General features: G+C 42.5%; 1 protein-coding gene across 2 annotated transcripts; it reads left to right on the top strand.

Moving 5' to 3' along the window:
- The first annotated feature begins 76,099 nt into the window (after positions 1–76,099).
- On the top strand, positions 76,100–140,344 carry ITGA6 (integrin subunit alpha 6). 2 transcript variants are annotated; one of them, XM_075609069.1, is made up of 26 exons: positions 76,102–76,578; positions 105,435–105,559; positions 105,944–106,023; positions 109,934–110,189; positions 110,707–110,838; positions 114,032–114,245; positions 117,070–117,266; positions 117,765–117,856; positions 119,618–119,745; positions 119,834–119,929; positions 121,524–121,585; positions 124,324–124,484; positions 125,518–125,658; positions 126,099–126,214; positions 126,320–126,509; positions 126,613–126,696; positions 127,043–127,122; positions 127,239–127,316; positions 128,228–128,330; positions 130,243–130,416; positions 131,013–131,114; positions 133,108–133,218; positions 133,313–133,411; positions 133,724–133,849; positions 134,995–135,126; positions 137,439–137,577. In XM_075609069.1, exons 1-25 carry the CDS (start codon positions 76,397–76,399, stop codon positions 135,100–135,102), a joined length of 3,237 nt encoding a protein of 1,078 aa, XP_075465184.1. In that variant the 5' UTR covers positions 76,102–76,396; the 3' UTR covers positions 135,103–135,126; positions 137,439–137,577. The 2 variants fall into 2 exon arrangements, with proteins under 2 accessions (XP_075465183.1, XP_075465184.1); XM_075609068.1 differs by lacking the exon at positions 134,995–135,126 and having other exon boundaries at positions 76,100–76,578; positions 137,439–140,344.
- Positions 140,345–144,179: the final 3,835 nt, after the last annotated feature.

The raw sequence follows: 144,179 nt of genomic DNA, 5'->3' as shown, positions 1-144,179 counted from the left end.
CCGCTTTCTTGATGTTTGCGGAGGCGGTCGCCATCTTATGTTCCAGGGCCCCCGTCCGTTCACCGAGGCCCTGCACCTCCTTCTTAAGCTCCTAGATCTCTGCCCGAAAGAGCGTCTTAATCCCGTTATACAGGCGATCAAAATCACAGCGCCGTACTGGTTGCTGCTCCGGTGTCTCGTCCATATCTTCCTCGCGGTCAGAACCCGAGCTCGTGGCGGAGCCCGGCGCCATTTCTGGCTCGGCATCTCTTGCCGCAGATCGGCTGAGATATTTTCGTAAATCTCCTGTGTTTTCTTTTTAGTTGATTGCGGAGCCATCTCTGCTATTTCCTTGTTCAGTGTAGCAAAGCATCGGTTCAAAATTCAATTTTTTGTCGGTTGTAGTTGCTTTAAATCATTGGCGGGGGTGGGAGCTCACGGCTTAAGCAGCTAGTCTCCTCACCATCGCGCATGCGCCTCCGGATTGCTGCTTTAAAGTATGTTTAGTAGCTTTCCAAGTTTGTGCCTAAAAGTGAAAAGAATAATGATAAATAAGAAATAATATACAATACAAGAAAGTAGCAATAAAGGCTGAGCTGTAATATAGATTTGAAGGCAGATAAAAACATATTTATTTAAGTTAAGGAGAAAATTGGAGAAATTCAGACGCACCACCATCGGTCCAAATAGACAAAAGGGGGTGACTCAAAGTTTAAAAAAATGGTGCTGGTTTATTGGAACAGGCCAGGCAGAGGTAAAAACGACCTACATGTTTAGCGCTTGTTCACGGGCTGAATGAGCCAAACCTCTAAACTTCATTTTTGAATGCTCTTTATTTAAGTTTAGTTTTGCTATCAACACACAAATGATACAATATATTTGCATATATAAGTAAAATATGGATGTCTGTGTGTGTGTGTGTGTGTGTGTGTGTGTATATATATATATATTTATACACACACACACACACACACACACACACACACACACACACACACACACACACACACACACACACACACACACACACACACACACACACACACACACACACACACACACACACACACACATACACACACACATTTTTGACCACACTTATGTTCTCCTGGTCATTTACAGTCATCCTGTCAAGATACTTAATATCTCCACAGCTCTTTACAGCACTAATTAGTTGTGCTTCTCATTGACTTCAGTGAGAGTTTTCTTGCCCTGAACGACACTATCAAAGTTTAATGAATAGCCCCCAAAGGCTCTAACACATATTACATCACCATTATTAATGACTTAGAAAAGGTTAGCTTTTCTCTTTATGTAGTGGTTGATCTCACATTGCACTCTAAACAGTAACCATATTCCATGTCCCCATTACTACACTTTTTTACATGTGTGGGAAGCAGGGAGTCCCCGGAGCTGACACACGCTCCTGAGATACATATCTGGAAAGGTGCTGCCGGCACAGTCCCTTCCAGGGAAAACATAAAGGTGTTTAAATCTCCTGCATTACGCAGGCCAATAGGAAGCCGCAACGTCATTTATCATGGCTTCTTATTGGCTCGTGTGACATAGGGGATTTAAATATGCTTTAAAGTTCCAATGGCATCTTTCTCGGTAAGTATCTCGGAAACTAGGGGGTCCCCAGGGTTGAAATTAATGTGGTTCCATTTTGGGAACCCTCTGCTTCCTACCCATGTAAATCAAAGAGATGGCAGAATAGCTTATATGCGCTGGGCCTGGAGCTATTCTGTGATCCTCCGACGTCTGGAGACCCGCCAGTTGCCACAGTCCGACAGCCAACAATATGTGCCCCCAGACACAAAATGCCTGCCGGATTCGGGCTTGCTCGAGAGATGACATCACATGCTTCTCCTGGTGACCATGTTTGCAGCTTTTGTTTAGAAAACTACAAAAAAAAATATATATAAAGTCCTGCCACTTCTGAACCAAGGGGACGAGTTCCGGTGGATCCCAAAGATCAGGTAAGCTTTAGAAAAGAAATAAAACAATGTTGAGGAGGTACTGCTGCTTTAAAACTTCTACTCTCATCTTAAAATGAATTGCAGATCAACTTACTAATGTATTTCAATGGTCTTTTTTCTCCCTTGTAAGCAGGGTCACTTATGAAGAGGCCATAAATATTAATATCATGCACAAATGCACCAGGGGATCAATACACAGCTACATTGTTGAAAGGTTAACAAACTTTAATATTCCAGTCAATAACCATCTGTCCACTTTTTAAGACAATGCATTTTAAATAGAATAATTTGCTTAAAGGGGAGTAACAATGAAATATGCAATAATATATGAACATTTCTCCCAGATCATATTGTAACTTATGTCAGGGTCTCCTAGACATCCTGCTCCCAGCCACAGTTCCATTGTCTGTCCACTGGGTGTGCTGCTGTTTTCTGTCTGCTCTGGGGTTCCTCTGTCTATCTCCTCTTGGGGCTCCTGTCCTCTGTCCTTAAAGTTTCCTGTTTCCTTGCTTTCTTGCTTTCTTGCCTTTGCTTTGTGTTGTGTTCCCTGACTTATGCTTGAGCTTGTTCCTGTATCTGTTCCGTAATAAAGGACCTTGCCTACACTAGGCTTGTCCCCGTTTGTTCATGCCCTGTCCCTGCCTCTGTCAATTAGGATTTCCTGCTGCCGACCCTTGCTTGTGACCCCGATTCTTGCCGCCTGCTCTGGACCCCTGCTTGTGACCCCGACCATGATGATTGCAGCCTGCCCTGTTCCCCTGCTTATGAACTCGAATCCTCCTTGCCTGCCCCCTGCTGTTCCGGCCACTGAGGTCTTATTTTCTCCTGAAGTCTTGACAAATGAATTTTCTTAAACGAAATGTAACCATTACGGTAATACATTCTGTTATGGTACTGTAGTTGGTTTTCATGCTTTAACAGGGACTCAGTGCTATAAAGAAAGTTATAGGTGAAACATTGCTATACTTTATTCCTTCCAAAGAAGGAAAATCAAATATCTATAACAGGGATTTTCAACCTTTTTTTGGTTAAGGAACCCTATAATTATATTGTCTGCGGATCCCCACAGTGGCGTAAGTACGCCTTAAGGGGCCCCCAGGCGCTGCATTACGTGTTGGCTCATTGCCATGGGATGCCATATTACATGATGCCACAACATCATGAAGGGGGCAGCTCTGTTACAGAGGCCCAGCTCTCTCCCCAGCAATGAGTTTCATTGATGTGGGGAAGAGCACAGCGCATCTGTAACAGCTTTGAGGGGTTTAACAAGTGTCTGGAGGGAGGATTCCGACTCCCTTCAGACCTCATCCCCGGAGCTGGGGACCCCCTCTCTCTGGTCTCCCCCCTCTCTGGTCTCCCCTCTCTCTGGTCTCCCCTCTCTCTGGTCTCCCCTCTCTCTGGTCTCCCCCGGAGCTGGGGACCCCAGGATGTGCCCGGCATCCCGAGCGGTAGTTACGCCAAACCCCAACCTACTCTAATCACATCTGCGATCAGATGCATTGTAAGGAACCCCAACGACCTCTAATAGTGTGTCTGAGATCAGATGCATTGTAAGGAACCCCAACCCTCTCTAATAGTGTGTCTGAAATCAGATGCATTGTATGGAACCCCAACCCTCTCTAATAGCTTGTCTGAAATCATATGCATTGTATGGAACTCCAACCTACTCTAATAGTGTTTCTGAGATCAGATGCATTTTAAGGAACCCCGGGCCTCTCTAATAGCGTGTGTGAGATCAGATGTATTGTAAGGAACCAAAACCCTCTGTAACGGGTGCTCACCACAAAGAGAATGGGAACCGCGAGGCTTAGGTGGAGATGTTAAGGTACACCGACCTCCAGCCGTGAGACCGCGTCCGGAGTGCAGAGTGATAGTTGTGTAGCCGGGTCAGGGTTGGAGAAGTTAGAATAGTCATGATACTCGCCTTGGTCAAGGGTTGGAGAAGTCGGATGGTCATTGAGGGTAGCCGGTGTCTAGGGTAGAGAAGGTAGAGGTCCAGATGCAAGCCAAGGGCTAGGATAGGAGAAGTCGGGATTCAGGTACAAGTCGAGGTCAAAATACCACCACAAAGAGAATGGAAACCGCGAGGCTTAGGTGGAGATGTTAAGGTACACCGACCTCCAGCCGTGAGACCGCGTCCGGAGTGCAGAGTGATAGTTGTGTAGCCGGGTCAGGGTTGGAGAAGTTAGAATAGTCATGATACTCGCCTTGGTCAAGGGTTTGGAGAAGTTGGATGGTCGTTGAGGGTAGCCGGTGTCTAGGGTAGAGAAGGTAGAGGTCCAGATGCAAGCCAAGGGCTAGGATAGGAGAAGTCGGGATTCAGGTACAAGTCGAGGTCAAAATACTATGAGAGCAAGACAGGAGCAGAATGCACAAGGCAAAAGAACAAGACAGCAGCATGCTTGGGTAAACACTACGTTACGAAACGAAGATTATGCTCAGCCAATTTGCAACAGGGATTGGTGAGCATATAATGGCCTGATAGCCAATAAGCAGGGAGCATTTAGCTGCCACTGCTAACATCATCCGCTCACTCGATCTTCATCCGCCCAATTGGTCGTCAGGGGACGAAGTGTGGCGCAGGTGGAGAATGTTGAGGTTATCCTGGGTCAGCGGTGTGTGTTGGAATTAACCCCTCGCGTGATCCTGTTAGCATGACGCCTGCGCCTAGTTTCCTCCACGCATCACCCATCGTTACGGGACATGTCGCAGGGCGGAGCCTAAGCCCGAACCCTGTGGTATCCCCTTGCCTGATACTGCGGCGATTGCGCGTAGCTTTCTTGGCTTGAGGTGTGTCACCTGTGTCTCACGGGACCTGTCGCGGGGGCGGGACCTAAGACCGCGCCTCACACCCTCTCTAATAGCACGTCTGAGATCAGATGCATTGTAAGGAACCCCAACCCTCTCTAATAGCATGTCTGAGATCAGGTGCATTGTAAAATCTTCTATATTTGGTACAATTTTCAAACAACCAGAAAATTGCAGGGAACCCTTTAGAGATGCCTGCGGAACCCCTGTATTTATAGGAACCCCTGTTGAAAAACACTGATCTGTAATATTAATATCAAAACGAGTCAGTTGTACACATTGGTTTGTAAAATGTGCCATTTTTTAACTAACTTCCATTCCTATCGTTCCGTGAGAGGATAACTGAAAAATATCCATGACAAGTCTGTGGGTACTATTTCAACAAAAACACTAGATGTTAATAGCCACTGAAGGTACTGTACACAACGCCATTGTAACAACCTGGGAGTCACGCCGCCCTCGGCGTGCTCCCCACTTACCCACGGTTCCACCGGGCTCTCCCGCGCCTCGCAGCGATCCTTCCTCCAGGACGCCGATCGCCATCTTGCCTAGACGCACACGCGCACGCCAGCGCTCTCCTTCTAGTGTCGGTCCCGGGCGTGTGCCCGGTCATACGCCCGCAAGTATGGCCACACGGGGGCGCGCCCACATGGAGGAGCGCCAGCCTCTTAAAGGCATATCTCCCCTTCATAATGCTTCAATCAAATGTACCCGTTCATCTAGTCCTTCCTCCAGGAGTTCCTCTGGACCTTTTCCTGCCTCAGTCTGGCCCATTCACACCCCCCCACCTTGCTACTCGGCCATTGGACCCTCTTGCCTATATATACCCTGCAGCTTCATTGACTCGTCGGCTGAGCATAGAACCAGTTGTTCTCATCACTCTCTGCCTCCCTAGTCCTGTCTTGTCCTGTCTTGTTTTGAAGTCTTCCTCGTGTACCGAACCAGATTCCTCTACGACGACCCGCACCTCTGGCATCCCGAACCCGGCAAACGGTAACGATTACGTTCCTCTCTCTAACTCCGGACTTGGCGAACAGTACCCTCGTCCATCTGAACCTCTCCTGCCCCGACTCGGACTCCCAGACCACTCTACACTCAAGACGATCCCTCGTGGCTGTGGGTGGCGTTTTATCCTATCCCACCTCAGCACCGCGGTCCCGCCTCATTTGTGGTGAGCTCGTCCTGACATTATGCTCAGCCCTACAAACATGGACCCCGCTGAGGTGGAGCGTACTTTAAATACTCACACAAATCTCTTCACCAGGCTAGAGACTTATCTGGGACAAAATGATAGGCGGGTGGAGATATTTCAGCAGAGCCTTCATGCCCTTACCATCCAAGCCCGAGCTTCCAGTCGGGTACCTTCACCCACGGCTTCCACATCCTCCGCAACAGCCTTTCCAGCACCTCCATTTGCTTTGGAACCCTGTATTCCTGCTCCCAAACACTATGCCCCAAGGATGTAGGGGCTTCCTTAATCAATGCCTCATCCAATTCCGACTCTCGCCCTCTCGTTTTGTCTCTTCCATCTCTAGGGTCGGCTATATCGTGGCTCTTCTCACCAACGAGGCGCTGGCATGGGCTTTTCCCATCTGGGAACAACAAGGACCCATCACACAGGACATCGACCTGTTCGTCCATGAGTTCCGAAGAGTCTTCGACACCCCTGCATGGCAATTAACGGCAGCATCCTCTCTTCATCACATAACCCAGGCAGATCGTTCCGTCGCCCGGTACGCTGTGGAGTTCCGCACACTTGCTGCTGAGACAGGATGGAACAATGAAGCACTATCTTCAGCATTTTGGCAAGGCCTGTCCGAATCCCTAAAGGATGAGCTCGCGGCGCGGGAACGTCCCACTGACCTAGAGGATTTGATCGATCTGTGCGTTCGGGTGGATCAGCGTCTGCAGGAGCGGAGGGCTGAATGTTCTCGTTACCGTCAACGGGTTTCAAGGCCTCTTGCTCCATCGTTCGTGTCTTCAACACCCCCATCCGGGGACGCCCCGGAACCAATGCAGTTGGGAGGTAACAAGCTGTCTTCTGCCGAGAAACAACGTAGGCGCAATGCCGGTCTCTGCATGTATTGTGGCAATTCCGGTCACGTAGTACTCCAGTGTCCCCACAAGCCGGGAAACGCCAACTCCCAATGAGATCCCAGAGAGTCTCGTTGGGAATACTGTCCCTCTCTCCCATCATCAAGGACGTCCTTCCCACCAGGATACTGTTGCCAGTTACACTGTCTGGAGAGGGGTTTCATACTCAAGCACGGGCGTTCATAGACTCCGGTTCCGCAGGCAATTTCATCGATCAAACCTTTACTAGACGGAACAATATTCAACTTATCAGTAAGAGGACGCCAGTGGGTCTGGAGGCCATTCACGGTCGACCCCTACAGCCGGCATTCATCACGCTACAGACGGTGCCTCTCCTACTACAGGTCATCGACGTTCATGCGGAGATAATTACCCTCGATGTTATCCACACTCCCTCTGTTGAGCTGATTTTGGGTCTTCCTTGGCTCCAAGTCTATAATCCTCGCATCGACTGGACGGATCGGGATCCCATCCAGTGGGGTGCTCCATGTGCCAAGACATGTACCAGGATTTTCCAGAAGATTGGTGGGTTGTCTACCCTGCCAGAGAAGGTTGACTCCCTACCTTCTGTGTATTTGGAATTCCGCGATGTGTTCGACAAAGCACGTTCCAAGGTTCTACCTCCGCACCGTCCTTTCGACTGTCCGATTGATCTACTACCCGGGGCACATCTTCCCAGAGGACGATACTATCCTCTCTCTCTGTCCCAGAGATTAAAGCCATGAACACTTACATTGCAGAGAATTTAGAGAGGGGTTTCATCCGAAAGTCTTCCTCCCCAGTCGGAGCAGGCTTCTTTTTCGTAAAAAAGAGGGACGGTTCTCTTCGTCCATGCATCGATTACCGGGGTTTGAATAACATCACGCGCAAGAACCGCTACCCGCTGCCCTTGATACCAGAACTCTTCGACCGTCTTCAGGGAGCTACTATCTTTTCTAAACTGGATTTAAGAGGTGCCTACAATTTAGTAAGGATACATGAGGGGGACGAGTGGAAGACTGCTTTTAACACCCATGACGGCCACTATGAATACCTGGTCATGCCGTTCGGTCTGTGCAACGCACCCGCAGTCTTTCAGGATTTCGTCAATGAGATTTTTTGGGACATTCTTAACTAATTCCTTATTGTCTACCTAGATGACATCCTAATTTTTTCTAAATCCACTCAAGAACACATCAAACACGTTCAACAAGTGCTATTACGCCTCCGGGAGAACCATCTCTTTGCGAAATTGGAGAAATGCCAATTCCATCTCACGTCCGTGGCATTTCTGGGATACGTTATCTCTGACTCCGGCTTCAATATGGATCCAGAAAAACTTAAGGCTATTTTGGACTGGCCCCGTCCGACCACCCTCAAAGCCGTGCAATGCTTTCTAGGTTTTGCAAACTATTACCGGCGCTTTATTCGCAATTTTTCTTCTACGGTATCTCCCATAACTGCTCTCACCAAGAAGGGTGCAGATCCTTCATCATGGTCCGAAACCGCCATACGGGCATTCAATCTTCTAAAAAAGGCTTTTGTGTCTGCCCCTATCCTCACCCACCCAGATCCTAAACTTCCATTTACCCTGGAGGTAGATGCCTCTGACATCGGGGCTGGGGCTGTCCTGTCCCAAAGGACTTCTCCCTTAGCCAGACTGCACCCATGTGCCTTCTTTTCGAAGAAATTCTCGTCCGCAGAACGGAATTACGATGTCGGGAACCGGGAGCTTTTGGCTATCAAATTGGCATTAGAAGAGTGGAGACACTTCTTAGAAGGCACGGAGACACCCATAACCATACTCACAGACCATAAGAACATTCTCTACTTAGAAGGGGCACGTCGTTTGAACTCTCGACAAGCCCGCTGGGCACTATTCTTTTCACGGTTCAATTTCCTCATCTCCTTCATTCCTGGCTCCAAAAATCTGAAGGCGGACGCCCTGTCTCGACAGTTCCTTGCAGAGGACAAGTCTGAAGAGCAGCTAGAGACGATAATTCCCTCTAGATGTATTCTGTCCGCCAACTCATTTGATATCATGGACAAGATTCAATCCGAGCAATCACAGGCTCCGATGGGGTTCAAGGTTCCGGAGGGAAGACTCTACATGGCACCGCAACACCGCAAGAGGGTTCTCGAGTGGTGCCATTCCTCTAAATCGGCAGGACATCCTGGGATACGGAAAACCAACGACCTTGTTCAACATACCTTCTGGTGGCCAGAGAGGGCTAAGGATGTGGAGGAGTTCGTTAAAGCGTGTGGCACATGCGCTCGCAACAAAGTACCCCGGGTCAGACCAGCAGGTCTTCTCCTTCCTTTACCCATTCCAGACCGGCCCTGGAAACATATTTCTATGGACTTCATCGTAGAGCTCCCAAACTCCAAAGGGATGAATACGATTCTTGTGGTAATTGATCGTTTTTCCAAACAGACGCACCTTGTTCCCTTGAGGGGTCTTCCGAATTCCTCCAGGCTTGAGGATGTTTTCATCCAGGAGATTTTTCGTCTTCACGGAGTGCCTTCAACCATCGTCTCTGATTGAGGGTCCCAATTTGTGTCAAGATTTTGGCGAGCTTTTTCCCAAAAATTTGGTATTTCACTACAATTCTCCTCGGGATACCACCCACAGACCAATGGGCGGACGGAGAGGGCCAACCAAAACCTGGAACAATACCTTCGATGTTTTATAACCGATACACAGGATGACTGGGTGGATCTGCTTCCTTGGGCTGAGTTTGCTCTTAACTCCCTCCGCAATGACTCCACTCAAGAATCTCCCCTCTTCATAAATTGTGGCTTTCATCCTTCCCATTTTCCCTTCTCCCCTCTATCCTCAGGAGTACCAGCGGTTGAGAAGCGCATCTCCCGGCTGAAAGACTTATGGACGAGGATTCAGGAGAACTTAAAGGTGGCCATAGGGAGACAGAAACTCCAGGCAGATCGCCTTCGACGCCAGGTTCCGGAGTTCGCCCCAGGAGACAGGGTTTGGCTTTCTTCCAGGAATATCCGACTGAGGGTTCCTACCATGAAGCTAGCTCCCCAGTTCCTCGGTTCCTTTCCCGTGATCAGGAGGATTAATCCTGTGGCTTATCGCCTGCGCCTTCCACCCTCGATGAAGATACCTTCAGTCTTCCATGTATCTTTGCTTAAACCAGCATTTCAGAGTCCTCGCTTTTCTAAGACTACTTCTCCTCCACTTCCTCTTCTGATCCAAGGTCAACAGGAGTACGAGTTCCAGTCTATCCTGGATTCTAGGATTTCCAGAGGAGGAGTACAATACCTGGTCCACTGGAGGGGGTTCGGACCGGAGGAACATTCATGGATTCCCCACCGGGATCTCCACGCACCTCGACTCATCCAGGCTTTCCATCGTAAAAATCCCTCCAAGCCATGTCATGGATGCCCGGAGGAGCCCCTGAAGGGGGGGGGGTACTGTAACAACCTGGGAGTCATGCCGCCCTCGGCGTGCTCCCCACTTACCCGCGGTTCCACCGGGCTCTCCCGCGCCTCGCAGCGATCCTTCCTCCAGGACGCCAATCGCCATCTTGCCTAGACGCGCGCGCGCACGCCAGCGCTCTCCTTCTAGTGTCGGTCCCGGGCGTGTGCCCGGTCACGCGCCCGCAAGTATGGCCACACAGGGCGCACCCACATGGAGGAGCGCCAACCTCTTAAAGGCATATCTCCCCTTCATAATGCTTCAATCAAATGTACCCGTTCGTCTAGTCCCTCCTCCAGGAGTTCCTCTGGACCTATCCCTGCCTCAGTCTGGCCCATTCACACACCCCCACCTTGCTACTCGGCCATTGGACCCTCTTGCCTATATATACTGCACCGACACACTTTATTCGAGCAAATACCCAGTATGTACCTGGCAGATACCTGGAATGTGCCGCTCCTCACCTCTGACAAGCCCCGTTGCGTTTGCCTTCCCAGCCTGGGTTCATGCCTGGCTGACGGGCGGCTGATCTGTTAAATGATAATGATTAGGATTTAATAGGCTGCAATGCTTCGCGTGTCTACCAGATGGCATAAATTCATGAATTGTAATGCAGTATATATATATATACTGTGCAGTATTGCAGCCAGCGGAAATAAAATGCTTCAATCCCTGCCTGGAAAATACCTCAATGCACTCGGGCAGAAAACAGTCACAAACCTCAATACACCCGGGTATACCCGAATTCGTGGGACTAGCCGAGCTCGAATAAAGTGTGTCGCCAGTGTACCCTGCAGCTTCATTGACTCGTCGGCTGAGCATAGAACCAGTTGTTCTCATCACTCTCTGCCTCCCTAGTCCTGTCTTGTCCTGTCTTGTTTTGCAGTCTTCCTCGTGTACCGAACCGGCTTCCTCTACGACGACCCGCACCTCTGGCATCCCGAACTTGGCATACGGCCATATGACTCTCCGCACCTCTGGCACCCCGAACCCGGCAAACGGTAAACGATTACGTTCCTCTCTCTAACCCCGGACTTGGCGAACAGTACCCTCGACCATCCGAACCTCTCCTGCCCCGACTCGGACTCCCAGACCACTCTACACTCAAGACGCGCCCTCGTGGCTGTGGGTGGCGTTTTATCCTATCCCACCTCAGCACCGCGGTCCCGCCTCGTTTGTGGTGAACTCGTCCTGACAGCCATCTATCATACGACACCATAATAAATAAAAAGAAGGACCAACGACTTGTATTTTCCATAATTATCCTTCATTGCCAATTATAAGAGCATTTTTAGTGGGACATTTATTTACCAACTTTGTATCCATACTGCATAAGTGTGAAGATAGGAAGGATTTTGCATCGTCCAGGTAATCGGGAGGGATTCATCTTACCCTATACAGATTTATGTTATTAGACGGTCTAGTATAGAAGTCATTATATTTGTTTACTTTAGTACTCCGTCATGGGTTTGCATGTTGCGAGCAGGTCCCGTAGGCCAGAAACGTAAGTGGAGGTATCAAAACGCAAACTTCACTTGTGTTTTGATCAGGCTGGTTTCTCCGACTGTAAGGTCAACCCGATCTGCCCCAAAGAAGTGAGCAAGCGTCCATTATGTACCTGGTACATCATTAGAGGACACTAAAAGTTAAAATCCTTAGTCCACAGATGTGACTGCATGAATGTCTCTGAAGTGTTATAAAGCACTAATGGTATTATTTATATAATGTAAAGAATCAACTACATAAAATTATTTTATTCAAAATTGCGGTCCTAATTAGTAATGACTATCTATGTAAACCAACATCTATAGCTGGGTCGCAAAGTAGTACTAATTACTGCAGAAATCTATCTTCTAATCATAGCCCACTTCTATATTTAAAAGTACATCACCTGCCAAACAAAAACCACTATTTTGTAAAGAATTTAACAATCTAATTGTGATTCTTACGCAATATAACCATACTTAAAGCAAACATTTTACTACTTTTGTGTCTTTGGAAAATAAGCACAAAAATATTTTCTTTGGGGCCTCTGAAAAGCGTTTGTTTGTTACTGTAATCCCCACCCTTTTCGCCAACAAAAGGTAAGAGAGTGGGAGAGAGTGGTAGGGTTTGCCTGTGCAAAGGTGGGTTGAACACTCAGTGACATCACACAGGAAGTAGCAGCAGATGAAATCAAACCCCTCCCAAGTCCCAGTTCACCATATTCACAAAACTAACCTTAACAAAACATATTCAAATTCTTATAGGTGTGCCGGAGTTTGGTTTAAAATTCATCAACCCCCCAGATACAACTCCTTCAATATGTCACTGCCACAAGTACCCCGCCCCTTACAATGGTAATTAAGTCAGGAAGTCTAAACCTGTTACAAAATCACTGCCTGATCATTCACTTCATGCCATTCCTGTAACAATGGACACACGCGGTAATGGAAAGATAGAATGTTGAAGAACAGAATATAAATGTATTTGCTTGATTATCCCCACCAATAAATCATGGGTAGTAATTTAACAAGTAAACTGAAGATGGTTACAGAATATGTCATTATAATGATGTGGGTTGCATCAGTCTTTTTCAAGATACATGTAAATAATGTGTATGATTATTCTGTAACATGTTATCTTTATTTGTTTAATCCTGCTAATGAATGTTATTTATTTTCAGTCTAGGATGTCCAAAACAGTTGTACCCCCATATAATTTTAGATTATAAACACAATAACAACTTTTTGGCTTGTAGAATAAATCATTATATAAATAAAGTACAAAAGTTGTCATATATGAAAAATAACAAAACAGCCATGTGTAGTTATCAATGGAAGTTGGTGTTATTTTATAAAGTTCCTTTATGGGCAGTGAATACCTTCAGGAGATAAAAGGCACATTCCGTTGCCATCTGCTCATACCCGTTATCCCTGCACTACTAATGCTGATGAATCATAGAAGAATGGCAAAAGTGTTCAAAATGCATGACACATCCGCTGGCCAAGTGCCAATGTTTTCCTTTAACAACCTGATACTCCACCCTATAGCAGGATGCCCTGCCCAACGACTCAGGCAGGAAGTGAGAAATACATTTGTTTTTCAATGTGGACCATTCTTGGTTATTAGAGGAAATGTGTTTCAATTCCATTGTGTTTTATAACACAGACTCGCTCCTCAATGTCAAGTCCAAAGCGTCTTTGGAGACACTTTTGTTTGCCAATCACATGCGGCCATACTATGTGTTTTTTTAATATATATTATTGTATATTTAAGTAATTCTTCTACTAATATAAAGAAAGAAGATAAATTAATTGTTAAATCATCAATTACATAATAAAAGAATAATACATTATAAAAATAAGCAAAAACACACACACACACACACACACACACACACACACACACACACACACACACACACACACACACACACATATATAACAAGAGACAGGGGTGCCCAATACTACATCCCATTGACAAAACATATATGGTAAAAAGTATAAAGTAAAATACTTCAATAATAATAATAAATACTTGGTTATTTAGTTAATATAGGAAAATTTCAGTGCCAATTGAATAAGGATACATATAAAACTAAATTATATAATAACTAAATGACTCAAAATAATGAAAAAAATTAACAGGTAAAGGCAAACTGTAGATAACAATGTATAAACAGCGGGTGATGGTAAAAATGACCACAAATAGCTAGGTGTGTATAGCCACAGAGAAACAAACAACACATAACCAACAAACAACCACGTATGACAAGGAAAGGTAGACAAAGGTAAGGGAGGTGGGATAACAGAAACACAAGGATAAAAATATGCCAACAATGAAAAACCAAAATTGTAGATAAAAACGCTGGATGATCCAAACAGCTATCCACAGGAACAACCACCTTCCTCGATACTCTATGAAACAAAATAGGACAGCGCAGGCTCCATAGTGTAAATCGATATAAGGTTTTAATATAAACAAGATAAAATCAGGCCACTCACAAAGGTACTGTAGGTAGATCAAGTGCATTAGGAACTGTACAAGGAATTCATCTAGGTGATCTGCCGGTGGATAGCTGGAATCTCATGGTTGGAAGCGTGTGACATGTATCCGCTTCTGGATCCAGTTAACTCAAAAGGTGTGCGTCCACACAGTGGTCCCATGGCACAATAGCAATAGCTCTCCTGGTTCCACAGCTCCTCTCTCTATACTCAGTTACACAGCTTCCTTGATAGACAGTCCAATTGCAAAGGCCCTACAGGTTTCGTTGCAACAATACTGGTGTACGTACAATACTGGCGTACATCAGGGCACGAAGACGCCAGTATTGCAGCAACGAAAGGCATAGGGCCTTTGCAATTGGACTGTCTAACAAGGAATCTGTGTAACTGAGTACACGGAGAGGAGCTGTGGAACCAGGAGAGCTACTGCTGTTGTGCCGAGGGAGTACGTTTCCACCTCTTTTGCCCCAAGTGCATCAACATTTGATATGTAAATGTATAAATGGTCAATAGGAAGAGTTATAGAAGAGTTAAGAGATACATACATTGTATTGACGTTTCAAATTCTTCATCTTTGCCCCAAATATTTCTCCTGTTCTTGAATTCTGCTTAGTCTGAGATTGCATAAATCTAGTTAATGTCAAATGTAAAACATTTCTGCCACCAACAGCTCTTTTAATTGTATTGCTATAGGCACTGACATATTTACTTGAGGGCAAGTAGCCACCTGTACTATTATGGAAGGGGGGCATGACAAGGGTTTGAGGCCCCCAGAGTAGGAAGTAAGGGGTTATGTGTGCTGTTGGTCAGAGTAAGGGGGCTGGCTTTAGGTGGGTATATAAGGTGAGGGAGGAAGTCAATCACCCTCTTTTCTGATTGTGGTACAAGGATCCTACCCTCCTGTCCTTATTTTGCTTTGGACATGAGTGGTAATTGTTTGTTTTTTTATATGTTAATAGTCGTTTATAAAAATAAAAAAAAACAATAAAAAATAAAAACCAAAAAAAATAATCAAAGTGATCTATATAAAAGCGTTATTCATATATATGTATATAAAATTTTTAAAAAGTTATGGGTGCTTTTTGTTATTTGTCACAGCTGGCGGTGGGGTGGTGTTCAGATTGCACGTGGTAAGGTAGAATCAGCGATCCAGTGGAAATAAGGTGGAGAAGGTGCTGCTGGGCTGTGGCTACGGTGGCCCAGTCTGGTGATGCCCTTCTGGTTTGGCCGATGGTTTTATATATCTCCTGTTAGGCTGATAACGGCCGGTGGGTTTAGGCGTCTTCAGGTTGCAGGTGGCTTAAAATAATCATAGGTGTGTGCATCGGGAACTGCTACTTACAGTGATAACATTTTAATTGATGCAATTATTGTATAAATCGTGCAGGAAGGGTGCGGGTGTCCCGTCAATACCACACAAGGCTTGAATTCATTGGACTTTGTGTAAGAGCAATTGGGATTGCCTGCGTGTACAATATAATTACCGTGTTAGACTATGCTTGCCTCTTTTTCTTCTTTTTGTCAGTGCTCAAGGGCTCTCTTTTACTAAGGAGGTCCCACACTCATTTGGAGGAGGACGGAGGACGGAGGACGGTATCGTTATACCAGTGTATTTTTATTGCCTACTAGTATTCACTAATTGGGGGGCTCTTTGCGCTTCTTTGTTTGTTTGTAATTATTGTACAAAGCAGTGAAAAATCATGAGAAACACAATACAGACCGTCGCCTTAGAGTCCAAATAGTGGGATATATTACAGTCCAATGAATGGTTGGAGATATCCAATAGATGATAATCCAGTCCAGTAGACAGCAGTTTCCTCAGCAAGAACAATGATGAATCACAAAGGCATCTCCTTGTGATTTTGGGAAAGTTTCTTGATTAACAGAAAGGTCAATTTCCCCTCCGCCTTGTTGCCACCCCACCTCACACCCCTCACTGTGTTCTACTACGCACAAAATACCGAGACACCGTTGTGGATGAAAACGGCCATTTTATTCCCAATCTTATGCATAAATTATACGTAAATTAAGAGGACCATGCCAGCACCAAATATATTTAGAGTTCCAGACAAACTTGTACACCAGGGGTGCGCAACGTTTTTAACCTGTGCCCCCCTTGCCTGCTTACCTCCCGACTCGTGTCCCCCCTTCTCGGCTCCGACGCTGGTTACCATGGTGACCTGTCGCCGAAGATCAGCTAGGAACAGCTGCAGAGGCCTCGCGTGGTCCCCCCGGCATTTCATTGATATGCCTTGGGGGAGAGTGCGGGACCTCTGTAGCCGCCGAAAATGTTCCCGCCCCCCAGCCCGCCACTTTGCTCACCCCAGCTGGGTGAGCCAATCCAAATTCCACAACCTACATTCCATTAGAGGACACCTTCATGCCCTTTCACTCACCTTTACGTCGCAGAGCCAAAATGACAGCACCATACAGGGGGAAATGCCGGAAGGAGATGTCGGGAGGAGATGCCGCCAGCCGCCAGATGTCTCCAGAGAAGGTAAGAGCCGAGGCCCCGCACATGTCACTGCCCCGAGGCGCGCAAATATGCCAGCCGGCCCTGCTTCCACTACAGCTAGGGATTCTGGGAAATGACATGCAAATGAGCACACAGTGTCAACTTTTGCTTCAAATCCATTTTAAAATTGATCCCTATAAGCTTATGCCTGCTGCACTACACAGGTTTTCCGCACAGCCAGGTATAAAGAAGGGGAAAGTAAAAAAACACAAAGCACAATAAACATACAGCAAGGTAGTTCAATCATGCTGCAAGTTGCAAAGTGTTACATGTCGCACCCACAAATATGGGATAAAAACCAGCTCTACAGCGGTTTAAAAAAAACTCAGTTTCATTGATTCAACCACACATACTTCAAAGGCTTATAATTAAGCTCTATTAAAATATTGAGCACTGAACCCACTCAGGTCTACACATCAACATTATATCACAAATTAATATCTTTCAAAACATATCATGATTTCAAAAGAACTGCTTCTCTAAAATAACAATAGGATTAGAAACTACTTGAAGAGCGAGGCATGCAAGTGCCACACAAAAGAGAGAAAACAAGATTTAACAATAAATTAATGCGCCTTATGACAACAACTATTGTTGAAACTAATATGCCCAAAGCCTCTTGGTTTGGTTAGAGTGGGAGTTTCAAAGCACTGAGCTACTGTACACAATATGCTTCGGAGAAACATATATCTCCATTATTATTTGTTTCTCATGTGTAGGCGATTGTATGCAAGTCTGATGATAAGAGGATAATTGATTTCTCTTTCACACATAGATTAATGATGAACATTACTATTACGGCCACATAAACCTTAGCCACTTCTAAGGGGCTGATTTAATACAGTGAAAAGCAGCTGTTGGGGCTGTTTTGCCTCAAAATCTCAATTGATGTCAATGGCCGGAATGACCGCTTTGGACTGTATTCCATTCCACCAAAAAATCTATAATGAAATACTGGTAATGGTATGAGTAAGGGGAGTAAGGGATATGGGCCATAATATTCTCTCCATATTCTATCCCACTATTCTCTCCCTTCTCCCCGCCATTCTCGCTCTCTCCACCCCCTTCTCCCAGATATTCTCTCTCCCTCCTCCCTCTCTCTCTCCCTTCTCTCTGCCCCCTCCCCAGGGGCTGGCTGGTTGAATTTTTATTTGGGGGGCAAGTGCATCCTATCAGCCCTGATATTAGGGGGCCATTCGCCCCACACATACAGGTGTAGCTGTCATTATTGCACCCATTACCACACAGTAATGGATGCAATAATGTCGGCTATATTGGTATGTAGGCACCATAAACACACACACACCTGATACGTCCACCACATACAAATAAACAACCACACACACAAAGCTAGCACGAGCCCTAGGTGAGGGCTGGACATGACTGGTGGTGCCCATTCCTCCCAATGCCCCCCGCCCCCCTCCATGCCAGGTATTGACCAGAGTCATTTCTGCAGGGGTTTGTGTCATGGGGAGGAACATCTCCTGGGGTATATTGCAGAGTACATTGGGGGCTATACTTATTTATTTATAAAATATTTTACCAGGAAGTAATACATTGAGAGTTACCTCTAGTTTTCAAGTATGTCCTCCTCTCCCTTGCAGAAGTTTTTAATCCATAGATTTTTTTGTACTTACCATGTAAAGCAGACGCTCCACAAGGCCCAGGAAATCCAGGGCAGGCCTAGCTCCTGTTCCTGCGGTCACTGCTGCTACTGTTTGTGGTGTGCCTGTTCCTGCTGTTCCGATGGCTATCGGTGATCCTCAACCATCTGCTCTTGTGTTCCTGCCTGTGCCCCCTGAGGTTCACGGCTGGTCCGTTGGTTTGTAGAGTCCCCACTGCCGGTGTACACATCCGTGGAAGAACGGATGGCCTCTCTAATTTTGGAGGTGCAGAGACGTGGGGCTGAGCCGAGCGGCGGGGGGGGGGGGGGGGTGATGCAGATGTTGGCCTGCAGACATCACGGGAATGGAACCCGGTGGATGGAGCCACGACACGAGACAGCAAGACTTTCAGCCCTGGCGAGTGCCCGGCCCGGCCCGGGAAAGCGACTGGAAGCAAGGCGATGTCCCAGGACGAGGAGGCAGGCTGCAATCCTCCTTAGCCCAGTCACGTGGGCATGAGCCAGGATGTGGAGCCTCCCATGCGGGGAGAGGGAGAAGATGCAGCCTAAGTCCCAACAGGGAGGGGACGACTGCACATTGGAAGAGGTGTCTGAATTCTAGGCCCCCAATGGTGGGCAGTGGGTATGGGAGGGGGACTAGGCCTGCCTGGCATGCCCTTCTGCCATTAAGACTGGACATGGTGGACCAGTATAATACCCCAGCAGTAGGGACCTTCACTGGCCCAGGCGTCATGTAGGGGCCCCCAGTGTCCATAACCTGTCCCATGTGCCCTATTGCCCCCGCAAAGGCCCCACAATTCTTATATTGGCCCAAGTCAGCTTTGCCCCTTTTTACCACACTTTCTAGTGCCAAGCAAGATGTATTTGATAGAAGTACCATAGCATGAACCACAGTAAAGGCTGCTATGGACTACTGCTGAGGGACACATCTTTCTCTGTAAGGAATAAGGCAAAGAAAAGATTAGCTTGTATTGCTTACTTCCAAATGGCTCCTTACAGCCATGTGACATCTTGTCCACCTCAGTAATTTCTCTGAAAAGTACGGTACTTGCTTATTTTGTTTAAGGCTCGGTTCCCGCTATAGCAGGCCGCGTGTGCGCCTCTCACCAGCCTCTTAACTCCTCTCTAGCAGTCCCCGGTGACTCCTCACTTCCTGGCTCACTGCACACTGTGACTCGTCAGCCAGCAGGGGATACAACAGGATTGTGTTCCCGAGCGGAGACATGTCACATGGTGCGCCAGGGAACCAATCAGAGACTGGATCAGAGGCAGTTTTTTTTTTTTTTTTTAAATCCCCACCCCCAAACAAACGAGCGTTACAAGAAACACAACTCAGACCGGTTTGGACGACTACAATGGGAGCTAAAAACGCATTGAATAGGTCAAGTGATAAAATGTTCTGAAAACCCATTTTAGTGTTAAGTCTCTCCGATTTTTAATCGTTTAGGAAAGCAGCAAAGCAAATTGTAGACAAATACTAGAATCAATGGCAGCCTTGCAAATTCATATGTATATGTATATGTATATGTGCCTGGAACGTCTGCCTGTTTTATTGCTGAATATTTCACCTTTGAAGGTTAACAAGATAGGCTTTTTGCCAGCTAAACTAATTCAACTGCTGATATATTACAGTTTACGGTTTAACGATTTGAAATGCAGGACTTGCAAACATTTCCTAATCTCTGGCATTGATTCAGGCAACATTCCTTATGGTGTAGGTGCTTTGTGAATTGTTTGCCATATTTTAGCCACTTTACAGCTAAAAGCATACAGATTCCATAATTACAATGATAGTTCCATCATGCATTTGGGTGTTTCTTTTTTTTTTTATTCACACAATGGAATTATTTATTTTCCAGTTACTTTTCAACAAACCTGCATTCCCCGCTATTGTCATGCATGTGTCAATAATAGTTCTTGACAGGCGTTTTAGCTTTTCTCTTTCATCCCATTTTATGAGAATCTGCATTTCAATAGGGCTGTGAACTGCGTTTTTAATGTGCTGGGCTGTTGAAGGTCAGTAGAAAATCGTGTCAGCACATTTTGTAATTTATGCCTAATAAAAATGCGTCTCCTACAAGTTGACTCCTTTTCCAGCAAGGGAATAATGCAAATTTTTAGGATTACGTGCTGATTGCAATTATGCCAGTGTTACATTCAAATTTAATTTAAAGCCTCACATGTATCATATTAATTAAATGCATTTTAGGAGCATTTTCTTTATACTAGTAGATTGCAAAAATAATGCAGGAGACAGGCATGTGTAGGATGGGGAGGTGTGGAGGAGCAAGTGCCTTGTTGTCTTAAGGGGAAAAAGATCAGATTGGGTTTTTATTTTCGGTGTGTTTGTTTGTAGGGCCAATATTGTACAGCTGTTGACATCACATCTTTCACTAATTGCGCTGGAGATGTGCCAGCTGCTAAGTAAAATAGCTATTACCTTAGTGGGAAGCAGCTGCTCATATACCTAAAAACAAGGATGTTGTTATTTTCTGCCTGGTTTCTGAAGAAAATATGACCTTTACAGCAAGTCTATCATATATTCGGCCACTTTTAGATATGCACAAAGAAATATCATCAGCATTACAACTACTGTCATTAACTGGGGGGGGGGGGGGGAGCACATAGGTGTAGATAATCTAGAGAAAACAATACCCAACTGGTGGTACTGTTGATTTAATCCTTTAGTGGATGGATTGGCTGTAATAGAAGATACACAAATGATTTAAAATATACCCATGTTGGCAAATTAAAGAACATTCTTCATCTCTCTTTACAGAGAACATTGTTTACCGTAAAAATAGAAAAAATTGATTTTTTTCAGGAAGTATGAGGTCTCCCTAACATATTTAATAAAGTGAGAAGATGAGTAACACATAATTAAGGAAGTTGATACCCATTTCAGAACTTGGCTCAAGTCCTAACCCACTTACCCTCTTCTGTTACCAGTAACCTGACCCTCTTCTCCTTCCTTAAACCCGCCTCTCACTCCTTCTCTCCTCAATGTTCCCGTCTTCCCAGCCTCTTTTGGCTCCAGTGCTGAGCTTGTTTTGTGGTGACATTGCACTACCCTGTATCCTGCTGCTTTGCAGCCAATTCATCATGCGCATTTCTTTTTAAGGTCCTCTTCAAAATGGATAGGGTGAAGTGAACCCGAACCATGAAACGCGTAGGGGAATTAGCAGCAGTCCGGCAAGATCCAGAGTAACGGGATGTCACCACAGAAGCGGACCAGCATAAAAAATAAATATGATATTCCAGGTACAAGTGACTCCTTAGGATAGAAGCTACGTGAAAAGGAAGCACAGACAGAAGATCCTTATATAGTGTAGTAAGGCTTTACTTCTTACAGCAGGCCTGAACCGCGAAATGTGTAGGGCAATTGGACTGGCAAGATACAGGGCATTGCAACGTCACCATGGCAGCAGCGTCAGCATTGGAGACGAGAGAGACTACTGTGAGTAATGTTCTCCAGGTGGATGGAGTGAGATGCAGATAGAAAATTCTTTATGCACCAAGAATACATCTGTCTGCAGTACAATTTATGTAAATGTTGCACAACCAGCTATGCCGAAGCATTAATGCAAAAAGATGAAGCTTGGCAGCAAACTCTTGAATTAAATGATGTAGCTGCCTCACAATCTTTGAATAGCAATGAAACCTTTAGACCATTTGTTAATCATAAAAAAAGCTCTGAACCCAATTTATATTCTCATTCTACAGTTCTACTCTTATTTAATATGAGTTACTTTGCATGCTGAGCAGCTGTGCAACTGTCAGTGGTGCAAAGTGCCTGTTTGAGCTATGAACAGACTTAGAGCGTGCAGTTCATATGGAGCAGAGTAAGGATTACGTAGGTAATGATTAGTATTATACTCTCTTATCTTATCTCTTGCTAGATACTAAGCATCCCGAGTCTGCACTCTGTGGTCTTTGCTAAAATGTCCCCTTTATGTATTAAAAGTGGACTTGGGTATAGAATTGAAAAAAAGGAGCAGATCGGGGTGAAACAACAGTAGGGTAACGCGGTGAGTGGGGGGGGTGTGAGTGGGGGGGGAGGGAGAGGGATAGAGGTAAAGGGGGAAGAGGGGTGGGAGAAAGGGGGGAAGGAGGGGACAGAGTGGGGGATGGAGGGGAGATTGGGGGCAAATGGAGGGAGCAAAAGTGGAGAGGGAGGGGTGATGGTGAAAGGGAAGGGGGAGAGAGAGTGAGAAGGAGGGAGTGTGTGTGAGAGAGACAGGAGTAAGTGAGAGAGACAGGTGAGTGAGGGGTTGAGTGAGTGAGAGAGGGGGTTGAGTTAGTCAGTGAGGGAGAGGTAAGTGAGTGAGAGAGAGGTGGGTGAAAGAAAGGGGGGTGACTGAGGGGGAGTGTAAGAGAAAGAGAATGGTTACTCGCAGTGTTGCTGACACGAGGGGTCAGGTGCAGATTCGAGTCCTGTGAAGGCTGACGTTGGCCCTGATGTCATAAGTCAGAGATGAACGTGGTCATTTGACTGAATTACCAGCGGTGTACTGCAGGATGCTGTGATGAATAAGGCAGAAAGTATTACGTATATTTAATCAAAATGACTGAGCCGCTGATTGACCCATCTGTGCTGGAGTAGGGATATCCGTAAGACCTGACCTGTTGGGGTTCCCTGAGGACTGGAGTTGGGAAACACTGATCTAGAGTCATGTGCGTCAGCATTTTTTAAATTTGCTCTTAAAGATAAGGTCACACCCCAACAACCCTTGCATAGAAACTATAATGCTTGAGAATACTACGGTATGTATTGTTTGAGTCTGATAAACTGTGGATTCTGGATTAGTGCTTATCATGTTTTGCCCTTAATTTAGAACTAAAGATCCCCTCTTTTAATTAACAAGTATGAAAGGGTTCATAAGTATAGCACCTGTTCCCCCCCTGCCACGGATGATCTGGCCACTACATGGGTGTTTCCCTGAGTACTGTAGTTTACTTGCTGGTTCAGGAGGTCTTGGTTGCTCCGCGGTTGTAGTTTGGGAGCAGCAACAGGGCAGGCTTTTTCCATCTCTTTACTGTGCAGCACCTCCCTCCCATGAGGATCCTGCTGGATGAAGGATGGTCCCCACAGGCATTACTCCTCTCTAATAACCACACACCATAGTTGGTCCAACAGCAGTTTTATTGCATAACAGCATGATCGTCCTCCAGCCCTGGAACAGACCCCAGGGGCTTGAGGCCCCCAGAGCCCCTCCCAATCTCCTTGACCTTCTTGTAGGGAAAAGTGTATCATACTGTCCCATAATCATTAACGTACAATTTGGTGGAGTGTCAGCTTTTTATACCTGCGGGAAAGGGTGTGTAACCCCGCCCCATAACAGGACAGGTCTAGGTACTGACAGGCATCCCACCATATACATGTGACCTAGTCGGTACCCTTCCCAGGGATGACACTCTAACTGCCGGTTTAGGCCTGTCCCTGGATAAGCAACATAGCACCCATCCAGGCTGCAACTGCAGGCTAAGCCCTGCGCAGGAGTTTAACCCCAACACTGCCTGTTCTTACCAGGACTTATAGTATTGAGGCAAGTAGAAGGCTATAGCTAGGGGCATTTGGCTACATAAGTATAAATAAAAGATAATAAATGGTTGGTTATCCTTATATTGCAGGGTTTTGAGCATCATTAGGAGTAAGAAAGTTGGGGATCAAGAGGGATGCGCATTTGTATTTTTAACTTTTCGAAATTAACTCTTCTCTCTGAATCTCTACGGTCTTCTTTCTTTATCAGCTATTATATTACATTGATCTGATGATAATGAGAACAGCATTTGTAATGAGCAGGAACAACATTTACAGTGCATGTGACACGTGATTCATGGGAGCCATGGCAATATATACTGTAGTAGTTTCCCAACTTTTGAAATGTATAATGTTACCTTGACCTGCTTTTTGTAAGGAAAGTTCAGTGTTCTCGGTGTTGGGTGCAAGTTCAGAAAGCCTAAGGCAAAGGTTCAGGCTTATTGTAAAGAAACAGGGTCAGGGAGCTGCCTGACCTTTATCATATTGAGAGAGTCTAAGGCAATGATAAAAGCAGGTCACAATCTGTATGATGTTTTGCAAGTCTGACTTCATTTGAGAAGCCTCTGAGCTACATTATGCACACAGATAAAAGGACCATATTTACTATGGGGGGCAAACGACAATATTTACTAAGTGATGGTAAGCTGAAAGACACCTTATGCTTTATTGAAATGAAAGTGTTTCAAAGTCCTTTGCCTTTCAAATACTGAGCTGTATTACATATACATAGTTGGTCAAAATGATCAAAGTACATAATATTATTGATGATACAGTTAATGATTATTTGGTGTCAAAGCAGACCAAACTCAATAAGAAGAGCTGTTACCCCTACACTGATACTCAGTGGGGTTTTCAGATATCTATAGGCAAAAACACCACTATATATGGAAGTCATGTCTCCCAAACTCAGTATGCAAAAATCTATGGTTACTGGTGCTAAATTGATAATAAGGCCTTTATTATACCCGGTCCGTGCGAGTGTGTGCGCGTCCTCGTGACGTCACTAGGGTGATGCGCATGCCCGAAACCTGTACTGCAGACAGGAGGCAAGCAGAGGAGACAGGGAGGCGTGGCAGAGGTGTGGCTGTGAGCAGTTCGCCTTCATTGGTTGAACCACTCACGTGAAACTGCCGCCGCATGCCAGAACAAAAAATGAAAATCTGCTTGGGAGAAGCGCGTACGCTCTGCAGCGCTCGCACAGCGAGCGAAGTATAGGCAACTGCATTAGGTTACATTCATTTGATGCGGAAGCGTGCATCACGCGCCCGGCTGCCGCCAATATAAGCTTGACGTAAGACAGGGGTGCACAAACTGTGGGGCGCACCCCCAAGGAGGTGTGGGAGATTTTTCAGGGGGGGGGGGGGCGCGGGCGGTTGCAGAGGCCCCGTGCAACACTCCACTTACCGGGATTCAGCCGGCTGTGTGATGCGTCGCAATGGCAACGCGTCATCAAATTACGCCGCGGGCCATGTGACGTGATGTCACACGCGTCAAATGACACAGTGGTCATGTGACATCACATGACCCCGCAGCATCATTTGACATGGATACAAGGTAGGGGGGGCGCAAGAGCCGGGGCAAGGAAGACAGGGGGGCGCAGCAGCAAAAGTTTGCGCTCCCCTGACTTAACATCATTTTTATCTGTTGATTGATCTCTATTATTTTTTTTTTTAAATCAATAAAGAATCATGTAAATTATGTTTTGCTCTTATATACATGTTTGACAAAAAGGTTTGCTATATCCTTATACACAAGATAAATTACCCAACTCAAACGTCCTTATTAAAAAAAAGTCTTAATGTAAGAAACATTGCATTGTATGATGGAAAATGTATTGAACGTACTGGAGTGACTGTCCTTAAAAAAGGAGTTGTTAGATCCCAGAGTAAACAGTTGCCCAGTTCTACACACACACTTGTTCAAGAATTCACAACCAGTGGACAAAAAGAATTAGACATGTTGGAGGAATACCAGGGTTTTACTGATTCAGTTTCTTTAATTTATCACATACTAAATAATTAGTGTAATCCACATTACCCTAATCAAAGTTCTTTCTTATACAGTATATCTGAATTGTCTTCCTTTGATGTAATCGTGCACTTTCCGTTTTTTAACTTAATAAATGTAGTGGTTATCCTCAAACTGTTTGACATCAATTCTCCATTTATTATTCTCAACTTTACCATTTTTCTAGATAACTTTTTCATATTCTACCTTCTAAGACATCAGAGTAAAAGAGCAAGACGCTCTCCCATCTTTTTTAAAACCATTTTTAACCAATTGAAACGTCTTCATTTCGAACTCTATAGGGATCATCTGTTTAACGAAATTATCTGAATGAAATACATTCCACATATCATAGTCATATCTGGTGATGATACAAAATTCCTGTCTGAGCAGTGAACACAGCAACATATCCCTGACTGAGGATATAACAATACAATCAACCTGAACCATGGTGGAATGTTTCCATGAAACAGAAGAGGATTCCAAGAAGGTTAAGAATTAATATTTTCCATACTTTTTGGAGCGGTTGATAGGGATTTCAAAAGATGGGAATCAGTTTTATCTGCTTGTTCTTTTGAACTTATATTACTTATTAGTTTATTAGTCATTTAAACCTGTATTGGATCCTCCTACAAACTATATTACAAAAACAGAAACACATTTTGCCGATGGACACTTATTTGTGACAGTTAAAGTTAAAATGATTTGTTAAACAATCAAAAATATCTATCAGATATATTGGTGCAAAGGGAATATAGGAATAGGGTCTAGTACTGTATGTCCAATAGAGAAATTAATGGTGGTTCATGTAAGGCCTGGCAATACATGGTTACAGACCATGCTTTTCATGGTAGTGGGAGATGGAGACCCACTTTTATTCCACTTAGAACTACAGGTGTTGTTTACTATTTGAAGTGCTCCTGTGCCAAAGTTTTAAAAATCTACTGGATGCAAGACAACTATGGGGTAGGACAGGGGAGCACAAACATTTGCTGCTGCGCCCCCCCCCCCCCCCCCGTCTTGCCTGCCCCAGTGCTTGCCCTCCCCCTACCTTGGAGCTGCATTTAATGATGCTGCAGGCCATGTGACGTCACGTCACATGACCCGCGGCGTCATTTGGTGCGCGTGATGTCATGTCACATGACCCCGAAGCTGCGTTGCCATGGCGACGCGTCACACAGCCGTCTGAATCACTGTAAGTTGAGAGTTGCAGAGGCCTCATGCGAACTCCCGGCATTAATTTAAATGCCTTGGGGAAGAGCATGGGGCCTCTGCAACCCCCCCAGAAAAATCTCCTGCCCCCATGGGGTGTGCGCCCCCCAGTTTGCGTACCCCTGGGGTAGGGAATGGAAAGGGATGATGTGAGTAGACACAACACCCTAATTACTGTGGCTAGACATTATTTGCATTATCATAACGGTGATTCACATGGCACTACTGTCAGAGGTACATTACTGACAGAATCCCGCTTGGCATCTGGGTGGGAGGAGAGGTATGGAAGAACCGCTCCTGAGTTGATGAATTTTAACTTAAATCTAACACCCATGTGGTTCATTTATCTCATTCTTTCTCATATTTGTATCCTCCTGTGGTAGGACCTGAAGCAAGCTGTCCATGCAAGGAAGCCTCAAATGTCACTGAGTTGAAGCAGTTCTGTAAGGAGGAATGGGCCCAAATTCCTCAGAACCAATGCGAGAGACTGACCAGCAGTTACAGGAAATGATTAGTTGAAGTCATTGCTGCACAAGGCGGTGCCACCAGGTACTGAATCTAAAGGTTCTCATACTTTTTCCACACATGGATATTGAATGTTGAATCATTTGTGGATAAATAAATGTTGAAAAAGTATCATGTTTTTGTGTCATTTGTCTGATCAGGATATCTTTATCTATTATTAGGACTTAGATTAAGATCTCATAACATTTTAGGTTTGAAATATGGGAAAATCCTAAGGGGTATACAAACTTTTTCTCGCCACTCTATATTGCCATGGGTGCTTTTTGAGATTACCCTGAATTCTTTATATTCAATAATTAGTAGTGCTATTTTTCCTCTTCAGCGGGGTTACTTATTATATCCTCACTCAGTGTAGTTGTATATTCAGCCCAAACAGTAATTTTGTATCATCCTGAGTTATAACTACAGAACAGTATGGTTGATGATTATTTACTTTCAATACACTCCCCATCCTATGGCAATTGTGTGCAACCCCCCCCCCCCTCTAAAGGGTTACTCGCATCTTTAGCGTGTACTGCGCCCCACCCTGTGTTGCCATGGAATTGTGAAATCACGGAGAGTACATAAAGGGAGGGGACTGTTTGAGAAGGTTAGCTTCCAGGAGGACGAGAGGAGAGGAGCCTCAGGGAGGAGAGAGAGGGATGTTCATAATACAATAGTATAGACCAGGCCCACCTATACTTTATTATGTTGTAGTTAGGGCCTGTACCCTGGTTATATTATGTTGTAGTTAGGGCCTGTACCCTGGTTATATTATGTTGTAGTTAGGGCCTTTACCCTGGTTATATTATGTTGTAGTTAGGGCCTGTACCCTGGTTAAATTAGGATCCCAGAAGGAGATTAAGGGAGTCCAATATAATCTTCAAAGTATGAAAACGACATGCCATAGAGGGCTTTGGTAACGAGGACTCCTGGGTGCCGGCGGACTGGCTCTAACTGCGGATCTGCATTAACAGTTTTCTCCGGCTACAGGGAAGTAGCAGTTCCCGCACAGACCAAAAGTATTGGGGTCACTTGTATAGGACCCACTGGGATTTCCAATGGACGTAGCATTACCGGGATAATACAGAGGGATATCCTGAACAGAAAAAGAGGAGGGGGGCCCGGGTCTCAGAACAGTTAAGCAACTAAGATATGTACCTCCCTTGTAGTGTTAAGTGTGGGCATTCATGGAAGCGCAGAATGTATCGATAACAATAGATCAACCATACAACGTTCTTTAACGTGTGGTGTGCGTTTCCTGTGCCTGGGGATCTAAATAAAAGACTGTCGTATGACAAATGTTCCTAGCGCCCATTATTCTACAACCTTGCTAACTCATCGCCCAGCTGCCTTAATCCAGTCCCTGAGTGAAGGTAACCAACGCGGAGTAGCCATACATAACACACCGATGTAATCTCCCTAGAAGCCGGGCAGGGAGGGTTACATTGGTATGACAGCATATAAAATATCAATATTATTGTGTTTCGTCATTTTAATATTGCTAAGATATCAGCCAAATATGATGTAAATGGATTTTGTATGACTGTGCCAACGAAGCAGTTCCTTTATTCTCTCTACATTGGTTTGTGTCATAAAACTCTATATTAACCCTCCTTGAGTGCTATTTTGATGGATACGTTTATCTGTGCACTCTTCTGTTGCATTGTCTGGAAGGTACCTTTTGCATTAAACTACTGTATATGTCTACTTGATCTTTTCAATCAACAAATACATTTTTAAGTTAAACTTTGCATAAAATAACCTTCAGTTGAAATTTCATATGAATTCAATGATTTTATAAATGTATCTATTTATCTATCTACATAATCTACATGCAGAGTATAAAATATATAGAAATACCATATTTTATCAATGGTAGAAAGGGGGGGTTGATAGACAGCACTCTGACACAATGACTCAGCAGGGTGCACGGAACAGGAAGGGACCCTAATTCCCTTCAGAAGTACTAACAAACCAAAAAATAGTACCAGCACTCTCTGTCTCACAGCTACAGATATAAGCGAATACCAGTGTAGGGAATATGAATAATTTAATGACACTAATAATAAACTGAAAATATAGCAACAATAGCCAATACGCCAATGCAAGAATAAATATCACCATAGAGAAAATCAAAAATTAAAGGGGGTAGAGGGGAAAGAAGGAGAAGGGGAAAAACACAAAAGAAAAGCAAAAAATCAAAAAATGGAAAAAGGAAAGCAAACTAGGGGGGTGACATTTCGAGGGGTGACCTCTTCATCTGGCCCATTCCCCCTGGTCCCAAAGGGTCCCAGAGGTACTTCCCTAAGCCTTCCCTCCCCACTGTCAAATAATCCCACACATAAATCACATAAGCAGATATCAAATATCAAACAATGAATGTAGATACAAGAGGCCAAGCACTCGACAGGGCACCAGGAAGAGGGTTTGCTTATACTTGTTCACTGATTGACATCTGATATCTGCATATGTTCTGTGTCTTTTACAATATTCTTGTATCTACATTCATTGTTTGATATTTGATATCTGCTTATGTGATTTGCCCTCTTTAGACTTTAGATTTATATCATTAGCTGAGTGTGGGATTATTTGACAGTGGGGAGGGAAGGCTTAGGGAAGTACCTCTGGGACCCTTTGGGACCAGGGGGAATGGGCCAGATGAAGAGGTCACCCCTCGAAACGTCGCCCCCCTAGTTTGCTTTCCTTTTTCCATTTTTGTGATTTTTTGCTTTTCTTTTGTGTTTTTTCCCCTTCTCCTTCTTTCCCCTCTACCCCCTTTAATTTTTGATTTTCTCTATGGTGATATTTATTCTTGCATTGGCGTATTGGCTATTGTTGCTATATTTTCAGTTTATTATTAGTGTCATTAAATTATTCATATTCCCTACACTGGTATTCGCTTATATCTGTAGCTGTGAGACAGAGAGTGCTGGTACTATTTTTTGGTTTGTTACCATATTTTATCAAGTTCTTTTAAAAATACACATATTACATTTTATATTAACTGGTTTCAAATCCAATATGGTAGAAGAACCCAAACTTTACAGAGGTTTAAATGCCAAGTGCCTTTATCAGTGAGAATGAGACATTGTTGAAATTTATGATGGAGATAAAATGAATGATATTTTCAGTCAGGACAGTGGCTCAAAATTCTCTATTATACATAAATACCTGAAAGCACCCAGTGTTGCTCGGAAATTCTAAGAAACCAACCTCATCCCTTCCTCCCCCTCTCACCCCTCCTACGCTCTTCTCCCTCCCCCCTCCTCTCTCTCCTTCCCCTCATCTCTCTCTCCCTCCCACCACTCTCCTTTAATACCTTATGTAGTCTCCAGTTCTTTCCGTCTCTGTCTCCTCCAGCATTCTTACTTTCTTCCAACTGGCTTCCTCTCTTCCTTTCTTTGTCTGCTTTCGTTATAGCTATCGGATTCTCCTTATCTGCCACCAGGCTATGTGCATTATGATGTCCCCAGTATGATGTCACGTGCCAGATACAAAGCCTACCAGGTACAACACCCGGTGGCTGACTTGCTTAGAGAAATCTAAATAAGTCATAGAATTAAAAGTAGAATGCATCCAAACAGACAAAAATGTGCTCCTTGATCTCAGGAACCATCATGCAAAATGTGGTTACAATATTTTAAGAGGTGTCCAAATGCATAGGAAAGAGACAGACAACTTTCCAAAATATATAGTAGATTAATACAAAGACAACAAACACCTGCTGCTAATTGCATTTAGTAATAATGTTAGTAGCACCGCTCCTGCTGATGTCACAATAGGTTGTATTGATATTTTTGCTTCGTTTTCCTGGCTGACCCAGGGCAGGCCTGGATGGAAGTGCCATTGCACCAAGCCCCGTAGTTACAGGGGCCCCGCGATCTTCCCAATAACAATGAAACTGATTGCGGGGGCATAGCCTGGGGCCTCTGTAACTCTCTCGCCTTCTCCATCTCTTCCTGCAGGGTCCCTCATCAATGGCGCTGCAACGTCAAATTGGCGTCACGTTGCCATGACAATGGGACACCATGTGGCGTTGTGACGCCTTGCGGCATCACGTTGCTATGACACGTTGCATCTGGGAAACAGTTTTTCTATTTTGAGGTTGAGTGGTGAACTCCATTTTTTCACCTTTTCACTTTATTTACTTGTCAATATTACTACTAGTTATTCACCCAATTCAATTTTTTTAAATTATATGTGTTTATGTTGATCACCACACCATTATTATGTACATTTGTATTATATCACTTGAGTCTATTGGAGAGCGCCATCCTAGTAATTTTTGTTCTTGTGGCTGTGCGTTGCCATGACAATGCATCACGACATCCCATGACGTCCCATTGTCATTGCAATGCGTCACCATTTGACGTTGCGGTGCGATGATGAGGGACCCTGCAGCAGGAGATGGAAAAGGTAAGAGGCCCCGCACCACATGTTCCTGCACCGAGCCCCGCAATATTCCCAACCGGACCGGGTCAGACCCGTAATTAGTGAGACGTGCAGCATATTGACTTCACAAAGTGTGTGTGTGTGTGTGTGTGTGTGTGTGTGTGTGTGTGTGTGTGTGTGTGTGTGTGTGTGTGTGTGTGTGTGTGTGTGTGTGTGTGTGTGTGTGTGTGTGTGTGTGTGTGACAATTTCAGGTTCTGGATCTCTTAGTGTTGCAAAATGTCACAGTTTGCTGTAACATCTAAGACTGATGTAGCGATTTTTATAACCCTGTTTCGTGAAACAGCAACATTTATGAAACAGGTGCGAACAATTTCTCGAATGCAGTTCACACATTTTTACCCATAAGGAGGATCACTTGTCTGGAACATAAACACTCACTCATTAACATTCCAACATTTCAGCTACTCCTTCTAAACAACTAACTTTCCTTTCCCTTCTATGTAATTCCTATCTGAGCAGGGAAGGCAAATACATGTTTTGCTATAATATGTTTAATACAGGAAGGATTCCAGTAGTTTTTTTTTGTTATGAAAACAAATGGTTTGCATGTTACCATTCTTTACATTGGATCAGCATGAAAATACTACACAGGGATCCTTATATATGTATTGTTATCATAACATCTACAAATCATTTTTATGTTGGTCCAATAATTAGTTAGAAGTATTACAGACAGCAAAAATATAGTGTTTTACTGGGTAATATACAGAGGCTATTGTAGTGCAAGAGATTTTTGCTGCCCTAAAAGTAAATTTGTTTAATGTTTTATGGATGACCTCAAAGTTAAAGCAGCAAAAGATGAAAAATCCTATATGTTTTTTTTTTGCCCCTAATGCAATTTTGTATTATTTTATTGAATGTACTGATCATTTTTTGGTTGCTACAGCAACCATTTATAAAGTCACATCCACTTCCTCTTTTGAAACAGGCTCTCACACACACCTTTTTGAGCTCTGCCCTTTGGCAACAAAGTATCAAAAACATATTTTTTTGCTGTGTTCCAAACAGCAGACTCTATACAGGCATACCCCGCATTAACGTACGCAATGGGTCCAGAGCATGTATGTAAAGTGAAAATGTACTTAAAATGAAGCACTACCTTTTTTCCTCTTATCGATGCATGTACTGTACTGCAATCGTCATATACGTGCATAACTGATGTAACTAACGCATTTGTGACAGGCTTCATAGTCTCCCCACTTGTACACAGCTTAGTACCGGTAGGGAACCGGTATTGCTGTTCAGGACGTGCTATCAGGCGCATGCGCGAGCTGCTGTTTGCCTATCGGGCGAAACTGTATGTCCTTACTCGCGAGTGTACTTAAAGTGAGTGTCCTTAAACCGGGGTATGCCTGTATTATTCTGAAAGCTGTAACAATAATGTGTTACACTTAGTAATATAATGTTACATATCAGTTGCAGCATTTCACAGACTGCAGCACACAGTTAGAAAGCGGCCATTTTGTTAGGCGCACAATCAGGATTTTGAGTTATAACAGGAGCACCAAAAGATTGCCAGTTTAGGTAAGAATGCAGAATTATATATTGTCACATGCTTTACTGATAAAAATACGACAAAGAAAAAAGGGGGGGGAGTAGTATTGCTGCTTTAAGTGCTGTATAAAAGTACGAATAATTATCCACAACATGTAAAACACATTTTAAGATATAAGCATATCATGCTGGGACAAAAGTCATCTGAGCAATAGACCTAGTGTATTAGGATTCAGAATAGTATATGCTGAAATATAGTATACATTCATATTCAATAATCATACATGTAACCTGTGCTACATAAAATATTACAAAATACTGTAACAAGTGTATTTTTACATCCCCTTGATATTGGCAATGTATTAACGTGTGCGTGAATTTGTATGTTGCTGCTTAAAGCTTGAGTAGGAAGCAAAACGCACCTACTCACCTACATCGTGATGTCAGAACGCCAGAGACAAGGTAAGGAGGGGAGGCGCGAGCAGGGGGGGGGGTAGCAGGCAAGGGGGCTCAGACTGAAAAGTTTGCGCACCCCTGATCTATACCATGTGATGGGAGAGAGGGTTACTCTGCATGAGCCCACACAGTTAACCCCTTAAGGCACTTAACCCCTTAACTGACATAGTAGTCCCTACGGGGGTGGGGGGGGGGGGGGGGGTGCAGGTTGGATTGTTCAACCTGAACTTAAAGTGCATTAACTGTTGCATATTTTCTTCTGTCTCATGCCACAGAATTAATCATAAAGGACAAGTGTCTTCAAGCTATCTGTGCTTTGCAAGGGTGTAGGTGGTATGGAATCTCAACAGTGATTCACTGTTTGATTAGTGGAAATAATTAAATCCAACTGTTATGCTTACTGTACCATCCATACTCTGTCTGTTGAAATAAATTCAGGCATTGTTGAAAACTGAATGCAGGAACTGTAGTAAAGTTTAAATTACTAACGTGTTTTGCCTTTGGGTACAAATTCATAAAGCATTACCCATAGAGAAAACTAAGGAAAATAGAAAACAAAGTTCTGTGGTTCAGTGCTTCCAAATCATGAACACAAAGTAACAGTCTTTAATTGATAAAAGTATGTAAGCTTGCTTGAAGAAAGGGACTATCAATGCATCATAGAGTAAAATATACACTTAAGAGAAATATGCTCAAAATAAGAGTGGGGTGTAAACATAAAGTCCTCATGGTTGATTGTGCAGTTAGTAACTGTAGATGAACAGTACCAGCTGGCTCTCTTCCTATGGACCACCACCCTAGAGCTTCATATATTTAGTATAAAGAATCCAACTCCCACTGTCTCGCGACCATGATGTGGGAAGGTAATAGGTAAAATGACTCTCAGCAAGATGCCGTCCGTTCCACGTGCGTGCCTCGCGCTGAAGAGGTAATGCAGGAGATCCGGAAAGGTTACAAAAACGGAGCACAGCAGCAACAAAGCGAAGGGCTACAATACCGTGACTAGATTTAAAAACAATTTAATTCAAATAGTGACAATCTTGGATCAGGTGAAGGGAAGTAACTGTAACGCATTTCATGCATTTTTCAGCACTTCGTCAGAGAGTACTGCTGGAAAATGTGTGAAACGCGTTAGTTACTATTTTAATTAAATTGTTATTAAATCTAGTCATGATATTGTAGCCTTTCAGTTTGTTGCTGCTGTGCTCCGTTTTTTTTTACATTTCCGATCTCCTGCATTACCCACAGAGAATCCCCGTATTTGGGCTAGTTACATACAGTATAAGGTTTTAATGTAAGTAACATGTATCTCATACTTAAAACAGAACAAGTAAAAGCACTTGGCTTTCCATTTTTAATTATTATGACTTGGGGTAACAAGGGCACACAAACACATGTGGAGGTCCCACTATAGGGCCATAACAAACACAAAATTATAATAGGGCTTGTACTTATACATACTTACTCGGGAACATACATAAGTGCACCCAACGATACATACATTGATACATACATAACCTCATGCATTGAAACATACCCACATACATAGACCTATAAAGGCAGAGCAAACTGACTCCGACACCTGCATACATTGACAGACACAGTGTAAACTAACTCTTCCTGCACCACACTCACATACAGAATACCATAGAAGCCTCCAAAGTCTACCCAAGATTTGTAGAAGTCTTCCAGTCATTCTGGAATACGTGGCCAGTGTGGACCTGGAGTGCCAACCTGATGCCGGGGCCCACTGGGGATTTCCCTGGGTACCCAGTCAGCTAATCTAAACCTGGCAACTGATGTAATAAATGTGTTAGTTAAAATTCTTCATTTTGACACAGATTGTTAGTTAGAGATTTGTAATCCCTGATTTCTGGAGGTACCTGCTATGTATTTCAGGGGTTAAGACACAACATGCAATTGTTATGTGCAGAAATAAAAGGAAGAAGACAATGATAGAATGGAATACAGAATGGTATATGTTCTATTGTAATACAGTATGTGTATCATTTAACTGTTCCTATTGAAACTCCCCTCACTGCAAATTGATGCACATGGAGCTTAACTGAAGCAAAATACATGGTGTAAGTGGTTCGACTTTGCCTTAGAGTTTTTCACTGAACCCTTAGCCAGTAAATACATATTTCTAGTGTTTCTTTATACTGAATGTTTGCATGCTTGCATTTGTGTGAAAGTACTATATTTGGTGACGTGTGATTTTTATTTGTCTTCTTGGAGCACAAGATATATACCACTGATATGTATTGGATCCTCACTGTGGGTACATAAATGACATAACACAAGGGTGTTATGTAATGTATAATTTGTGTTTATATGAGAGATGTGCACTTGACCCCGTGTTTTGGGTACAGTTCTAAAAATAAATTGTTTGGTTCTGACCAAACTCATCAAGAGGTTTTGGATTGTGAGTAAAATATTAATTTGAGTGTGGGAGGGTGCTGCCTGGGGTGCGTGTTGGATACAGTTACTGATCTGCGCTAGCGCAGGATGAGAAGAGACACCTGTAGCGGAGGCGCAAGCCATACAAAATGATCAATGAATCGAGTTTAAAAAGTAACCTTTATTAATATTGCAATAAAATAAAGAAAAAGTCGAAAGCTGCGCCTCTGATTGAGCCGCCTGTGCTGAAGCAGGGACTGATTGAGCCACCTATGCTGAAGCTGGGATATCCTGAAAACCTGACCTGTTGAGGGGGTTTGAGGACTGTAGTTGAGCACCCCTGCATTACTGTGCTGCAACATATTCTCCGTCTAAATATATTTGCGGCAATATTGACGAAACAGTGCTTTTCCGCAAGACATCTTCCAGCCCCGGAAAACCCGTTACGGCCTATTAAATGAATGGACAAGAAAGTGTCTTCCGGCATCGGCAGGCGTCTTATGGGGTATCACAGCTTAGTAAATGCGGCCCATATCTATGCTATTCACGTGGAACATTATCAACTCTCCCGATTTATGTGGGAGATCACTTCATAAAGTGCTGGAAATATATATATATATATATATATATATTTGTATTTATTTTTTCAATGCAAGTCAGTGGAAGCTGAAGAGTTTTCTCACATTTTCCTAGCAATTCTCTCTGAAGAGTTTTCACGTGTTGGTCAATATAACATATGCAGGGGATTCAGTGCTTAATAACAGTGTGAATACTGTGGGTATAAATGTATTGTGTGTAAGTGTAAAAGCCAAGTCATGTCTTAGTATAAGATAAAAGTAATAATAAAACAGAAAGGGTATAAAGCCACTGCTGTGTATACTAGATAAGAAGGGGGGGGGAAACAAAGACTAAGGAAGCAGTCATTTCCTTTACAGAACTGGCTGCTACTGAACTAAATCCATAAAAAAAGTTGATAACATTTCTTCTTGTAAAGAGAAAGCAAAACAGAAAGAATACATTATTTGGGGCATTGAATTGAGACGCTAGTGATTTAAATGAGTAATGGCCCTTCATTCCGTAACTCACATACATTGCACGTGTACTTCAGAAGGAGAGACTTTTGGATTTGCCATGTTATTACACTGAATTCATGTATGTTGGTTGGTCCGGCCAATAGGTCTTTCATGTTGCAGTGTAGTTTGTACATAGCTCTGTATAAAGGAGAGTAGTGGTTTATAACCTGTGTTCCAAAACCTCCGCCCTGGGGTTTCAAGGAATTCAGAGCAAACAATTGTATGGAGCGGAAATATAATTTTGTGCGCCACTGCCATTTTTTATACACATAATTATTTATTGAAATAATCTCATAAAAAGGTATTTAAATTGGAATGTTATATAATTTGGATATGGTGGAAGATGATATAGGATGATAGGTTATGAAAAATAAACCATTTGAAATTATTCCGTGGTTCTTAACCCCTTCGGCCCAACAAGGGTAACAAAACAAACAAATACAAGCAGCGATTATAGGGTTATTTAATAAAGCCTCAATTGTAAAACTGGGGCAAAATAATTTACCAAAGCTTGGATTTTGTTTCTTGGATAAATATGAGGCGGTTTTGTGCCCTAGTTCTGCACCCGGGAGGTTGTCCAACTGGTGGACCCCAAGCAGGTTTCATTTAGTCACTGTGGATGCGTCAAAGAAATCCGGAGAGAAAATCAGTGGGAAGAGTGCATGGGGGGGATGTGAAGGGGAAAGTAGCTGTGAGCTCAAGTGCAAACCAGGAAGATAATATACATCGACGATAGACAAGTGAGCTACCCATATCATAGTCTGTATGCCGGTCCAAGTGGCACATTGCTCGACTTAAACAAAGATCTACAATTGCTATACATATGGGAGCTGTGTTTTAGAAAGATAGAAGAGCCTTTTTATTCATAATAAATTCTTTCTAGATGAAATTGCAAATGTGCACATAACAAAATACAAATAAATAGTGGCTGCTCCTATTCCATAACTCCCTAATTAAGCCAGGCTACGTGAAGGATGAATTCACATGGTGGGAGATAAGAGGGTTTAGATGGGTTACATGTACATATACATGATTTGTCTGAAACCCCTCCTCACATCCGGAGCAGAAGATCCAGCGTCTACTATGGGTGTGGTCTGCGACTAGGGGGCAGGGTAAAATGCGACTGGGCAGGGTTAGAGTAGGATGGAGCTATGATGTATGGACAAGAGACTTTTGAGGTCATTCTATATCTGCCAAAGTTATCATTCTATCTTTTTCAGCCTGAAAATCCACATTGAAGTCTACAGATATAGATAGAGTTGCCAGGTGGCTTATCCAAAAATACTGGACACAATGATAAAAGATGCAACCCCCCCGCCCCCCAATACATATAAAAATAACCCCTCAATACATATAAAAATACCACCCAACACATAAAAAATACCCACCCCCCATACATATAAAAAATACCCCCACCCCCACAATACATATAAAAAAATACCCCCACCTTCCCAATACATAAAAAAAATACCCCCCACCCCCCAATACATATAAACATATACCCACTGCCAATACATATAAAAATACCACCCAACACATAAAAAATACCCACTCCCAATACATATAAAAAAATACCCCCACCCCCACAATACATATAACAAAATACCCCCACCTTCCCAATACATATAAAAATACCCCCCAACCCCCAATACATATAAACATATACCCACTGCCAATATATATAAAAATATCACCCAACACATAAAAAATACCCACCCCCAATACATATAAAAAATACCCCCACCCCCACAATACATATAACAAAATACCCCCACCTTCCCAATACATAAAAAAAAATACCCCCCACCCCCACAATACATATAACAAAATACCCCCACCTTCCCAATACATAAAAAAAAATACCCCCCACCCCCCCAATACATATAAACATATACCCACTGCCAATACATATAAAAATACCACCCAACACATAAAAAATACCCACCCCCAATACATATAAAAAATACCCCCACCCCCACAATACATATAACAAAATACCCCCACCTTCCCAATACATATAAAAATACCCCCCAACCCCCAATACATATAAACATATACCCACTGCCAATACATATAAAAATATCACCCAACACATAAAAAATACCCACCCCCAATACATATAAAAAATACCCCCACCCCCACAATACATATAACAAAATACCCCCACCTTCCCAATACATATAAACATATACCCACTGCCAATACATATAAAAATATATCCACCCCCCATATATATATATAAAAAATACAACCCCACCCCGCAATACATATAGAAATATATCCACCCCCAATACATATAAAAAAATACCCCCAACCCCACAATACATATAAAAAATACCCCCACCCTCTCCAATACATATAAAAATACCCCACCTTTCCAATACATATAAAAAACACCCCCCACCCCCAATACATATAAACATAAACCCACTGCCAATACATATAGAAATATACCCACCCCCAATACATATAGAAAAATACACTCCCCCAATACATATAAAAATACCCCCCCATACATATTAAATTCAGACTTATCATGGAAATGGTCTCAGGTCGGGCCCAGTGGTTGCAGGGCGGCCGGTGACTGGTCAGAGCAGTTGCCGCCGGCCCTGGCTCTCTCCCAGCTGCAGGCTTGTCCCTCATTGTCTGTCCCACGCTGAGGTGTCTGATGCGACACATGCCGGGCCTCCCTCTCATGCCGGTGCGCACCGGAAGCTGAGTCCAGCTGACTTCCGGTGCTAACGTCAGAGAGACCCGGCGCGTCAGCATCAGACACCTCGGCATGGGACAGACAGGGAGAGACAAGCCTGCAGCTGGGGGAGAGCCGAGTCCGGCAGCAGCGGCTCTGACCGGCCACTGCCGCCCCCCCCCCCCCCTCCGCAGCCACCCTGCGTTCGGAGAGCGATAATACCGGACACATACATGTCCGGTATTACCTTTCATTTTATACCGGACACAGGGGCAAAATACCGGGCTGTCCGATTTAAAACCGGACACCTGGCAACCCTACATAGAATAAAGGAATTTGACATAGGGGAGGATCTCCTGGCAGAGTGAGATCTACCTCCTGCTGCGTGAGATCGTGAGACAGAGCCCTAATGCGTGAGTCACGCACATTGTGTGCGACGTGACAGGGCTGCCTGTAGGCAGTACCCCGATGCTGCTAAGAAGTTCAGTCCTTCAGTTCTGGGAAATGGCACCGCTACAGTATGGCTTATTTTACCAGATCAAGTCTTCATAACAATTATTCTCATGGGAGAGATAACGGTTTTAAAAACCGTAATTAACATTTAGAAAAAACAACAGATTTCTCAGAAAGCAAAGGCTAGTAAAATAAAAAGAGAAGTGTATAAATAGCTTTGCAATTCCCATCACCATGGGGGTTTATTATAAAATAGCACATTCACTCTGAAGTACCTGTATCTTATATATCATGGGTAGCCAACTCCAGTCCTCAAGAGCTACCAACAGGTCAGGTTTTCAGTAGAGATGGGCGAATTATTTTTTTAGCAAATTTGGATCCGCTGAGGATTCCTTTGGTCAGCGGATTTCAGTGGATCAATGTCAAAAAGGGCAAATTTCATTTTGCAGATTTTTTATTATTATTGCCAATATACTCCGGATTCTGCAACCCGTCGACAGATTTGTAGAATCCAATACGCGGATTCAGCAATCCGTTGGCAGATTGGATTCGACATATCCGTCCATGGGTTGTATCCAATGCCGGTTTTCGATGAATCCCCGCGGATTAAAACCGATCAAATCCCCTTGCAGATTTTACAGCGCTGAACGGATTTTGGGTCGAAAATGCGAGAAAATCCGGGCAGATTCATCCTTCGCTAGTTTTGAGGATATTCCTGCTTCAGCACAGGTGTCTCAATCAGTGGCTCAGTCAAAGTCAGTCTTTCACTGAGCCACTGATTGAGCCACCTGTGCTGAAGCGGGAATATCTTGACAACCTGACCTGCTGGTAGCTCTTGAGAAATGGAGATGGCCACCCTTCTTATATATGGATCCAGAAAAAAAGATGAAAGAGGAGGCATGTTTGATGTTACAGTGGGTATAATGAAGAGAACATAACTAATATTCCACATACATGTTAAAAAGGGAAAAAGAATGGTGCTGGGTAAAAACTATGTTCAATCATTAACACAAACAGGTAAAGATAATGAGTAAAAAATAAGGGACCTGTGATATGCATTGCTGAGAACCATATCCAGCACTGGTTTGGTACGCAGGGTGTAGTAGGTCCTTTGGCTTCCGGGGCGTTGATAAGATAAGTCTAGACGCATTCACTTCTCTGCATTTTCTGATGTAAGCAACAGCACGATGACTAATAAAGGCTGTGTTTTGTCTTGCAAACCTCCAGGTGACCAATATTTTTTAAGAAGGAAGATACTGTAGCGCATTGCTCAACCTTTAGGGTACATTTTATTGTGGTGTATGATATGTTACCATAGGCGTGTGCCTGTTAATGGATTACAGAACCACTTTGAACTGCTACAGCGTTTCCTGGAGATTTCGTCATTTATGAGTAAATATTAATCTTCGGTAGAACCACCGAGAGGCTTTAGCACACTGCAAAGTTTCAAGACAGTGCGGCCCAGCCCAGGTTTTAAAATGTACATTACCATGGAGTCCTGGTATCTGCAGTCCTATCCTCTGTAAAAGCCCTATTACACATCTCACAGTGCTAATGGATGTTATCCACAACGGCAAATCATCTGTAATTCCTGAAATTGCAATTATCCTTTTTGCTGCCATTTTCCTAAGAGGTCTGGAGCACATTGCTTTTGTCATGCACCACAGACTTCTCTAGCAGAGGGGGTTAAAATAGACATAGGAGCTAAATTACTCACAGGTAATATGATTCGCAGTTTTGGAAATGCTCTGCGATTGTTTCATTGTGTTTGTGTGTGTGTGTGGCAGGATCCCCTTCCTTACCTCTGGTGAGGGGTAACTGCCGGCCGCTAGGCTGATCGGCGAAGTTACACGTGATCAGGGAGTTGACAGGGGGCAGCCATCTTGGAGAGGCGCGCATGTGCAGTGTGGCCAGCGTGGAGACCATCTTAGATTGGCTCTGCATAGACTGCAGCGGGACTACGAGCCCCAGAATTCTCGGGGGTGATCCAGCGAATGGGCTGGAAGCAGCCTAACAGGAGCAGGATATCCTCCATGACCAGAGAGCCCGCGAACCAGAGTTGACGGAGGCGGCAAGCTGGAAGGTAGTGTCCAGGGAGCAGTGGCTTCCTGGATTAGGCCAAACCTTGCTACGTAGGCCCTCAGCTTGGCCCTGAGCCACCATCAGCTAAGTATTGTAGGGAAGGACCCAAATAGGGATCCTTCCCCTTGTATCAGTGAGAGCACTGCTGTACCGGTGGGCCCGGGACCAGCCTGGGACCAGCCTGCAGGTTGCAAGGACACTGTGTGAGACACTATGGCTGGAGCTCACACCACGTGAAGCTCAGGACGCAGACCACTCCCTGGATAAGGTGTCAGGGAATTGATGGAGGCCCCTGCTGCATGGGACCTGCTTCCACACACATCTGCAAGCTACACCAGGGTACTGGAGTACCCAGGCAGGTACCCAGCGTGCACCAACATATCACAGGGGGTAGCGCTACATCAGATTTGGTTGGGATTGCTGGAACGGACACCAGGGGTTATTGGTGCCACGGCACCCTCAGCACTTTGTTGTTGCATAGTAGTGTGTGATATATATATATATATATAGTGTACAGTAAAGGTCAGTTATATACATTGTGTGGTGTTATTGTTTACTACTGTTGTATTGGTTCCTGTGAGGGGTTATCCCGCCAACGCTGGGATCCATCATAGGTGGAGGCGTTGCACGCAAAGAGATAGAGCTCACCCCAGGCTCCAGAAGTGGCGGCTTAGGCCTCCTGTGAGCATACAGGTACAGCAGCACGCTTAGTCGCCCGTATATATATACACATACACATTTCCCTAGTAATACAGTTGGGTGTCTGCTTCTCATTCGCTTTTCTTTCCTCAGTGTTCTTCTAGAAAAACTGAAAGCAGCAGGATCTGCACAGCCTGCCTGTCATTTAATATTAGGAATAACAGGGGCACCATATTCACATCTGTAGCCCCATAACAAAAGCTGCAGAATAATATCCTGTTTCCCAGTAAGGTTATCATGCCTGAATGTGAGCGACTCTACAATATCAATGTTAGGAAAGAACAACGAGCGGCTAAACCTACTATGTGGTGCTGAGCTGGAACAGTAACCTTATTGCCATTCAAGTGCAGGTGCTTAGTAAATATGCCATAAGGCTAAGGCCCTGCTGCACGCACACGGCGTGCCCGCCTTGCGTCCTGGCGGCACGTGCACGGCACTTCACCGCAATCTGCGGTCTGTAGGGAGCAGTTTTAGGCGTGCGGGGCGTGGCCAAAATGGGTTTCCTAAGCTATTCCGCAAGACGCCATCCACCTTTAAAGGGTTACAATTGTTCCTATGTTTCTCTATGTAGCTCACATTTTATCCCAAGAAAAGGGCCATGTGGTGATCTAGTAAATGCGATTATCCAGCCGGTAAACGGGTCTTTTCCATGTCACTTCTTCCTTCCTGTTGAGCAATTTTTTCCTTTCCTAGATGGAGCTGCAATGCATCAATGCCATAGGGCAGGGGTGGCCAGACTCGGTCCTCAAGAGCCCCCAACAGGCCAGGTATTAGGGATATCCCTGCTTCAGCACAGGCGTCACAATCAGTGGCTTAGTCATTTTGATTGAGCCACTTTTCACAATCTGTATTTAATGTCTTTTGGTACGAGACTGTTTGCCAATGCTCAAAGCCCCAGTTAATGCCATTTTAAATCATTTTTAAAGCATCCTTTGATTTTTATAGCAGGTTTTAGCCGACCTCCCAAGCAGTGCAAGATCTTTGCAACACTTTCCTCTTTGTGATAATTCATTGCCAATATTTCCCGAAGTTTGAGCTGTAAACTGTAACAATAGGTAATGTTACCTTAATAATATAAGGTAAGGATACATTGTAGCTGCTGAGTTAGGCCGTGCGTATAGTGCCCGCGACGGCAACGGAGACGCGACGCCGCCCAAAAACAAATACATTGCCGCCGCCGTGTGCGCTTATAGTAAGCGCGACGTCGGCAATGCGATGGAGCGACGTCGCGGACTTTGGAAGCCGGGAATATTTGATTTTTCAAGGGCATTTGCCTCATGTGACAGGCCCTGAACAAATCAAATGCCCGGAAGCCCGCGACGCCGCCGCAAAGCGAAATATAACTTTCGCTAGCGGCGACGGCAACGGGTGACGTCACCCGTTCCGTCGCCGGTCATGGGCACTATACGCGCGGCCTTACACTGACTGAAGCAGCCATTATGTTAGACACACAATCAAGATTTTTTTTACAGATTTATAACGGGACGATTTCCAGCTTAAGTAAAAATGTAGAATTATATATTGTCACATGCTTTACATATTAAAAAAATAATAAAGGAAATGTAGTATTGCTTCTTTAAATATTTAGCTTTGCTCTCTTTTGTTGGCAAAGTAAGTATGGTGCTACATTCATTAGTGAAACAAATAAACATGAGTAGCTGATATGGTTGAATCCAGAGTGCTTGATGAAAAGTGACACATTCATTTTTCACAAGAAACAACTAAGTCAGTTACTTGAAAGGTGACAGACAATCTTTCTTAGAAAGCCAATTACACTGATAAATTGCTTTGACCCTTCAGATTGAACTGACCCTTTAGAACAGTGATTCCTAACTCCAGTCCTTTAAAGCAGCACAAATGGTGACACTTTTCGGTGTATTTTTTAATGATTAAAAAAAGGGGGTTTGAAGCAGGGTGTCTCCAGAGCTGAACGCCGTTCATTTCAGCTTCAGGGACCCCCTGCTTTCCAAGGTACTTACCCCAGAAGGGGGTGCTGGTATTTCTTTGCAGTTTAAATGCCCTGTGACATGTGGGCCAATAGAAAGCCAGAAGGGATGATGTCATGGCTTCCGATTGGCCCGCGTGACGCAGGACATTCAAGCTACCATTTCATTAACCCCAACTAGTCCAGTCCTAGCTGCTACCGGCACGCCCAACTCCATCCTCAAGAACCCCCAACAGGTCAGTTTTAAGGATATCCCTACTTCGGCATAGGTGAGGTGTTCAATCAGTGGCTCAGTCATTTTGATTGAACCACCTGTGCTCAAGCACGGAAATCCTTAAATCCTCGCCTGTTTGGTGTTCTTGGGTACTGGAGTTGGGAACCCCTGCTTTAAACATATTGTGGTCACTTGTTCACTTTGCTCTTTGGTGGCACTGCATCTTTAAAGTAACCCCAGTTGCAAGTTTGATAATACACTCATTTGAATTATGTTAGTAGTAACCAATGGTCCTAGTAGCAATTTCTCCATTGGTGAATGGCTGTCGGTGCACCAGGGTTTCATGTGCGAAAAACCTCAGAATTGTTCAGAGGCATGGAGGCTGTTGCTCTGGCTGAAGCAGCTTATCATGTTCATTAGCCAGGTAGCTGATTTCCTATGCCTTTTTGTGATAAACACATGAAATTAAGGATATGTTTTATTTTTTAAGAGAGATACTATTTTTCATATCTAGTCTGGATGTGATGTTTTATTATTGCATAGTAGGAAGTGGTTAGAAGTGCAATTTCTGTAATATATATATATATATATATATATATATATATATATATATATATATATATATATATATATATATATATAATTGTTTGTCTTTGAAAAAGGAGCTTTACCCAGCTGAGACTATAGTGCATTACTTTACATTGCAGCACCTTATTTTTCTACATGCAACATGAAATGAGGCTTTAAGTACCATTTTTGCACAGACCTCTATTGTGAGCGATGTCAGACTCCTCTGCCGACTTCTTAATTGGAGATAATAGCTTAAAAGGGTTTCTAAGGCCATACTGTTATGGGACAGAAAGAAAGCCTTTTAGAGTCTGAGATCTAAAAGAGATGAAGAGGGAGAATCATTAAATTACCAATACACAAAGCAAATTCAACCAACCACTACTGCAAAAATGTCAAGATTGAACAAAGAAAACACAGTGAGCCATCTGCAATTTTTCTGTTGCTATTTAGAAAGGACTCACATACTACAAACGAATGTGGCTCATTAAACGTTCTGTAAAAATGATGCACTCTAATTACAAATATATAAATGTATTGTGAAATACAAAATGAGATTTAATAAACGATTGAATGGAGACATTATTTGCAACTCAGAAATACTGTGATGGGGAAACTTGCGTCCCATCCTATGTGAATATCTTTTGGGGCCAGTGGGAGCGAGAGGTGGTTTTCCAGGATACCAATTTGGAATTGACAGGTTCGGTGCTGTTGTCGCTGAGATACAGTGATGACCTGCTGATCAGTAGGAGGGTACAGCAGACAGTTTCCGCAGGTTCGTTGATGTTCTCAACCACAATAGCATCAACCTGAAATTCACCTATGATAGCAGTGATACTGTGGTTAACGTTTTGGACCTCCAAATTAAGAACAATCCAGATGGTACACTCATCGGACCTGTTCTGCAAGTCACCTGCCACCAATAGCACACTACATGCTACAAGCTTACACCCCAAATCTATGATTAAAAGCATTCCTATGAGCCATTACCTTAGATCCAAGACAAATTGTAGTGAAGCCAAGTATTTTAGATCTTATCCAGGGAACTGAACAATAGATTACAGGATCGCGGATATAGTTGTAAGGACATACAAATTGGATTTGGCAGAGCTTTGAAATCTGATAGAAATAGACTATTAGTAGGCAAGGATAAGAAATCTACCTTGGACAGTAAAACTATTAGATTTATTCCCACTTACATCCTGAAATCTAAATGATTATGTTCAATCTTACAGAACCACTGGCATATAGAGATGGGTGAATTTTGGGGGCGGATTTGTATCCGCAGCGGATCGACTGGTTCCTTTGGTCCACCGATTTCAGATGATCAATCTGAAAAAATGGCGATTTGCTTTGTGCGGATTTTTTAATTATTATTGCCAATACACTCCACAGATTCTGCAACCCATTGACCGATTTGTAGAATCCAATCCATGGATTCAGCAATTCATTGATGGATTTTTAAGAAACAGCCAACGAGTTGCTCAATCTACGGATTGGATTCTTCAAATCCATCAACGGATTATATCCAATAATGTTTTTTGATGAATCCCCGTGAAAAACGGATTTTGGGGGGAAAATGCAAGAAAATCCGCTAAACGGATTTGGGTGGATTCTCCCATCTCTACTGCATGTGCTTTGCCTTGACCCCACTCTCAGAAGATAACATGGTGATAGGGTGTTTATGTGTAATAGAAGATGTAACAACTTGGCAGATCTTCTGCTATATTATTTGGGAGCATTTTTCTAAAATATATGCACTTTCCATTTACACCAATTTTTAAATACCATACTTGTTGCTTTTCACATATATGTGTCCTATTTAGGACATAACACTCTTCTTTATTCACTGTTTGCGTGAGGTGAGGTGTAACACCTTTTTGCACTTTAGGTTTTGGAAATTACCAATGTACCTACATACACGTGAATGTACCTAAAATGCATATGAATAGAATGTTGGGTGGTTGTTACAGAAACCTGGTGTGGCCGGTGGTTACCAAGGAGAGAGTTGTGGTTCCAAATCCAATTACGTTCTAACACCAGATAGATCTCCACGCCTATATATGCCACTTTAAAGATGCAATCCAACAGTCAAGACAGTTGAATTGTTTAGAGATCCCTGAATTGGGAAGTGTTTGTCAATCAAGTGTTACCTTTACCCTTTCCTTATCAGAGAACCAATAAAGTTAAGGGGAGGTGGGAAGGTCGATCTCTGGCTGCACAAGCACTTGCTGGACAGTGATATCACACAAAATGGAATAGCCAGAGGAAATCAAACCCCTTCCAAGTCTAAGAAATACAAAATACTTATGTGTCAGATTTGGGTAACAAAGGCATCAAACAGATGAGACCCCTTAAACATGTCAGTAGAATTAGTTCACTTTAGTCCTAGGAGGGATTGCCACTTTAAAATGGCATTATAAGCCGTAACCTCCCCCCCCCCCCCACCCCACACACAAGATGTCCCAATCTACAGTTTACAATTATACTCCACTACCTACTTTGATAACACAGCTGGGAGAGGACATAGGTAATTAGTACAACACTGATATTGGCAGATTAACTTGATTAAAAGTTGAAATTACCAAAGGAAATGTATTGAAACTAAGTATACCGATCATTATACTCACCTATTCTGCTCACTTTCCAACGAGCTGTGAACTCGGGCTCCATTTGTACCCCTAGGCTTCACGCCTTATCAAATCAGCTTATCATTTATTTACTGAGTTAGCTCCTACCACCAATGGTGGGAGTCTGCCCTGTGAATCTAGTGCCTTACAGAGAAGAAAGATGGCAGAAGTGGATTTCAAACCCATACCTTAATCTAAACTAAAGCCTTTAAAGCTGCAGTTCAGTCAATATCTTGCATGTGTGTTTTTTTTTAAATAAATCAGTTCTGTAGTAAGAAAAAATACTTTTAGCATTTTCTGTTTTAAAAAAAAACAACTTTTAAAGACCAATTTCTTGTATTCTATTTTAACAGCCATTTTCTAAGGCACTGCCCCTTCATGTCCTGTCACAAGCCCTGGCACACCCCTTTGTCAGCCCTGCCCTCCCTCTAGCACATGTCAATGCAGGATTGCTCATGAATATTCATGCGCTTCCACTGACAGACAAGCAGAATATAAACAGATCCCTTCACTAATTATGTCACCAAATTTCGACCTATCAATACATGGAGAACGAATTGACCTGCAGCTATACAGTTCTTTAGGTAATTAGAGATTGCCCACATAAAACTATTGAAGTAAAAAAAAAAAAAAAAAAAAAAAAGACTAAACTGCAGCTTTAATACGGTACCTCAAATGGCTCGGCCACAGTTCGCTGTTTGTTAATAGAATGTACTGGACACCTAACAAGCTCCTATTGAACTCCCAAAATAACCACAACATATATATAAGCATATGAGTGTCACAGAGGAGACAGAGTGCTTTTCCTGGTAATGTACAGGTTAATAAAGGCTTCAATCAGACTTAGAACTTTGCAACTAATATTGACAGATTTACTATAAATCATTCTTCCTGTTATTACACAGGTTATTAAGAATTTATATTAGCGTTAGGGACCCCTGAATTGTGGTCTGCCGTGAAGTTGGCTCAGGGGCTTACAACAATTTTGGCCAAAAATGTCAAACTAAAAGACCATTTTACTTAATAGATATTTATACATATATATTTAAGCACTGTACCGTGTATGAGTTTCACTGGATATGCTAAAACTGAGCTCTGTCTGTGTTTTATGTTCTGTCTCTGGTTTTAAATATATATTGCCATGCTCAGTAGCACTCCTCTGTGACACTCATATGCTTATATACAGTGTTCGACAAACCTATACATTTGCTCGCCCCGGGCGAGTGGATTTAACCCCCGGCCGAGTAAATATTGGCCCAAGCAGCACACGTTTGGTACTAGGTGGCGAGTAGATTTTTTTGTGTGGCGAGTAGATTTTTTGGTGATTTGTCAACCACTGCTTATATATATGTTGTGGTTATTTTGGGGGTTCAATAGGAGCTTGTTAGGTGTCCAGTATATTCTACAATTGTGTTTCAGCTAGTCTTGGCTGATTGGAGGGTGGCAACCTCCTACTTAATTGAAGCTCACCCCCTCCCACATTTAAATGGTTAAGGGCTCACTCCATAGCATCTTCCACCCAGGGGAACTTGTTTGCTTGCAGGATGGTTGTGACAACTCTAATACAGAGTGCTTTTCCTGGTAATGTACAGGTTAATAAAGGCTTCAATCAGACTTAGAACTTTGCAACTAATATTGACAGATTTACTATAAATCATTCTTCCTGTTATTACACAGGTTATTAAGAATTTATATTAGCGTTAGGGACCCCTGAATTGTGGTCTGCCGTACAGTTGGCTCAGGGGCTTACAACAATTTTGGCCAAAAATGTCAAACTAAAAGACCATTTTACTTAATAGATATTTATACATATATATATATATTTAGGCACTGTACAGTGTATGAGTTTCACTGGATGTGCTAAAACTGAGCTCTGTCTGTGTTTTATGTTCTGTCTCTGGTTTTAAATTGTTAATAGAATGTCAGAAGAAGCCAAACCTGGCGAAACGCGTTTGATGTTGATGCCTTTTGAATATTTGGAGCCACCGTATCTCTGCCCAATCAGCATCGAGAACCAGCGGAGAGAACGGCGCATGCGCGGTGCGGAGACACGAGCAGAGAGGAACAGACCAGACTGTGCACAAGCCTGGGGAAGCCTCTGACTGCCGTGGGACACCGCCGATAACTGAGGGCTGAAAACGTGCGACTACAACAATATCCCAACGTGGAGAGACTGCTTCAAGACACTTGAAGCTGCTAAACCAAACCACTCCTTGTGTGTTTGGTCATTTGTGAGTGTATTTTTAATCTTTATTATTTTATTGTCATTAAACAGTATTATGCTATGCCTTTCTCCATTTCATCTTTCAAGATAACAGCAGAAAGGATATAGAAGAATACATGCAACAAGAGCCAAACACAGGCAAGTGTTAAGTTCTCTAACTTAAACTTTCTACCATTATCCATAGTGAAATCAATGTATATTATACCACTTGTTTGTGGTGTGAGTTTTTGTTTTTCTGTCTTTCTCCCTATATACCACGGAGTAGAAGCAATAATACCACACGCTGGAGGGCTTTATTTTTTCTAGCCTTGGGCAGTGTTTTCCAAACCTCTCCTCGTGACCCATGACCCCACCAGGTTTTGGGAATAACCAATGCACTTGAATCCAGGTGAATGCACTTTTTTTTTTGCATACTACTGAAATAGAATGTTAGGTGGCTGTCTCAGAAACCTGCTGTGGCTGCCGGTCATGAGGGGAGGTTTGGAAAACGCTGCCTTAAGGATTTGAGGCTTCATAAGACTTCCTCTCAAAGAATTGGTAATGTTACTTGTATTAACCTACAGATAGGTTTACAAATCTGAATATTGCTGCCATAAAGCAGACATAGACTTACAGAGGGTTATCTTATCTCCCATGGAGATGGCATTCTTATGGTAAGAGCAGCTCAATGTCACCATTTTTCATATTTCAATATTTTTTAAATTATTTTACTTCAATAAATTAACATCTTACTTACATGTACAATTTTGATAAAGGAACAATATTTATACATCTATCTTGGTAAAAACAATTATCTTCATAACAATTTTTCTTTACTATTTTCTGTATGTTGCATATCAATATATAAATCTCTTTGGATTCTTTTAATTTCAAATGATTTTAATTTTTTTAACATAGAAAAGATAAAGATAAAGGATAGATAAAGATGGGGCCAGAGAGGAAATGAATGGGAAGGGGATGGAATGCTTAAGGGCTAAAAGGTAAAAGAGACAAGGGATAACAGTCAACCATGATCGGGATTCTACCTAAAAACCGGAGGCCACAGTTCCCATACCTTACAGAAATGATCTAATTTTTGATTAAGTTGAGCTGAAAGTTTTTCCATTAATTTAACTTCATTCACGCTTTTAATTATTGTATGTCTCGGTGGTACATTTATATTCTTCCATGCCGCTGCTATAGAGCAATGGACTGCTGTAAGAACAATAGAGATACTTTTTCTCATCGTATTAGATACCTCTTCAACAGGCTTTGCTAATAAATACGTTAGTGGGTCTAGAGGGATTCTTGTATCTGTATTGGTATTTATACAATTTTTCAAAGATGGGAGCTGGGAGACAAGAAAGGAGTGATTACATACATTTAGCAGTCGGTATCAAAGCAAGAAAACGTGTGAATTGACATACACTGTTCTTTTTCTCCTTGTAGTTGCATCGAATGTAAGAAAACCTTTAGTTAGATTTCTCATATTTAACACAGATTGTCAACCATGGAGATTAATGCAAAGTCGGACATATTAGAGCTTTTGATTGTAAAGAAAAAGGCTTCAAGTGACAGAAAAGCATTATAGCATACACATCTTTCCCAACAACTCAAATTACACGCTGACAAACAGGGTGCAAAATACGTTCAAAGTGCCTTGACAGATCGAAGACAAAAATCACAATGACTCTCTTAGCTTTCAGCAAACGTGTTATTTATCCCTGGGAAAAATATGTTGGAAATAAACATAGCAAAAGCACATCCATTTTGTGTGATAGTATTGTATTAAGAAGGACATGCCCTTCCCTTACAACAGACAATGTTTTTCTTCTTCTGCTTGGTCTTCTAGCACAATTATATTTTGTAAAGGAGACAATGACATTGATAAGATGTCTGCAAAGTGTGTGTTTTTTCAGTTCTGTGGGGGGGGGGGGGGGTGGGGGGTACCCAGCAGCATTAAAATCAATGTCCCCTTCCCAGGTGTAAATCTGGCCAGGTGTATCAGACTGGGGGGTGAGGTTCTAGTCTTACATGTCTAAAACTGTTTGCTCCAAAACATTTGAAAGCATCTCCTTGCAGTTTAAATGACTATCCTAACCACACAAAAGGTTTAGTGACGACTGAATGGTAAAGGATAGACATTTACATCTCAAGGCATTATGATGGCATCCTGCAGACACTACCCCTTACCTTCCCCTTCCGTCCTGTAGGGAACACACTTTCCTAATGATAGAGCAAGAAAAAGAGAGAAAATGGTCTCTTTATGTAGTCTTGTTGAAAGGTAAAGTAAAAAGATTTGTTTTTTTAACACCATCACTGACATGCATTGTAGACTCCTAGCAACGAAGGGGTTAATCAGTTACCACAAAACACCTTTAATCAGAGGAGCAATCCCAGAGATTGTTTTGGGCGACTGTTTTATCCCACCCCCTTATTATTATTATTTTAGTGGATTAGGCTCCCGGATAAGGAAATATGCACAGGCGAAATCCCAGTGGTCACCAGTATCATCATTTCTAGCGCGCAAGCAAGTAAAGGAAACCTGACTGTGATATGTAATGTCCTCTTCATTATTGGTCAACGTGTGATGGAACGAACCTAGACAGAGTTGTTGTTTTTCTTTAAAACCTATGCACCACTAGTTTTTATTTGCACATGTGCATTTTCACTTAAAGAGCTATATATATATATCCCATTCTTTACGGGATAAGTATCAGAGATGTAAACCATCAAGTCCCCAATCCAGAGAAATTGGAGCGTTCTGGACTTTGAAAAAGTACTTACTTTCTATAAGCGAGTCTATTGCCACTGAATTACAGGCATACCCCGCATTAACATACGCAATGGAACCGGAGCATGTATGTAATGCGAAAATGTACTTAAAGTGAAGCCCTACCTTTTTTCCGACTTATCGATGTATGTACTGTACTGCAATCGTCATATACGTGCATAACTGATGTAAATAACGCATGTGTAACAGGCTCTATAGTCTCCCCGCTTGAGCACAGCTTCGGTACAGGTAGGGAGCCGGTATTGCTTTTCAGGACGTGCTGACAGGCGCATGCGTGAGCTGCCGTTTGCCTACTGGGCGATATGTCCTTACTCGCAAGTGTACTTAAAGTGAATGTCCTTAAAGTGGGGTATGCCTGTATACAAGACTGATGATATTAAAATCAGTTAGAACAACTCAAAATGAATAAGACTCCCAGTGAGATCTAAGCAGTCTGAAATATTGCATACATCTTTCTAAAATAGGGTTGAAGGTCTTTGACGCTGGACACAGTACCGCCATTTTTTTAAAAGCAATTTAGACCACTGTCCTTCATTAATTGGCTGCTTCTACTAGTAAATATATCTCCTAAACCGGGACATATCGATGCTGTCCTGCTCTGGGGAACCCAACAGCAAATATTAGGATACAATGTTTGGGGTTTGACTTCACAATCAGCTCTGAACATGTTTGAAGTAGGCTTTTTAATGATCTGCCCGGGAGTAAGTAATGCAAAGCTTATCTGCGATAATGAATGATGTTTAAGGGGTTATTGCTTCAGTAGCCTAATAAAATGATTACCATGCCAGGTGTGCTTGATACAGCACAGCATGTGCACTGTTGCCAAGACTCCTCCACCAAGGAAAGAACATCAAATATACAATACCTGGGGCTGTGTGTCTCTCAAACGGCTGCAAGTAGAGACACACCACCAAAAATCTGGGTGTTGTCTTGTAACAGTCATGGGAGAGAAATTTCCCTGCAAGTAAATTATCTTTCTTGAGCGTGTCAGTTTGAAAAAGTAAAAGTATGTCTGTGTAACTGCTAAGCCTTGTGCGTGAAAACTGTTCTTTTTTTTTTTAACATAGGACAAATGTACTCATTGCAGCTCTCAATTTATCCCTTGGTTACAATAACAAAAGTGATTGTGATTCATGCAACAGAAGCAGAATTTGAAGCGTGTTTGTAACCCTCTTCCTCGCACAATTGCAAAGTTTTGCTGCTTTTTGGGTTACAAATCCTGCCTGCCTGCCTAATGGCCGCCGCACTGCCCTAGCCACTGCGCATGCGCGAGGCTTCAATGCGCATGCGCCCTTAACAAAGATGGCCACCGCCTGTAGCGCTGAACCGCTCCGGCAACTCCCGATACCGCCGCAGACCTCCCACAGAGTAGCTGGCAACTTGCTGGGTCCGCCTGTCACGCCGCGGCACTCAGCGTCTCCCTGTTGCCTCTTACCATGTTCCTGGCACCGGAAGGTAAGGGGACAAAGGGGACCTAGCTATATCCTCCCCCTGGTGGAGACTCCAACGTTCCGCTTGGGAACAACGTAACACAAACATTTATAGAATAAAAATGCATGAATATAGCACAACTTAACACATCCATCACTTTAAACAATATTATACATCTCAACAAACACGTTGATCACTGAGGCTAGCTTGTTCTTAGCTAGCTGCTGAGACTCATAATGGGGTGCCCCTAACAAATCGTACGCCACTTTACTGGGAGGCCGTCTCCCTCGTTGGCTTCTGCGAGGCTCTTCATTATTTTCCACGGGAGAAAGTCTATCATAGTCCTGGGGCCTTGGCCCATAACTGAGGGGCAACTCAGTTTCGACAAAGTCTCTACTGGGCACAAAGCTTGGGCTTCTGGGATCTATAAGATGGCTTGTTGAAGCCACTGGTGAAGGTACATGAGTTGCAGGCCCATTAGCCGGAGCTCCTTTGGAAGGTGCCCACCAGTTTCCGTTAAAGTTGGTGGAGGTAGATTTATTTACTGGAACGGGAGTCTCGGTGGACTCTCCGGGCTCATTGGCAGTTACGATTGTCTCTGTTTCAAAGTCATTTTCTCCCACTTGTGGGATGGGCAACAAGTTGTTTCTGTGCCAAACCTTTACCCGCTCATCCGCGTCTCGTATGTGGTAGACCGGAGGCCTGGCATTTGGGATTCTACTTCGAAGACCCTGTCGCACCAGCGGTCTGCCAGTTTGTGCTTGCCAGGGATACCTAAATTGCGTAGGAGAACAGCGTCTCCAGGACGAAGTTCCCGATATCGAGCCTTGTGGTCATACCTTTGCTTGTTGCAGGCATTTAGATGGGCTGAGGCCTTTTATGCTAGCTGATAGGCGAAGCGCAGGCTATCCTGAAGTCGATTCACGTACCGATAGTGCGCCATATTGGGTACCCCAATCGGTAGATACCCTGAGACGGATGTCTACAGGCAGTTGTGCCTCTCGCCCGAACATCCTGAAGTACGGTGTGTACCCGTAGATTCATGTCTGCTGCAGTTGTATGCGTGCACCAGTGTCTCAACGTGCTTGCTCCATTCGCCCTTTTGAGAGCCCATTAGGGTGCCTAGCATGTCTAGCAATTTCGGTTGAACCTCTCTGTCAGAGCGTCTCCCTCTGGATGATCTGGAGTGGTCCTAGATTTCCTGATATTGAGCAGGTTGAGAAGCTCCTTGATGAGCTTGCTCTCGAAGTCCCTTCTCTGGTTGGAGTGCATCCGATTCGGCAGACTGTAATGTATGTATAGCCTGGGTCCCCCTGGTCCCCTGTTTGTCCCCTTACCTTTCATAGGAGTATAGCACAGCAGGGGAACTACAAGTTCCAACAGCCTCAAGGGCTGCAGTCCACATGTTGCCAGGCAACCAATAGGGCTGAGAGATGTATGGCAGTTAGAATTCTGGCAGTTGGGGCTCTGACAGTTAAGGGGACTGTTAGTTGGAAGCTGGATACCAAAGGGGTAGGGTGTGAGTGTGCAGGTGCCTGTGGCATCTGCACTATGCCAGAGACCCCTGATAGGCCCCAGCTAGGCCCAACTCCCCTCAGTTTGTGGCTGCTACAGGGACAGGCCCATAGATAGGGAAACTGCCCCTGTAGCTTGTAGTGAGGGACACAGACAGGACACAGTGGCATCCTGGCTCTTGGTGGTCTGGGACCAGACCACCCTCATGGAAGAGACTGTCCTTGAGGTGGACATCCCATGCAGAAGCACCAGAGTCGCGGATCATCGTTGGGTCCGTGTACTCCATCGCAGGATGCAGCGCGCCCGAGTGCGGATGCACCCGGCAGGTACCCCACACACAAGTGCACCAATATACACTATAGTGGCAGCGCTGACCACATATAAGGGTGAGGGGTTATATCCTTGTGGACACTAGTGTGGTTGGGTGCCCGAGGGCCCCATCAGGTACTGTGGGGACTGTGAACAAGTGTGTGGGAAACTGGGTGAGTGGTTATGGCCATTTGAGGCCTGGTGGGTAGGCTGTAACCAGTAGCCATGGAGATGAAGGGAAGCAAAGGATGCACTGCAACTGGAAGGTTATTTGGAAAAAATATATTGGGCAAACTCCAAAATAAAATAGAGGGTATTTATTGAATGGACTCACAAATGGGTTTATATAACAGCCGCACCAACGCGTTTCGTCCCGCAGGACTTTATTAAGGTGTATTTCAATTACAATTCATTTACAAAGATGTGTGCACACACGGTATTTGAGCATCGCTCTACCTACTCTTTTCCTGTAACCAGTAGCCATATTATCGTTCTGTAGTAAAGTTGTTATTTTATGTTTTACCCATTGTGTGTGGTTATTGTATAAGTATATGTACAGTATATAGGTCCTGTAACAGGTAATTCCACACAGTAGAATCTGTTACAGGTGGAGGCGCTGAAGAACACCGTACCAGTTACACCCCAGCCTCCCTGCAGCGGAGGCTCAGACCTCCTGTGAGCCACAGGTATTGCACCACACACACCGTAGCCACACATTCTCCAAGGGGGTGGGGGAATCTGCTTCTCCCACAGTACTTTGGCTACTGTGAGAGCTTTCTGGTCCTTTGTCGGGAATGCTTGAGAGTAGCGAGTGTAGTGGTCTGTTACTACCAGGACTTTCCTGATGCCTCTTGAATCAGGCTCGATACACAAGAAGTCCATGCAGATGAGGTCCATGGGACCAAAGCTTTTTAGTTGGCCCATTGGGGCTGCACGGGTGGGCAGTGTCTTTCGCTGGATACACCTTAGGCATTTCCGGCAATGCCGTTCTATGGACTCCCGCATTATGGGCCAGAAGAATCTGTCCCTCACTAACCCCAAGGTCTTATCCACCCCCAGGTGTCCATAGTTGTCATGCAGGGATCGTAAGATTTGGTACTGCAGGCTTCGGGGCAGAACCAGCTGTAATCTGTCAGGGTGGTTGTGGTAGGGGACGATCCGGTAGAGGAAGATCCGGTAGAGGAGGCCATGCTTAATTTGGAATTTGTCCCATTCTCTCATGATGACTGCTACGGTGTCGGTGGGGGCACTTTTCACCAAGGAGGGATTATTCTGGTGGATGGCCTCACGTATAGCGTTAGCCACTGGATCACGTACCTGGGCCGGTACTATCTCTTTCCATTCTAAGATGGTGTCCTGGGGGATGGCCATGCTGTCGGGGTGGCAGTAGGCAGCGGGGAGCACCTTGGGTTGGCATCCCAAGGAATCGGCTACTCGCAGTTCGGAGAACGCAACTTTGTCTTCTACGATAGCATCAGAGGAGCACATCACCCACATCCCAGGTCCAGGGATTTCTTCGCAGGGGCCGTCGTCCTGCGTCGCACTCAGTCCAGGCCACTTGGATAGAGTATCGGCTCCTATGTTTAGAGGCCCTGGCTTGTATTGCAAGGTGAATTGATAATTGGAGAGGGCTGCTAGCCACCTGTGGGCGGTGGTGTCCAGTTTGGCGAACATTAGGATATATGTCAACGGGTTGTTGTCTGTGCGTACTTCGAAGGGAATGCCGTGCAGATAATCGTGGAGTTTCTTCACAACTGCCCACTTGAGGGCGAGGATTTCTGCATCAAAACACGACAAGCGTCCCTTCTTTGGCCAATAAGATGCTTTATGCCTACTTAATTGTTAATCAGCGGTAGAACAAGCAGGATAAATGCCAATTGCACCTCCCCTACAAATATTTGGTTCCAGTTATCTTTGAGGCAATAGGTCGGAGTTCTACAATCCATATGTTCTAAGGTATATGTCCTCAAGCCCCCACCCCCCACAGATCAGGTTTTTAGGATATCCCTGCTTCAGCACAGGTGGCTCAATCAGAGGCTCAGTCTGCGACCTCCCCTGTTCAAAGGTAGTGCTTGAATGGGCAGTTTCACTTACCTGTTCCATTTTTTTATACAAAGTGCTTTTACTTTCTTTCATCCGGGCCACATGCTTCCTGGTGACATCTTCTAGCGGTTTTCTATTGTAAAGAAATATAGATGTAGAGTACAAATAATTGTTGTGGGGGCTCTTATCACCATCAGGATTTCGCAAAAAAATGAGTGTCAATGAACCCTGATAATTGCCACTTTGTAGATCTTTCCCCCTCTCACAGTTACATTAGGAATAAGTCCGTATCCAGTCCCTAGTACAGGAAGAATGGGCATTCATTGCTATATAATGTCTGTAGTAGTTAGGTTTTTGAGTATGAATTGCAAAGCTATCACACATCTTACATTTAGAAACAGGCGGAAAGATTTTACTTCACTGAGTTTTTTCACTTTATTAAAAATAAAACATGCCTTAAGAGTGGGGATTGCACCTTTATAGGATATGGTTGTCCAATTACGGTTACCTTGGCATAATTTAATAATGAAACAAAATATTTCATTTTGCAAGCTAGAGATGTACCATGCTATATAATAATTGCAGGCCTAATGGCAGCTGTTATGATGGGTGTATATGGGCACTGTAGTGTTTCTTTTTGTATTTATGGTCACACACCTTTTCCCTAGACAATGAGTATATGAAATAGGAAATGTGTGGCTTTATGTATTATTTATAAGGAGCTGGATAACTGGTGGATTAAGTTTAATTTACCTTGTTACTTACCTTAAAGTGACTCAAGTATGTGTCACAGCTGCACTCAGCATTTAAATTCTGCATAATCAGACTGTGCATCACAGAGTCCTGGTGAATTGAAGGGTTTTAAACCATTTTGCATGGCAAAAACTGAGTATACAGTGGCGGTCGCCTTTATTCTCCTTCGGCCTTTTCCCCACGATGGTAAAAATCGCGGGCTGATGGGGGCCGTTTTGGGCGCCTGCGGGCATTTCTATTGTTTAACGCTAAGCGCTTTCATTGCCTAGCGCTATTAGCACTATCAGCTGATTTGGGGCCGCACGGAGAAGGCCCGTGAGTGTCGGAAAACATCCCCGCATTTTTCCGGGTAAGTCGGAGGATAGGAGGGGCCGCAGCTGTATGGCCTTATAATACATCATCCTACTAAATTGCAATAATGAAACAACTGGTGTAAGCAGTGTACGGCCAGGTCCCCGCTGCAGTCGGCGCAGCGCGTGCCTCCTACCAGCTCCTTACCTCCTCCCTGGCTGTCCCCGGTCCCTCCTCGCTCCCTGGCTCACTGCGTACTGTGACGCGTCAGCCAGCAGAGGCGACAACAGGCTTGTGATCCCGTGCGGGGACTGTGGCAGGGAGCCAATGAAGAGGGGAGATCGCCTGCAGGGGGGTGGATCCTTCCTCAACAGCTTGGTAATGTGTATCACTTTTCTTAGCAGGTTCTGGTGCTGAGGAGATGGTACAGGCAGTGATGTTAGTTGCATTACCTGGGCTCTGAGCACTGCTGGTAGAGATCATGTTCTGCATTTCTGCAGATAAAAGGTCTGTATTCTGACTTTGTGGTAAACCAGAGTATACAGGCATACCCCGCATTAACGTACGCAATGGGACCGGAGCATGTATGTAAAGTGAAAATGTACTTAAAGTGAAGCACTACCTTTTCCCCACTTATCGATGCATGTACTGTACTGCAATCGTCACATACGTGCATAACTGATGTAAATAACGCATTTGTAACAGGCTCTATAGTCTCCCCACTTGCGCACAGCTTTGGTACAGGTAGGGAGCCGGTATTGCTGTTCAGGACGTGCTGACAGGCGCATGCGCAAAGTGCCGTTTGCCTATTGGGCGATATGTCCATACTCGCGAGTGTACTTAAAGTGAGTGTCCTTAAAGCGGGGTATGCCTGTACACGCTGAATGTTACGATTTACAGGGAAGACTCCAGCTGCATCTGATGGTATGTTGTGAAAATGTTTCTCAGTGAAGTCTGCCTGAATTTCTAATACAGACTGTCCTTTGCTGTCACATGTGTAAGGAGGCAATATTAAAGAATCACTTTCTTCCTGTTTAATAGCAGGGTGAGATAATGCACGATAGTAAGCGGATCAGAAAATGTGCGACATGGACCTGCCCCCATCATGGCCACACCGACCCGTTTGGCCACGCCCCCGCACCTAAACAATCTCCCTAAGGCCAGGTCCCCGCTGGCTACTGCAGCGCCCGCTGTGGCGGACGCTGCAGGAATAAGAGCCTCCCCACAATGGGGCCGCCGGGCCCGCTGCGAGGGGGGGCCGCCGCGCTGCGCCGACAGTTTCTCCTGCTCTCAAGAGAATTGAGATCAGGACTCGCGACAGAGCGCTAGGCCACGCCCCCCGCCGGTTCAGCCAATGAGGGCGAACCTGCCGGGTGATGTCACGGCCGCGCCCCCGTCACTCCCCTGCTACGCCCCTCCTCTCTTTCCTCCTGCAGCTCACTGCAGACCGGGGAATTCAGCTGCATGCGCCGCCAGCCTGGCAGACGCACATGCGCGCAGGCAGCGGGGCCGTAGCTTAAAGACCAGATCGCGGTGAAGTGCCGTGCACGCACCGCCAGGACGCAAGGCGGATGCGCCGGCACGTGAAGCGGGACCTTAGCCTACTGCAGCATTATTTGGATGGGAATTGCTAAGTACATATAGTACATTTACATAAAAGACTCTGGGCTTAGATTCAAAAGCCTTACAAAATCCCCTTTTAAATATGAATAGAACTGAAAAGGTCTTACTTTACATCCTTCCTAGAGATCTTTGCTTATGCAAAGTATGTTCTTTAAGGATGCAAGTTGAATAGTTTGCATGGTGATTAGGTTATTCACATGAGTCAAATAAGGATTTGAAATGCCATTCACTGTATGGATGGAAGGAACGTGCCCGCTTTATATAAACCTCGGTGTTACATGGATCCCACAAGTTTTATGGAAGATGTTAGCTTTTTATAAACATGCCAGCTGAATTTCCACCCAGACAGGATGCCAGGCATTCCCTGTCTTCCCTCTGTATGCAGCAGTTAGTAGTTGCTTTTCTTGGGAATCCATTAAGTTATATGCCTTAAAATGATCAGACGGTTTCTCAATGACTCGTTTCATCCCACGGTTCCTATCTTTAAAGTGCTGTACCATTTACAAGGTCCTCAAATATAGATTTTTCTTTACAAAATGCAGATCTGTTGTAGTTTGCCATTCATTGTAACTAAGGGACTGTCATTGGAGTCCCCTAAAAATGTAGCACAATCTACATTTCTCTACCAACACGACTACTAGTGCTGGGAACTGTTTACAAAATGCCTTAATGTCGTACATAGAAAAGAGCAAATGTATGTAGCACCCGAAGGAGTCAGCACAGGTATTGCTGAAAAAGTATTTACATATTTACTGAAACCTAGTGGACAAAAAGGAAGAATAACTTTGTAACCTGAGCGGTGATCTGACGAGAGGGCTGATGCCCTGAAATTTTATTGTTATTTTGTGGCCACTGTTTCAGTAAATAAGTAAATACTTTTTTCATCAATACCTGTGCTGACTCCTTTGTGTGCTACAAACGTTTGCTCTTTTCTATATAGTTTTGAGTGGTTTAGACACAACCAGTCTGTATGTTTCAGCACCTCGTCATTTTTATAGCTTTTTTCCTCTATTGAGTATTTCATTGAATTTTTGTGGGCAGTCCTTGTCTTGTTTCTATTCATGTTTTACATACTTGGTATAATATTTACAGCGATTATTATAAATAGTCTCTATTTTGACATTTTTAAGTTCTTAATAATTCATTCCCGACCACTGCAACTTTAGGACTCTTCTTTTTGAGATATGAGTCACTAACTAGCCATTCACTAATGCATCACTTATTACATATTCTATTGAGTTGTTTTTAATTGTGCTGCTCTGTGTTTTATGTTTGTTTTTGTAATTGGATGTGGAAATCATTTGAATTAAGAAACAGTTAAAAAGGGCAGTTCCCCTTAACCTCACTTTCTTTTAAATATGTGGGAAGCAGGGGGTCCATGTAGCTGAACCGCGTTTATTTCAGCTCCACAGACCCGTGGTGCCTGAGATATTTACCCAGAAAGCTGCCTCCAGTTCCTTCCTGGTAGTTTAAATGTCCGCGTCATGTGGGCCAATGGGAAGCTGCAACGGATTACATTGTGGCTTCCTATTGGCCCATGTAACACAAGAGATTTAAACGACATTAAAATGTGAGACAGCCTTAGTTTTGAAAGAACTTAAACTGGTGGTGGATGTTCCAGTTTTGGGGTGCACGGTAAGAGGAGGAGGAGCGGCCGTATTCTTTGCTGAACCTTGGGACCATTGACAGTCTTTTGGAGTCAGATCTCAGATGATAAGTGCCGCATGTGGTAGGGGTGGGGAGCTTGTTCAGATAGACTGGTAGCTTGCCCAGAAAGTATTTGAAGGTGAACTTTGCGCCTAGACTCAAGTGATGACCAATCTAGTTACTATACATACATACTGTACATAGTTACATACAGTAGATGAGGTTGAAAAAAGATATATGTCCATCAAATTCGACCTATGCTACATTTAGACAACAGATACTAATACTATATTTGTATTTACAGTATTTTGATCCAGAGGAAGGCAAACAAAACCCCAGTGAAACATCATCCCATGATGTCTAATTGTAATGAATTGGGGAACACGTCCCCCGCGGCGTGTCCCCTCCTTCCCTGCTGCTCTACAAACTTCCGTGCTTCTTATAGAGCATGCGCGCCCACAGAGAACTTTCAATATTCCACGGAGCTCGGCTCCGCCCCCCGCTCGCGACCCGTGTCTGTCCTGGCTCCGACCTCCGAGCCCGGCAAGTATCAAGACTAATCTATCTTCTCCAATCCCGACCCGGCGACCTTGACTATCCACTCTCCAGACGTGCCTCCGTTGCTGTGGGTGGCGCAGTATATACTTTCCCACTTCAGTACCGGGGTCCCGCCTTGTTCGTGGTGAGCGCAAGCGCTACACTCATAAGGGGAAAAATCAATTCCTTCCAGACTCCAAATAATGGCAATCAGATTACTCCCTGGATCAACATCCTTCATATGTTTACTTATTTAGTATTTCCCTGTATACCTTTCCTTTCTAAAAAGATGTCCAACCTTTTTGAAGATATCTATTGTATCTGCCATCACAGTCTCCATGGGTAATGAATTCCACATTTTAACTGCCCTTACTGTAAAGAACCCTTTCCTTTGTTGCTGGTGAAATCTCCTTTCCTCCAACCTTAAGGGATGACCCCGTGTCATTTGTACTGACCTTGGGATGAATAGTTCTTTTGAAAGCTCCTTCTATCGTTCCCGAATATATTTTATATATAGTTAATATACCCTCTTACATGCCTTTTTTCTAATGTAAACAAATCTAATTTAGCTAGCCTCTCCTCATAAGTCAGATTTTCCATCCCCTTTATTAATTTGATTTATTAAATGTATTCATTTATTAAATCTTCTCTGCACTTTTTCAAGTTCCATAATGTCTTTTTATGGACTGGTGCCCAAAACTGTACTCCATATTCAAGGTGTGTTCTTACTAATGCTTTACAGTATAAAGGGGCATCATTATGCTTCCATCCCTTCCATCCATTGCCTGTTTAATGCAAGATAACATATGAGACATATTTCCTTTTGGATTTATTTTTAGAATACTTTTGTATATCTAACAAAACAGGCATTGAAGTCTAGTTGTGCTCTTAATTGTCCATCCATTAGTATAAGTATAGAGGTACTAGAGAAAACTATTTTCTTTTAACAGGTAACATCTTAAAGGACCAAGATGAGAGTTATTTATAGATGTGCTCTAACTTATATATGGGTTTTTACATGCAGCCATGTATAGAGTTACATAGGTGTGGGTGGATAATATCACTTAATAACAAAATAGGTTATTTAAATAAAAACTGGATGCCATTTGTAATAGAAGTATTATAGGTATGATTTGTGGTTTTACTACATTTATGAACGTACAGTTTTATTTCGGTAATCTCTCTGGTATTTTATAAAAGAACTAGACTGTACTGCATTGTTTTCTTCCTCTTGCATTTATAGTTGCATCTGACCATGTTGCATTCGTATGCAGTCACTGAAATGTGTGGTATGAATGACTTAGATATTTCAAGGAGTACAGTGACAAATGGTACAGATTTGAAATACTCAGCTGAATGTGCGATTTGGCTGTAATGAAAACATCCAAGAGGCTTATAAGCTGTTTTTCATTTCTAAGATCAGGAAAATAATATAATAAATAAGAAAATGATGCATTGAATAAAGATAGGGATTATGGAATCGTTTCAAAGATCCTACTCTTAACAAAATAATAATACATGTTGTTTTTTGTTTTTAAAAGTTATATTATTTCAATACTTGCCATAACTATTACAAAAGAGGTATCACTGTCTCTTCGACATTGCTAATGCTCTGCATATTATAATGTAATCTATCACTAACGCTCATATTGGTACATTAAAATGTATCCTAACCGGCAATGAAATTAAACTATAATATACATAATAAACCCCACTTTTACAAACTATAAAACCATCACCAACAGCTATACAAAGAGAGGTATGCTAATGCCCTGTATGATAAAAGAACTCTGAAATCACAGCTGCATTCATCCTGAACCCCTTCAGTCTACATCTGTGTCGCCCCAAAGGTGCACAGCCGAAAGACAGCCAAAGAGTGTGAGCCGTTTGCTGCTGTTCGCTGATGTTTGTTGGTGTTAAAATTGTTGTATTTCAATCTGAAACTCTCCAACCCTTTTATCCCCTGCACCTAATTTTCCAACTCTATGTGTCCATGAAATGTCTGTGAATTGACTGTATAACATCTCTTCTTTAAATGTAACCATGTATTGTTATAACTCTGTGCCCAGGACATACTTGAAAATGAGAGGCAACTCTCAATGCATTACTTCCTAGTAAAACATTTTATACATAAATACAAAATGATTATAGGTACCTAGCGGGTACTCCAAAAAATGATTAGATACCAGGTGCATCTGATCTCTTTTACTGACGAGTCTCATATGTTCAAGAATACAGACCTTTAATGGTCTCATTATTAGTCCTATGTATTGTTTTTTTCAACCACATTGTAAGAGGTCTATAACGAAATCAGTGTTGCATGTAATAAATTAGTTCATCTTGTAAACTCTAGTCTTGTCCTTATTCTCAAAGGTACACGTTTTCTTTAAATAGGAACACATTTTGCATCGGCCACATTTATGTGATCCCAATAGTTTAGGAAACAAAAAAAACCTTTACACATTTAGCTCTCCGGATTTCTATACATACTAGGTGAAATAATGCTGCCTAGTGTCTGTGATTTAGTAAATAAGAATTTCTGAAATGTACATAATCTCCTTCATTAAAGGGTCTAGGGATAATATGTTCCATTGTTTCTTGACAATAGATGTGATCACTCTTGCCTGTTGGCTATAATGTGTATAATCGTGAATCATCAATTCTAGAAGAATCTTTTTACTTGATATTTTCCTTTCTATTCCTTCTATGAAGACGGATCTGATGCGATAAGATGTTGTCTATTTTTTCTATAATGCATACTTGTTAGGCAGCGTCCGCGCTGCCGCTGAGTGCGCTTGGCACTTGATGCGTTTACTTTATAGTATATGTCTGTCATAACCTCTGTCCAAAAAGTGCTGAGAGATCCGCAGAGCTCTTGTAAAAGTCCTCTAAGGTAGAACAATTGAGTCTAAGGCACAGAAATTGTCCCTTGGGATCCCTCTGAACAGAGTTTGTGAATGACAGCTTCTAGCGTGTAACAGAGAGTTTCTTGAATTCTCTTTTCTATATATCTGACTGAACCATTTTGTCCAGATCTATATAAAGATACAGGTCAAGAAATTGAATATGGTGAGTATGATATTGATAAGAATTATAAATGATAAGGGTTCTCATTGAGAAATACTGTATTTAAAAATCCTGTAGCCACCCAATAGGGCCATTCCATTACAGATCGTCAATGTACCGTCGGTAGAACATAGAACATTATATAGAGAGGAAACGGATTTCTATCTCCAAACAGGTGGGACATCTCAAACCAACCCATGAAAAGGTTGGCGTACGATGGGGCAAAGCAAGTGTCTGGAGATAGAAAGCACCATCACATAAGAAATAATTATGTGTGAATAAAAAGCACATACTATCCAAAATAAATATAATCTGTGCAGGTGAGTCTCTAAATAATGCCATGTGGCAGTGAGGCCATGTTCATGTGCTATAATGGTGTAAAGTGATGTGACGTCTAATGGGAACCAAATTAAATTTGACTGCCAGTGAGAATCTTTAAAAAGCGCTGATCGTGCCTGTGCAGCCAGCAAGCGCTAATGGCGCATGCCCACAAGCGTCTAGCAAGTACCGATTGCACATGCTGCCCCCAAATTATGCCTCCCTAGGCCCGCGCCTATTAGGCCTAATAGAAAATCTGCCACTGTGCCCATTAATGAACAATGAATTCTTGAATTAACAAGCAAGTTTTGCAATAATGCAGTAATGTATACAGAACTCCGAATCTTATAATCGTCTTCAGGTGTGATAATCATTTTCAAAAACGTATTTTATCAAAAGAGTCACTTGTTGGTCCATTAAATATATCACAATTTATGATGCATCTCCACGTCTCCAGTGTCTACCCAAGCTAAATTCAAGCTGACTTTCAACTCCGGGTCATGACATGAAAGTCATTGTGTCCGCAAGGTAATTTTTACTAAGTAAGAGGATCATACTTGGTCCAGCTGACTCAATGTTGAGTCCAACATTAGAAATATGTAAATGTGTCTGACATTTGGAAAATATGATCTTCTTCTCAAGAGTCCAGGAACATTTTTGAGAATGTTGGCAATACAAATGTACATATTTTGCCAAATGGTGCAATTTGCAAAAAAACAACAACAAATGTTCTCTCTCTACAGTCCAGGTGAATATTTGCAAATGTTAACCGATTTCACAAAATCAACATTCGCCTGTTTTATGAACTTGTGTAAAAATTCTACAAATAACTACTCGGCATATTCAGGAGGTGACTCTGCAAGGATCCAATTTCTTTCAACCCACTACCATTGTTAAATCCCACAGTCCTTTGTATGACTCCCAATAGAGTGGCATGCAAAGTTAATGGGAGTGCATTCTGGGGACATGACATTGGATCACCCTACATCTCCCATTCCTCTCCCACAGTATCACTCTGTTTGCTGAAGCTGGTGGAATAATAATGCTACAGCTGGCTTCCGTCCAATTCTCTGTTTTACTGCTACTTTAGCCACACCATAGGAGAAAGTCCTTGGGTAAAAGCTTCTCACAGTTTAAGTATCTACACTCAATATCTTCTGGATTGTTTAGCTAAATCAGAGGGTTGCATCAATAAGTCAATTAAAGATTAAAACCGCTATGTATTGTACAAAAAACAAGATTTACCCTAACTAAACCGTTTTAAATGCCCACTAAGGTGTCAAGAAACAAAAAATTATTTATCGGCAGATAGCAGATTAGGATTCTTTACAAATTGAAAAAACGAAACAATTTAACTCCTAAAACAACGGGATTTAATATTTAACTGACATTAGAGAGAATCAATACGCATGTACAATGTATAACCCTGCTCATTTAATGTAGTCATGTATTTGTAACCATATACAGTATTTGACATCCTAATTCTGCACTGCATCCCACAGCGCACCGAAGCACTCGCACCATGAGTTTGTTTGGTGTTGTTAATCAGTCACCTACCTTTCCGTGGAGAGAGAAAGATTGTGTGCTGGTCTGTGGTCACCCCTTCTTCATGAAAATACCATGTTCGGTTTAATAAGCCTGCGGGCTGGACACCCTCTGGACATGGACCCTTCTGTCTAGCCTTCCGGCCGAGGAGGGAGCAGGAAGGACGTCGGAATCTTCGGAGGAAGACGTCAAGTGTAACGTTGGGGCTCTTCATGACCTTCTAGTTGAAGAGAGACTGATAAAGTTAATGGACTGGCCTGATCTGCGGAAAAGACAGTCACCAAGTGGAGCGCATCTGATACCACATTGTGGACCATGAGTACGTTTTCTTTTTAGTGAGACACACTCAGTGCCTGGGCTTCAAAGAAAAAAAGCTGTCTGTGAGTAGGTTTTACTGGCTGTGCTGAAAAGCTGTGTAATACAGCAGGCATATGCTTATAGGGGCCCGTGTTAAAATGGACATGAAGAAAAAGTTGACACTGTGTGCTCATGTCATTTCCCAGAATCACTGGCTACAGTTAAAGCAATGTATGCTAAGAGATAATGGTGAAAATCAGGGTTGCAGACCTGTCTGAGACGTGAACGTGTTTACAAGTGATTTTTTTATTTGCTATAATATTGCTTTGAAAGATAAAATGCATTTGAGACACAGCAGTAACTTTGTCATTTGAGAGCAGACTCATTTTAACATAGGTATTTTAGTGATTGAGCCCATGAAAGAAAGAAATCTTACTTGTCCTATAGCCTGGTCACTAGGCCAATTATGTCCAAGCATAAATTCTATCATGTATTTAAAATTACTGAAGTGTAGACAATAAACTCTTCCAAAGGGAATATTATCCGACTAGTCCATTGCTGTTACACATCACTGTGCAAAGAAATGTATACATTGAGCAGGAGCATGTTAATTACATGTATGCATCACTGATCATTGCATAGCAACTATTAACCAATTAATCTTTTGGTTCTAAATATAGTACAGATAATTCTACTACAGATTGTAAAAGAACCGTAAAAAGCCAGAATTAGCTAAAATAACCAAGAGGCATGTCATTTTTCTTTTATGTCACTAATGTTTCTATCATTTTTGGTTTATAAATCTGTTGTTTTTTTTACCATAATCTAACACCCACTTTATCCTTTTACATTCAAAGTTTTTAATTGTTTAAGAGCAATGCCCGCCAAATGTGTGCAGCATCATAAGGATTAGCGGGATTAGTAAAAGGAGAAGAACGTATAACTGGCCAGCTAAATGTAAACATAGACCAGAACCTTTCGGGGGGAATATTAGATAAACTGTTGCCATTTTATAGGGTTGCCAGGTGTACAGTATTGAACCGGACTGCCCAGTATTTGGAAACTTTTAAAAAGTTAAAAAATTAGAAGTAATATTGGACCTAGTGAGCTGACCTGTTTGGGGGGACGAAGGATTTCCCCGAGCAGGGAGAGAGCAGGACTGTTGCTAGGGATTGGGCAGCTTCCTCCTTCCTGATTGGCTGCTGCTGGGTAATGCAGCCAATCAGGAGGAGGTGTCACTAGCCTTAGGGTGGAATTAAGGGGAGGAGGAAACAACATGGAGCGGAGACAGAGGTGTGTGTCTCTCGCACCTTTCACCATTGTGTCCAGTATTTTTGGAGAAGCCATCTGGTAAACCTAGTTGCCATGCTACAAGTTCATGTAAGAACTACAAACTTGTTTTAAAGCTAAAAGCAAGGATATTTTAGTCTTTTTTTTTAATTTTAACATTTACAGCAGTGTAACCCCCCTCTGGGATTACTATGTGCCCTTAAGGGGTTAAGGGCTCTAAAGGGTTAACGGCCTGCGTTGTTGCAAAGTACCTGTTCTTTCCCATATATGTTGCAGACGCTTAGCTACGCCCACATTCTAGAAGATGTTTAGCCTGCCACCTGTCAGAAGGACTAAGCAACACCCAAACCCCTCCCCCTGTATCCAGGGAGATAGTGATCTCACAGAAGGGTGTATATATAGAGCTGCAGAAGATTCAAGGCACTTAGGTTCCGAGAGGACAGATGCCTCACTGTATGCAGTCTGTCTTTATGTCTCTAATGTGTAACTAACTATATGTAGTGAGCATGGTCACCTTTATTATTATTTTTCAGTTAGGGAAAAGTGTTACTTACTTAACAAGGGCCAATTATCATGGAGGGTCAGGAGCATCCTACCTTTCCTAAAGAGGATGTGCGTAAAACCCAAGGCAGGGGTTTCCACGAGAAGTGCCCCAGAGTGTCACACAGGGGACTTGACTACAGACAAGACCAAAACAGCACACTGGCAAGCCAGAGTAGGGAGAAGCAGGGATATGGACAGGATGATAGGAAGATGGGATTCTTGATAGAAAGTGCCCCCCTGCATAGAGCCCTGGCACATGGAAAGCCTCAGATCACCAGCAAGGGATTGCCGTTTATCCACTAAAAGTATGAGTAAGGAGACAAGCCATGTGCCTCCCTGGGATGCTACCTGAGCACCCATGGGTGAAGAATGTGGGACCCCACTAAATAAAGAAAACTTGTTTGTCTTAATAAAGTTCCTTTATTAAAACTACTGCTTACAACACCAGCCTGCATGGATGCCAACGCCATGAGAAAAGGTAAGCACCTGCACCTATTCACACCACCTCAACCTAACACTCCTTTGGGACAGGCAAGAAGGGGTTACAGAAGCAAACCCCCTACTTGAGTTTTTTCTGTGATTTTTAGTTAAATGTAACTTGAAGGGGATAAAGTGATCACAGAGGGAATGAATGATTTCTTAATACAAGCAATACACTGGTTCGGGCACAATTTTGCTGTAATTTCCCCAAGCCCATAGGAAAATAAAAATGGCTGCCAGTGCTCTGACGAGTGCCATTCCTCTGCATGTTTGGCTACCTGCCTCCTGTACTCACTTTTTGCACTGTACCTTCCTTCGTGATTCATTTGTAATAAAGAAACAGGAGCTTGCATTTCATAAAATGAACGCACTTCCAGATGTCTAAAACCTCAATAAACTGCCCAAATCCACACTGCTTAGCTTCAGTCAATGTGTCCTATTAACGTCCAGATAATGTGTGTGTGTGTGTGTGTGTGTGTGTGTGTGTGTGTGTGTGTGTGTGTGTGTGTGTGTGTGTGTGTGTGTGTGTGTGTGTGTGTGTGTGTGTGTGTGTGTGTGTGTGTGTGTGTGTGTGTGTGTAAGAAATATGGAGATATGTATGATGGGTATTAACCAAAGAGAGAGGAAAAATGATGCATGGCTTAGCAACCAAACAATTGTCTGTGACATCATCACCAGGGTGAAGAAATTAAAATGTCAGTGGGCCCGACATATCGCAAGAAGAAATAACTATCGTTGGGGAAACATGGTACTTGACTAGATTCCAAGAGAGATTAAAAGACCAAGTTCAGCATTTTATGAATATAAATTCCCAGCAGAGTTTTTCGGGGGGGGGGGGGGGGGGGGGTTTAAGTGAAAGTTAAGAAGTGTGTAGAAACCTCAGAATCGTTGTTTCTGCCATTTGGTCATTCCCGCTCCTTATCCATTTTTTACATTAAAAAAAATAAAAAATCAATGTGCGAAACAAAGAATGATGACATTCAGCTCTCCGTAAGGGTACACAATATCTTGCACTTTCAAGCACTAGCTAATTGAAGCAGTGAAGTGGTTAAGACTTCAAGCTAAACACATGAATTACTGCCAAACTTTCCCCTTTCAACATTATATCACGAGGGTCATTCACTTTTTGCATTCCTGTAACTAGCAGCAACCAGGAAGGTGTTTAGGAAAAGTAAACTTTGTTTTAAGCAAGTGTAATAGGACTCCACTAAGACAGCACAAATATCCGCATTGAAAGCAGTTTACTTACAAAGATTTGCCACAATATGTCTCTTGATAGCATTTATTCTTCTCCCAAGACACAGTTGACCTGATCTATGCAATGACCTTTTCTGCATAATCAGCTGCATAATCAGCAACTTTGTAAGAGGTAGAAGACCACTGATTTATAAGTGACTGTCACTAAAACTGGCAACAATTGAATGTAATCTCTGCTGTAAGTTTCCAACTTTCCAGAGGATCTCAGGCGGTACCAAAGAATGTGACTTGGAGGAGGACATGAAAGGTTTTACATTCCATAGTCTATAACCATTTAAAACAATGTAATGGGTTACAAAAGACAATCACACATCCTAGTAAAAACCTTTACATTTATACAATAGTGTGTGTGTGTGTGTGTGTGTGTGTGTGTGTGTGTGTGTGTGTGTGTGTGTGTGTGTGTGTGTGTGTGTGTGTGTGTGTGTGTGTGTGTGTGTGTGTATGTATATATATATAATCTGCAACATCTAGCTGTGGTGAGAATCATTTTTTACAGGATGTGTGAGTAATACCAAGCGATTATCTAGAGAGACGGTAGCTGCCAGAGTAGGATTTGTACAAAATACGGTACATCCCAAAGATGTATAATGAGGGGAAACGAACAAAGGTTACTACTGGAGAAAGACATAAGACACTCGCATGGTCCAGTCAGTGTTTTGAGGTATTTGAATGCTCACATTAATAAGTAGGCGTGACTAAGTGGATTGTGTCTCTATTCTGTACATAAATTATAAATGTATAACTATCCCTCAGTGTCTTGTGCCTTTTGTCATTGTACATTGTCATCAGGCCAATATAGGAACTGCTGTTGCCTTTCCCTCAGTTTGACTTATCAGTATACTGTACCTAACCCCCACCACAGACCGTGTGTATTTTACATGCTATGTTCCATGGTATTATGCTGTTATGTTTGTAGATCTAAATGTGATGACCTAGGCTTACACTGTTGTGTTGCTATATTAGATTGCTCTTTTAATGTACTAATCAACCTCAACGTTTTTGTTTTTGAATACTGCTTCCAGATCCCAGAACATCACATGAAATTTGCTATTCACTTGCTATGGATATTTTTTGTGGCTATACAATGATGTTTGATCTAAAACATGTATATATGGTGCTTTCTGCTTAACACAAGAATTGGGGGAATAAAAGAGTACCATTAATGGAGGAGGAGAAATGGTTTAACAAAATAGTTGGGATGTTGACGTTACATCAAAGACGAATAGCACTTGAAAATGAGCACTCCTTTAAATTCATCTAAAAGACCACACAATTTAAAAACAGAAGGATTGCTGCTCACCCAAGCAACCCATAATCACCTTATATAACTAGCATTAGTATAGATTCTTGTATATTGAAGATACTCAGAAAGAGCAGTGTCCCACTCAAGTATACTAGAATTTCAATATACAAAACTTTTATATACACCTGAAAATGCAGGTGCGAAAAGCACGTCGGGTCAGAGACGCTGCAAGCACCCATACACTGTGGGTCCGTTTTCCAGCCTTGAGCACCCTAATCTGAGCACCTTTGTTGCTGAAAGAGGCGGAGCAGCAAGTAATGAGCCCTTCTGGAACTTACCTCTAGACTTTTTTTTTGTAATCTTTTATCCAAGTCGTTAGAACCAGTAGCGTGGGCCACTAATGTAATTAAGAACATGTATATACATACGGGAGAGTATGCAACCCATGACAGTACCTGCTACATATGCACTTTATCGTACTCTTCCGTGAACATATTTGACATTAGAACGTTTTACTATTTGAATTCTCACTTTTTTCTATGGTCTCTTTTTCTATGTGCATAGGTTTATGTACTTTTATGTATATGGTTATACTGCACATACACTATTTGTATTTTTCATACAAGAACTGATTGCAATCAGGTATATTTAGATGTTTTGTATATGAAGTTCTAGAATATTTGAGTGGGACGCTGCTCTTTTTTGGTATCTTCAATATACAAAATTTAAACTAATGCCAGTTTTATATCTGGTGCTTGGGTCACCAGCAATTCTTCTGTTTTAAAATTGTACTGCCTTCCAATCTTGTTTGTACCTGATTTTCTTTTTTATATAACTATTTTTCAACGCAATAATACATTTAAGATGATTTTAAAGGAATGCTCATTTTCAAGTACTGTCCATCTTTGATGTATTTTTTTTATACTTTTACTTGAAAGCACCAAAACTTTGGTTTTGGTGATTGAAAAATACAATTTGTTAAATTGAGATGTTGTAGCGGAGTCATGCTCTTTTGCAGTTGGGGAGTTGGTTCTTGCTGCAGAATAGATACAATTGTACGTTTAATTCCTGAGTGAGTCACTTCCACTCCCTGTGATCCTATGCAGATCACGCCGTCTCCCGGTGCCCTCACAGCATCTACGTGTACCATTTCCTGGTCGAATATCTAACACAAACAATCCCAAATACCCATAATATTCTGGGGCACTCCTATTAAAAATGAATCTCACCAATAACAATACACATCTATGCCTCACATCCATTATACAGACTATGTAAAGCACTGGTTCCGAATAGAATATTGGATGTAAACAGGAATAATAATGAGAAAGTAAAAACTGCATTCCAGTGATGGAGTAGTTTAATATGCAAGACAATTACATCTGAGGATCTACCCATGTGACAGCATCAAATCAATGGAATATGCCCTAAACTAAAAAATGCTGGCACAGAATATTAAGTGATTGTTCTAAAGGAGAATATACTTAAATTACGGGCACATTTCTTGTATAACAATATCTAACATGTACTTCCTTTTGCTGATAGATCAATTATATCAGTTGTCATGGCATAAACATTTTTTCCCCTGTAAATGTAGCAATAAGAATAATGACCAGGGAAGTGTGTGTTATTAATTATAAACGTTAATTAAAATCAAAATGTGTTATCAACGTCTCTTGGCTGCAAAAAGTAATGGGACAAAAACAGCACCATGCATATCCAAAAACAAGCACATTTCCTATGGCAAATCTCACCCTTTATTTTTCCAGTGTTGCCCCTTTTTTGCATTCCAGTCACTTGGATAAGCAACCCTCAAACTGTATTACAGCAACCACTGCCTGATTTTGTGCTACCTGAGGCACATGGAAATGACTTGCCTAAGGTAACAGAGTTTGGATGTCAGCCCAGATCTGTTGGCTCTCACAGTGCATTGTATGAGCCCCTCCCTGTGTTACTGTGTAGACTTGAGTTATATCAGTTTGCAGTGTGGCTATGCAAAGGCACCTGCTCCTAAAGCCCGGAAGCTGGGCAGAGACTTACTTACAGCAAGGAGGGGAAGCAAAAAAAAAAAAAAAAAAAGAAGTGGGTTGGGCAGGGAAGCCCTGGAGAAAAGAATTGAGCCCCCAGGCTTCAGACAAGACTTGGGCAGTAGGGCGGAGCTCTGCTTAGCTCAGCACTTGATATAAAAACCCTGAACTCTCTGGAGAACAACGGTGCCATTCAGCTCCAGCATACAAGAGTGGGACAGGGGAAAGGGCAAAGGAAGGGGGGGGCAGTAATAAAAAGTGAGCAAGAAGAAGAAGAAGAAGAAAGGAGATCGTGAGAAACACCAAAGGATTTTTTTTATTTTTTTTGCCACCCTCTGGGAGTGTCTATTCTGCACATATGGCGGCCGGTGGAAAGATGGCTCTGATCTACCTGCTGTGCTGTACCCTTTCCTCTTGCACCTTGATCGCTGCTTTTAACCTGGACACCAAAAATGTGATCACGAAAGTCGGAGACCCTGGGACCTTGTTCGGTTTTTCCCTGGCCATGCACCGGCAGCTGCAACCCGTAGAGAAGCAGCTGTAAGTCCCTGCACCTATGCTCTTATTCCCTACTCTCTCTGGTCATTTTATTATCATCAGGCGTGGATTGGAGATCGATGAAACGGGGGGTGCATGAAGAAAAGGTTATCTGATCATAGATCTGTATCTATATGTGTTTGGTTTATCTTTTTGTGTTTTTGCAACGTTTTAATACCAACTTTGGGCAGTGTTTTTGCATGCGATGGTGTAACAGGTTCGCTGCTGTCCTCTTCAGCACCCAAAGAGTTAACATGACCCGAGATCAGGTATACAGTGTGTACTGTACACGGTGCAATGATTTAGCACAAAGAACTAGTGTTCTGCCATTTACTGGAACTGACACTTTTTTCGTTATAATTTAATATATTACTTGTAATACATCCTAGAACACCTTATAATTGTAGGTTTATATATGCGGTGTTCTAATAAGAAAGCAATCTTTAAGTGGAATAGAATTGTGTGTATGTGTATATATATTCAATGTGTGTGTGTGTGTGTGTGTGTGTGTGTGTGTGTGTGTGTGTGTGTGTGTGTGTGTGTGTGTTTTTTTTTAATTTATTTATTTGAAAGCGCTTTATTAGAACTTGCAGCTGGCAATCATGGGAATATCTGAAGAAGTTAGATCAGAGGTTATGTGTTATAAGACCTGCCTTAGCACTCTGCTTCTTTGATGGACTTTGCAACCTTGACATGATGTTTGATCTTTCAATGTAAATGATTAAACCGACGAATAATAAAGCACTGCCCTTTTTAACCGCTTCAGTGCTTGAATAATCGGCAATCGGTGTATCAGCAGCAGTAGACCAAGCAGTTTTTTTTAGTTTGATGATTAGTTTGAGATCTGCTCTCCCCCCCCCCCTGTTCACCTCATGTTTGCATTGTTCTGTGCTTGCTTGCTTTGCCTTTTCACACCCTGATGGTTGTTCTGTATGCTGACTGTCAGTACACTACAAAAAAAAAAAACACAGTGTGGTGTTACAACCCGCCCTGGTGCTCACTGGAAATATAGTATGGTGTGGAAACCGACAGATAAGACACACAGTTTTTTTGTGTAGCACTGTCTGATGACGTGTCTAACACATATAGTTGTCCAATGTGGCTTTTTGTTTGGTCTCACACTTGTTGCACGTTTATGAAGATTCTTGCTTAGAACATTTCATAATCGAATAAGGAGAGTGGAAATGCAAAGGAAGCTGTGTATCAATGGGCACCAAGGCCTATTTTGAAAGAAAATGTACAAGTTTCTATTGTATTTTAAACCTCTGTTACATGTTAACTTATAATGCTGACTTTGTTCACAGCTGTTTACCAAATAGACATTACACTACAGGGAGTGTAATACAACAAGTGCATCCAACATAAAAACACAATGAGAAAACGAATCCCTGCCCAGAGTAGAGTGTACAATCTAAGTACCAAGTGATGTTTTCAACTGTTTTGCCCAGTTTACTTCTGTTTTGGATTTCAGGGTTGGTGATAGGAGGAGTTAATGAGGAAGTACCTGGCGCACACATTATAATGGGACGTATCAAATTCTATGTCTATATTCGCCATTTCTGAATGCCCTCCCAGCTTGACTTGGCATAAACCCCTCCGATTAACCACTTGCGTCAGATCTAAGTCATTGGAATAACAAGCATTTGACATTTTGGTTTAGTTGAACTTTTAAGAGATAGATAGTTTATCGTGGGTTAAAAGAAGTGCAGACCGGTACACTACAGTGACTACTTGCTGTGAGTTTTGCAGCTGGGATAATTCTTTTGAGACTGTGCATTTTGTGGTATAAGTCAATGTTATATTCTGTGGCGGGTATCTCTCCAATGAGTGGAATCCTGAGGGGTCAGCTGGGACGCTTCTGTGCTCATGTTTTGGGAGAGTCTCCTTTTAGCTTACAACATTAGCCACTGTAACTACTGGAAATCACTTACCCCAAATTAGCAATGCTAATGACATGCTTATTTTTTTTTATCAGTTCTTGCAAAAATTTCCATTTTCACTGTAAAAGATCAATGAAGTTAATCAGTCTGGGAATGCAGGGTTTCCACCATCTTGCATCCCGACAATGGAATTAGCACAACCTAGTACATAGAGTTGAAAAGTTATTTGCGAGCACAACCTGACTAGGTAGCAAAGTTGTAGAACAGACATATTCACTGGATTTCTTAATGTCAGAAGTGCTTTTATACACTCATTGGTTTCTGTTTTCGAGCTGCTGCAGTTTTTATCTAGGAGATAATCTAGAAGCAGATTTGAGTGATTTTGTGTTCCTTCAGCAAAACCAGTGCTTAGTTGGTTCATTAGTTAGAAATGCAGCAGACTGTGGTATGTACTGTAGGCATTTGTCTTGTCTCTATCCATACTCTGATATGAGGGAGGGTGAATTAGATTTACAAACATGCTACCTTTTCACTCTCACATACCTCCGGTGGGGGTTGGTAATCTTGGTTCTAATGCATTTTCATCCAGTTGCTGCTATGCACAAAAACATAATGGCGACTCAGCTGGCTACTGATTACTACCCCAGGTAGAGACATTTTTACAGGCAATAATTTAAATTGTATTGATTGTGGTGTAGATTAAATGATGTGTATCCAGAATTGCTACCAGTTTTTGTTTTATTGGCGTGTTTTTTTGTGTAGAAACATTTTGCATTCTATTAATAAATCGCATCAGTCATTTAAAGTTGAATTGTTGCAGCTGTTGAGGCTTTCGTTTGTGACTAAATATTGTGACTAAAGTAAAAGGTCACAGTGTGTGCTCATTTGCATGCCATTTCCCAGAATCCCTGGCTGCAGTGTAAACACTATGCTAGGAGATAATGATGACAAGATGGGGTTCAGACATGTCTGAGACATGTGAATGTGCTCACAAGTGATATTTTTATTTACTGACTAAATATTATAACTTCCGTTTCTATTCACCTCAGAAGGATTTGCTGATAGCACAGTCTAACCACTTAGATTGTAAGCTCTCTGGGGCAGTCGTTTCTTTCCTATTGTATTATAATTCCATTGTACTGTATTGTCTTTGTGCAGCACTGAGTACAATTTAGGTACTATATAAATTACGATATACAAGTAAGATGCATTTTCTGATAGCACAGGCTAAATAAGATGTACTTGCTGATAGCCCAGGCTAAGTAAGAGGTTCAGGAATTACCACTCCCAGTTTTTGCAACCAAAAGCAAGACATCTTTGTCATTGCTTTTTCTGAACAGTGCAGTTTAGAAGCCAGTAATTCATGCCAGTGTGTATACAGAAGTGTTTGCTAGAAAAGAATTCCAGAGTTAAGCAGAACAACAAAAAGGGTCAGTGTCCTGAATGACCACAGACATGGCCTGGGATTACAGCAGGCAGCCTTTTGTTATTCAGAAGGCTCAGTTTGAATGAAAAAAACAAAAAAAAACAACTGCCTAGAAAGTCTAGCCCTAATTCCAATCTATAACATAATAGTAATGGTTCTAAAATGGTTGTAATCCCTGGCTGGGCACAGGGGCTATGGCACTTGATAAATGTTAGTTTTGTAAATGATATTGTAGTACAGTGTGAGATCGTGTGAGATCTTAAGTCTTGTAGTAACCAGTGGAAGCGGCAAACCACAAATGTACAATGCCAATCAATTTATAAATGTTGGTGAGGACATAAAATTACAAAAAGCGTATTTCTAGTGTATTTTCATGGACCGCATCTTTGCTGTTTCCAAACACAACACAGTGCCCGCATTTCAGTGCCCAGGACATACTTGAAAACGAGAGGTAACTCTCAATGTATTACTTCCTGGTAAAATATTTTATAAATAAATAAATGTGTCAGTGTTGTGCAGGAAGCCACATTCATGTACATCTTTGCTGTCCCAGAATGCAATGTGGCTACCTGAAACGCCACTGTGCAGCTCTAAGGACCTTATTCTACAACGTGAGATAGCGCCGAACGGAAAGCCCCATTGAAGCCCCATTGAAGCCCCAATGGGGATTTCTAAAGTACATAGTAGCAGATGAATAAGGACCTAAGTGTAAACGAACCCTGGAAAAGCCGAGCCTCCACATAGTCACCGTGAAACAAATCCTCGTCTTAACAATTTATTCTGGAGAAAATGTTAGTCCCCTTTCATTTGAATTGAAATAAACTCCTGCCGCACTGGGAAGCATTTTTAGAGCATATTGAATAGGAACTGTATGTTTGTATTTATACACAATTACTTCTTAATATTATATAGGCTCCAAGTGTTTGTATGTTGTTCTCCATGTAGTGTTTATAGATGCTCTCTTTGGTTGGACTTGTCCATCCGAGCAAGTGGTATCTGTATTTTGCCTTCATAAAACTGGGAGCAAATAGATTCAGATCCAACTCGTACAGAATGTGCGTAATTTATGGCGGGAAAAGGAAAGGGCAATTGTCAGATCCCTTTCAATATGGTGAAATTGTTCCAAAAACCTTTGTCATATTCAGAGGCGGAACTAGGAGTGAAAGTGGGGTACCTGCCCCGGGCACAGCCTGACGGGGGGGGGCTCAGAAATCTCCCCCCCACCCTGGTGCCTGTGTTGTGGCACTACATTGATTAACCTGTTCCTGCGCCTGCCCGATCCTGCTTTACTAGCCCAGGTCAGTGAGGAGGAGGTGGTGAGGGCGCAGGTCAGTGAGGAGGGGGTGGTGGGGGCGCAGGTCAGTGAGGAGGGGGTGGTGAGGGCGCAGGTCAGTGAGGAGGGGGTGGTGAGGGCGCAGGTCAGTGAGGAGGGGGTGGTGAGGGCGCAGGTCAGTGAGGAGGGGGTGGTGAGGGCGCAGGTCAGTGAGGAAGGGGTGGTGGGGGCGCAGGTGATTGAGGAAAGGGTGGTGGGGGCGCAGGTCAGTGAGAAGGGGGTGGTGAGGGCGCAGGTCATTGAGGAAGGGGTGGTGGGGGCGCAGGTCATTGAGGAAGGGGTGGTGGGGGCGCAGGTCAGTGAGGAGGAGGTGGTGAGGGCGCAGGTCAGTGAGGAGGGGGTGGTGAGGGCCCAGGTCAGTGAGGAGGGGGTGGTGAGGGCGCAGGTCAGTGAGGAGGGGGTGGTAAGGGCGCAGGTCATTGAGGAAGGGGTGGTGGGGGCGCAGGTCATTGAGGAAGGGGTGGTGGGGGCGCAGGTCAGTGAGGAGGAGGTGGTGAGGGCCCAGGTCAGTGAGGAGGGGGTGGTGAGGGCGCAGGTCAGTGAGGAGGGGGTGGTGAGGGCGCAGGTCAGTGAGGAGGGGGTGGTGAGGGCGCAGGTCAGTGTGGAAGGGGTGGTGTGGGCGCAGGTCATTGAGGAAGAGGTGGTGGGGGCGCAGGTCAGTGAGGAGGGGGTGGTGAGGGCGCAGGTCAGTGAGGAGGGGGTGGTGAGGGCGCAGGTCAGTGAGGAGGGGGTGGTGAGGGCGCAGGTCAGTGAGGAGGGGGTGGTGAGGGCGCAGGTCAGTGAGGAGGGGGTGGTGAGGGCGCAGGTCAGTGAGGAAGGGGTGGTGAGGGCGCAGGTCAGTGAGGAGGGGGTGGTAAGGGCGCAGGTCAGTGAGGAAGGGGTGGTGGGGGCGCAGGTCAGTAAAGGTGTGGTGGGGGCGCAGGGAAGTGAGGAAGTGATGGGTCGCTGGTTAGTGATGGGATGGTGGGGCCACTGGCCAGTGATGGGGTGGGGGTGCAGGTCAGTGAGGGGGGGTGGGCCACTTGTCTGTGTGGTGGTGGTGGGGCCACTGGTCAGTGAGGGGGTGGGGGTGGCTGCTGCAGCGCTGACAGCTTAATCAACACCGTGCTGATCAGTGAGGGGGGAGCAGAGACTGGGGGTGGCTGAGGCTGGGGGTGGGAGCAGAGAGTTACAGGACCCTGCCCGCCCCATCTCTCCTTGATGTCTGTGTGAGGGGGATATCAGTGTGCTGCTGTGTGACTAGTGTGTGTCTGTGAGTGGGCTGCTAGAGTGTGTCAGTGTCTGCGCATGTGGCGCTGTGCTGGGGGGGGGGGGGGGGGGCAAGATAGGGGAATTTGCCCAGGGCGCAAAAAACACTAGTTACTCCTCTGGTCATTTCCTTGTTATCATGGTCAGTTCACTTTATCTCCCTGTGCCTCAGGAACTAACAATACATTGTCGGTTCTAAACACAGGGATTTCAATCTGAAAATCTCATGTACATGGGGGTAATTCTATACTTCCCAAAGTGACATTATTGCCATTTTCGGCTGAAAATCTCCATAGACTTCAATGGTAATTGTCATCTGAAAACGGCCCAAACCGCTGCTTCAGCAGATGTGGGATAAAGGGCCTGAAAGTGTTGAGATTCCACATTGTGAAGTGCCTGACATTGGTAGTAAATCACAAGCAGTTTTTCCAAGTAATGATTAATGTTTCTCTTTATCAGCTTCTTGTAAGGAAACTCTTGCCATTCTAATGCTTTGAATGGGAATTCTAATTCATTCTTCACCCGTTAACATTCCAAATCCAAGACTGACCAGCTATAAATATTGCTGCCTCCGGTTTTTAGAGGAGTTCAATCTGACATGATTGACTGACTTATATAGGCTATAAAATAGTAATTGTTAGGAAAATATTTATCCTTATTCTCATTGCTTATTGATTTGTTCTGTCAAAGGTAGAACAATCAATTTATCACTAGACTGGTTACATTGTCTAGTGCTTTATATGTTGTCTAATGATTTTGATCCTCTTAGAGGCAGCCCAGGGCCCAAAGAGAAATACTGCTTGTGATATGTTTATCATTAAATACGTTTTTTAAACCTATAATGGTTCTTTGGCAATCCAGTGATTTGGAGAGTTTTTACAATCTTAGGGCGTAGTTCTACTGTATATAGTCCTATGCAGACTGTTTTCGGCCGGAAATTCCCATTGGCTGCAGTGGGGATTTTCAGATAAAAACAATGTCACATTGGACTACATAGAAGAAGGAGCCTCATCTCTTTTGTGCTAAAACAATTTGTTGGAACTAGCATCTACAGAAAAAAAAATTGCTACTTGCGTACATTTAACTTTATTATACATATCACTGACATTATTTCACTTTGGTTAACAAAAGTAAACTCGTTTACAAGAACCAACCATATTTACATTGATTCTCTTACAAGGTCTTTCTCAGCATGATCAAATTAGATTAAGGAAAACCAGGCAAAATAAATATCCTTGCGCCTGCATGTAAAATGAAGATCTGTAGTCTGGTCTGTGCATGTCTGCACAATGTTCCAGCGAACTGGAGATATAATAAAAATAACTCTATCTTAACCACTAACAGGGAGTTTTTAAAGGAGCAGCCCTGAAGAATAACTTCTCAGTATGTGGTACTGGGTTTGCAAATAAAACCATAACCTTGTAGCTCGAGTCAATTATATTTCGGAGACCCACTGCCATCTTTTGGCGTCGCCGCCCAAAAACAAATGCATTGCCGCCGCTGCGGTAGCGCGAATTTTGGTAGCTAGTAATATTTGATTTTTCAAGGGCTGTCGCCTCATGTGACAGCCCATGAACCAATCAAATGCCAGTACGCCCGCGACGTCACCCGTCGCGGGCACTATACATGCGGCCTTACGTTGCAGTTTTTTATTGGCCGTGTCATGTAGGAGATTTAAACCACCATGTTGTTTCCCCTGGAGGGGTCTGCAATAATACCTTTACCAGTAAGTATCTTTTGAACCAGGGGTTTTCCAGAGCTGAAAATATCTTATTGCAACTCTGGGGACACCCTGCTTCCCATCCTTTGGGGTAAAGTGTGTGTTTGTGTGTGGAGGGGTGAAGAGGGGTAATTTGACAAAAGTTGCAGATGATGAGCAGCACAGCCAGAAGAATCTAACTTCAAACTTGACTGGAGGGAAGGAAAAAAGCGAGCACTCCAAAATGGCAATAAGGTCTGGTTTATTGCAGGCTAGACAAAAAATAACAGGACCACACAAACGCACCATTAACCATAGGGTTAAGGAACCCTATAATTATATTGTGAAATTCTGTGGAACTTCACCCCTCTCTAATAGTGTGTCTGAGAAGCATTGTACGGAATCCCAACCTTCTCTAATAGCGTCTGAGATTTAATGCATTGTAAGGAACCCCAACCCTCTCTAATAGCGCATCTGAGATCAGATGCAGTGTGAGGCCCCAACCCTCTCTAATAGTGTGTCTGAGATCAGATGCATTGTAAGGAACCCCAACCCTCTCTAATAGCGCATCTGAGATCAGATGCAGTGTGAGGCCCCAACCCTCTCTAATAGTGTGTCTGAGATCTGATGCATTGTAAGGAACCCCAACCCTCTCTAATAGCGCATCTGAGATCAGATGCAGTGTGAGGAACCCCAACCCTCTCCAATAGCGCGTCTGAGATCAGATGCAGTGTATGGAATCCCAACCCTCTCTAATAGTGTGTCTGAGATTAGATGCATTGTAAGGAACCCCAACCTTCTCTAAGGCCCGGGCCATGGTGCCTTCGCCCGCGCTGAGGCGTGCGGAGGCTGTGGGAAAGTGGGTGCTTTCCCTGGCCATGGTCGACGAGCCACGGGGAACGTTCCTAAGGGCGTTCCTAGGGGCGTCACGGAGCTGGTTTGCCCTCACTGGGCGAACCGCTCACGTGACCCGTGTGTTGTGCCAAGAAATCAGTTTCAAATGATTTCTTGCGCAACGCGCGCTGCCTCCGCCCGCGTGTGCCTTAAGGCAGTCTGATCGCGCCCCATGCGGATGCCTCCGCGCGGTCTCCCCCACCATGGACTCGGCCTAATAGCACGTCTGAGATCAGGAAATTCTTCTGCATTTGGTACCATTTTCAAATGACTTGAAAATGGCATGAAACCCTTTGGGTTTCTTACGAACCCTAGATGCAAAGTACATGATACACATACAGTAAGTGGTGAATTCCACTGGGAAATCAATTGAAAACATCAATTGTATTGATAAATTACACATTAACAATGAGATGCCAGTATTCAAGGAATCCGGAATTTAATTTGCAGAAACAATTTTATGAAGCACTGCATGCAATCAGATGTCTATTCATTAAGATGACCATAACCCATATAGAAAAAGTTAAATTAAATATTTCATATATCATTTGCAATCTGCTGTTTAGAATTCCTTTAATTATGCAAAGCATGTGATGGATTGCTGAGCAGTATTGATGAAACGTGTCATTGCTGTGCATCTTGTAACAGCAGCGATCAATTTGAAGAGGACACAGGCTGTATTTACAGATCACATACAAATCAGGGCACATGATAATATGTAAGTCTAAAATCATTAAGCCAGTGGGTGTTAGGTTTCTCCAGTTGATATAGTGCATTAGATCTGTGGAGTGAGAGCCAGACCGCACCATGCTATAATGTTTGTGCATCTAGAAACATGTACTCTTGGTTCTAATGTGATATTAACAACAATTGGGTACAATGGAGCTCCAAATCCTAAAGATTATAATAAGACTATCAGAGTTTGCAATGGAAAACAAAGAAGCCAAATAAAAGGAGAGATAATAAATCTGCCATCTTTCAAGACAGGGAGATAAAACGGTATTTTACTATGAATATTGCTCTAAGAACCATATTCACTGATTAATGGTAAGTCACAAATAACCTTACAGCCAGGGTTGCCACCACTCCGGGTTTGACCCCGGAGACTACGGGTTTGGCCACATATCTCCGGGCTATGGGTTTATCTTGTAAATCTCCGGGTGGCGGCATTCATCAGCGTCTTCCGGCGTCCTTGGCATCCTCCTTGCATCTCCCCCCGGCAACTGCTGTCAATATGGCTGCACGGCATCAAATGGCGCAGCGGTGCCATGACAATGTGACATCACATGGCTCATCAGCATCATAAGGCATCCCATTGTCATGGCAACTTGACGCCTCGTAGCGTCCCATTGTCATGGCAATGTGACGCCAGCAGCCACATTGACTGCAGTTGCAGGGGGGAGATGCCGGGAGGATGTCGGAGGGATGCCAGGAGATGTTGCCAGACGCAGACGCTAAAGGTACGAGCTAAATGTAAAAATGTTATCTCCAGTAGAATGTGGCGACTTATGTTAAAAGTTTATTACATAGGTTTTATTTTATTTAACTTTATACGTATGTAACTGTCATATACTGTAGGAGTACTAGGACCTAGGGAGACAAAACCAAGCTAGGAGCAGCCAAGCATTTGCTCCATGGTTTTAGTCAGTGCCAGAAGTCTACCAGATATTAGAAGGACGGAACAAGAGAAGGTATACCGCCCTAGTACAAAACTTGCTCCTCACGTGCTCTCTGGGTCCTAGAGCCACCTTGTTGGGAGAAGTTGTATTAAGGAAGCAAGAAGTTATTTTAGTTTACTATTGCTGTTGAACTGTTCAGTAAAGTCCCTAATGTCCATTTTTCATCCTCCTTTGCTTGCCACCCTGATTGTGGTCAGATTGCCATCACCCCCTGAAGAGCAGCTAAATAGTGACCAGTAATGACTTGAAGATAAGTACAAAAAAATGATCAGCTCACAATTTTCTTACCAGCCTACCCCTGCATACTGTACCTTTATCCCTCTCTCCCTACACTCCCTATCTCCCTCCCACCTCCCTCTCTTTCCCCCTCTTCCACCCTCTCTGTCTCCACCCCCACTTTCCCCACCTTCTCTATCCCCCATTGCCACTTCTCTCCCCAACTCCCGCTCTCTCTCTCTGGTGCTTAGCTGTTGAGAGGGGGGTCGGGGCCCTACCCACCGGCGGAGGAGGGCTGCCCAGGTGACTGATAGCAGTAATCACCTAATTTACTGGATTTAAATATACCAGACACATCTGTATTCTATATATGGATGAATGGCTTAGCCATCTCCCTGGGGTAATTAGGACTAGAATAACGATGCTAATAAGGTCTATTGACTTGCCTGTCATAAAAATAAATCCTTTGTCTTCTGCTGCTTATTTTATCGCTTAAGTGCTGGAGAAGCTTGTAACACATTGCTCTGCAATAAAACAGTTTATAGGCATATACAGTATAACCCCCTTTATGCTATAGGATTTAGGCCACAACACAGTCAAGATAGAAGGAATCTTGCATGTTTTGTCTACGCTCAGAGCCAGGCCTGGAATGTTGGGATTTTTTTAACAGAGATAACAGTGTTATCTTCTTGAATGTCTCAAGTTGTGTTCACCATTGCATCACTAGCTCAATGTTCCCTTTAGTATTTGCATTGAAGGAAAATGTGCCTTCTGTTATTTTAGGGGCAATACTTTATGCAAAATTGTTGCGACTCCAAAAATATGTATTTTTCCTACTTTGACTAGTTATCATTTCTAAGCTCTTAAAGTTGCGTTCCACTTAGGCTAAATTTTGTTACTTATTAAAACAGCAATCCTGAGATTTTTTTTACAGAATGGAAACCACAGAGCTGAACCACGTTATTTTTAGCCCTGGGGACCGTGTGGTACCCGAGATACAGTACTGTACTTACCTGGTAAAGATACCGATGTTTTCGGTGCTGGTGCTCCGTATTGAGAATTCAGTATGGCCATCAGTGTCGACCAATAGAAAGAAACAAGCTTTCCTATTGGCCCGTGGATTCCACAAGATTTTGTAGCCATAATGTTTCACCAGGAGGAAGCGCCAACATCACCAGTAATTATTTTGGGAACCGGGGGATCCCCAACACTTGAGAATAGGAGGGGTTCATCACCACAGGACCAACTAGTTCCCCCAAAAAATCAATAAAACAGTTTTTAAAGGGTCACATGTTGCAATGTTCTCATGGTCAGTTAAAGCAGCCATCCCGGTTGTCGTGATTTAATTTTTTTTATCTTACCTGAACCGGGTATTCATAGTTCAAAGGGAGTTGATGGTGGTACAGTAATGGATGGTTTGTGCTACTGTTAAGAATGTACAAAGTATCTTTTGTTGTATTGTAAAGGCACATAGCCTGATCTAAATTCATGCACCACAATATTTGTATTTCAGTCTTGTCAAAGCCAAGATAAAATGATCAGTCCTTTTTTTTTTTTACCATTACAACTAAAAATGTTTTTAAACTTCAGATGTAAAATAAAATCTTAGCTAGTGCACATATCACTATCTTATCTGAAAGCTCCACATAAAATTGTCAATCAACTTTGTCTTTTTTTTTCCCGGTGGCCTGATTGGAAAACTGCAATGAGTTAGCAATACAAAAAAACTAAAACGTGTTGGAATTACTGAGCAAATGATCCGATAGTGACATTGTTGAAAATAAAATACTCTCTGAATCATCTTGTCATTAATGTGAGTAATGGTAGCATTCTCTAGGTAAAGAGGGATTGGTAGTTTTTCTCTGCTAAATCTGGTTATATTTTTGCCTTGACTATGCAGCTGGGTGACTTTGATAGGTAAACCTCTTAGTGTTGGTTGTTATTTTGCTGTTACAAACTTTGGTTTGTGGCGTAAATTTGAATACCTCCACAATATATCACAGAAAATAAAAAGGTAAAAAAGGTTGAAAGTAATTTATATTTCGGAGTGTTTTTACTGTATTACTATTGCAACAGGAGTTACTATTTGGGGCTGTTGGAATCTTCAGCCATGCGAATTAACTGGATTACCTGCCCTCGAAATACCTGACAATACCCAACTGAACAGCATGTACAATGGGTGAAAATTCTAAGTTCTATATGTGAGTCATATAGGGTGTTGTCCACAGTGTTCCTGAAACATTTCTTAACATCTTGTACTCAGTGTAAAGCAGAAATGTATTCAAGTTTAAACTAAACTTGCATGTAATCCAGCAAAAATGTAAACCTGCAGGTCATTGTTTTCGTCTGAGCTTGCTGGTCCGAGAATGCTTGAAGAGAACAGTGAACATGCACACTACATAATGTTACTGCAGATGTCTGTACACTTCCAGTCTTTAGGGATACTTTGTACGGTGTTGCCATGATAGTTTTTAATGTTGTCCATTCTACGCCAAATAATTTCCACAGCGGTATTGGCGTTTAGAGGGATTTGGAGATAGCTGGGTGCAGGGTACATGATTATTAGATGCTGTTATCCAGGACCCCATAACAATATATATGGGTAGTGTGCATTCATACTAAGCGTGCCTCTTATTGTTGCATGTTCAATTTCAAGGTCGAGTCTGAAAATAATTGTTCCTTTATTTGTAATCGTGCGTTTCTTCTTATCCACTATCAAAGGAAATATTCTAAAACAGATCTCTTGGCAGTTCATTTATGTATCGTACGGCATAATAACAATTAAGCTTCATCTACTGGTACAGCCCAAACTAAAACATACTATGGGATGGAGAATGGTAAAGCATTCTTAGTCGCTCAATGGTATAGTTTGTTCTAATGTATCTACTCTAAAAACAGATTCATATAGGCCTAGTCATTTCTTCATCTACAGATTAACCTACGCATGGCTTGTTACTATGAAGCAATAATAAAATAAAATGATCAATTACTTATCAGAAGTCTGGGCACAAAGCCTATACTCTTATCTTGGCCTTGGACAGACTCCGTCTTGTACCCGAGATGTTTTGTGTACCGTCCTCTGTTCCATAAACAATTTTAACTTTCCTACCAATCAGTTGTTTTCCTTAAATGTGTTTTTCTCACATTCCACAATCCTTCTACAAATTCAGTAGTTCTCTCAAATTATAACAAAGTTAAATCTATCAAGATTCTGAATAACACAAATTCCATTTACAAGGTTCAGATTCCAGACATTTGCATTAACCATTTCCCTGCCTGGGCGTGCTACAGAACCCGTTGCTAACTAATCGTTTACATGTTAACTTGATGATATTAATAAATATGCACCACACCTACATTTCGTTTTGTGCTGTGCTGAAAAGCTGTGTGATACGGCATGCATAAGCTTCTAGGGGTCCATGTCAAAATGGCTTTGAAGCAAAAGGTGACACTGTGTGCTTATTTCCATGTCATTTCCCAGAATCCTCGCTGCAATGGAAGCACTGTAGGCTAGGAGATAATGATATAAAGCAGGGTTGCAGACCTGTCTGAGACAGGTGAATGTGCTCACAAGTGATTTTTTTTTCATTCGCTGTATGCTATATGCTGGAGGGTTTTGTCACTTTTTTTTACCCATCATAACTTTTTTAAGGTTTTCTACTTGCAAAGCTACTTATCTTACTAGAACAGGGGGGCGCATACTTTTTTCCCTGCGCCCCCCTGCCGGCGGTCCCCTCACTCCCGCGCCCCCCCCTCCCCAACCCCCACTTACCCGCGCACCGGCGTCATGATGTCACGTTGCCATAGCAACATGATGTCACATGACCTCGCAGTGTCATTTTGACGCCGCGTTACCATGGTGACGCAGGGAGGAAGCCGCCGGAGCCACGGTAAGTTAGGTTTACAGAGGCCCTGCAGCTCCCCCGGCACTTAATTTAAGTGCCTTCGGGAAGCGCGCGGGGCCTCTGTAAACCCCGCGCCACCCCGTCGGCAGTCTCGCGCCCCCCCTGGGGGTCGCGCCCCCCAGTTTGCGCACCGCTGTACTAGAACACTATGGTGAAATGCCAGATGTTCTTCTTGTAGATATAAATGTCGTTCTTAAACATAGGACTTGATGCAGTGAATTCGGAGGGGGGAGGGGGATTCAAAGCTGCCACTTGTTATGTAAATCTTTTAAAAATATTCATCCATGGGAATGCTTTTTTAAACTTTATACCTACTACAGTAAAAACCAGGGCCAACAGAAGTGTGAGGCGTTGTTGGGTAGAAGCACGAGGATTAATCAATACCAGGACCATTGGCACACAGGTCAGGGACTTCCGTTCGGGAATATCAACCACTGCCATATAGTTTCCCGTTATGAAACTACTTGTTAGTAGCCCAGCTGGAGAACTTTTTCCTAGGATTGGGGTAACGTAGACCCCTGTCCCGGTTAAATTGCTAAAAGACAAGCGCTGATATTCTTAGGGCCGTTCTAAAGTTCTTTTCCTACTCTTTGCCCCTGTCGGACGGCTGCACGCTCACTGCCGTGCGCGAGCGGTGCAGCAAGCACGCGCACTATGGAACAGCCCTTACTCTAAAAATGTAATACAATTATGGAGCCATAATTGTTATAGTTACATATAGTTTCCATGTGAGTACTGGAGATGGGTACATTTAAGCGGTTTATAAATAAAGTCTGAATGAAAGTTAGATGACGCTTAATATCTCACAAGCAAGGCCTTCTGTTAGTGCAGGAAATGGAGGAAGAAACTTGTGCTGACTACGAAAGCTCATGTACAAATATACCTATGAAGAAGCACAGGATCCATTAATAGGTATGACCTGCAACAAAATATTCCGAACTGATACGGATACTAGAACTGCAGTCATTTCCAAATCTATGTTCAGCAACTTAAACCACACCATGTTTGAGGAACTACCAGTGAATTTGGAAGCACACGCGTGCATTGAAATGAATGAATGAATGGTTTCCTATGTTTAGTTAATATTTTACTTTATGGAAGAAATGGGACTTGCTCGGGAAACGGCTATCACTGGTGGCACTAACTCTTTTGAATTGTTGGGGCTGTCAAGAAGGGAAGAGAAACCATGAAGAAATATAAGGTGCATATTAATTTGTTTGTGTTATATTATACTGTAGATATTGTAAGTATATCAAAAAGCCTATGCGTTGCTCCAATCAACAGGAAGGAAGGTTTAAAAAAAAGTGTTGCTCTAAGCTGAGCATTTCACCGACACATAGCAGAGGAAAACCACAGCCTACAGTTTAAAACAGACTAAAACCAACCTCAAAAAAAAGCCACACTGCATAAAAGAATCATATATATATTGTGACAAACGCCCCTCTTTTGTAGTGCTGACGTCTGTCTGGGTTCTTCCCGACACAGTCTTCTAGGGTTATTTAATACAAAAACAGGATCATGCAAAGTATTAAGCTGCTTAACTCAGGCTTCTGCCTGCTTTATTTTCATCCAAGTAAGGTACTGCAGCTTTAACATGTGTAGGTTAGAGGTACTCAGATACTTTCATTCAGCAGTTCACTCATTTCATTGTTACAGTATTTCCCACACTGTTATTTCAAGTAAAAAGAAACCAAACTATATAAACAAAATCCTATCCCTTTCAGGGATCTAACTACACATCAAAATCATTCTCTCTAACAGCTGCTGGCCAACTAAACTGGTTCCCCAGCTTAAAACAATGCTCTCTCATTTAGGGTCACAAGATACAGCACAGTCTTTTAGCAACAGCAGTAACCATTTGTTTGTCTTATCTGTTTGGGGTGTCCAGGCAAATCCTCTGGTACTGTGATACGTGGAGAGGCCGTCAACCTCGATACTGGATGCAGGAGAGTAGCGACACCCCCAGCCCCCAGGCTCCAAGGAGAGAGAGTGAAATGCAAAACCTCTCTGCTCTAAATACCTGTACATGTGATTAGAAGAGCAGGTGAGGGAGAACTAGAGCCATTGTAATCTGTGGTCTGGATTTTCCATCCAGCTGCCTGAGTTAATGTGAAGCTGTGGAACGGATCATTTTTAGCTATTCCTGCACTTTCTGCTCTAAAATGGGGCAGAAAGCTGCCTAACATCTTTGGACTATGTCACATATCCCCCTCCCCAGCTCACACCTACTGGGGTGAGCGGCCATGGACCTCACTGGGGTGAGCGTCCTACCTGAAATACTTGAGCTAACTCCTCAGTACAATATTAAGTATTCACATGATACGAATATGAACTTCATTATAAATTTACCAACCGAAAAGGGCATTTTTTTTTTCCATATTGTAAGCTACCAATATTTTTTCTCTTATACTACAGCCTTGTAATCTTAAGGGCCATCAACCCTGTATATTAATTTGTAGTTTAGCTACATTTTCAACACAGAGAACCAATATAACATTGTAATATTGACAAAATGCTTATTTGCATAGTTAAGTGTCCGTGACATAGTCCACACGTGTAATAAAAAAAAAAAATCGGTCAGTTCCCCCAAACATTTTTTTTTTTTTTTTTTTGACTTCCAGTCTATTGCATCCTTTGACTTTATTTCATAGCCCGCTGCAACCTGCAAATGACTGGACTGTTTCTTTAGCTTCTGATGAGACCCTTGGACCAGATTCTCCTTGGCTCCACAGTGTGGTCCAGATTGGTGAGATATGGAACTATTCAGGCGCCATGTTAACCTTCGTTGTTTTTTCTTTTCAATCTTTGATTTCCCTTTTGTGGCCATTACCAGGCCTTTGGGTTTTGGAGACCTAGTTGCCTCTGTACAAACGTAGTCCATATTAACCATGTCATCAGGATCTGTCAACAAGTTTGTGTTTTCAGGAACTGCCACCCACTTGGCTAAAACATCTTCTGTGTTGTCCTGGGTGTGTCCACTAGTTTGATAATCTTCTGGACAACGTAAATGAAATTGAGGATCTGGATTTTTGAATTCCAGATCAGGGAGTATATTCTCAGGAGGGTGCCTATCTGTTTCTGGAATAACAGCAGCACAATCAAAGTCAATTCTTTCTCCTTCCTCTTTGTCATCAGTGAGGGCATTGAGTTTACTTTCCCTGGTCTCCTTTTGTGACCGTGTCTCTTTTAGCCTTGGAATCTCTTTCTCCAACTTCATCTTTATAGCAAATCGTAATATTGCAACAGCATTGAAGATACACGTATAGGAACGTACAGCTTGCTTGGTTAGGAGGTAGGATTGATAGCCCGACTGAACCACTTTAGCCGCTTCTCCCATGTCCGTCATCTGTTTCAGAGCGAGGTTTAACTCTGTTTCATTTTCTCTATTCTTGACCTGCAGCTGCAGGTGCTCCTTCCGAGTCTTGTCCAGCTCCAGCTGCAGCCGGGCCCCCTCATTTGCCGTGTGGTCCAGCTGCTTGTAGATATCGGCCATCTCGCTTTTATAGCGCAGTGTCAGGCAAACCACCTGACGGACGGACACCTCCTCTCTCTTGGCGCACTGTATCTCGCGCTCAGCCATCTGCTTCTGCAGCTCTTCAACCTGATCGTGCCAGACCTCCCTCAGGGTCTTCACCTCTTTCTGGTGCTTGCTCTGGGTTTGCATCAGCGCCTCCATTTTTTGGAGCTCTGCAGTTTGTGTCGCCTGGATCGCCGCTGATTCTGTATTCTGCAGTGCTTCCTGCATTTCTAACTTTTCCTGAATCAATTGCTTCTCCACTTTTTCTGCTTGGTGAAGCTTCTCATCACTTTCACTGATCTGGTCAGTCAAGTCTGAATTTTTCTGTGTCAGACTTACATTCTCTCTTTTTACAGTCTCTAAATTACTCAGGGTATTCTCATAGGTTTTCTTCAATGTACACAGCTCTGTGCTGCGAGCGTAGACCTCATGGCGTGAGAGTTCCAGCTCTGCTTTAAGCGCGCTAGCCTCTTGCCGAGAAACCCCCAACTCTGTGATGAAGTTTTGCACATCTTTCTGGGACATCTCATAGCATAGTTTCCAGTCAGTTCTTGTTTTCTTTGATTCGCTTGGCTCTCTGCCTATGGTGGTAGCAGTAGCCTTTGTCATCTCTAGGCGTGTCGTCATTCCTGGGACGATTGCGCCAGGCCCTATGGGCTGTTGCTCATCTCGGCGCCTTTCTGACGCATGTCCTGACAGCGCAGGTTCAAGTGGCTCGGTCACTTCCCCTGTGACTTGAGGAACAGTTTTCTTTCTTTTTGCTTTATTAGCTCCAGAGATATCAGTGGTCCTGGGCACACACTCACTGTTATCAGCTTCCACATCTTGCTTGCACTCACAGGGCGTTGCTTGCTTTTGCAGCTGTTTGTCTTTGAAAATTTTGGGGCACACATCTTCCATGTGACCTACTTCACGACAGGCCCAGCATACTAAATTCATCTGTAGGTACGGCTCTCCTCCAGGGTCGTGATCATAGTATGGCCTGAAGGGACACTGTTTTGTATGGTTACGTACATTACACAACAAACATTTCACGTCGGCCATTTTAGAAACCCGGCAGGGACAATTGCTAGCTGCAATTTCACTCACTTCAGCAACTTACATACAGCACTTGCTAGCTGCAAATTCACTCACTTCAGCAAAAGGCATTAGCTTTACAAACAGCACTTGCTAGATGCAAAAAAAATTTTTTTTTTTTTCTTCAGCAAAACATTTTGGTTTTCTGTTTGGGTTCAGGGTGCTATTGCATCCACACCGCACATTCTCTGTGTACGCTAGAAGCACAACTGATATACACAGTGGAACAGACTTCACTCATAGCATCTGTATTTTACTTCAGCTGGGCGGCCATTTTAAACCCCCGCATTTATTTGCAAACCCACAGACTTTAGTGTCTGCCCGCATTCTCCACCATATGTGACAAACGCCCCTCTTTTGTAGTGCTGACGTCTGTCTGGGTTCTTCCCGACACAGTCTTCTAGGGTTATTTAATACAAAAACAGGATCATGCAAAGTATTAAGCTGCTTAACTCAGGCTTCTGCCTGCTTTATTTTCATCCAAGTAAGGTACTGCAGCTTTAACATGTGTAGGTTAGAGGTACTCAGATACTTTCATTCAGCAGTTCACTCATTTCATTGTTACAGTATTTCCCACACTGTTATTTCAAGTAAAAAGAAACCAAACTATATAAACAAAATCCTATCCCTTTCAGGGATCTAACTACACATCAAAATCATTCTCTCTAACAGCTGCTGGCCAACTAAACTGGTTCCCCAGCTTAAAACAATGCTCTCTCATTTAGGGTCACAAGATACAGCACAGTCTTTTAGCAACAGCAGTAACCATTTGTTTGTCTTATCTGTTTGGGGTGTCCAGGCAAATCCTCTGGTACTGTGATACGTGGAGAGGCCGTCAACCTCGATACTGGATGCAGGAGAGTAGCGACACCCCCAGCCCCCAGGCTCCAAGGAGAGAGAGTGAAATGCAAAACCTCTCTGCTCTAAATACCTGTACATGTGATTAGAAGAGCAGGTGAGGGAGAACTAGAGCCATTGTAATCTGTGGTCTGGATTTTCCATCCAGCTGCCTGAGTTAATGTGAAGCTGTGGAACGGATCATTTTTAGCTATTCCTGCACTTTCTGCTCTAAAATGGGGCAGAAAGCTGCCTAACATCTTTGGACTATGTCACAATATATATATATATCACACTTATTAAGGTTATGGTGGGTAAAAAAAGTGACAAAAACCCTACACAGTAAAGCATATAGCAAATGGAAATATTGTGTAATATGAGCTTGAGACAAAAGGTGGCACTGTGTGCTCATTTGCATGTCATTTCCCAGAATCCCTTGCTGCAGTGGAAGTGCTGTGTGCTGGGCGATAATGGTGAAAGACAGGTCTAAGACATGCAAATGAACATTCAGTATACATATACATATACATATATAAAGACTAAAATAATGTTTGTGTGTGTATTTGTGCCCCCTGTGATTGGCCGGCAGACGGCCACGTCACAGCAGGGTGTGACAGTCACACCACCCACACCTGGCCGCCGCGCCTAACCCCAACCCGCCGCCCCTCATACCCTCCAGCACGAGCGGCATGCCGCCTCACCTCAACCCGCCACCCCTCACACCCTACACCCTCCCGCCTCACATCGCCGCCGGCTCCCACATCACCCGCTGCCTCCCGCCTCACCCGCTGCCTCCCGGCTCACCCGCGGGAGCGCCGGGGACCTGGGTAGGGGGGGGAGAATGAGCGGCGGCTCCCACATCAGCTGCGCCGCACTGCCTCCTGACTCACCGCCTCACCCCTGGGAGTGCCGGGGGCCGGGGTAGGGGGGGGGGAGCACGAGCGCCGGGGATGGGAGAGGGGGGGAACGAGCGCCAGCTCCCGCATCACATATATACATATATACATATATAGACCATACTATACCGGTTGAAGCACGACATCAAGGGATAGCACACAGGTAAGTTGATCACAAGTTATTTGTATTGAAATAGAGACACAAAAAATGACGTTTCGGTCCCCCAGTGGGACCTTTATCAAGGTGGTGCAGAAAGGTCCCACTGGGGGACCGAAACGTTGGTGTTTGTGTCTCTTTTTCAATACAAATAACTTGTGATCAACTTGCCTGTGTGCTATCCCTTGATGTCGTGCTTCAACCGGTATCGTATGGTCTATTATTGTGTTATGGGATAAGCACCAAACTTTGTTTACTTTCAAGTGGAGTGCCGGCTGTGAGTGATGAGTTTAGGGGCTTAATCTAGATTTCATGCAGCAGCCTTATTAGACCATTTCAGACTAAATGAAGGGAATTTCGGTGCAAAATGGCCCAATGAGCCACTTTGGAATATATACAATAAGCCTCTCTGCTATATATCTATTGAATGAGACCGTGGGTAAGGAGATTAGATAATACAGTACATTATATGTTGTCTCCTCCTCATGATAAATATGTCTAAATCAGGATTTGTATCTAAATTCTATTTTACGCCTTAGTCAGTCTCGATTTTCCTCTAATTATCTCACACTTTCCCTGGGATTTGAATTCCTTTTTTAACAGCACATGTCGAGTCAATAACTTGTTTTGATGTAATTCAATACCTTGCATGCCTAGACGCCAACTGTGGTCTATGGACTTTTCGGAGTTGCTGTAACACAAGTAATAGCAAATGAAAACTTATCTTCTCAGTCCATTGGTAAGAGGGAAAAAAATCATGCACTGTGACTTCTTTTCTCCTATCCAAAAGAAGATCAGTAAAAGCATTGGTTTTATTTATAGTTTATTAGCAATCTGCCGTTTTAAAGGTGTGCTGTACAGAGCCACTCGGAACCACATCTCGAAAAAAAGTCAAAGAAATTCTTTCATCAAAAAAATATCCTCCATTCAAATTCATAGATAATCAATAAAAACATCAAATGGGTGATCTCCAAAAAGAAAAGTCGTCACAGCCCAAACGCGTTTCTTAGGCTGGTTATATAGTGCGGGCGCGCGCAACACGTGCGCCTGCGTGGCAGTTTTAGTTGGCCGAGGTGAGTCAGCCATTCTATAATGGTGCCGCGCTCGCATGGCAGGGAGCTTGGAGCGGACCGACGAGGGAGAAGATGAAGAAAAGAATGATTTTGAGCCGCTACCGTCGCTGTAATGTATGTATGTGTATGTATGTATGTTTGTGTGTGTGTGTGTGTGTCAAAGTTAAAAATAAATAAATAATAGTTTTATTACAACTTTTTTATTTTAAAAATATTATTTCATACATAATTCACAATCTACACACACACACACACACACACACACACACACACACACACACACACACACACACACACACACACACACACACACACACACACACACACACACACACACACACCATACACACGAAAAGCATGCGGCATGTGCACGCGCGCGCACGGCCGCAAACAGTATAGAACGGCCTTCACGCTGGGATTTTCTCAATGGCTGCTTCAGCACATGTTCAATACCATAGCAATCTCCAGTTAATATAATCACGGCCATTTTTAACAAGTCATTAAAAAAAACATAATTCTAAACGCACAATAATAAACACCATAGAATATATAGTGAGCAAGGCCTTGCTCATAAATGTCCATTGGTGTATTATTCTCGTAAGCATTTACGTGCATAGTAAAGCTGCCGTTCCGTGAATAAATCCTCTAATACTGTACTTTTCGGAAAGAATGCTGCAACAATTCCAAAGTTATTAGAGTCGTAAAGATGTGAGTTCAACATTTTTCAACAGCATATTGTCAGAAACAACCCCTTGGCTGCATGGAATGACTTCTATATTCTGCATAGAAGGTGTTGATTGTATTTATTGCCTATTGGACTGCACTGCATTTCCTGTTTTTAGTACAGTGCCAATGAAATATTGGCAGTAATTACTTTGAATATTGTTCATGACATGGGAAACTTTTTTCATACCAGGTAAAAAGTCCTCCACCTGCCTCCTGTCACATTTTTGTCTCCTATAATAATAATAGCATGTTCCTGTATAGCGCTGCTATATTTACATAGCTCTTTACCAAGACATTTTGCAGGCACAGGTCCCTGGCCCATGGAGCTTACAATCTATGTTTTTTTGGTGCCTGAGGCACAGGCAGATAAAGTGACTTGCCCAACGTCACAAGGAGCTGACACTGGCCATTGAACCAGGCTCCGCTGCAAACTCGGTGCCAGTCAGTGTCTTTACTCACTGAGCCCCTCCCTCTACCTAATACTAATACAAATGCAATAATGCAGCCACCTCCTGTGTGGGGTGCTGCTAGCACACTTATGGTGTTTGTGTTTTAAGGGCAGCTTCAAATGTAGAGATGAAAGAACTCTATTTTGCATTTTTAACTAAGTAAGCTGGGTTACGTTGAGTTGGTGATCCCCCTGTGTTCTTAGCTCAGGTGGGAATTAAACTCTAACCTCCCCCATGGTCTTAAGTGGTTACCTATGACTGTAATGGTGAGAATTTGGCTCCTAAGGGCAAGAAGGGTAATCAATTGGAAACCAAAGATCCTGAGGGAAATTCCTCCTTTTCTTTCAAATCATGTATCATGTAATCCACAGACACAAAGCTAAATGTCATTTAACGGGTCAGTGCCAAGAAAATGCTTCAAATAACTTCTCAGTATAGTCAGCTTCCATGGAAAGATTCCATCAACCTTAAAGTAATAGAACTCGAACACCACGAGCATGTGAGCCCATAACACAGCTACTGCATCATGGGACTCCTGGTGGGCCTGACCTCATGCTGTGTTAGCTGTCATGGGGCACCCAAAGGGTCAAACAATAATCCAAAATGAGTCTCAATACATGACGCAGACTGAAATGCCGCCGCCATTTCAAATACAAAGTGCTTGGGCCCATCATTCTGACTGGAGTGTGCAGCCGGAGTCTTTGGGGAATTAGTTTGTAACCTCACTAAAGACTCTAAAACAGGGGTGGCCAACTCCAGTCCTCAAGAGCTACCAACAGGTCAGGTTTTCAAGATATCCCTGCTTCAGCACAGGGGGCTCCATCAGTAGCTCAGTCAAGGACTGAAAACCTGACCTGTTGGTGATCTCTTGAGGACTGGTGTTGGCCACTCCTGCTACAAAACATGTTTCTGACAATTGTACAAGGTGGATCAGAGAATGGGTGTTGCGACAGTTGAGGTTTCCTCCGGCTCCTTTACACGTAGAGCAAGTTTTACGCTGGAAGGAAAGTCTGCCAAGGGAAAGAACTTCACTGCAAGGCAAAGCGGAAAGGGTTTAGAAGAGAATCCCAACGTATCTGGTGGTGGGAGAATGTAGCAAGAATAAGTGGGTGCATTAGGCCTTGATTATAGTAGGTCCGGCTGTGCGCGCACCCTAGTGACATCGCGCGCGACGCGCCCTTGTGACGTCACGCGTCCTGCGCATCCTGCACTGCAGGCTGGAGGCGTCGGGAGGTGACCGGGAGGCGTGGCCATGACGTCACGTGAGCGGTTCACCCTGATTGGCTGAACCGCGGCCGTCGCGCAGATATATCAATTTCAGAAGCCTGCTCAAAATTTGCACGCTGGGACCAGTCATTCGCGCACACTATGTGCGCGCTCAATTTAAAGCATCCATTTGTTTTGGCGCGTCGCAATTATAATCACGGCCTTATGCACCAAATTCCTAAAAGCTGCAACTGCTTTTCATTGCCTGGAATCCTGTAGGCAAGACACTTCAAACAAGAGCGGGCTGTGAAAAGGTCAAAGTGCACCCGGGTTTGGTCAGTGTTGGCCTAGTTAGTGTAGGCTGCAGTTCATACAAAGGAATGTGAGTGTAATTCTAATGGTCAGTGCATACCCTTAGTGGTGGAAGACCTGATATGTCTTGCAGTTACAAGTGGTGATGGGGTTATTAGAAAATCCTAGCGAATCGATTAAAAAACGTTAGTGCAAACAGTAAATGAAAAAGACCAGTGATGTGTTTGCTTTTTTTTTTATTATCCTGCTGTCAGTGTTGTTGTTTGCTGGACTTCAAGGACGCTGGTTCTTTCTGTGTTTATGAATTCCTCCTAGTTCATTGTATTCACGTGAACAGAAGCAATGATGTGTGCAGGTCAAATTGCCTGGCCCGGCCTGACCCTGGAATTAACGAGTAGAAGGAATGGAGATCAAATACAAACGCGAAAAACAACAAGGACGGCAGCGAGACTCCAGTTATCATCTGCATTTAGTACACAATAATAAGGCAACAAGAAAATAGTGATGGATGTTGAGCAGTTGTATATCTCAGGGGAGCTCGTACCCTCTGCCTTACCTTGATACGGCGTCAAATGACTCCGCGGGGTCATGTGACGCAACGTGACCCGCAGCATCATTTGCCGTGTGTGACGTCACATGACCCCGCGGCGTCATCTGACGACGCGTTGCCATGGACACGAGTGACGCCGGCAGAGTCAAGGTAAGTAATAGCGTTGCAGAGGCCTCCCGCGATCCCCCGGCATTTAATTTTAATGCCTCGGGAAAGAGGCCCGCGCCCTCCCCAGAAAAATCTCCTGCCCCCCACTTTGCGCACCGCTGGTATATCTGAGGATTATTTCAGTACAAAATGACAGCGGAATAAATAGTTAAGTGCTGGTGATGCTTGCCCTTGGCAGAGAAAGGGTAAACGTTTTTTAAATAAAAAACCTGAATCCCATTTGTGTTTGTCACAATTTGACTGTGTCCAACATGCAAGATATTTGTTTCCCACTTTTTGCCAAAAGAATTCAAAAGTGTAGTTTCTTGGGAAAGTAAACCAAGTGTCTTTAGTGTTGATCCTAAACCTATATAATCTATATATGATAACTACCATATGCCTTTTAGTTGTGATAATCAGTATATGTTGGGGGAGATAATGTAGGATTTGAACACAAAAAGGTTGTATGTTTTCTTCCTGACTGAAGGATGTTGAATATAGTTTGTCTCTCCCATGTTCTTCTGTAATTGGGAAATAGTAACATTGTTTGAGACTTACTGTATGGCCGCATAAGGCGGATACATTTACTGGATGGTAAACAAGTGTGGAAATGTATTAAATTGTAAGAACAAAGGGAGTTATTTAAAAGTCATGTCCTACGTCCCAATTTATATTCTTGATGCTGTCAAGTGAAAACAGGAAGACGTATTTTTGTCCCTACCATTTAGCTCTGTAAATGTAGGGCCAGCTGCTTAACTATAAGGAACGCAACACACGTTACCAACGTGCAGAAGATCGTTCAGGCCTAGGCAGGTTTTAGACAATTAAAATGGCAGCCATTTTATGATTGCCACTGAGAATAATTTGATATCTGTGTCAATTTGAAAGCTAAGAAAGCGATGTTTGTAATCAGATTAAAAAAAAAAAAAACAAACAAAAAAAACGTAAAATGTCCTTTGTACTTTAGTATTTATGTACTTGTCTATTCGTATATACATCTTATGGAGGAAGATAGATGTATTTTTTGATAACCAAAAACTCTATATAGTGATAACGAAATTGTCAGGAATGTGGCTGTAGTATTAACCCTTTAATTGCATAACGTTCAGTTTCACCAGGATAGGACAAATGGTGTCTTGTGGAATAGCACTGCTTGATACATTTGGGGCTTTGTGTGCTTCGCACTTCTGAGGTTCAGTTTAGCCATTTCCAGGAGTATTCCTTTTTCCTTTATATATTACTTTTTGGGAGGATTTGAATCACCCTCCCACAATCCAGCAGCGGGATATTTAGTCACTGTTTGTATTTAGAAGTTGGCGCTGTGTTGTCTTTATTCATTTCCAGGAGTACCAAGCAAACAATTTTGAGGAATGACAGCTTCCTCCAATAATTGAAACATTGTTAAGATGCACCATTTAATTCTTATTACTTGAATCCATGGTTACTTGATAATAGCCATTATGTCCATGATCATCATATGCTTTGTTGCCAAGTTTTAGCCACTGGGGACAATTTATTGTCTTGCTCTCAAATACAATTACTCTCAGATTGCTGTCTTATTGAATGAGTTGAACACGGATGATTTATCAATGAAGATGCAAGTGCAACGTAAAAATACAACTCATTTCCTTTTTAAACTGTCCAATAAGATTAAAAGTGAAACTTTGATCTATTTTTTATACTTATAGAACAGGGGTGGCTAACTCTACTCTTCAAGGGCCACCAACAGGCCAGGTTATCCCTGCTTCAGCAAAGGTTGCTCAATCAGTAGATAATTCGTCGACTGAGGCACCTGTACTGAAGCAGGGATATCCTTAAAACCTGACCTGTTGGTGGCCACTCCTGTTATAGAAACTTACTTATAGTACCAATTTTTGTCTTGCCAGCTCATATATTTTTAAAGTGCTGTTCCAAAAATACTTTTTGTATTCAGGTGTCATAGTTGCAAGACCACTGTATCTTACCAATTCTCTTCTTGTTTCTTTACTGGGATGGAATCTCAGAAAGGGCTCTGTCAATGGGCTTTACTTTGCAAGACATTGGCAAGGCATCAAGTGCAGGTTCCGTCATCAGTGAAGGAGGTTAAAGAGAATTCCATGATTCCTTAGGCTGAGTCCCTGAGTTCCTTAGGCTTAGTCGCTGAGCGCGCTCATGCTTAGAGCATGAGTGCCGGGTGTCCTGCAACTTGCGGGAGGTGGGAGGGGGGGGGGGGGAGGGGTGCAATTGCCGGCTATCTGAGCAAGCGGGAAAGTTTAAAATTTTTATTTACAAAAGCACAGAGCGTGTGTGCCCACGCGCGCACCGCGTGAGCCAGAACACACACACACACATATATATATATATATATGCAAGTAACCGCGCCAAGTTTCTGTTTGACTCTGCCACATTGGCACCGCTTCTGCCCCCTCCACGCACCCCCCTTATATTTATTTTAAAATATCCTGTCTTTGAGGGGCTGCTTTTATGTTTAAAATCTGATACTAGTTCAGGAAATATGAGCAGTTGAAATATTAAATGTCTGGGAATTCAAAATGGAACTCTTATTAGATTGGAACTCTTATTAGATTGTAAGCTCTTTGGAGCAGGGACTCCCCTTCCGAAATGTTACTTTTATGGCTGAAGCACTTATTCCCATGATCTGTTATTTGCATTATTTGTTATTTATATGATTGTTATGTGTATTACTACTGTGAAGTGCTATGTACATGAATGGCGCTATATAAATAAAGACATACAATACAATACAACTCTCCACAGAGCCCAGTGCAGTCTGAGGTTACCATGGTAACCTCAGATGCTAGAGATTGAGAAAACATTGATTTTTTTGACATGGAAACAACATTTGCAACAAGAAAAAAGCAGGACATGCTTAGAGAAAGGATAGTAACATATGAGTTAACCTCATACAGGCTCCTGGGGAAGATCTCTGCTTTAACAGAAGAGCTAGGAAGATCTCATATTCTCCCTTGGATATGCACAGAGATGTGGAAGCTCCTTATCATGGAGAAACCAGAAAGATGACTTATCTTTGACAAGTGTGGTGCACAGGTGAGCATGTCTGTGCCACGTGTAAATAAAAGCACCTACATAGCAATCTCATTTGAACCAGAATACAGGCATACCCCGGTTTAAGGGCACTCACTTTAAGTACACTCGCGAGTAAGGACATATCACCCAATAGGCAAACGGCAGCTCACGCATGCGCCTGTCAGCACGTCCTGAACAGCAATACCGGCTCCCTACCTGTACCGAAGCTGTGTGCAAGCGGGGAGACTATAGAGCCTGGTACACATGTGTTATTTACATTAGTTATGCACGTATATGACGATTGCAGTACAGTACATGCATCGATAAGTGGGGAATAGGTAGTTCTTCACTTTAAGTACATTTTCGCTTTACATACATGCTCCGGTCCCATTGCGTACGTTAATGCGGGGTATGCCTGTACATGCTGGTTTTCTGCTTCTTAGCAAAGCACATAGACAAGTATACAAATATAAGGTTACTTTGTCACCTATATCTTTTATTCAAAGTAGAATAACTTGAGATGTAACATGATTAATGTAACAGGTTATAATGTATTATACTGGGTATTTAATACTGGATATCTCTGTTTGTCTGTCTGTCTTTAGCTTGCTGGTCGGTGCACCTCAGACCAAAGCCTTCCCCCAACAGAAAGCCAATGTAACAGGTGGCTTGTTTGCATGCGATATCATGAGTCCACAGCCCTGCAGACGGATTGTATTTGATGATAATGGTAAGTTCCTGAGTGCAAATGAATATGGAATCCCCATTGCTAACCGTGTTGCTGCCAGAATAGTACCCATTACCCTACTTTGCATGCATATAATAATCTAAGAATGATGGCTTGTGTCATAGCTTTCTCTTTTTTCTACCTTTTGTGGATTTACGTCAGGGTTTTCTTTTTTTTCCCCCCTCTAACATTTTATTTACTAGCCGTATGGAGTACTGAAAACAGAAAAGGGTAGTCATTTTAAAAGGCGAAAAGTACTTAGTAAGTACTTAGTATTATAAATATACTTGGTAATCATGCATTGCAGCACATTTAGGTCAGTTATAAGTATATATTTGTATCTGTCCCACATAAACATATGTATATATATATATTTTTTTTTTTCAGTTGACTTACAGACTGAGAGCAAGGAGAATCAATGGATGGGTGTAAGTGTACAAAGTCAGGGGCCAGGAGGAAAAGTTGTGGTAAGTGCTTGTTGAAAACGGAACAGTTGTTAATCTGTGCTAAAGTCCCATGATGCATTTAACACCTTTGTTTCTAGATGTGTCTGCAGAGTATTGGTGTGAATCTTTTTTTGTTTTTGTTTTTTTACGTGAATTCAATTGCAAGTCTCATGCTAACTCTGAACCTCTGTCACATTTAGGTGTGGCAGAAAGTAATAGTATTTTTGTGATATATAGTGCCCACAACTGTACTTGGTGCTTTACAAGAGAGACAATACACTCCTGGACCCTTTTCAATCTGGCTTTCGTACAGCTCACTCAACAGACACTGTGCTCAGGGCCGCAGTGAGATTTCCCGGGGCCCAGGACTAGAGTTACGACAGACCCCCCACCCCCCCTGTGTCGTCGGTCTTTTGAGCCCCCCCCCATTTCACACCTTGCGACCTCCCTCTATTTCCCTTCCTCTTCCCATGTTTTTTTCTCCCCTCCATCTCACCTCTCACTCTCCCCCCTTCATTCATGTATTTCTCTCCCCTGCGTATCACTCATACTCCCTCCCTCACGCCCTCGCTCCTCTCACTCTCCACCCTGTCAATTACCCCACTCTCTCAATCCCCCCTCCTCACACAATCCCCCCTCAAAAAACTCCAATACATGTATAAAAAAATCATATATATATATATATATATATATATATATATATATATATGCAAATATAGCTGTATGCTCATCTGCATGTCTTAGGCAGGTCTATATATATATATATATATATATATATATATATATCTCAAGACAATGCGTATATAAAATCCCCCAATACATATATACACCCCCCCCCCCCCAATACACACACACGCACACGCACACACATATACACAATATATACTTTTTGGATATCTGAGTGATTTTGGTGGGATACTTTTCTCTCTTTCTTGTTTACATATTTCATTATCCCCAGCACCGTCAGCAGCTTTTCACCTTATAGCATATTTTGTCTGATTTAGGTACTTTAGTATTTTTTTTAGGTCTATTGCAGGCATTTTCATTTTCACACAAACACACACACACACACACACACACACACACACACAGAGATATATGACAAAGCCCACACTCCATAGCGTATAAATGTATATTTAATTCAAATCGAGGGGGATAGACAAGGGTGGGGGGGGGGGGGGGAACAGGAACACTTACAAAATGAAGGTATAAAAACAGCATTTGTGAGAAAAATATCACCGCCAACGTGTCTGCTCCGGAAGCACCGTCCTCAGATAGCAGGCTCACAGCGTGAGAGGACGGATCCAATTGGCTAGGTAATCAGACCGGAGGTGGCGTGATGCAGCCGAGATCCTATTACAGGCTGCCTACTGAAAATCCTTAGGTCTTGATGAGCGCACCGAGTCTGTTCAGAACACAACAGGCTCCTGCGTGAACGTAGTGTCAAATCCTACGTCCTGACGCATTTCGTCATAGCAAGTTACTTTTTAAATACCCCACTGTTGCTATGCAACGTATAGACAACACAGGATGAATAGCAGATATGCTGATAAACAGACTAAATGAATCAATCTAATAAAAAATCATTACAACAATAAACATTATATCAACACAAATAGAAACAATTTATATAAGTTAAAATACAATACACATTCATAGACATAATAGATGAAAACTAGAAAGAATGAACACTATACTAAGAATCCTCACCAACAAGGGTAGAGGGCACCACACAAGGATAACCATGGGAGGATAAGATAAATGTGTTAACAATATCCACATAATGCGGACAATGTAATTAATGAAGATAGAACAAAGAAGGACAAAACACAAATCAGTGAATGCTCCCAACAATCAAGAGATAGGAAAAAAGGGTATAAATAAATGATAATTAATAAATTATAATTAATAATAATCAATGATAAAACAACAAACCAAATATATCAATAAATTCTTAATATTAATAATGTATAAATGTACCATTACTAGATGGAATAAAATAAATAATCTTTATGAACACTGAATATGAATTAATTACAAATGATAATTGTGAAAAAATATATATGTATTTGGAAATATATAAATTAAAAATATACAAAAGGTGAGGTAAGGAAAGAACAGAGGGTGCACACACAAATAAACAATATATATATATAGGCTGCATCACGCCACCTTCCTTACCTCACCTTCTGATAAAAAAAACCTATATATAGTTGGGGACCACTGGAATAGACGATACCGTTCTGTGGCTAACTAATGCTTTTATTTGTGCGAGCTTTCGAGATACACTGATCTCTTCTTCCGGCGGTGTTTCAATGAATAAAGCAAGCAAAGGGTTTACTTAAAAACAGTGTCTCTTGGAATGTTATCTGTGCTTGTCCCTCCCCCTGTGTAGATGCGATTTATGGCTAGAGGTGTTAAATGGTCCCTGAATGTTAATGATGTAAGAGTGAGTGTGTGTATGTGTATGTATGTAAATATAAATGAATGAAGAGCCCACAGTGTATGCAGCGCTTTACAAAAGGTGTGTGTGGAGTGGGAGTGTATATCAATGGAGTGGGTAGGTGTGGAAATGTGAGAGTGTTGCATTACTAAAAGTGTGTGTAGATACTATGTGGTCCCTATTGGTATATAGGGATGGAGTAATTGTATGTGTAAGAGACAGCTGTGTGTGCATACATATAGCACAGTATGTATAGACATGGCCTTTAGCACTCACGGGAAGAGAGTTCACTTGTGTCAGTAATGACTCATAAAACTTCAGTCTCTGTTTAGGCCATCGCTATATATATATATATATATATATATATATATATATATATATATAACAATACATATAAAAAATACATTTAAAAAAAATACATATAAACCCTTATCTTGGGGTTGGGGCTGGTCTCAAGTGTCAGGCATCTGGCCAGGCCTGGTGGCTGCAGGGGGCTGGGCCCCGGCTCTCCCCCAGCTGCAGGCCTCTCCCTCACTCTGTCCCATGCCGTGCCCTCTGACATCGGCACGCACCGGGCCTCTCACTCATGCCGGCATGCGCCAGAAGCTGGGCCAAACTTGCTTAAACTTAGTATGTGTAAAACTGAGCTCTTCATATTTTCCCTAAATCTGACCTTATACCCACCTTTTCCATCACAGTAACCGGTACGATCATCTATCTAGTCGCCGAAGCAAGTTTCTTAGGATTGACATTTGACTCTTCCCTTTCCTTTTCCATTCATATTCCTGGCATGGCCAAAATTTGCCTCTTCATCCTCCATACTATTGCTAAGATCCGCCCTTTCCTTTGTCAATCTACTGCTAAAACTCTAATGAATGCCCTTATCCTCTCCCATTTGGATTATTGTAACATACTGCTAACAGGTCTCCCTGCCTCACAACTTTCTCCCTTGCAATCAATCTAAAATTCTGCTGCTAGAATAATGTCACTTTTTCCCAAAACAGTATCCACTAATCTTCTCAAATCTCCATAAATCTGAAGTATGCAATATATACATAGAGCAAGACTTATGAGGGAATGCTATCCAACTTAGCTTTGTTTACATTAGAAAATAGGTGTGTAAGAGGGGATAGGTTTGCTTTTTACAAATGTATTCATGGTCAATACACGGAATGTTCAAGGCAACTTCACCCAAGGACAGGGTCCTACCTTGAGATCGAAGAAAAGAAGATTTCACCAACAGCAAATGAAAGGGTTCTTCACGGGGTAGTTAACATGGAAGTTACTACTGATGGAGACTGTAATGGCAGATCTTATAGATATCTTTTAGAAAAGGTTAGACCTCTTTTTAGAAAGGATCGGTATACAGGGATACAGTATTCCAAATAAGTTACATAGGAAGGATGTTGAACCAAGGAGAATTATGATTGCAAGATGTAGACTTATGTACCCAATACTGATACTGAAAACAGCCTATTCTCACTATAGACATGCGCTCATCGATATGAAACGAGAAGATTTGTGAACTCAAACCAAGAATCCCGGGACATCACTGGAAGATGTTATGTATTAAGTCAAGACCTCACTATTCAAGATCATATGGATGGTGGAGAATGGAAATTTTGTGAGGGGCGACCGGGGGGTCATGAGAAATTTGGTTCTTGCCAACAAGGCGTTTCGGCAACATTTACAAAAGACTATCATTATGTTGTATTTGGTGCGCCTGGAACTTATAACTGGAAAGGTATGACTTAATGTAACTCTTGTAAAAAAAATGTACCTAATGCTAATTTAGGAAATCTTAAAAGCTACTTGTGACTTTTCAAATGATTATAAAGTTTTGAACTATTTTATAGCCTACTGCATAAATAACAAAGAACTGAATGTATCATTTACAGATGCAATACTTGTGCATATCTTATGTTATAGAACTGGTGCCTATTTTTAGAATGGTCTTTTATTTCCTTTAGATTCTAGTTTACAAGCCAGATATGAGGAGGTTGAATTCCTTTTGGTTGGGAAATGTATCATCTCCTTTCATAAATCCCTTATTTTATACAAATTGTTACCATTTTCATAGTCTCATTCCCATTAAATTCATATAGCATGTCCGGTTAACTTTCCAGAAACCCATTTTAAGTATTATTTTACTTACAACTAGCACATGTATTTTATTTGTTTATTAGTACAACTATTTATTTGAAACACTTTTTTTTTCTTCGTTTTTTTATGTTTTTCATTTGACATTTTCATTCCTTCAGGGGTTGTTCGTGCAGAACAAAAAAATAGCTCATTGGAAGACATGTTTATCTTTGAAGATGGTCCATATGAAACTGGTGATGAAAGCCAAAAGAACGCAGATTTAGTTCCTGTTCCAGCTAACAGTTACTTAGGTATGACTAATCATAGACTCAGTCTGTCAGACCTCTTCAATTGCTGTCCCAATCTTTAAACCCTGGCTGATTATTCCTGTTCAGTAGGATGGCATTACTGTTATTGAAACGATATTGAATAAAGCTGATCATAGATGCTGAAATAGAGGCACTGCATATGGTCACAGATTGCTTAAAGCCGGTATATTTTAGCTCCAACAGATTAAATAACAAGGTTATGTTAAAACCTTTTAGTGTCTGGTTTTATACAATCTGGTACCAAACTATTTCAGCAGGTATCGGTACAAACACAAACGAGAACTACAGCAGTTTTGTGTAGCCATTTCACAACCCTATTGTCTCTCTATCTCTCTATGTCTTCTTGTTCTTGTCTACTTTATACACATGTATAGGTCTTCTGTTTTTGACAACTGTGTCCAGTAGTGATCCTGATCAATTTTTGTACAAATCAGAGCCCCTGAAAGGAATGGTGGAGAAATCCATTGATGTGATGATGAATAGCTACCTAGGTTTGTGATTTCTGAAGGAACATGCTCTGTGTTGTGACATCACTTGGATTCCAACTGGATCATCATCACCCATAATTCTCATACTGCATTCTCCCAACATGTGCATGTCTCAGAGTTCAGATACATTAATTCTGATGTTTTGGTTACCTTGCCTACTGTATTTGGCCTACTTGAGTCTTTTGCACGTATTTCATGACTTATTTATGGCCTGACGATCCTACGATGCTTTAGAGAGCAATGTATTTATTCCAGGCCACTCTGGAGTGAAGCCATTTGGGATGTAGCTGGGTTGGTAAATACAGAACGCTTGATCATCTACAATATAATCACTTCTGCTTTAGCAACAGGGTCAATCAAGCATGAAATTCCATTTTCCTTAACTGGCATAGGGCCAGATCCACATGGCTCCATTAAGTTAGTGCTGATAATGTCACGTTACCAAAAACCGTAAAGGATGCTGTTTTCTTTGAGGTTAACATATATCCACAAAGATAATTACATGCAAAAACATCGGCTATTGTGTGTCAATCGTACATGCGCTTGGCGTTGGCTTTCAATAACGTGCCGTTAAGTATGTCTTGGTTTTACTCCCCCCCGAGACCCAGAAATGGGTGTTTCACTAAAGTTACAAAAGAGCGGAAAGGAGAAGGAAATAGCACCAGAAAAAAACATGCTATGTTAGCTAACCCTTTCAGTGCCGGACGGGCTGTGTTACCAGAGTGACTGCCCCTCGGGAGAAGTCCTCTTCTGTACCTCTTCCTGTCACAGGAACGGGATCTCCCCTAGAAAAACGAGCAATTAGATGATGATGTAACTACTACATCAAGGGGGCCCCTTGAGTGCCAGACTTCATGACATAGTAGCTATGTTAAATGGCACCTAACTGGTTAAATCATACCTAACTGTGGTGTTACACCCATTCAGACCCTGTAAAGGTCCTATTTCGATGCTAGGTATCACCTAATCAACGTAACATCAAGTCACCGTGTTAACGTTAAAGGAGGGTTTCGGGACAACCATCCACTCCCACCAGGTGGGAATCAAGGGGGTCTCTGGAGCTGAACCGAGCTAATTTCAGCTCAAAATACCCCCTGCATTCTAGGATACTTACCTTGAAGGTGCCCTGGTTCTTCATGCATGCTTCGGTGACCCCCTGCTTCAAAACTAGTACAAAAACCTCACCCCCTAAATCACTTAATGGAGCTTTGTGAATATGACCCAAAATTGTTATTCCTTGTTGCATGCATACGTGTAAAAGCATTTGAAGACACCGTCCCTTTGCCGTCTTGTGTTGCTGCTCTAATCATCTTGATTTTGTATGGTATATACATACTGTATATGTAATGGGGTCTATTCATTAAACTTCAAAATATGCAATGCAAAATTACCCAAAAACAGAAGGCAATTTGATGCAATAAAAATGGAAGTTCTTGCCGTACTCATTAAGAATAATATGTTCAGATTTACCTCTACAAATTAGATCTCATTTGCATGTACTTTTAGTGTCCAAAAGTGTTCTTGCTTTGTTTTGATGTAATATGTCTTTGTCCCAAGATTTAGTATTTTGAGGGAAGAGATAGACTTAAGCGTTTCAGCTCAGGATGAGAACCAGATAGTTGCCTGTTTTTGTATATATCATGTGATGTGGCATATTCTTTGGTTATCTCATGTTGTTTTCAAAACGTCTCACCTGGTATCAAGTAGGTTAAGTCATTTCATGGTATAAATGAAAGGGGTGTTTCCACTTTCTGGGGAATTTAACCTCTGGGATCAAATTTCACCTGACCGCACAATTTGTTGAGTCCCCAAAGCAACACTGATTGGATTTTACGATTCTGCTAAGCCACACCACCCACCAGTGTCAGAGTGACTGGTTACAGACCAGGATCCAGCTAATTTCACTGTGAGTGTGTGCGTGGTGTGGAATTTCATGTTTGCTGCGATTGAGAACATGGAGAGTTAGATAGTGATCAGAGAGTGAACTGAGAGCTTGAGCTCTTTGTCTTTGCATACAGTTCAGTGTCCCTCAGATTGAGACAAGTCCCATTCTCACTCACATAGATGGGGTGTCCTGTGTTGGCACTCATACGGTTGCCAGGTGTCCAGTACAGAACGGACTATCCTGTATTTGGACACTGTCCAGTAAAAAGTTAGAGGTAATGTATGTGTCCGCTATTGCCTCTCTGGACATAGTGACCTAACCGGCTTGGGGGGCCGCAGGATTTCCCTGAACAGGTAGAGAGCAGGGATGTTGCTAGGGGTCTGTGCAGCTTCCTCCATCCTGATTGGCTGCTGCTAGGTAATGTAGCATATCAGGAAGAGAAGTCAGGAGCCTTGGGCCAAGGAGAGGAGGAAACAGCATGGAGCAGTGAGAGAGGTGTGTGTTTCGAGCACGTCGCACCTTTCACCATTGTATCACGGCTGAATTTAAATACAGTACAATAGTGCTTCCTAAAATGCAATTTTCTCACGAGTTGGACATGCAGGAAATGTTTAAAGAATATGGAGAGATATCTTTAAATGTGAAAATGCTACATTTTGCATGGATACACCATTGGCGCAGTTCAATGAATAGGCCCCTAGATAGTGAAATATGTTGCTCATCCTCTGCTTTGCATAACTATGTATAGTTTAGGCTAATCACAGGTTTTCATTTTGCTCTATTTTTCCTTCTTTTTGTTTAGGATTTTCTTTGGACACAGGTGTAGGTATAACCTCACAAAAGGAAATGACCTTTGTTTCTGGTGCCCCAAGAGCCAATCACAGTGGAGCTGTTGTCCTGCTGAGAAAATATCCTCCCAATGAAAGGTCACTTTCTCCAGAACATATATTTGAAGGGGAAGGGCTGGCCTCTTCTTTTGGTTATGATGTAGCAGTGATTGACCTCAACAGTGATAGGTAAGATTGCTTTTTTGATCTCATTTTATGTCATGAGAACTCTATAAATCAGTGGTGTATTGTATACACAGTCGCTGTGTATATATATACAGTGACATGCGCACAGACACAGGGGCACATGCACACACAGAGACACACGCAGAGACAGACACACGCAGAGACACAGACACACGCAGAGACACAGACACACGCAGAGACACAGACACACGCAGAGACACAGACACACGCAGAGACACAGACACACACAGAGACACAGACACACACAGACACAGACACACACAGACAGACACACACAAACACAGACACAAAAACACACATACAGACACCCAGAGAGACAGAGACACACAGACACACTGTATTCAGTAAGAAAGGGACCCTTTTCGTTTTTCATCATAATCTTATATATTTTTCACTCCAGTCCCATGACAATTTGCACAATTTTAGGTCTGTTCTGTACATTAACATTATATAAGTAGCCTAATGTAGACCATCAACTGATGTTAATATAATTAATTTAGTTAATAAGTACCAGATACACTGCGGCAGGTTCATGTTGATTAAATGAAAATTAGGAGTTTTTCCTTCGTAGCTCATAAATGTGTTAAACTGTTGTAATCTAATATGAAAAAATAAGATTACTATACAGTTTCGGTTCAAAGTGTGTGTTGAAAATGTCCTCCTCCTTCTGCTGAAACGCACGCCCGAAGATGGGAACGCCACTGTCTTATTACATAATCGATAACGCGTTGATCCAGCTGCTCCCACTCCTGAACGATACGTTGTATTATGAATTAGTTTTCTCAGTCCACCTAGCGGCCAGCCTTTATCAGGAAACGTTTGATGTAAGCGTTTTGGACCATAATTCTCTCTCTATCTCAGCACTTTATAACGTGCTTATCTTCTTAGCTAAACAGCATTTTGTAACTATGCTCTTGATGAGGTCACCATGCTGTTACCAATTCCAAATAATATTTATTAGATCATTAAATAATTCTTATATGTAATAATCTACTGTGACAGACCTATAACTGCTCAAATTTTCATGAAAATGTTGAGTTGTTCTGCAGGTTATGAAGAAAAATTAAAGGGGTTCCGTTTTTTCTGAACACCGTGTATATACACGTTTTGCCCAATTATAAGGCAACGTTTTTTTTTTTAATAAAGTTAAGTTGAAATGTCCATACTCGCTTTATAATCGGGCCCTGCCCACTTTACGAGCAATCAGCAGTCGGATGTATGAGGTAGGGAGGTAAAATGGAGGAAGCTCCACCTTGGGGGGCCTAAAGCAACCAAGTTGCTTCTGACAGAAAGCTCAAACCGAGAGAGATACCGAGACAGAAAGGGAGAGACACCGAGACAGAGAGAGAGAGACTGAGACAGAGAGAGACACAGAGAGAAAGAGAGACACAGAGAGAAAGAGAGACACCGAGAGAAAGAGAGAGACAGAGACACAGAGTGTTTGTGTGTGTGTGTGTGTGTTTGTGAGTATGTATGCGTGTGTGTGTAAACTTTTTTCTTTCCATCTACCACTGAAATTAGGGGGTCGCTTATATTCAGGGTCATCCTATAATTAGGCAAACACGGTAATATGCATATAGAAAATTTGACACAATAATAATTGGTACTGGAAGTTCTGGTGTGCAGTGGGGATACAGAACAAAATAGGCTTTAATATAGACCAAGGTTGAGTGTTTCGTTTTATTTACATTACTGTAACATTTTTTTAAACTTCAACTTATTTTTTGAGAATATATTCTCCCATTCTTGTTTTATAGCATAAACCTTCCAACAATTTGTTAGAAACATTATTTCTTCATTATTAGGCGTGTGCTCCCCTACAGCATCAATACTTTTATTATTTTTAATAAATTGGCCCCGTGTGTAGAAAGGAACTTTTTTTTTTTTTTTAGCAGTGGGATAGGTGACAGCCGTTTGAGGTTCCTGTCTGAAACAGTAATACAAATATAACGAAGAAAGCATTTTGTCTTGTAGATGCAAATGTTGTAATTGGGTCATTCAGTATAGCAGGGGTGAGAAACTCCACTTCTCAAAGGCCTGGCTTTTAGATATCCCAGCTTCAGCACCAGTGGCTCAATCAAAGACAGCACTACCTGTTCTGAAGCAGGGATATCCTTAAAAACTGACCTGTTGGTGGCCCTTGGGGACTGGAGTTGCCCACCCCTGCTGGACAGTGTTGACCAGTATGACTCAGTAACAGCTATTCAGTTTGACTGACTCAGTAGTACCACAGTTCAGTGAACGACCCACCTAATACTGATTACAGTGGTGAGATGGTATTGTTAATGTTGTGAAATGTGCCTGGTGTCCTAGCATGACGCTGAATTTCATCTTAAGGGATGTGGCAGTGCTGCATTTGTTTTCTATTTTTAATATGAACAAATAAGGCGATATTAGTTTTAATATTATGCCACGGGGAGTCTGCAGCCCGCCTGTGCTCGTGCAAATGTGCCACACACTGACGTCAACAGGAGATAATGAGTTTGGCAGGAAGAATAAAGGAATACGACGTTAGATAGCTTGTTTGATACAGATTTACGCGACCTCAAGGTCTGGGTCTCATATCCTTCCTGATGTGAGTCAGCCTGTCACCCCTCTGTTGTATAGGAAATGAGAACAAAATAGAATAGGTTAAGTAAATGGTAGCTCGTGCTTGTATAGGACTTTGTCAATGTAATAATGTTTTTGCTATTCTCAGTGAGGTTTTACCATTAACTTAATCATTCACAAAAAAATGTCATATTCTGAGTTAATAATAATATTTTTAGCACTATAATGTTTTTTTGTTTCCCTCCCTCCCCCCTAGGTGGCAGGATATTGTTGTTGGTGCGCCTCAATATTTTGATAAAGATAACAAAGAAATAGGAGGTGCTATTTATGTATATATGAATGAAAAGGGCAAGTGGAAGGATGTCAAGCCAATCCGTATTGTAGGAGCCAAGGATTCAATGTTTGGTCTTTCGGTGAAGAATATAGGAGATATTAATCAGGATGGATTCCCTGGTAAGTAAATACAAATGATTGTGTACAGTTGTATTATTTCTCTTTGTTGTGTGGTTTGCCATAAAACACCTAAAAAAAAAGCATAATTTTTTCCCCCCAATATGTGTGAAATGTAACTATCCGATAGAAAATGTAGATGAAGAAATGATTGGGCTGGTGTACCCAGTACTTTGAGGGCAGCGCAATGCAAACAAAATGCAGGTCTCTCATGAAATTGTGGTAGCTATTACAGAAATACAGGCACTTTTATTTAGAGAATATTGTCCCTTTAGTCGAATGGGGGAGGTCATATGCACGACTGCAGTGGTTTCATGATTCATCAATCAGTTGCTACCCAGAGAGTTTGAACGCTAATGTTTTGTACCTGGTCTACTAGTTTATATATGCAATTTATTAATCATAAAGCTGTTTAAAAAAGTAAATTTTATGTTAAAAACAAAACAAACACTTTTCCACAAAAATTAAATGGACTACATTAAATATAATATTTCTATTTAGATATTGCTGTGGGCGCGCCATATGAGAAAGGTTTTGGCAAAGTTTATGTGTATCATGGGTCCGCAAATGGAATAATCACAAAACCATCTCAGGTAAGGACGTGGTTAATTTATATTGTTCCAACAGTTAAAAAAAAAATACGCCATTGAACTCTTTATAGAACCCCTTATTGACATAATTTTCAGTATTCCGTGGAAAGATCTGTAACAAATAAACACTTTTTTTGTGCAGATCCCTCATATCTTTTTCTGCATTCTATTCAATCTTGGATGAAAAATATTAGTGTTTTCCAATACTCCTGAAGTTGCTTGAAAATTAATCCATTTGAATACGGATCAAATACGTTGTGTTTGTGTGTATATCGCCAATATTTTAAGTACCCAAAAATTACCCGGTACTGGCCCAGGACGCCGGGTAATTTCCGTTCTGCTCTCCTCCTCTTGAACGGCAGGAGCAGAGCAGCAGAAGACTTACCTGCAGCTGGCGACGGAGGGTGAGGAGGACCGCGGCGGAGGGTGAGGACAACCTCGGGAACATCCTGGTGGTGGTTGGAGCAGCAGAAGACATCCTTCAGGTGGTGTGAGCAGATGACGTCATTCTTCAGCCGGTGGGAGCAGCGGAAGACATCCTTCACAGCCGGTGCCGGAGGGAGCAGAGGAACATGTGACCGGAGCAGCAGCGTTACTATTGGACAGCCAGGGAGGAGCTGCACTGGAAGTCGGAAGTCACGCTCCTCCTCAGCTGTCCAATAGTAATGCTCCTGCTCTGGTCACATGTTCCTCTGCTCTCACCGGCACCGGCTGTGAAGGATGTCTTCCGCTGCTCCCACCGGCTGAAGAATGACGTCCTCTGCTGCCACAGCCTGAAGGATGTCTTCTGCTGCTCCCACTGCCACCAGGATGTCGCCGTGGTCGTCGTTACCCTCCGCCGCGGTCCTCCTCACGCTCCGCCGTTGGCAAGTCAAAACTACCCGGCTGGGTAATTTTTTGCCCCCCGAGTACCTGGAATCGGTTACCCGGTAATTTTTGGGACTCGGTGCAACTGTAATAAATATATAAATAATATATATAGCGCCATCCAGGTACATAGCGCTTTACAATACATGTGACATAATATTATAACACATAATAGGAATAAGCGCTTCAGACAAAACAATATGAAAAGGAGTTTTGTGTTTTAAGTTCTTTTATAGTACAACCTACCAGCATTTTAGGCCTTTTCTGCAGGATTGTATGTTAAGTACAATGTAACCATATGCTACATTAAATCTAATTTGGTGACATGATATGTAAGGTGCTCCCTGATTACTCAATGAAGTAAGCATCCTTGCCCAGGAAATACCTATCACCCTGTGTCAACGAAAACACTTATTTATAGTCATATCTTGCAGCTTAGTGTTAAGTGGCCTTTGTAGCCAGAGCTGGGTTAAGGCATCATCTCTGGAATGTAGACACTACAAATAATGTTCAGATTTTTTTCAGCCAGTTTCTGTCTCGTCTTGTTTATTACAATATGGTAAAGGACCATATTTACTAAGTGGTGCTATGTAGTGGGACATCTTCCTGAGCCAGAGGACATCTTACCACCTATATAACTGAGTGGACTGTATTTTATGTCATAGTACCGCTTAGTAAACATGGCCTAGATGCTGTGGGGGTATTACATTAATCTGCGGTCGTTCTGATAGGTGCACTATTGCATGAAAACTCCCATTGACATCCGTTTCCGTGCGATAGTGCTCTAATCGGCACTATCTGAGTTTAATTAATTATCCAGTAGTATGTCATTCTAAAGTTGTCCTTACATTTTTCATGATATAATGACCTTTTCATTATTATTTTTTCTTCTCTAAGGTTATTGATGGCATGAGCCAGAATATTCGGTTGTTTGGTTACTCCATTGCTGGAAATATGGATTTAGATAAAAATTCCTACCCAGATATTGCAATTGGATCCTTATCAGATTCTATAAGTGTATACAGGTATGGAAATGCATTCTCAAATGACTAATGCATTGCAATATAATGTAGGCTTGAACATGTTGCTCATATCTGTTTTAATTTTGTTTAGATCCCGTCCTGTTATCAGCATCAAAAAGACCATTAAAGTTACTCCAGACAAGATAGATTATAACAAGAAGACCTGTAGTGCTCCAAGTGGCATCTGGTATGTTATATTCTGTTTGTTCTGCTATTATCGAACGTAATCATTTTCAATCCAAACTTTTTTTTTTGTACTCCGTGAGGAGGCTTCTGTTGCTAAACTGTATCATCGGTAGCAGGCTGCACACTATGCCCAGATTAGAGCAAATCGTTAATATGTTTCTTTAGGCACATTTGTTGTTTCCTCTGCTCACATTTGTCCGACTGCTCTGAAGTCTTGTCATCTCTTTTTATAGCCTATTACATGCATTCATTTTCCTTCAAGCACAATGAGTATCACTTGAAATATTACCGTTTGCTCCCCTATGCATAAATAGTATCGTTTTGGGTCCACGTTACAGTAAATATGTGGATAAGTATGTTGAATCTTTTAACGGTTTCATGGACAAAATATGTCGGTGCTGACATACAAATATGTACATAATTAATTTTTTAAGCTTAAAGGACCAATTCCAACTACAATTGCTTTTGAATGTTACCTGAATTGGGGAGTCCCCTGGACCTTATCGTGGTTCCTGTCTGGGGACCTTTCAGTTTAGGATTGGCAGACCAAAGATCCACCGGGCAATACAGGGTACAATGTGGCTGTTGGGTCAGGCTTCACTCCCGCGGCCAAGAGAAAGGTTGGCGTTGCGGCTTTCTATTGTTGACCCTGGCCATATTTGTAGTCTGCCACCATATTTGTATTGTAGAAAAAAAACGGCAAGTGTCTCCCAAACCAGGGCGGGGAGAGATGAGTGGAGAGACCCTGGGCATCGGGGATCACCGATCAGCTCTGAACAGATTAAAAAATAAATAAATTACCTCCAGATGGCATTGCTGCTTTAACTAAACAAGGCTAAGGCTGCGCTTATAGTGCCGTCGCCGGAGACGCGGCAGTGACGTTAGGCTGCGGTTGCTGGAAAAATCTCATTGACTTGACTTGCAGCGATCACGACCAAGCCATCGCGTCGTCTCGCCTCTTCTACTATAATACATTTGTTTTGCCGCGACGTCGGCACTATAAGCGCAGCCTAAGTGTGTACTGTTAAAATAAAGGCACTGTGAATGGAAACAAATGTATCTTCTAGGCCAGGAGTGGCAAACTCCATTCCTCAAGGGCCACCAACAGATCAGGTTTTAAGGGTATCCCTGCTTCAGCACAGGGGGCTCAATCAGTGGCGCAGTCGTTGACTGAGCCACTGATTGAGCCACCTCTGCTGAAGCAGGGATACCCTTAAAACCTGACCTGTTGGTGGCCCTTGAGGAATGGAGTTGGCCTCCCCTGTTTTAAGCTGTCACCTCTGTGTTGGAACATTGGCAACATTGTTGGAGGTTTTGGAAAAATCAAGTAACTCTTGGTCTAAAACGCTTGGCAGCCCAATAAAGACTGCTCGTGAAACATTTCCCCGTCTGTAGTTTGAGTTCAAAACTGATCATCTTAAATGATGCACAATGACTCCCTTGGATGTCCAAGCAGACATAACATACAGCTTGTATAGATCAAATGTGATGAATACTGGGTTTAATGGGTGGCAGCCTTATGATGAATCTGTTTGACGTTTTCTCTGCATTGTCTGACACGATCATTTTTATGCCATTGACTTGTATTTTTTCAGTATGGATGTTGAAGCCTGTTTTGAATACACTGCAAATCCTAAAGAGTACAATCCAGTTATAAGTAAGTGCTATTTGAAATCTAGGTTTTACAGATCAATATGCTTTGTGATAAGAGTAAGCACAGTACAACAAACATATACAGTTGTGATTGTTGGCCTTTATTGTTATATGATGTACAGGCATTACTGTTGAATCCTAATGATAATCTGACATGCTATGTTATATAGCAATATGTTGGAATACCATTAATGGCCAATGGTGCTGGGTAAGGCCTGGGACCCGCTGCGCTCGTTGGCGCGGGCGGCAATGTAGCGAGTTCCCCACCAGCAGGGGAATCCTCGCAAGCCGGTCCCGGTCCCCACTGGCTGCACAGCTGACTACACGCTGTGGCGCGTCAGCCGCTAGGAGACACAACAGAATGGTGTTTCCTAGCGTTGACGCGTCACGTGGTGTGGCTGTGAGCCAATGGGGAGGGGAGGCTGCGGGAGGAGGAGAGGCTTCGGGGAGCGGGGAGGAGTGTGGAGTGAAAGCAGGTGAGTGCCTCTCTGTGTGTGTGTCTGAGTGCGTGCGTGCCTGCCTGTGTGTGTGTATGTGTGTGCCTGTCTGTGTGCGTGCCTGTCTCTGTCTGTGTGTGTGTGTGTGTATGAGTGCGTGCGTGCCTGTCTCTGTCTGTGTGTGTGTGTGTGTATGAGTGCGTGAGTGCGTGAGTGCCTGCCTGTGTGTGTGTGTGTGTGTGTGTGTGTGTATGTATGTATGTATGAGTGCCTGCGTGTGTGTGTTTTTTTTACTTACCTGCAGCCCGTGGCAGCCCGTGGAGGGAGGGGGGGGAAGATAATTTACAAGATAATTTAGATTAACAAGATAATTTAGATTAAACCGGTCCTAGTCTATCAGGGTTGCAAACTAACTTAAAAAATATGCACTTATAATTATAGGTAGGGTGAATAGATCTTAAATTTAAAACTGGGACACATAAAAAATGGTTAATACAACAAATTACATTATATATATATTTATGTTTGTTTTTTTGATGTAGAGGTATCTGTACTGTGTTAGCTGAGCTTAATAATCAAAAATGAATAGACGATACCGTCTATGTTAAATGGTCCCTGAATGTTAGTGATGTAAGAGTATGTATGTGTATGTTGATGTGTGTGTATGTGTGTATGTACATACACACACACACACACACACACACTTAAATCACTAACATTCAGGGACCATTTAACACCTTAAGTCATAAATCACATTCTGCACAGGGGGGAGGGATAGGCTTCAGTCAGATACATTCCAGGATGCACTGTTTTTAAGTAAAAACCTTTCTTGCTTTATCCAATGTAACATCGCCGGAAGAAGGGATCAGTGTATCTCGAAAGCTCGCACAAATAAAAACATTTTGTTAGCCACTAGACGGTATCGTCTATTCAGTTTTGATATATATATTTATTTATTATAATGGTATATGTCTAATAGCGTCCCTATATATGCTATTTATTCTCACTTCATTCTCTCCCCCACCCCCCGCCATTTTCTCTCCCCACCCCCGCCATTCTCTCTCCCCCACCCCTGCCATTTTCTCTCCTCCACCCCTGCCATTCTCTCTCTCCCCACCCCCGCCATTCTCTTTCTCCCCCACCCCTGCCATTCTCTCTCTCTCCCCCACCTCTCACCATTCTTTCTCTCTCCCCCACCCCTGGCCATTCTCTCTCTCCCCTGCCATTTTCGCTTCCCTACCCCCTGCCATTCTCTCTCCCCTATCTGCCATTCTCTCTCCCCCTAGCCATTCTCTCTCCCCCTTCCGCCATTCTCTCTTCCCCTCCCACCATTATCTCTATCCCCTTGCCCCCCATTGTCTCTCTCCCCCCTGCCATTGCCTCTTGACACCCTCCCCCCCCCCATTATATCCCCCTTCTCCCTACCCTACCCTTATCTCTCACTTCTCCCTCTCACCAGGGGCTGGCGAATTTTTTTTTGGTGGGGCGAGTGCATCCTACCAGCCTTGATATTAAGGGCCACTTGCCCCCCCACACACACACAGGTATAGTTGACATTATTGCACTCGTTATCACACAGTATGCAATAATGTCTGCTATATCTGTGATTTGAGCCATGAATCCCTACATAACTTTGTGACTGAGAAATTAAAAAAGATACCCCTGTGTTTTAAGCACTAGACTAGTTATATTTATTTCCATTTTCTGTCCCCTGTGACCTTGGATATCTTTGGGTTACTTAGTTAGCAAGGACAAGTTAACATGACTTTTTTCTTAGGGGGCCATCCGTTTGTACAATAGGGATTTGCGTTTGATTATTTTTGAGTAACAAGTTGCCATTATTAAAATTTTAATTCTGGGTGTTTGTGTTACCTGAAGTTTTGAGTTCCTATTTCTCCCCTTGTCTCTCTCTCTCTCATCGATCACTTGTTGTCTCCTTTGCTAAATAACCCTAACAGATGGAGTGGGCACCTATAATTCAGATTAATAGATTCATTTATCACTGGGGTGAAACAAACTATAACCTTTCTCTGCCATTGTTACCATAACCTTTACCACTGTTTGTCTCGTTTTGTTCAGCTATTTTTGCGAAGTAAAGTGTTCTCAGGATTTGAGTCATTACTACGTCAACACAAAACTTGTACAGTAACAAGTAATTTTAGCATCCAAGTTTGCAATAATATTTCTAAATATTTATTACCCTGAATTACATCACATACTGCTCTTAATGAATTATCAATTGGTGATTAGATGTCAGTTTTCATTGTAGACTGTAACAATAAATGTATCTTTGTTTCTCTGTTAGCACTTAGCTACACATTTCAAGTGGAAAATGATAGAAAACAATTGGGATTACTGTCAAGAGTTCAGTTTGCAAGTCAACCCTTTGAAAATCAGCTGACAAACACAATTGAACTCAGGGGACAAAATCAAAAGAAATGTGTTACAACCACGCTTCACCTGCAGGTAAGGAGCTGAACAGACCAAACATGTCTTTGTTTTGAATTTGGATGATTCTGTATCCAGAGTAAGGCTGAGTCCATAGACACTAAGCCCGTGCGGAGGCGCGCGGAGGCTGAGGGAAAGCGGGTGCTTTCGCTGGCCTTACTACGCGTGCCGTCCGGGGGCGTGTCTGGGGGCGGGCCAGTGACGTCACGGAGCTGGTTCACCCTCATTGGGCGAACCGCTCACGTGACCGGCCCTGCGCGCGTAATCTAAAATTTGAGTGTCGGCTACGCTTCCGCACGCCTGCCGAAGCGTGCGCGAGCCCCTGCTAAAGCCGCTCTCATTGCGGCTGCAGGGTCTCACTGACATGCGTGAGCGCGGCTCAGCGCTAAGCTAAGCCCGCGACCTTAAGGCAACTTCCCCCTAGCCAATATACTATCACATATACCGTGTCATTGAAAGGGTATTTTGTTTATACACCCTCTTTGCTGCTAATGTGACCATATGAAAGGCAGTGATAGTGAATAGTTAGATTCCAGTAGACATTCCTGAAATAGGCCTTTGTTTTTTATTTAACTTGTCATAAACATTGTTTTACGTTATTTTGTACAGATCCTTAAATGTCTACGCTCATGTCTCCAGGATGCATGTTAACATTTTGGCCTGCCTTTAATGATGCAGTCTTGAAAAATTAAAATGCAGGCCATTTAAAAAAAAATTAAAAATCACTGCAAAATATTTGACTTTATTGATATTTCTCCAAAATGTCAAATTCCTGGACATTTTCAAAGGAAGAATCTGGTTAAGTTAAAAAAAAGGGAAAGGAAAGGAAATTGTGCAGAAAGAAACCTCTCCTTAAACGTGTAGAGATGGTTGTGTTATTGTATGAGTTCTGTTACTTAATTACAGCATCTTTATATGTGATGCTCTTATGACGTCTTGAAGTGTCATGGAAAATGGACGTGTCAAGTTGCCCAAAGCTACAGACTATGGAGCGCCCTGGTTTGTGTTTGGGAGTGGTTGTGTACATAAGATTCTGCCTCTATTTTTGTAGGACAATATTAAGGATAAACTGCGTCATATACCTGTGTCCGTTAGTGTGGAAATCAAAAATGCCCGAAGGCTGAAGCGAGATCCACTCCCAGAACTTCTCCCGATCCTGAATTCAAATGAGCCAAGTAACACAACTGCCGATGTAAGTTTTTGCTCTCCATACAACTTATAAAAACACCTTTTTTCTTGCTGCTGATTTTGTTTTGAAACAAGTCATTTATTTGTTGAGTTGCATGGTGGATTCTGGGAGAAAGCCAAATCTTATTTCCAACCAAATTCGCTAAACACCTACAATGTCTCCTTACTGTAGTAGATACATAGTTCTACAGTACTTCGATTGTGAAGTGCTGTCTCAGTCTCCGAGAACAAAATGTTTAAAAAAATATGGGTGTACTGGTTATGGGCATCCAATGCACGGGGGGGATATCAAACTTTTCTGTGCTATTTATATTCAACATCTTATGCTTTTGATTTACTGGAAAGTGTTCCTTTTGGCACTGGGATTCTTCCAGCCTGAACATTAACTAGGAATTGATACTGTCAGTATTGGGATCATTAAGTATATGTGCAATTCTCTCTTAGGTCCAGTTTTTAAAAGAGGGATGTGGTGATGACAATGTATGTAACAGCAACATGAAAATGGAATACAAATTTTGCACCCGAAATGGAAGCCAAGACACTTTTTCATATTTGAATATGTAAGTGTGAGTTTATACTCATTGCCGTTTAAAATTAAGAACATTTAGAATGCCTTTGTTCCCCCCCCCCCATTTATTGAATTATTGCTTCAATTTTTAACACAGAGAAAATGGCGTTCCAGTATTCATTCTTAAAAATCAGAAAGATATTGTTCTTGAAATAACAGTTACAAACAACCCATCGGATCCCAAAAATCCCAAAAAGGATGGCGATGATGCCCATGAAGCGAAACTGATTGCAAAGTTACCCGACTCCTTGTCTTATTCCACATACCGAGACCTGAGACCCCAAAGTGTAAGTAACTATACTGTAGCAGTAGTTGTCGGATGGTGATTTATTTTTTGTGTTTTTTTTTTTTTATCGTGTTTAACGCTCTCCTATTTTTTTGTAAATGCAGGAAAAACAGTTTATTTGTACATCAAACCAAAATGGATCCATAGTCGAGTGTGACCTTGGAAACCCTTTTAAAAGAAACTCCGATGTAAGTGGTCAATATCAAACTCGAACCAAAGAAAGCAATGTTACAGTAAATCACAGGAGCAGGGGTTTGGAGTTAGGATTAGTTGGAAAGGTTTAACTCAAAGTTATATCTCACGTCTGTGACTCATTCAAAGACTGGATTGGACCTGTGGCAGAAGATTCCTCAAATCTGTCTCACTGAACCTCTAGTCCATTTTTGTTTGTTGTCGAAAGCGGTTTAGTTTAAAATACTTCTTTATTTTAATCACACAGACGTACATTTCTACACTAGCCTGTCCCTTTAAAGTCTCTTTGGAACTGTTGTATGCAGTTGCATTCATTTTTGCTAATTTTTCATTCTTTTTCAGATAACTTTTTATCTCATTCTGGGCACAAACGAGATATCTGTTGACACTACTGACCTGAACATCTCTCTAAGTTTGGAAACGTATGTTTTTTTTGTTGTTATTATTGTCTTCATTTCTTTATCCTTTCTGCCAGCTTTATCTAAGTTTTTGTATATGTACTGCTCTGTGTGAAAATGTTCTTCTTTTCCTAATCTAGAACAAGCTCACAAGCCAACTTGGTACCGATAGTTGCTAAAGCTCGAGTAGTAGTGGAGCTACTTCTTTCTGTGTCTGGGTAAGTGGTCACACACTACTCACCCTCACTTAATATTGCTAATATTGTCACAATTGAAATCTGGGATGTTTTTTCCTCATGAAGACTCCTACTTGGGTAGAAACATTGGGGAGAAATGTAATTATAAACTTTTCTACCCTTTTTTTTTTATTATTTGATTTTTTTAAATGTCTAAATTGCACTATTTAACCTAGTAAACACTTTCAACCAAGGAAAGGCGGCCCCTTTAAGCGACGACCTGCACATTAAAGCAGCAATACCTCCCTAACTAGCCCCCTTTTTTACATGATTGGAACCAGAGGGTCCTCCAGATCTGAACCACGCTATTTTCAGCTACTTACCAGTGAAGTTATAGGTATTACATTCTGTGTTTTTTTTAAGGGGATTTAAATGGCTGTCCAATAGGAAACTCGAACAATGATGCCGGCTTCCTATTGGCCTGAGATTTGGCAGCCATTTTGTTTCCCCTGGAGGGAGATTTAAACCTGCTATCTTCACTGCTATGCATCTCGGGAAGCAAGTGCTGGAGTCCCAGGAGCTGAAAACAGAGTGGTTCAGCTCATAGGGCCCCTCGCTCCAATCCTGTAAAAAAATGGGGAGTACAAAAAAAAATGAGATGGGGGGTGGGGGAGAGATTGCCACTTTAATTAAATTACATTATATTAAATTGCATATATGTTTTTTTTTTTTTTTTAATTACCACAGCCCATCAACATAAATAAAATAGCTAAAAAAAAATATGAATGTGCAAAAGAATCTTGCTTAATCTCTAAATCATAAAAATGTAACTATACAGTAGACAGATTAGTGGGGCATCATTGATAAAGTTAGGTTAAACAGGGCCTGTTTTCAATGTGCCTTTTGTGAGCTTATATGTGCTGTTGTACAAATTGCTGTGTTGTCTTTACCAGAGTTGCTAAGCCTTCTCAGGTGTACTTTGGAGGGAGCATCGTTGGAGAGAGTGCTATGAAATCAGAAGCCGATATTGGAAACTTAATTGACTTTGAGTTCAGAGTGAGTTGCATTTAATGTCTCCTTGATATACCGAGTACCCAGAAATTACACAGTAGCCGGCGCTTTTTCAGCTACCCGGAAATTACCCAGGCCCGGCAGCAGGGGGCTGGGCCCGGCACCGGGTAGGAACCAGCGCCGGGTAATGTCAGAGTAGCTGAAAATACTTCATCACTTATCTGCAGCCGGCAACTGAAGGTGAGGAATACCTTTGAGGAAGACCGCGGCGACATCTGGGAGCAGCAGCAGAGGTCCTGTGGCGATGGCAGCAACAGACGTCTCTGTTCAGCCGGTGGGAGCAGCAAGAATACAGCGCACAGCTGATACCAGTGGGAGCCGGGGAACCATGTGACCGGAGCAGGAGCATTCCTATTGGACAACCGGCTCCTCCCCGGCCACATGGTTCCCCGGCTCCCACTGGTATCAGCTGTATGCTGTATTCCTGCTGCTCCGGGCGGCTGAACACGGACTTCTTTTGCTGCAAACGCTGCCAGGACCTCTGCTGCTGCTCCCAGATCTCGCCGCGGTCTTCCTCACCCTGCAGGTAAGTGCCGTCCGGTTAACTGGGTACCCAGTCGGGTAAAATGGTTCATTTTGCCCGGGTACCCGCTACCCGGTTTTCGTAAAATTTAGGACCCGGTACAACACTACTCCTTGAAGTATTATACATTTTTACAAGCTTAGAGCTCCCCCTGTTGAGTTATAATAGTATGAAACATATTATTGTAATGGTGCATTTCCGCCCAATGATTTTTATTTTATTATTTATTAGGTGGGAAGCAGGGGGTCTCCGGAGCTGAACCCCATTAATTACAACTCCGGGGACCCCCTGCTTCCCAAGATACTTACCCCCGTACCTCATGCCAGAAGCAGCTGGGCAATATGGCAGCTCAAATCTGCCGCAGCTAATAGGAAACCGTGGCATCGCCCGTTGCAGCTTCCTATTAGCCAGGTAGACTAGGACAGAAAAGAATCCCTATAATGTGGCACAAAAAGAAACACCCTAATTAAAACATAATTTTTATTAAGTAACTTTAAAATAAACTGTTCGGGAACCACATAGACAGAACACAAACTGTACTAAAAACAATTAAAAGAACCGAAGAGGTATGGGGCTGAAGTGCTAGTATTACAGTGTTATATATATATCTGTTTACTAGACTTAGTGTGTCACACAAATGGTATGGGTATAACTACTAAAGTGTATCCTGAATATACAAAGTATAGTCTAGATACATTTCTGTATATACACCTTTAGGCTAAATAGTGGATGGAGGTAAGCACTCAACTTGTTGCCTAAATGAATAGTATCACTACGGCAAACCAAGGGGTGCTAATGAAACCTATAGGAACCTAACCCAGATGGGTAAGGTGCATAGGATTGCCAATTATAAGTCCAAGTTAGCATATATAAATCCCCACCATTAGGCTGTAAGTGTACTGTCTGCAGCTCAAAAGCTAGGGGAGCTGCCAAGGTAAGTATAACTCTGACAGCCCCAACACACGCTGATATTAGCCAAAGGAACAGATAATAACCAACAGGATTAGTATACCCTGAAAGTCAGATATTCCATTTGATATATTTCCTATTGGCCAGCTGGACCTTTAAACATGAAGGTGGTACCGGCATCCTATACTAGAATTTTGCCATGCTAGTCAACTTGGATTTGCCCATCATATTGTGCCTATAACATCTCTCCCCAGTGTAACTGAAGTTCAGTTTGAAAGTAGGAGTGACCAGAGTCATCAAGAAAATTTAGTGAGCAATCACCATTAATTATTTCCTATAAAATAACTAGAACATGTATTTTAATTTACTTTTCAATATAAATCTATATTGGTTTTATGGTATATTGATATATATATATATATATATATATATATATTTTTTTTTAATCTTTCATTTTATTTTTAGGTAACTAATTTCGGAAGACCTCTTAAAGCACTTGGTACTGCTTTTTTGGATATTCAGTGGCCAAGAGAAATTACTAATGGCAAATGGTTGCTTTATTTGATGAAAATAGATTCTAAAGGCCTGGATAAAGTAGCTTGTCAGCCTGCAAGTGAAATAAACAAATTGAAACTACTGGTATGTTCATGCTTTTTAGCACACCAAGGATTCAAGCATTTTGATAAAAGATATTGCATCAATTATTCCCCCCCCCCACACCCCCCTTCCCAAGGTTTAAACAAGAGCAGGGCAGTGGACAGGTTTCCCAAGGCCCAGGAATGAACTTTTGACCTGTGCCCTGGGGGAAGGGTTCCATGCCCTTACATTGGTCAGAAGGAGGGCTTGGGGTGGACCCTTAAATTTGGTGAGCATGACAGTGGCAGATCTTCTGTGGAGCCCAAAAGTGGAGTGGGCGTTGGGGTCCTAAAATTGATTTACCTAGGGGGTGGTGATGTTAAAGTATTAAAGTTAGTGAACAGGGATGGGTGGTGGGTGAAAGTTGGTAAGCGAGGCAGCATCAGGCCTTTCGCTGAGCCCCACAGAGGAAAGGGCCGGGTTGAAGAACCTGTCCCGGTGCTCCGTCCGTTAGCAGCCATGAAGAACAGAATGACCAAGTAAATGGGGGGGGGGGATGGGGGGGGGAGGGGGAAGGGGGAAGCAGAATTGCCACTTTTTAATCTGGCTTGTGTTTGCAAATCATAAATAAAGATCATGTGTTTTTTATTTTCTTAAAGGGGTCCGGCAGCACTAGAATCAAACGTGAAATTGGAGAAAAGCAGACTGCAGACAATGAGAAATCGTTTTCTCTTTTTGCTGAAAGGAAATACCTATCGCTGGTAAGATTGAATGTTTTTCCTTTTGTTGCGGAGTGGTCTGCGGAGCTAAAAACGCAAACTGTTTTCAGCTCTGGCAATCCCTTGGTTTCCAAGATACACACCTGAAAAGGTAGCCCTGGGACCATCCCCTTCAGGGGAAACAAAATGGCGGTTTAAACTTGAAGCACCCATTGCACCTGCGTGAAGTTGTGTATTTAAATAACCAGGTAGTACCAACACTATTGTTCCCGGCATTGGGAACCAGGGAATCACCTTTGCTAAAATTAATGCCTTTCAGCTACAGAGACCCCCTGCTTCCAGCCCATGTTAAAATAAATGTGGGCATTTAACTTGGAATGTTCCTTTAATAAGTTTTATTGGTGTTGCTCATCTGTGAAATCCAAGTAATAAAGTATGTGATTATTTAACCTAATTAGTAGCTAAAACATCTAACTTTATAATGTGGGTGATTTGGAACAAGCATTTTTCGTATAGAAAGCTTGTATTAGACGTATCTGTCCTGGATAAGTGTAGATTTGTCATAGGATGGGATTCCCTTACATGAACCACTGATGTAATAGTATGTACAGGGCTTCTTTTGAGTGCCTGTATGAGCACAGAGGGAATGTAACATATCTTCCAAGGGTGGGGGAAGTGCGGCGGAAGTGCCCGGGCAACATCCAGCCGGTGGGATGGTTGCCGGTGGGATGGTTGCCTGTGGTACGGTCACAGGTAGGGACACCTCCCTGGGCCTTACGTGCTGTGCGGGTGGCTGAGGCAGCGGAGGTAACAGCGCGGCTGGAACCCACCCAGGTGGTTCTAACAAGGAAGTTAGGGTCCGACTGGAAGTTCGGCCAAATTTCCGTAATACAATCTGAGTGAGCTCCTGCCGCTGTGTAAGAACCTGTGTCAGGCCCAACTACAGGTAGGGCCTGGGAGAGAGAGAAGGGAAGAGTGGGAGAGAAGGGAAGAGTGGGAGAGAGGGAAGAGTGGGAGAGAGGGAAGAGTGGGAGAGAGGGAAGGGTGGGAGAGAGGGAAGGGTGGGAGAGAGGGAAGAGTGGGAGAGAGGGAAGAGTGGGAGAGAGGGAAGAGTGGGAGAGAGGGAAGAGTGGGAGAGAGTGAGAAGGGAAGAGTGGAAGAGCGAGAGAAGGGAAGAGTGGCAGAGTGGGAAGGGAAGAGTGGCAGAGTGGGAAGGGAAGAGAGTGTGAGAGAGAGAGAGAGAGAGAGAGAGAGAGAGAGAGAGAGAGAGAGAATGGGGGAAGAGTGAGGGAGGGGCAGAGAGAGAGAAAAGTGACAGAGGGGCAGGAGTATTAAAAGAGAAGAAGTGCGAGAAGTGAGAAAGAGAAGGAGGGGAGAGAGAAAGGAAAGCGAGTGAGAGAAAGGAGGGCAGAGAGGGTGAAGGGAGTAAGAGAGAAAGGGAAGGGGAGATGCAGGTGAGAAGAAGAGTATGTAGGGGAAAAGCTGGAGAGAAGGGGAGCTCTTGTAAGCTTGTCAAGTGGCCCTCCAGCCAAAATAATTGCCCATCCCTGATATATACCATGGGTAGTATGCAAGGAAGGATATAAAGCATGCATGGAGTATTTTCATTCCTATAGACTCATTTGTCTGTATGCAAAATGATGTCGTTCCATTAAGCATAATCATGTAAAAAATAAAAACTGTCCATGGCATGCTGTATTACTGCAGAAATGTAACACACCCATCCTTTCTTCCACACTTTTTGTATTAGTTAGTTTTAGTTCTTTAAAATCCACAAATATGCCGGACAGAAGGTTACTGTTAACGGTAGAGCACACCGGTGAACACAATATAGTAACAGTAGAATATCAAAAATTAAGCCTCTCTTTCTAAATAACAGATTGCTTTTATTGCCACTCTCTGTTTTATTCATTTGGTCTGTGCCGTGCAGTGTCCCAAACACAGGAGTGTGAAATTTATTTGCATTATGCTGTACTTTCTATGTTCTATTCTATATCTGTGCGCTCTGAAAACCTGTATCTCATATCCTTTCCAGGAATGTAATGGCCATGCAAGGTGCGTGACTATCAGATGTCCCCTGCAAGGGTTGGACAGCAATGCAGTCATTGTAGCACGGTCTAGATTATGGAATAGTACTTTTCTGGAGGTAACTCTTCTATAATATTTTCTTTTTATCCGGGCATTAGTGTCCATTTCATTTGCTCAGGATATAATATCCTTTTTTTCCTTCTTCGGTATAGGAGTATTCAAAGATGAATTACCTTGACATTATTGTCAAAGCTTCTATCAGTGTAGATACAACTGCTCAAAACATTAAAATGGCAAACGAAGGTTATCGGGTGAGTAAATAATCACATTTATTAGAATTATATATTTTTTTACTTTTATTACTGAAAACTGCCTAACAAAATATCTGGCAGAAAATAGTTTTTACCATGCGTACGTGGATTTTTTTGGGGAGGGGAAGGACAGAGGGAATTCAAATTGTAAGAAACAAAAAATGTTAAACAGGGATTTATTTATCTAGAATTATTGTCTTCAGGCATTTTAGAAGACAATTACATTTTTTGAAATGACGTGGCTAATGCCACTTCTAACAATGCAAACACTGAGTTGCTGTTTATCTGTGTACATTTGTTATCTCCGTATAGGTGCGTGTCACAGTATTCCCAGAGAAGACTGTAGCCCAGTACACAGGGGTGCCTTGGTGGATTATTTTGGTTGCTATTCTTGCTGGGATTTTAATGCTTGCACTCTTAGTATTTCTATTATGGAAGGTGAGTCCACTTTATTTACAGTTCTTTGTTTATAACTTGATATGCCACACACCACAGCTGAACCTATTACTTCCAACTGTACATTATGAACATTACTGATAACACAATATCCATCACCTGCTATGAGTTGCTCTACAGTTACCAGGGGCGAGACAATTTCTTATATCTGTTACACTGACCCAAATGTATTTATTTTTTTCTAATGTCAATTTCATACAACAATATTCGTTAATCGGCGACAGTGCCGATCGGGGCAGTATCACATGGAAATGCTCATTAAATCCAGTAGGTGTTTCCGTGCAATACTGCCTCATTCAGCACTGGCGCAGCTTAAAGGGTAGTATTATTATTTTAAAGATTTCTTCTCAATCCTGTACAGTGGGATGTCTGTTTTCACTTCTCTAATTGTACTCAGCTCACTGATTCATTTAAACTGCATTTCCTAAAATATGAGCCCAAAGCCTATGGTAATTCCCACTTAGTAACATTGGTAGACCTAAAAAAAAACCCTTATATTATTTTACACTAGATGGGGAAAAAAGCTACATGCTGTCAGCAAAGTGGAGAAAGTTACAATAAAGGGCAGGAGTCACCATGTGAACACTACTGCAAGCTTTATGCTTTTTTTTTTAAATTAAAATGTCAAATGACTTACAAAAAGCTTGGGGAAAAAATTAACGTAAGGTTAGCAATCTGCTTTAAATTGAATCACATGGAGCTCACTTTCAAAATAGGCCATATTTTCGGGGGGTGGGGGTGTACCTTTAATGAATAACCCCCTACATTAAAAAGAGAACAATATCTGAGTAAATAAGCTTTGAAGGATACAATATACCGTACTATCCAATTACTTTCCTGTTACTTTAGCAAAATGTACCAAAATAACACATCCAGGCTTTCTGTCACTATGTAAGTTGGAGTCTCCCGTTAACTTTTGCCTTATACATGAACAAATAATTCTTCTAAGTAGCAGCATTATTGCCCATGTAGGTCTTTAAGAACTCATCATATGATACATAGATATAGTTTTTATTTCATCTTCTTTTTATACGTAAAGTATTGTGTTTTGTAACTATTGATTTGTTTATTTTTCTCCCTAATCATTAAATACACACAATGTATCCAATAATCTTGATTCTTTGTAGTGTGGTTTCTTCAAGAGAAGTAAGAAAGATCAGTTTGATGCCACATATCACAAGGCTGAAATCCATGCTCAGCCATCTGATAAAGAGAGGCTCACTTCTGATGCATAGTATTGATCTACATTCTGGGATTTGGTAATTGATTCTTTTTTATTGCTGACTGCGGGACGTGGTTTGGCTGCACGGTTTTGAAATGTAACACCATGGGAGCTTCTGCTGCACAGAGATTTTCATCCTTAATCCCTGCATTTTGTAAATGTATTCAGGCTTGCTTTTGTTTATCTTTGCAACACTAATCTGGAAGCACACTTCTTTAGTCAAATAAGATAGATATTTGCATGAAAGCTAAACAAAATCAGCACTAGTTTTCATTTCTGAGCTATACATGTATGTGCTGCTTGTTGAAGCTACAATTGATTTAGAGTTTGAACTACAAATGAGTTCAATAAAAAGGTGTAAAGTGCTGCCCCTGACTTCCATCACAATAGATGTAGGGGCAGCTCAAATCCTTAGAAACGTGCGTTTTCACGTGAAACTTCTAAAAGCATAACAAATATTTAGAGCTGCTAATTTCTTCAAGTGACCTGCTGGCTTACTTTGGGATTCTGTATTATATGAGATGTTTATCACTTCCTGTTACAAGAGTGAAGAATCCTTTGTACTGTATGGCACCAAATTATAGGAACATTTGAGAGATTCTTGGACTTTGTAGCATCTTGCAATAAAAATGTTGAACAAACAACAACGAAAATTGTGTAAAGATGGTGCATAAAACAGTATTTAGTTTTCAGGTCAATTATTAAGGCATGTTTTTTCCCATTGAAACTTCAACCAAAAGTGAATATAGTGAAATAAGTGAAATATATAGGATAAGTGGAAAAAAAAGTAATGAAAAGTGAGACTTCAATAGAGCCTATTAAGACATATACACCGTGAATGAGTGAGAACATGTACCTGAGCATTTATTAGCCATGGCCTTTTTCAGTGTTCTCTAAGGTTGTGATTAGTACATTTCTTAAGTGTCGCAAACGGCTTTTTTTGGCACAAAATTGATGCATGGGCATCTTATTATAAATTGCACTTGTGTGTGCCTATGTACTACCCTGAAATGCCACAATCTGCACCATCAAATTCTGTTTGGAGCACCGAAATAAACGGTGCCCGGCGTATAGATGTTAATGGTAAAAAAAAGAATGTTTCTGTGCGCCCCAAAAAAGTAGAAAGTGCCCATTAGCATATGTAGGTTGCATAGTATCAACCATAAATGTATTTTACGCAGCGCGGATGATTAATTATATAGGTTATCGAAATGTAATATTTTCCCAGTATTATAAATAATATTACGCTAATAAATGATATTTACTAACACCTTATAAATAAAAACTACACCTCATTCTGTTTCAATTAAAATGTAAGCTGCAAGGTCGCTGTTTCTGCGATCTGGCATCTTGCAGAAGAGGCCCTAAGTGGCAAAATTCATTTAAAACAATTAACTGTGTGTCATATGCATGAAGCCTTCATATATTTGACGCACATTTTATGCAAGTGTGTACTACTTTTTAGCACTAAAATTGACTCCCCAAAAAAATGTGCATAGGCCCAGCAGTTCTTGTAACTTTTTTTTGTGTGTGTGTGCATAAGACAGGGTGCGCAAACTTCCTGAGCTGCGGCCCCCCTCTCAGGAGCCGCAGCGTTCGCGCCCCCCCTCTCCCAATGGCTCGGCATCAAATGACGTCGCGGGTCGTGTGACATCACGTCACGTGACCCCACCGCGTCATTTGATGGGGGTTGCCATGGCGACGCGTCGCGAAGACCCGGCTGGCAGCGGGTAAGTGAGTTAAAGAAACCTCACGCCTCCCCCGGCATTTAATTTAAATGCTGTGGGGAAGAGCGCAGGGCCTCTGTAACCGCCGCGCCCTCACTAGAAATTCTCCCGCCCCCCTGGGGGGCGTGCCTCCCAGTTTGCGCACCGCTAGCGTCAGATACAGCCTAATATTGAACCCTTGTCATGAGAAAAGCCTGGGGTACCTTAACCGGCCCTTTTTTTTAAAACGATGCAATGGAGCTATAGGAACTACTTGAACAGGCGTCTTAGGCACTTGCTCAATATGCTGGGAAGACGGTGTTTAGTGCTGCAGAATATTTTTAGTCCCATGTGATTGGAGCTGAACATATTTACAGCATGGTGAAAATGTATTCATAGCATATTAAATAAGGGCTATAGATGAAATGGTGTTTCCAAATAACATTTCTTTGTAATTTTTCTTGTAAAATGCTTTACTGCTGCCTTCTAACTACTCCTTTGGCATGGATACGCTCTTTTCTTTCCAAGGTGTTTCTCTACTTTTCAGCTGTCTGCAATTAACATTTTAACACAATGACCGTGAGTGGCCAGTGAAGGTTCTCCCACTTTGCGTATGATTGGAAATGTTCTCTTCTTTTTGCAGTGTGGGTTCTTTAAACGCTCCAGGTACGATGACAGTGTCCCACGATATCACGCTGTACGAATTCCCAAAGAAGAACGCCAGTTCAAAGATGGAAAATTCAACAAGAACAGTGAAAAAAAGCAGTGGGTCACAAAATGGAAAGAAAATCAAAGCTATTCCTAGGGAATTTATTTTAATTTTTACGATAACTGTTAACATTAAATTAAAGATGGCTAGACAATTGCTTTTAGGGGTATCTGACTGAAACGTGGTTTTTTTTTTTTTAAATATATTGTTTTTGGATATTGTTACTTAAGCCAAGGCTGTTTTGTTTTGCACAGTTAGATTTTAAGGGAGTCATATAAAAAACAAAAACAAAAGTGGAACTGATTTATTCTGCTGCTGGACAAATCTGCTAAGTATCGCTATGGCTTCCAGGCCTATAAATGAATGAGAAAGGGTTGCTTATGCTCAACTAAAACTGAACAGGTCTCCCACAAATACAGCCCTATGGGATTTACCTTCCTTAATGTACAGCTCTTACTTAGTGCTATTGACCGTGCTGGCATGTTATGTTGTGATATATTTTAATATACTGTGCAAATATTTCAACTGAGCCCTATGCATAACTTGTGCTTTACTGTAATACCAGCATTGCCAGTGGCACATGCGTCTGTTTTTTACATAGGTAATTTAGTGCCTACCTGGCATGGAACAGTGTACCTTTTAACCCTTTCATGGCCAGAAGAACCTACAGTGCTTTGCATAATGGAAAACATATATGTAATATCATATGCAACATGTCCGTGAAAATACAAAAGAATGCAGTCTTGGTGTAGGATATACATTCCTACCCGAAACGCTGTTTTTTGGGGGCTCTGTTGCAGCCACAGAACGACCTAAACAGTTGTGTAACCTAATTGTGCAATAGACGGTCACCCTGCACATTGTAACATTTGTGAATCTTGTGAACCAAACTGACCTTGTTCTTGAATCCCATGCTTGAATATTTTTAGACTGTACATAACCTAACCTTCATGGTATTTATGAATTCCTCAGCCCTTTAACCTTTACCGTTAAGGTCAAACAACTCTTTAGAATCATTCAGTTTTCTAGGGTTTAGTTATTAAAAAAATTGATAACTGCGAGTTAGTAATTTCAGTGCAATGCAACAATAATTTTTATGAAAAATAGCTATTAACACAATTTAAGGTTCTCTTCCAATACGCATTACCTGTTTGTGCCTACTTAAAGCGACAGTTCATGTTTACCCTTTCGTCCTGACAATGTAAATATTAGTGTATGTCAATACTGAACATTACTTCTACTCAAGTAACAAGTCCCTGAAAGGATTTTTATTAAATCATTGTAAAGATATCAAACCTGTCTGCTGTTACCCGCTAAAAAGAAGTAGGGGATGCATTCCTTTTATGTGCAGGAATGAGAAACACTGTAGAGCAGGCGGGAGGCGGAGGGGGGAGAGAGGGAATCATAAACCTGAATCGGTAAAAAAATCTATTTCCCCTGAACATGAACTGCTATTCCAAAATACTGTAAAAGTTGGGATTTAAGGGATATGTGGTGATTGGTTTTTTTTCTTTCTGTTTTTGTTAAATATTAGCAGTACTCTAATTTTGTAGATAGGTTTCAATAATCTGTAATGGTGTGTGCATAATGTTTTCTTAATAGGCACATGTCACGGCCATCGCTAATCTGGCCATGAGAAGCTACATACAATGCACTAAGCTTCTGAAGTAAATAATTCCAGGTAACTGGATAAGGTTAAGAAGCTGATTTTGGCACATCTGTGTGTTTAATTGGAATTTAAACTTCTGTAGCCCCATATGCAAGAAGATTTCAGCTTGATTCATTTGAATGGAGCAGAAATCTTTCTGAGCAATGGAAAATGGGATTACAGCGTATTGAGTGTGGATTTAAATGCTTCTCACAATTCGGTTGCCAATGAAATTCAGTAAATATCACTACAGGAGCAATTAAGCAATTAATGTTATTATTCGTTTATCTGTGATACCGGATATGTTTTTAGAATGTAATTGTTATGTAAGAATGGACAGGTAGCGCTGTAATATTGTCACTTAGTAGACAAAAATCTTATATTGTAATATATAAATGTCTGTGCTACAAGCTGCAAAAAATGTAACTTTGTTTTTTTTTTCCCCTTTAAGTTACTTACAGTTTAATTTAAATCAGAGGTTTCTCTGCCGAATAAAACATGGCCTTAGAGGCTTATTGTAGACCAGCCATAGCATAGGCCCTTAGTCTGTGAAGTGTGATAAAGCAGATGATGTGCTATCACAGGAAAAGCCCCATTAAAGTCAATGGGACTTTTCATGCTCTAAGCGCAGATTACGTGTTATCACACTTTACAGAATAAGGGCTACAGTATGATCTAGAATAACCCCCTTACTCTGAACTCCTGGAATGTGACCAAAGAGATATCCAGCACATTTTTAAAGTAATACCATTTAGTTGCCTTCTGGGAGAAGTTATTCTTCTTGAAAACCATTCAGGAACTTCTGTCAAATGGTTCTTAACCCTATGAGTGCCGGAGAGGCTGTGACCCCAGAGTGCCTCGGCTTCTCCGCCATTCGTGATCGTTTAGTCACTGATGACGGAACTGAAGGGGAGGAGCCATCCTCCTTCCGTTCCTCATCAGTGTAAATCGCGTCCAGCGCTATATAGGAGCGCAGGGCACAATCTCCCCTAGCAAATAAACTTTTTTTTTACATAGCTATTACATAGGGTTAAAGAATGCAAGATAACCATACTTTGAACAATATCCTCTATAAACATAGAACTTTGCATAGATGAACAGATTGAAATTTTTTATTATATCACAATTTCAATGGTTTAGCATTGTTTTGACTAACAGAGACAACTAAATCGTTGATTTAAAGATGTAACTTCCCCCCCCCCCCCCCTAGGTAAGAAGCAGGGGGTCTCTGGATCTGAAGCTCGTTAATCTCAGCTGCGTGGATTTCCTGCTTCCCGACATACTCACCTCCTTAGGCCTCGGTCCCGCTGCGCTCGTTGGCGCGGGCGGCCATGTCGCGAGTTCCCCACCAGCAGGGGAATCCTCGCGAGCCGGTCCCGGTCCCCCGTGGCGGCACAGAGCACTGCACGCTGTGGCGCGTCAGCCGCTAGGGGACACAAGAAAATGATGATGTCTAGCGTTGACGCGTCACGTGGTGTGGCTGTGAGCCAATGGGGAGGGGAGGCTTCGGGAGGAGGAGAGGCTTCGGGGAGCGGGGAGGAGTGTGGAGTGAAAGCGTGAGTGCCTCTCTGTGTGTGTGTCTGAGTGCGTGCGTGCCTGTCTGTGTATATGTGTGTGCCTGAGTGCGTGAGTGCCTGCCTCTGTCTGTGTGTGTGTGTGTGTGTATGAGTGCTTGCGTGTGTGTGTGTTTAATACTTACCCTCAGCAGCTCCAGCCCGAGTCCGTGGAGGGAGGGGGGGGGGAGAGTAGCAGGTCCCTCCGCTCAAGCCACGCCCCCCCTCCCTGTCAAACCTCCCACTCCCGCCCACCTCCCGCTCTGGCTCCCGCTCCCTACAGACCGCATATCGCGGTCTGTGTATGTCAGCGCACCGCCTGTCTGCAGTGCGGGTGCGCTGACTCTGGGAGCGGGGCCTTAGCCTTAGGTGCTGCCAGAACTCCATGGAGGTTTCAATCCCCTGCGTCTTGCGAGCCAATAGGAAGCCACGACGGATCACGCTGTAGCTTCCTTTTTGCTCCTGTCTCACGGAAGATTTAAGCCTCCATAATGTTCACCCAGCCTGGGATGCTACTGGTAGCTCCTACGGAGGTAAATATCTTGGGAAGCAGGGAGACCCCAGAGCTGAAATAAACATGGTTCAAGTCCGGGGACTCCCTGCTTCCCACTGATAAGAAAAAAACATCCCCCAACACACCCTATGCAGAACTACTCTTTAAATTGATTTAAAAAAATGTCTATCTCCCAAGTTTGGCAAAGCGCTATGTTTATAGAAGCTTCTGTGAACATCAAAGCAAAGCCCATTCCATAATCTCAGTCACAATGGTGTTCATCTTTAAAAAACAAACGGTATTTTAGAAATAATGTTCTCAAGCATATGAAAAAGCCAAAAACAAATATTTTAGAATTTAAACTGAAGAAACAGAGGCAATAAATGGGTTTTGCTTTATACTATTTTCTTATATTTGAAGTAGAAAATGGGGAACTGGTGTTTTTAAAAAGATTACATATAAAAGGTCTATTGTGCACTGTTGTAAAGGATATTGGTGCCACAGAACTATATGCATATAGTCTATTTTTCCTGCTGCCTTTGTGCAGTAGGTAAATAGTTTTAAGTATGACACTGGATTTAGTTTTTCCTGCTAAGGCAGGTAGAAAAGTAACCTCTATATAATCGAGAAAGCAATATAGACGTAGAGTAGAGAAATCATTGCAATCTAAAGTATTTTTTCTTCAGACTGCTGTCCTCCCTAAAATGTTATAGCAGGGGGTGCTCAACTCCAGTCCCCAAGCCCCCCCAAGCAGGTCAGGTTTTTGGGATATCCAAGCTTCAGCACAGGTGACTCAATCAGAGGCTCAGGCTTTGACTGAGCCACCTGTGCTGAAGATGGGATATCCTGAAAAACTGACCTGTTTGGGGGGGGGGGGGGGGCTGGAGTTGAGCACCCCTGTGTTATAATACTGTAATCCAACAAAGAGAGCAGTAACATAAATCAGTGTGTAATACCACCAGTCCTTAGAATATGAGATTTAGGTGGTTTTTCGAGTGTCACAGTCTAGTTGTTGTTTAGATCTTTAGTCAGTATTGTGATGAGCAACTATAACCCATTAAAACCTGATCTAATTTGGTTTGCTTTAATGCACCAGTATGTTTTAGGAGTGGGTATATCGGTGTGAATTCCAGCTAAATGTTAGACATTTTATTGAAATGTGTGGGTCTAAGGTGATAAAATATATTGTCGTTCCCTACTGAAAAAATTGCAAATACAAACATTTGGACGGAGAGGAAACTATTTTTTATGTAGGCATAGGTTGGCACCTAAAGATCTATGTGCAAGCACATCATTTAGTAGTTCTTACCTGCTAAATTGAGCCTGAAATGTGCAGTGCATGCCTTATTTTCAGTGCAACTTAGGAACAAATACATGATCGTCACACTCCTTCCTGTTCCTTACACTTATGCATTGACTGTAAAATATTTACTGCAGCTGTTTTGAGCTGTAAGAATGTGGTGTATTCACGTGTTAATACCCTAATGTGCTCTCTGATGCAGGGACGATTTAGACTTGTGAGGTAATTTATCATCTGCTCTATTGAACACGCCTGGAACCAAAAAAATGCACACCTGACACAATACAAAAAGTTGTTAGGTTTGGTGCGTGTACTGGGGCCTCCCAAGCTTTTCCAAAAGCAAACAAAGACGCACTCAATAGTTAGTGGTGTACATATCTGCCATTGTTATGTTTGTGTAATTGTGGCACTTATACTATAAGCTCCAACACCGCCGGTATCACACGGAAAGCCCTGTTGAGTTTAGTGGCAGTATCGGTGCTTACAGAATAAAGGTCTGGATCTCTGTTTTTCATTTGAAACGTTCAGACATGCATTTCACTGCATTGAGGTCTGCTCCGTAAAGAAAACGATAAACCGCAAACAGTAATGTGTCATTTTATATCCGCATATTTTACTGCAAGGAGAAGTTATCACTAAGATTGTTTGGCTACTGGTAAATTTCCACAGACGTGAAAACTACACACAATTCTTTAAAAAATATCTCAACTGTATGATGTAACTTTCTTAAATGTAAAATGTTTTAAAATGTACACAGGGACAATACTATTGAAACCATTTCTTTTAAGTGTTTTACCTAAACTGCCAGATATTGCAATAACCACATCCTTTGGTGTCTAAAGTGAGATGTGTGTGCAGTGTTAAACATGGGCTTCCCATGTCACATTTACTTTTTTTTGAAGTTCATTTTGTACCAGCTGGTCATTTTAACCTTTTCCCTGCCAGGGGGAACTGTAACGCATTGTGCTTCAATGCGTTGTAGTTCCCCTTGGCAGGGAAAGGGTTAAACCATTCTATGCAGTGAATATACCCGGGGATATTTGTACAAATACGTGAAATAAAGTTTTGTTTTTTTAATAAAAAAAAAAAGTGTGGTATTTCTGCTTTTTAAAAACAAAAATGTCATTTTTATAGAAACACCTGTATACGGTCTCAATGGATTTACACTTCTAATTTAGGAAATATTGTCAAGAATACAGGGCTCAAGCAAATACCTTTGCCACAAAATTCTTATTTGACAACCATCACATTGCTTTAAGAACTAAAAATGTGTCATTTTGTTGCAGCTGAGGTTGAATTGACAATAAGTGAACTGCATTATCACAGTTAAAATGATGTAAAAAAACAATTGGTTAACTCAGTGGGATTGCTGATTTAACTTCCTTAAAGGAGCAATCCAAGCAATATTCTACGTGTGTTTTTTAAAAAAAATAAATCTATTCTGTAGTACTAGATAATACTTACAGCATTTTTTATTTTTTATTATTGAACTTTTAATTCGTTTTAATATACTGAGCATCCTTTGATTTCGATAGTAGTTGTTAGCCCACCTCCCCAGCAGTGCAATATTTTTGTAACACTTTCCTCTTTGTGATAACGTGTTGCCAATATTCCCAGCAGTTTGAGCTGTAAACTGTAACAATAGCTAATGTTACCTTAGTAATAATATAAGAATACATTG

The sequence above is a fragment of the Ascaphus truei genome, chromosome 7, assembly GCF_040206685.1.
Source record: "Ascaphus truei isolate aAscTru1 chromosome 7, aAscTru1.hap1, whole genome shotgun sequence".
NCBI classification, from domain to species: domain Eukaryota; kingdom Metazoa; phylum Chordata; class Amphibia; order Anura; family Ascaphidae; genus Ascaphus; species Ascaphus truei.
Note: the sequence above shows the minus strand (reverse complement) of the source record. Positions and strands in the feature narration are given on the sequence as shown.

Excerpts from the sequence above, each read along its gene's own strand:
- ITGA6 (XM_075609068.1), top strand. The coding sequence starts at position 76,397 with ATGGCGGCCGGTGGAAAGATGGCTCTGATCTACCTGCTGTGCTGTACC. Across the intron at positions 119,930-121,523 it reads AGTGCTCCAAGTGGCATCTG|TATGGATGTTGAAGCCTGTT; the intron begins GTATGTTATATT and ends GTATTTTTTCAG. Across the intron at positions 124,485-125,517 it reads CAACCACGCTTCACCTGCAG|GACAATATTAAGGATAAACT; the intron begins GTAAGGAGCTGA and ends CTATTTTTGTAG.